At 35.6% G+C, this 137,922-nt stretch overlaps 2 protein-coding genes and 2 long non-coding RNA genes across 10 annotated transcripts; 1 reads left to right on the top strand and 3 right to left on the bottom strand.

Moving 5' to 3' along the window:
• Nucleotides 1-47,676: 47,676 nt before the first annotated feature.
• On the bottom strand, nt 47,677-65,346 carry LOC18436874 (Tetratricopeptide repeat (TPR)-like superfamily protein). 3 transcript variants are annotated; one of them, XM_006847096.4, is made up of 5 exons: nt 64,927-65,346; nt 60,483-60,621; nt 54,793-54,824; nt 48,116-48,202; nt 47,677-47,997 (listed from the first exon to the last, which is right to left on the bottom strand). In XM_006847096.4, exons 1-5 carry the CDS (start codon nt 65,131-65,133, stop codon nt 47,845-47,847), a joined length of 618 nt encoding a protein of 205 aa, XP_006847159.1. In that variant the 5' UTR covers nt 65,134-65,346; the 3' UTR covers nt 47,677-47,844. The 3 variants fall into 3 exon arrangements, with proteins under 3 accessions (XP_006847159.1, XP_088707599.1, XP_088707598.1); XM_088851473.1 differs by lacking the exon at nt 54,793-54,824 and having other exon boundaries at nt 64,927-65,335; XM_088851472.1 differs by lacking the exons at nt 54,793-54,824; nt 60,483-60,621 and having other exon boundaries at nt 64,927-65,328.
• An 11,885-nt stretch (nt 65,347-77,231) lies between these two features.
• LOC18436873 (DNA polymerase delta subunit 1) lies at nt 77,232-122,615 on the top strand. Of its 4 annotated transcripts, none has more exons than XR_016044046.1 (31): nt 77,232-77,781; nt 77,901-78,011; nt 78,136-78,242; nt 78,369-78,528; nt 80,281-80,476; nt 80,599-80,734; nt 80,869-81,006; nt 82,994-83,071; nt 83,253-83,344; nt 85,424-85,490; nt 85,593-85,664; nt 95,122-95,208; nt 104,227-104,346; nt 104,454-104,552; nt 109,118-109,225; nt 109,718-109,813; nt 110,029-110,094; nt 110,326-110,382; nt 110,513-110,600; nt 110,689-110,768; nt 110,883-110,996; nt 111,624-111,738; nt 111,817-111,909; nt 112,206-112,277; nt 120,842-120,916; nt 121,008-121,097; nt 121,176-121,336; nt 121,441-121,514; nt 121,603-121,690; nt 121,781-121,884; nt 121,992-122,615. XR_016044046.1 is itself a non-coding variant. In XM_006847095.4 (31 exons), exons 1-30 carry the CDS (start codon nt 77,544-77,546, stop codon nt 121,866-121,868), a joined length of 3,246 nt encoding a protein of 1,081 aa, XP_006847158.4. In that variant the 5' UTR covers nt 77,232-77,543; the 3' UTR covers nt 121,869-121,884; nt 121,992-122,615. The 4 variants fall into 4 exon arrangements, 3 of the variants coding, with proteins under 3 accessions (XP_006847158.4, XP_088707596.1, XP_088707597.1); XM_006847095.4 differs by having other exon boundaries at nt 111,817-111,989; XM_088851470.1 differs by lacking the exon at nt 121,008-121,097 and having other exon boundaries at nt 111,817-111,989.
• LOC148779904 (uncharacterized) lies at nt 119,191-121,431 on the bottom strand. Its single transcript, XR_016044049.1, has 2 exons — nt 121,127-121,431; nt 119,191-119,492 (listed from the first exon to the last, which is right to left on the bottom strand). It is a non-coding gene; the product is annotated as an uncharacterized LOC148779904 (long non-coding RNA).
• Nucleotides 122,616-123,904: 1,289 nt separating the features above from the next.
• On the bottom strand, nt 123,905-128,944 carry LOC148779903 (uncharacterized). Of its 2 annotated transcripts, none has more exons than XR_016044047.1 (3): nt 128,168-128,944; nt 127,301-127,365; nt 123,905-124,669 (listed from the first exon to the last, which is right to left on the bottom strand). It is a non-coding gene; the product is annotated as an uncharacterized LOC148779903 (long non-coding RNA). The 2 variants fall into 2 exon arrangements; XR_016044048.1 differs by lacking the exon at nt 123,905-124,669 and adding an exon at nt 126,626-126,849 and having other exon boundaries at nt 128,168-128,903.
• Between the last annotated feature and the right edge of the window lie 8,978 nt (nt 128,945-137,922).

Genomic DNA, 137,922 nt, shown 5'->3' with positions numbered 1-137,922 from the left:
ATATCATCAGATATTTGGAAATTTGTGAAGTCACACTTGGCTTTAAAGTAAACTTCATCAAATCTTCTATGGTGGGCATTAATTGTGACGTGGAATTGGTTGTTAATTTAACTAATATGATGGCTTGTAAAATGGCATCTTTTCCTATTACCTATCTTGGCCTACCTATCTCGGACTTAGGACTTTCTATTGCTGTCTGGGACAAAGTGATTGACAGAATCCAACTAAAACTTGATCTCAAAAAACATAAGTACTTGTCATTGGGTGGAAGGGTGACTTTATTGAGATCTTGTTTGGCCAATCTTCCAGTATATCATATGTCCTTGATTAATATGCTTGCATCGATTGCAAAAAAAATTTGAAAAAATGATGTGGGATTTCCTTTGGGGTTCAAAGAATGAGAGAAGGAAATTTCATTTACTTAGATGAGATAGAGTATGTACTCCAAAAAAAAAAGGCGGTTTGGGTATAAGGAAGATTAATTTAGTTAATCAAGCTTTAATGTGCAAATGGTGGTGGCGCAGTCATCATTAAAGGATTAGCTAGGTATCAAGTTTTAGAATTCAAGTATGGTGTGGATGGATTCAATGGATGGCTTGGGGGTGGTAGTGGCAGAGATACATCACAGATTTGGAGGCCTATGTATGTTGTAGGCCGGTGATCTCAGGTGGAAAGTAGGTTGTGGTAGTAAAATCTTTTTTTGGCATCATAAGTGGATTGGGCTGTACCTTTTAAAGTTTGTTTTGTCATAATTGTTTGGGATTGTCTTGAGGCCTAATTTAAAAGTTAGTGAAGTGGTAGAAAGAAGGGGTCAGAATATTTCTCGGAATATTCCTTTGGCCAATAGACGATTGAACAATTTACTACTTTCTCAATGGTGTGCACTTATGAAATTGCTGGATAAGATCTATGTTTCGCAAAATGCGAAGGATGACATGGTTTGGGAGATTGAGAGTGATGGGGTGTTTATTGTTAAATCATGCTACAATCTACTTTTTCATGATCGCTGGAGAAGGTCATATCCGCAAATTGCTCAAATATGGAAATGGCCGATACCCCACAAAGTTCAAGTTTTTGTTTGGCTGGCTTTCTGAACAAGGTTTTGACCATTGATAACTTGATAAAAAGGGGAAAAATTCTGCCGAATGTGTGTTTGTTATGTAAAGCTGATGGTGAAACTAGTGCACATCTATTTATTCATTTCCCATTTACGGTGAGATTGTGATATTGGTTGTTTGATGTTTTTGGCATTAATTTGGTCATTCCCCAATCTCTGAAGGGGATAGCCTCTCAATTTACACTTCCTCATCTGCCTAATGTGGGTAAGATTATTTGGAGGATAGCTAAAGGCGTCATACTTTAGGAGGTATAGAAAGAAAGAAATAGAATGACCTTTGACAGGAATTTTTATTCCTTTTAACATGCTACTTCATTCTATTAAGCTGTCAATCTGATCATGGCCATCAGTGCTAAAAGAGGGAGGGGGTATCTCTAAGGTAGATGTATGGCTAACCTACATAATCTTTGTCATCTTGGCTGTGTTAGAAGTAGACCGAGACATATCTAGCATGCGCCTCCTACTGGTAACATGAAACTCAACTTCGATGGTAGCTCCTTTGGTAACCTTGATTTCGCCGGAGTATGTGGAGTCTTGCATGACTGTTTTGGAAACATCCTTTTCTCTTATGCTGGTCCGATAGATTGTGCAACTGCTAAGTATGCTGAACTTAGTGCATTACTTAATGGGTTAAAGATTTTCATTTATAGGAATTATGGTAACAATTGCTGGATTGAAGGGGACTCTCTATATGCAATTAGGTGGTGTAACAAGAAATATTGTATCCCATAGGAATTGCGGCCTTTATGGTTGTAGATTATTGCGGCCTTTATGGTTGCGGATTATGGATTTGATGTCTTCCATGTCAGTTTCTTTTTCTCATGTCTATCGTGAAGCAAACTCTAATGATGTAATTTCATTTTCTTAGTACTCAATAAAAATAGTAACCTTTGTCAAAAAAAAAATTTTGTTCATGAAAATCTATTTTCACCTCTAGCTATGAAATTGAAAATATAAAAAATAAGGTAGATTGAGCCGATCTATAAATAGTTGAAAATCTGGAAAATGGATGATCTAAATAATATATCACAAGATATGCTATTTTTAAGAATTGAAATCTTTTTTTTTTGCCTATATCCATACATCTCAAAGTCGAAATAATTAATTAGAGAGTTTTCTAAAATCAGAATAACTTTTTCTAATGGGTTTCAGAGACTCGCCGTACTTCTATAATATAAGGTTGAAACCTTATATAATTATATTTTATTTTTATGTATGAGAGGCTAGCAAAAATTATTTCATGCATCACGGGAGACAGTTCCACAACTGCATCCCCAACACGTCACACGTCCATCTTTGATGGGATAAAATTGTGGCCTCACCAAAAATTAAAGGGTGTGGTTTGGATAAGGTCAGAACATAAACAATCAAATTAAGGTGCGCCTAAAATTTTTATCATAAATGTAATTTTGGTGCAAAAAATTCTTAAGATGGCTTGAGAATCTATTTTGATATCTAATTATAAAAATTTTAAACTTTAGAAATATTTCAAGTCATGTAGATCTATAAACACATGAAAATCTTGCAAATTTACTATTCAAATTACGTGTTGCAAGGTACAGTATTTTTGAGACTCAAAATATATATATATATATATTTTTATGTTCATATATCTTGATGTTGAGATGATCAATTGGAGGGTTTTCCAACATTGATGGACTTCCCTTTTATAATGGACTTTTGAGATGCACTTCAATTCTACATTTTAAGGTTTCAACCTAATATAAACTTTTTCCAAAATTAAAATAGATATGGTTAAAATATATAAAAATACGTTCTAATTTTTAATTTATTTTTTCTTTTTATATTCATGTTAACCATGGTTCAGATTCTCGACCATGACATCTTTTGATCCAAAAGATGGAGGGAGGAGTTACCTAAATAGGTAAGCGGACTCACCAAAACCTCACCCTTTAAACTACCGCTCCTTTAAGGAAAATTTTTGAGGTAAATCAATTTGAATTCTACAATTTCAACGTATCCGTCATCGTAAGGTGAAACCAGCCTTTAAAATTTTCGAATCGGTTCCCTACTATGCTACAATTTAAAAGGTCTACTTGAATCGGGTCCGTGTCTGGGTTTGGGTATGCGTCTGCGTCCGCAGCCATGTATTGGACCCATCGGCTCGGGTCCAGGTCCGAATCCTTGGACCCGACCCAATTGAGTCTAGGTCCAGGTGCGGCATGGACCTTATCATGTCAAGGTCACCCCCACCCGAAATAAAATATATAATATATATTATATGGTATATAAATTATTATTTATTTATTTCTAGATCCGGGTCTTGACCAAGTCCGGGTCTAATGAACCCGATCCAGATCCAAGTCCATGTAAAACCTGATCACGTGCGGGTCGACTTAGACCCAACCATTGCCACTCCGATACAAGGGCGGAGATAGTTTGAAAAGGACTAGGAATGTTTTTCACATTTTAGCATGAAAGTTATTTGGTTCAAACGTCTCCTTGGACCCGACCCAATTGAGTCTAGGTCCAGGTGCGGCATGGACCTTATCATGTCAAGGTCACCCCCACCCGAAATAAAATATATAATATATATTATATGGTATATAAATTATTATTTATTTATTTATTTATTTCTAGATCCGGGTCTTGACCAAGTCCGGGTCTAATGAACCCGATCCAAATCCATGTCCATGTAAAACCTGATCAGGTGCGGGTCGACTTAGACCCAACCATTGCCACTCCGATACAAGGGCGGAGATAGTTTGAAAAGGACTAGGAATGTTTTTCACATTTTAGCATGAAAGTTATTTGGTTCAAACGTCTCATGGACTTTTTATATCAGTTTCACATTATCCACCAACTAATAACACTAGTATAATACGTTTTAAGCGCAAATGGCATGCTCAGAAAATATATTATAAATTGGGATTGTATACAATAAGACCATTTACATTTGGAATATGGAGGTCACAATTCTTTAAAACCATCCGCTGTGAAATCTGATAGGTTGGGTGTGTCACAAAGTTTGAAATTTTTTTTTTTTAACTTTATGCTTGATCAATGAAATAAATGAAGCCACCCAATTTCACATCCAATGATCGAGATTTATTGTGACCACCTTGTACCAATGGTAAATGGTCTCATCATATCCTTTCCCTTATAAATTTTTTCTCTAGGGCAAAAGAGCTACTTGAGGGAACATTTTTTATTTGAAATTTTAAGATATGTTAAAGGTTTTTTAAAAAGAAAAAAAAAGAAAAGAAAAGGATGTTGAGTTGTTTAGCAATTAAATTTTATTGTAGGAAAAAAGGAACATCCTTGTTCAATATTGAAATTTTTATTGACATACATAAAGAGTGTGATTTGAATTTTTTTCCTATTTTTTGGAAGATGGTCGGTAAGTTTAAGAGGTTATATCTCCAAAATTTGAAGACATGGAAATACATTTTATTTATTTTTTTAGGGGCTAATTTATTGGGGAAGACAGACCCCTACAAAGGTGTCGGTAAGTAGTGTTACAAAGATTAAAAACCACAACATGGTAACTAGGTATAGAGGTGCTACCACCACGACCCAGCCCCTTTCGTTAATACTTCTAACTTGAAGGAGCACATGGGCAACATCCTCCCACTAGAGCAAAACCTCATTTAACTAAGAACGATAAAATAGCCTTCATTATTTTACTTTATACAGCATGCAATATGTGACTCTTGCCCGCTGATAAGGAGAAACAACAACATAACGTCTTAAGCTCTATTCCTATTGTTAACCCTTGGAAAAAAAGAGAGAATAAAGTAGAAAGAAATCTCGGAAACTTTTCTCATTTCCATATCCCCTCAAACCCTTAAATGAAACTACCAAATCCCTATGTAAGTTTGTCTAATAAACATTTTGACAAACCATATAGGAATCCCTTAACCTCCAAACCAACACCCCCCCCCCCCCCCCCCCCACCCTCCTAGAGTTGAGGGTCTAAACAATCAAAGTAAAGGAATCCCTTAACCTCCAAACCAACCCCCCCCCCCCCCCCCCCCCCCCACCCTCCTAGAGTTGAGGGTCTAAACAATCAAAGTAAAGTGCACTTTCAAAAAGTATTGAGAAATGTGGTTTCAATACTGAAAATCTTCTAGAGTTGAGGGTATAAACAATCAAAGTAAAGTGCACTTTCAAAAAGTATTGAGAAATGCGGTTTCAATACTGAAAATCTTTGTGATAGCCTTAAAACAAATGTTCATCTTTAACTATAAAATTTATAGTTTAAAAAATAGTGTAGATCGAGCAGATCTATGAAAACTTGAAAATCTTGAAAATTAATGGTCCAAAAATGCCTTATAAGATGCACTACTTCCAAAACTTGCAATCCATCCACTCATCTTGATGTCGAGATGATCAATTTGAGGATATTTGGGCATCAAAACAACCTCTTCTAGTGAAATTTTTGAGGTGGACTCTAATTTGATTGTTTAGAGCCTCAACTCTATACAAACTTTTTACCTTTCTAAAACACCCCTGAGTTTCATTCCAAACTTTTCATGGACAATGAAATGCTCTACAAATTGCAAACATTCAAGGACTTCCAATTCAAAAATCAACAGCATTCCATATACAAGATTCATACAACACAAAAAACACAGCATCTCAACACTTAAAGAAAGATGAAGCAATCCAATGATATGTGTGTGTTATCAATTTCTAAAGAAGGGGAAGTGGTTTCAAGGCAAGAATGCCTTTGAGGGGTAGGAGGAGAAACCAAGGGTAGCCCTCTAAGATAAGGTATGTGATGCACCAAAGGCTCAGTCCTGAGCTTCTTTGAACATGTCACAGCCTTACAAGTGCTCCCCATCTCTTTCCTTTCAAAAGAAGGAGAAGGACTCCTCCTTCCTCTGTTGCCCAAGTCTCTCGAGCCCTTGACGGGTTGCAACGGGACCCTCCGGCTCGTAAAAGGCAGGCGTGTGCGGTGAGAGAGGGTGCGTTCTGGCTCGGGATCACGGCTCAGTCTCATGTGTCGCCGTGGCGGCGGGGATGGTGCTCTCCTCTTATGTGGCTCCGGAGGGCTATGCTTCTTCTTCTTCTTCAAGTTCTCCTTCGCACAAGGCTCTAAAAAGAAGGCATCGGAAGGGGTTGTTTCTTTTCGAGAAGTGGAGAGAGTAGACCGAGATGATAATGATGATGACGACGAAGATAAAGAAGAGTCGAGAAAGGAATTGGGTTTTGAGGAAGATTTGTGGTGGATGGGCTGATGGGTCTTCAAAGGAAGTGGAATAACGGGAATTTCCGAGATGACAAGCTTATCTTCTTGAATTGGGGGAGAGCATGGCGATTGTTGCTTCTTGTCGTCCGCGCTGCTGCTGCTGCTGCTGCTGCCGCGGTTTTTGTTGTTGTTGTCGTCGTCATTGTTAGTGATGAAGCAACATTTACTGATACAAGACCCCATCTTCTCTGTAAAATCGCCAACATGATGAACTGTGTTTTATTCAGTAGAGAAGAAGATATAGTTGTGTATAGAGAGAAGGTAAAGTGAGAGGATGGGAGATGTAAATTTTGAAAAAGAGAAGCGGGTTGGGATCCGTTGCCCAACGGGTAAAATAAATGAAATGAGAAAAGTGAAGGAATGGCCTTTTGCTTTTTAGGCGTGGAAAAGACTGCAACTTAAGGGGGTGATGATGATGGGGAATTTTTAGCCTTGTCCCCTGCTCCTTGCTTGCTCACCAAACTGTACATTGTAGAGTATTATAGAAATTCTTTATAATCCACCATCCATCCTTACTAATGGACTATATTCTCTACATACTCCTCAACTCTGGCCCATCTACAATGCTCATACCGACAGAGAAACTGAAAGACTTCAATCTCGTAATTCTAGGCACTTGGATTGTTTGAGTTTTTAACTAAGGAGAAAATGTTTCCCAAAAGGGAAAGGTTATTAGGGCTGGCAACGGCCCTGGTTCCCATAGGGTTGTTAGGGCTGGCAACGGCCCTGGTCCCCATAGGCTTGTTAGGGCTGGCAACGGCCCTGGTCCCCATAGGCTTGTTAGGCCCTAGTCCCTCCCCCCTTAACCTCGGCCTAACCCTGATCGGGCCAAAGAGGCCTTGGCCTAGTCCTGTCCCTATTAGGGCCATGCTGCATCGGGCTGAGCCAAACAAAATTAAAAATATATATATTTGAAAGGAAAAATAAAGAAAAAGAGGGTCGGTCTGATCTTAATTAGGCCGGCCTTGGCCCCTGGCCGGCCCTCAGGCCACATTTTGTGGCGTAAGCCCTAGTTTTTAAGGGCTGGGCTGACCAAGCCAGGCCGGCCCGGGCCACCCAGCCGATTGCCACCCCTACTTTTTAGGAGTCGACTCACTCATCTATTCAAATGAGTCACCTCTCCAAAATCTATTCTAGAGCTAGATTTTAGATTCAAAATTTTAATGGAAATCTCAACTATGAGTAGTAACAAAAAAAAACAAAGATATTTTTTTAAAAAAAAGAAGAGCTTTTTTTGTATAATATTGACACTATCGATTTTAAAATTTAGTAGGACCAGATCCATCTACAACATGGATGTTTAATGCGTCAGGGGACACTGTTGTAGAATTGTGTTCCCCGACGTGCAAACTAGTTTTTTTTTTGACAAAGTCTTTTTTTATAGTAATTATTAGTGATTTAAAAAATGGATCAATGACTTGGATCGGGCACTCTAAAAATTGGTCTGAATCGATGAATCAGGAGTCCGAATCAGTAAATCAGTCGGATTCAGCTTTAAAAAATTCAAACCTTTTTATTAAAAATCATTATAAATATTACTTTTTAGGATTTAAATAAGAAATAGGGTACTACATTATGCCTTTCATTATTCTGCATCAATATGTGAACGGTGAGATGTTTTTTCCCTGTATGAACTGTTGTAAACTTTTAAATTTGCATGACACAAAAAAAGCATAGAATCATCATGGATGAAGTATATAATCATTGCATAGACTACAATAAAACATATAATTCATAAAATACGATCAAAAACTAAAATGAAAGACGACGTTGTTTTTCCTCTTGGTCACGATATCTCCACTCATTGAATTGGTGAGATAATTCATTGACTCAATCTAGGAGCAGATCAGCAATATTAGTGGCCGGCTAACTATGCCTAAACCCCTAAGTAAAATCATCGAGATTTCAGTAATTTAACAAATTTATTTGATAATCCATAATTTAATAATTTGTGAAAAAAGTTTGTTTATTCAAAAACTCCATAAACTCTAAAACTAAGCAAAGTTTTGGGCTCAAATCCATGGGGGTAATTTGCCTAGATCCATTAGATTGGATCTGTACAACTATAAATGGAAAAAGTTTTATAAAGTTGCAACCTTAAAATGTAAAATTAAAGATGTACCTCAAAAATCCATCGGGAAATGTTGTTTTAGTATTGAAAAACCCTCTAATTAATCATCTCAAAATCGAGATGTATGAATATGAAAAAGAAAAAGAAAGAGATTTTGAATCTAAAAAATAGTACATCTTCCAACATATTATCTAACTGTTCATTTTCAAGATTTTCATATCTTTATAAATCTACTTGATTTTAACCATTTTAGGAGTTTAAAATTTTATAATTAGATATAAAAATAGATTTTGAGATAATCCTAAAAAAATTTTACACCAAAATTACATATTATGATAAAATTTGGAGGTACTCCTTAATTGGATTGTTTAAAGTTTCAACCTTATAGAAACCACACCCATTATAAATAGGTTGTGTATGATTATTTTGAAATAAATTTGAAGAAGTTTCATGCACAATTGTAGGAGAAATGATACAGATGGTGGATTTAGCCATCGTTCTCTGATAAATAGTATAAAAAAAAAATGTAACAAAAATATACAAAACAAAAATTCGCATTATCGGATATTGATGTAAAGGTAAGACCTTGCATATCGAAACACACACAGAATTTGAAGAATCGATCCTTCGACAGAGACTGATTGAAGCTTTTCACGAACTACTAGTGAAACATAGCATGAAACTTTCTGCTACGATTGGTCATTCCATGGTGCGAATTTTCAGAAATTTAAGACTTTTAGATTGAAGCTCGTGGTAACACGATCATTTCGAAAATAAATAAATAAAAATAAAAATAAAAAAGGACCAAATCAACACAGAATGACCACCAATTTCAAAATTATGCAGAAAACCTTGAACCGCACAAAAAAACCCCAAATTTTGTTAAAAACATGAGCAAAAGTGAGTAGTTTTGGCTTCGATCCAATCCCAATCAATGTTTTATAGACCTCAACAATGATTTCCCTCAATTATTGATAAAAAAGACTGAAATTTTTCACCGAAAGTAAGATTCTTTCGTTGAAAAAAGAGGGGGAAATGGGGAACATATGTTTTACTGTAGTAAAACATCTTAACTATACCACAATGTCATTTTACTATAGAAAATCGCCAGTTCTTTTCTAGACCCGGACGATTTCTTATATTTTGATTAAAACGACACGGGGTGACCGCTTTCTGGGTTGGACATGGCGATTTCATGCCAACCCGGCTTTTTTTGAATCATTCACCAATTATAGTTTTCATTGTTTGATAACTCGGATTTTTTTTTTTTTTTTTTTGACAATCTATTTGATAACTCGGAATTGCCAAGAAATGGGATGCAATTTTTGTACTCTAGGTCCACAATTAGTTCAATTCGAACCCAAAGGTATTAGAAGATGAAATTTGAAGACAAAAATTCATATTGGATGCAATTTCTAGAAGGCCTAGACCGTAATAAACAATGGTGCAGTTGGCATGCATATGCATTCGTAGCTGTAGCTATAGAGGTACAGTGCACCTTCAAATTTTATCATGGTATATCCCTTTGATGTAAAATGTTCTTAGGATTATCTCAAAATCTATTTTTATATTTAATTATAAAATTTTAAATTTCAAAAAGAAAAAGTTTATATAAGGTTGTAATTTTAACATGTAGAATTACGGATGCACCTCACTTATCCATCAGAAAAAGTAGTTTTAATGTTGCAAAACCTCAAAAATCCATTGGAAAAAGTAGTTTAAATGTTGAAAAACCTTTTGATTGATCATCTCGACATCGAGATGTATGGCCATGAAAAATAAAAAGATTTTAAGTCTCAGAAATAGTGCATTTTACAACATATTATCTACACCCTCCATTTTCAAGATTTTCATATGTTTATAGATCTACTTGATTTTAACTATTTTTTAAATTTAAAATTTTATAATTAGATATAAAAATAGACTTTGAGATAATCCTAAGAACATTTTACATCAAAATTATATATCATGATAAAATTTGAAGGTGCACCTTACCTCTACAGCTACGGATGCATCCTTATGCCAACTGCCCCCATTTTAAAAATAGTTAAAATCAAGTAGATCTATAAACATATGAAAATCTTGAAAATAGACGGTGTAGATAATATGTTGTAAAATACACTAGTTCTGAGACTTAAAATCTTTTTATTTTTCATGGTCATACATCTCAATGTCGAGATGATCAATCAAAGGGTTTTTCAAGATTAAAACTACCTTTTCCAATGGATTTTTGAGGTGCATCCGTAGTTCTACATTATAAGGTTGCTTCCTTATATAAACTTTTTCCATTAAAAAAAGATAAAGCCTTATCTCAAAACTTGTCTTAAAAATACATGGAAAACCCTCTAAAAACTATTTTTGTTATTGATTATAAAATTTGTAGTTCTAAGAATTGTACAGATCTCAAAACCATGTGAACATTTAAAAATGAACAGTCTAGATAATGTGATACAATATACACTTTTTTTAGGGCTTGAAATGCTTCTTTTTTTTTCACATCCATATCGGTCAAGGTTGAGATAATTGATATGGAGGTTTTCCACAGCTGGAATTGCAATCTTTTGGTGAGATTTAATCCCACTTTACCTTTTTTTGTAAGGACTAAGCCTTCTATAAACTATGATATAATTTTCAAATTCTCATCTTTTCAGTCTCAGGTTCAATCAAACTGAGGAGGCTAAAATCACCGAGGTATCTAGACAGGTCATCAAAGATGCTATTTCAAAATCCAGGTTTTTATATCCCTGTTTTTCTAGCTACCAATCTCCTTGGTGATTTCTAGATCCTTTTCACCATAAGTGAACTAAAGCTTTACCTCTTTGTGTGACTTCTTTCAAATAATATTTTAATGAGTCATGAAATTGATAAAAACTTAATTTATCGTCTAAACAATTCATTTAATCTCATATGAACAGACAGAAACATAGACGTGCTGTATATGAGATTAGATATCCCATTTCATTTCTTTCTATTTCTAGAATGATTCTTACACTCTACTACCATTTCCTCTTTGACACGGTTTCTATAAGTCCCCGGACTGACATGTAGAAATGCAAGTCCCTTTAATAATTTATTTTTAAAATAAATTGTAACTCTAATTTTGAAGGAATATACAGTCCCTAACATGCAGATTATTAATGTGTAAAAAAAAAAAACATTAAAAATAATATTTTTTAGAAGGAGAAATTAGAGGATTGATTTTACCTTTTTTTTGGAGGGACCATCACTTCAATCAATCTTTAGATGGATTGGTTTATGCCTAGGGGGGACACAAATATAGAGACGCATTCCTCCCACCAACCCGACCATAAACTACTTTTCCTTTATCCTCTCTAATGGGCTTTTACCATATTAGCAGTGATACATATGGTCAAGAATTATAGCAGTCCCATCAAAAGTTTGTATAGTGATGGGATTGGAACTTTTTTCCCTTTTTTTTTTTTTATCTAGTTAAAAAAAATAAAAAATAAAAAATAAAAAAAATAATAATAATTCCAATCCCATCAGTGTGCAAACTTTTGATAAGACTGCTATAACACTTGGTACCCTTGATATCACATTGCGGTTTCACCATTGACCACATACATTTGCTATGGAAAATTGCCAAGGAAAATAGATAAGAGAACGGAGCTAACATGAATAGCTAGGAAGTTACGTGGAATGGCCAAGTGTTCACACTTCATATACCATTAAGTTTATAAATGATTAATTGCAAAGATTGGTATGTAAATGATTAATTTCAAAGTTTTCAAGTAGTAAATCTCATGCATTTGCTGAGGAAGTGAGCTACTATGATTATCATGATATTGCTTTATAGAATGTAGGCATTGCCCACAACTAGAGCTACCAAAACCCAAGCAGACTGAAAATAGACTGCACCATCGACCAAATCCAGAACGGATTTAACGCTGTAAAAAACCGGATGTTGGAAAAGAAAGATTTTCATTAGGACATGAAATTCTTTTGAGATGTTAAGGGATTTTGATGAGGTTTCATCCACCAATCTGATTTGATGACTGCTCAAACCACTAGTAGAACCAACTGAACACTTTATATGTTTGATGTCATAGCTGGCCCCAAATGGTTGGAAAAAAGCCCTATTGATGATGGTGTCTATTGCGGTTATGATAACAATAGTTGAGTGCACAGTGTGCACTGTAGTGTTAATAGCTTCAGTTGTTTATCTATCTAGTTATTAATTAGGAAGATACTACGAAACGCCTATTAGCAAAAATGAGCAGTGATTTCGTCTACCCTAATCACCATACAAACTTCATCGTACGGTCATAGTTGTCCAATAGTGTTTCTATTTTCAGTTTTTTTTTTTTTACAAATCCAGATTACTTGAAATTTGGAGCTTGTGTACATCTTAGTGAGGCCCACCTAATAAAATATGAAAAAAATAATTCGTAAAATATAAATTGACCAAAATACCTCCAAAAATTTATGGGGGTATTTTTGGTCAATTTATTTTTTATATATTTTTATTAGGTGCGTCTCACTAAGATGTACACACGTTCCAAATTTCAGATCATTTGAATTAGTAAAAAAATAAAAATTGAAATACTACTAGACAACTATGACCGTGCGATTAAGTTTGGATGGTGAAGACGGTAGGTAAATTCACTATTCATTGTCGCCTATAAATATTTGAAAGAGTTTTCAAGGGTAGACACGTGTTGCAAGAATAAAAAAAAATTCCTATTATTATATAAGTATTCTCTAGAAAAGAATCAAAGAGAAAAAAGTTATAGGTATGAATGATAGAGTTGGAATCACGTACAAAAATCTCTAACTAGTTCCTACTATGGAAAGTCCTATTTCTTTTAAGCTCAAATTCCCCATACAAATTGCTATTTGCTTTATGTTCTCTCTTTAGTCTATTACCTCTTCCTTTTATTTTTCCTTTTTTGTCTCGTATTCTTATAATTGCTCTCTACAAATCTCCCTAAATCACTTTTATTAGCAAACCTTATCTTTCCCTATATTCTCTCCTAAATCAATCTTCCACTACTCGCCTGAGTAATTCGGGCTCTCATATCGCCAAATTGAGTGTCCAGCTCGGGGATCTAAAAACAAAAAATTCAAAACTTTATAACACATTCAAAAAATATGAAATCTATTTATAACATTTTTTTTTATGTTTTCTATCATTTTGACAAAGATTGTAAAGTATTTTGGCCATGAATATTTATTTTTATATTTTTCTTTTTTTTGGATTATTTAAAAAAAAAACCCTAGTCACATATTGATTTTTCAAAATCAATCTTTTTACTCTCTTTTTTAACCTCATTCAGATGTGTTCTATTTTTTACTTTAACCATGTGTTTCCTATTTTATTTCGTATTCTTTTAATTTTGTAAATATTTTTTAGCTTGAACGGTACACAGCCCAACTCAAGCCGACTTACTGGGACTCGGGCCAAGGACTCGGCTCAAGCTGGGCCAAGTACTCGACCCAATTGGTTCAATCGAATAAACAACACGCAAATAATTTCTCTCTCTAAATCATGTAATGGAACCGTATGAAAGCCTATCTCCCTCTCAAAGTCTCAACTGTATCACACTTTCACTCATGGTCTCTCTCTCTCTCTCTCTCTATATATATATATATATATATATATATTCTCCTTCATACCATATTTTTTAAAGAATTTTGTTTTTTGGTGGTCTTATATCAAATAAAACGTTATTTATTTAAAAATTTTAATCTGTAGTTTAAAAGCTTAAAAAAGGTATAATGAAATCATGATATAGAATGTAAATAATAAAATTTTATGGTGATAATCCTATTATCATACTTATAATTATTTATTAAAACGTCAAATTTACCAAAAAAAAAAAAAAAATGAACAATAACACAAGGCATACGCACAAAGTTGGAACATATATTGTCATTATTGTCTACTCAATTTCTTACATATGCTTAAATATCTACATTAAATTGAACATCACATCACTCATCAACTAAAAATACAATTTACTAAAAAACAAATAGAGTTTTAAACAAAAGAGTTTAGAAAGAGGCAGTAGATAGAGATGGGTTGTGGAGAAGAGATAAAGAGAGGACATGTTTGCGGTGGAGGAGGGGGGAGGAGAGAGAGAGGGAGGGGAGAGAGAAGAGAAGCCATGGAGAGAGATAAGAGAGAAGGCAGGAAGTACCTGAGTACTAACTTTTTCAATCTCATCTAAAAATTTATCCAAAAAATTGGGAAAAAAAAGAAAGGGACAGGGAATTTTTTCAACATGTTGTACGTACCTCTCTATTTAAATTTCTCTCTAAAAATTATATTTTCTATAATTTGATTTCCTAATTTGTATAAAGGAAAAAAAAAAGAAAAAGAATTGATTATCTCTTTAAAAATTGTCTCTCTTATAATTTAGATAAAGATGGTAGATTTGGAGGAAATGAATAGAATAATAAATAGTATTCTAATTATCTCAAATCTCCTCGCGTTGTCTATCTATAAAATTTATTTTTATATCCATAATATTCTATTCCAAAATCTCTCCTACATATCTTTCACTCTCTATCTTATCTACTCTCTCTTTTGAAGATTATCTCTCTTATTTTCTCTCTATCTCCTCACTCTCTTTTCCCTAAAGATGCAATGTGACAATACAAATAAAGTTTTTATCCTACAATTTTTACAATTATTTTTAACTAAATAATGTAGTTAGATATGAAGAAATTTATAAAAAGTGTCAATCTTATACTATAGGATTACGGCATGCCTCACACAATCTTATACTATACAATTAGGGCATGCGTCAAACACCCATCGGAAAATGTGAATCTAATTCCTCCAATTGATTAACTTGACATCAAGATATATGCATATGAGAGAGAGAAAAAAAATAAAATAAAATTGTGAGTCTTAAAAATAGTGCATTTTCTAATACATTATTTGGGCTTCCTATTTTCAAGATTTTCATATGTTCATGTGCTCGATTTGCATCATTTTTAAAGTTTTAAATTTCATGATTACATAAAAATAAATTTTCAAGCTATTGTATAAATTTTTAGTACCAAACAAGACTAATATTGTATAAATTTTCAGTACCAAACAAGACTTTGAAAATACCCCTTACTTTTGATGTTTAAGATTGATACCTGTGGAGACTACCCATTTTCTCAAATCACCCTCGTGATGTTTGAGAACTGTGACTATTAAGAAATACATGCGTCCAAGAAAGAACACAGTTTTTTCATATTGTTTTACTCTATTTGAAAATTCGACTATGCGAATCGAAAATTGTCTGATTCGGATTAGGAATCATCCTGACCGTTCTAGATCCCATAATATATCAAGATCTGGCCGAGTCCTCCTAAAACCGGCTAGTTCCCTCCTAAAACCGGCTAATTCAAAGCGGTACATTTCAACAGGTTCCTGTTTTTTCAATTTTTAAATTTGTAGTTCTTAATTTTTTTAATTATAAAAACATAGTGGTGGCATGTCGATAAGCTTGCCTTCATTGTCAGATACGTGGCCCTTAATTTCCCCCATGTTGACTTGCCTTCATTGTCAGACTATGTCAAACGAAACACAAAAGCTTGGCTTCCCCATTGCTTGTTGCTATGAAACACCAATATTTAAGTCGTTTTATACTGTATTACTTCCACGTTTCTTTGATGTGGGACAATTTTTCTGTGTTATTCCCACGTTTCTTAGATGTGGGACAATTCTTCTTTGCCTCTTGAATAAGACGCTCTTCATTTGGATATGTATGTTCACTCACATCCCTGAAATTTCTTGTGTTGGATCTTTCTTTGACTCACTCCTTGACATCGTGTTCCAACGTAATTTCAATTGGCTCTTACATATCTCATTATATAAGCTATTTGCATACACGTGTGTGTGGTTTCTATAAGCTCCTAGTGACCGGGGATATTAACTCATCGGTAATAAATAAAATAATAATATTAGCTGATCGGATATTAAAAAAATAAAAAATAATACTAATTCTAATTTATTGAACATTTAAAGCAAAACAGTATAGCTTATTGAATATTTTTAAATAAAAAAATAACAACTAGCTCATATCACTTCATAATCTATTTTCAAGTTGTTCTATCAATTATTCTACATTGCAAGTGTGAATTTATTTATTTTTTTATTTTATTTTTAATTTTGTAAAAACAAGAATGTAAATTTTTGTTTATAAATTTTATATTTTGTCCATGTTAATTATTACACATTAGATTCATTTATTTGTGAGGGTCGTACCCGTGTTTTCTCTCAATGAAATCAAAAGGTCCAAAACTATTATAGACTTCTTGTTTTTTTCTTCACTATGAATTTGAGTCAAAGATATCTATTCTATTGCAATGAGTTGCATTCCAAATTTCATTTTAACTATAAAATGAATAAAACATATAGCAAAGACTTTAGACATGAGATATGTTCTAGTACTTATGTATTCTCAACAAAATAATAAAAAACTTTAATGCAATACTACTATTTTTTTGAAAACCTAAAAAAATAGATTTTTTAAGGAATTTAGTAATTTAAAAAAAAAACTTTAAAGCCAAATCTTGTTAATCCAACTGATCCTCCAATCCGGATTAGCGATCTGCCAATCGGACCCAATTTTCAAGATATGTGATCCCGTGCACCGGTCCATTTTTTTCAAACCTTGATTCTATTGAAAGTCTATTATAATCTAAAGGACTAGGGACATACTAATCACCATTATTCATCGACTTGCTTTTCCTTGTAGACATGTGACAACCGACAAATAGATGAGTCCCAAGACGACCACAGTTTCTGCATATCGATCTACATAAAGTCTATTATAAATCCAAGGACTAGAGAAAAACATGATGGGTTGCATTGAGACTGTGGGTGTTTCCCAATTCTAGTTCCCACTCCCATGGTCTAGGTTCATGCTATATTTATGGCCTCATAAATATATGTTATACTTGCCATATAAATGAAGATGCGTTTTCTTTTTTTGACAAATGTTATAAAGTTGTATTGTCAACCTATGACTATAATACAATTACATTACTCACTCATTACATCATTCAAAATAGAAACAATATATATAGAAATATCTCTTTTAGCTAGTTCATCAGCAACACCGTTCGTTTCTCTAAAGACATGATGGAACGATAAAGATAAATCCCCTTCCAAATAAACCACTTGTACCCAGATCGAACGCATCAGCTAGGGGACTCTTTGTTCCTTGTTACACCACCTAATCATATTTTGGGAATCACCTTCGACCATTATACAGTGATCCAGATTCATGGCTTTAATAAAAAGTAATCCTTGGAGCAAGGCTTTGGACTCAATCATATTAGTTGTGGCAATTCTAATAGGTCCGACATAAGCAAGAATAATTGATCCAGTCCAATCTCGTACCACACGTCCAATACCAGTACTACCCGGATTACCGAGAGAGCTACCATCAAAATTTAACTTTAAACAACCTTGTACAGGGGGAATCCATCTACCAACTAGTCTTGTCCTAACACTCTTAGAGTACACCAAATCGGCTAGATTAAGTTGTACATCGATCTTGCTAAAACCTCTCCCATCATTAGTGACCAATAGCCAGCTCCATATCATATGAATAATACACTGAATGAGACCTACATAAAAGAGGCCAACTCCTTCAAAAGTATGTCTGTTCCGTTCCTTCCATAATTCCCAGCACACAGCTCCTCTTACAACTTGCCAAATCATTACCCCCAATTTAGGTAAAGCCTGAAATACTAACTGAGAGATGATACCCAAAACACTTTAAGGTAGAGCTACACTGAAGCCTAGCGTACCAAAGAAAAAATTACATATATTCGTTGCATAGCGACAATGAAGAAGCAAGTGCGAAATAGACTCCCCATCCTCTTTACACATTAGGCACACAGTTGGCAAAACATTTCCTCTTTCAATGAGTTTATCAATGGTAAGAACCTTATTTTTCCCTGTCAACCAAATAAAACACTGAACTTTGTGAGGAATGGATCAGTTTCAAATTTAGGAATTTGGGGCAAAGACTACTTGTGGCGATCATGGAACAAGAAGGAATACATGGCTTTTACCGAAAAAAACCATCCTTACTGTAATCCCAAATCACGTCATCACCAATGTTATTGGACAACACTACCTCCTGTACCTGTAATAACAAGCTCGAGACCTGCGCCACAAAATAGTCATTACCATGATTATAAGGAAACTGCATATCCCATGCCACCTGGTCTCCAACAACCTGATAGGTTTCACATATCAAAGCATTAGGGAAAGAGGCCTTAGCAAATAAATCAGGGAAAGAAATCTTCAAAGGCTATCACCTAGCCACTTATGATGCCAAAACGTAACTTGAGTGCTATTCCCCACACACCACCTGATATCTCTATGTAGATAGGCTTTGAACAGAAAAATATAGTTCCAAAAGATAGACTTTGATGCACTTCTTGTACCTCCTCCAATCCAAACTCCAAACCTATCAATATTGTATTTTGCAATAAGAACTTTACACCAAAGCTGATCTTTGAACAACAAAATACGCCACCACCACTTTGTCAACAGGGCCTCATTCATCAAAGCCACTTTTTGAATACCAAGACATCCTTCATATTTAAGGGTACACACTCTATCCCATCTTAACAAATGATATTTCCTATTCTCCTCAAAAGACCCCCATAGAAAACTACACATCATCTTCTCAATTTTCTTGACTATACTTGCAAGCATTTTCAAAAGAGACATCTGATAAATGGGTAAGTTTGCCAAGCACAACTTAACCAAAGTCACACATCCCCCAAGCAACAGATACTTAGACTTCCATAAATCTAATTTTGTTTAAGCACGTTGAATTACTCTGTCCCATACAGAAATAGGAAATATGGAATCGTAAATAGGAAGCCTCAAATAAATAATGAGGAATTTTTCCATTTGCGTCCAAGAGTCATAGCCAGTTCCTCAGCCAGCCCTCCGCTGCAATTAACACCCACCAAAAAAGTTTTTGCAATATGTACTTTTAACCCCACCACCACCTCGCAACACCTCAGAAATCTGCCGATATATTCCATATACTCCTTATTGGCCTCCGTAAAGATCAAAAGTGTCATCTCCATACTGTAGGTGAGAAATAATAGGACCGTCTTGCCTCACCTGAAATCCCACAAAATTGCCCTATTAACTTAACCACATTAGATATCATCAAGTTGAAACACTCCACATAGATGGTGAATAAAAAAGGCGTGTTTTCTCGAAGATGTGTTTTATCGAAGAAAAAATTCATTAGTCTTCTCTAGATATGAGAGCACCATGATTTTTTTCATGGATTTAGGATCTAAGGCCCACATCCTAAATCACTACAAACACATTTCCACATTTAGTAGCAATAGTGCAGATGTGATTATTTGCAAATATTAAAAATAAATATTAGAGCTATTATCATAAATATCTTTTATTTTTTTGAAAATTTGAGACATAGTTTTGAGAATCTACACCCGTACTCATTCTCTAATGGTTTATACTGTTTTGCCTAAAATGCTCTTCTCTATTAGAACCGTGATGGTCCAAGACCCTTCCACATCCATGATTAGTCATTATGGGTCATAGGCCCACAGGTTCTAATTGAAAGAACTTGTGTGATATTGTCGTGAGTATATAATATTTTTTTCTTTCTTTATCAATTTTTTTCTTTTCTTCACGGTCTAGATCACTCACAAGAAGTCCTTTCACAATATAACAACTTCAAATAAAATAATTCATTAGGATCTCAAAAACTTGAAACCATTCAAAACCACAATTTTCATTAACAAAGAAAAGACACAACTCATGCTTGATTTAGAACCCAAGAGAGAGATTCAAGCTTAACCTAGCCTAGCTTGGACGTGCCCCCTTAGGATAGTTTGTGTGAGATAAAAAGAGAGAGAGAGTAACCTATATGTGGCGTGCCTCGTAGAGAGGCTAGAGAGAGATTCTATTTTAGAGAGAGAAGAGAGAGTAAGTAAGAGGTGTAGAGACAAGAGAGGAGAATGATCAAATTTATAGATTTTCATGCATTATGGTTTGTCGTAAAATCATAGGAGAAAATCTTGACCGTCGATCTAAAGAAGCTTGTAGCGTAAGAGATGTGAGTCATCCATTCCCTAGATCCACCATTAAGATGCTAAAAAATGTGCTAGAACCTTATCTTCCCATTCCTAAATCTACTCCCATCAAATAAGTTAAATAATAAAAATATTTCTTTATTTTCTATAATAGTAAATATTCATTCTTTATTTCTCAATCAAACTTTCTTGATTCTCAAGATTTTCTAAAACAACATATTTTGCTCCTTTATTGCAAGTAGGCTTCTCTCCACAAAAGGAAAGCCAAGTGGCATGAGATGCCTCTCACAATATTAAGCAAAAAAAGACAATCCCCTATTGGTGGGGCGTGCCACCCTTTGGTGGTCACTCATTAGCGCCACCCAATTGTCTCATGTGATTTAAATTGGCCTCCAATGATTATGGAGGGTCCCACATATTTTAGAAACAATAAAAATTGATTTTTAAAATTTTCAGACCTCTTAGTTTATTTAAAACTTTAGAAATGAATTTCTCTTGATTTGTAAATTCAAATGACAATTAAAATTTCAGAAGATTCATAAAAATTCAAATAAAAATTCCAAAAATCAAATAACATAAAATTAATTAAATTAAATTAATTTTGATAGGAATCGGCTCCGAATATGTTTAGGATTTAATCAATGCATAGGAGTACTCCACCTTCAACTGTGGATCACGATCCATACTAGCTTTCTCAAAATGACCTAGTAGTTCCCATGACCCACAGTCCACTATAGGGGCTCATGATTAAACCATCAAAGTCAATCAATGGGCTAGGGGACGTAATCCTAGTCAATGGATTTCAAGTTCTCTCCTAAAGACAAACCATGATCCCCCAGAGCATGATGCAACCATGATTTGCATAGGGGTAATCTCTTGCACATGTACACGTTTCACCTTCAATGGTGGATTAGTATCTCAGTACAGTTATCTACGTACATATCGTGTGATGATACAACGATGAGGTTTTAGTCTTGTCTGTACAGACTATTTATCATACACAAAGGTCACAAAGTCCCTCGACTCTCATCCTGGCATACTTCGACCTCATCAAGGATTAACCCACTAAATCCTCCTCAGTTATATCTCTATGCCTAGGTACCTTGGGTTTTTACCTAGTATGATCCACAAAAAGACCACATTCCCACTGAGTTTATGTTTACTATATGTAATACTCATGTAAGCTCTCATAAGGACTTTAAAAGCCACGTAAACCCAACTTCTTCCACTAGGCCTTTGGAGGCCTTACAATCTCTCTTCCTCACATTCTCATTCCCCCAATTACAATATTTCCCTCAAATATTTTTCACTTTTTCTCTCTTATTATATTAATCATAGCTTTCGTTATCAATCCTTTCATAAAGGATTATAGAGGTAGCGCCTTTTTTTCTTTGTTACTCGGATCTCATCCTGAACGTGGTCGTAATTTATCTTTCATGTCGCGTCACGAAACATGGATCTGTTGTCGTAGAAGATCATCACATACCCTCATCGCATGGGGTCGTATCTTCATAGGCTTAAATAAGTTCTTCGATCAAGCTGCTCCCTTCTGTAGCCATACAACTAGCGTCACGCATCCGAGTTCCGTGGATGAACAACAATATGTTGTTTTAGCTGACCTGTCAAACACAAACAGGTACTCCCACTAGAATATTGAGTTCATATGAATCTTTTATGATATGGTATATGTATATATGAATATCCAAGCGGCTAAAAAGAATTGTGGGATTGTAGCAGCTCCCACTCAATTATTGCACATATAACATATACATTATTAGCTTTCTTATTCCTATATCATGTAGTATAGCAAGTATTTATGCAATAAGTAATTCAATGCCCTTTGGTTTCGCAATATGCAAAACCTTTCTGAACCATAAAGGTTCAACCACACTAGTCTTCTTTGTAACAAATCCATACAAACTAAGTTATCTAATCAACACATCATGTATCAAAGAAGCCTAGCAAGATGGCATTCTTATAAATTTTCCTATAGTTCAAGGTTTTAGGTAATCGATGATTCTAAATAACTAAAAATATGAGTCAAGGCATATGGGTATTTAAAAACCAGTGCATGAATAAATGACAATTTTCTCACAAGTTTATAAATACTTTCAAGATACAATATTTTTTTCTTTAATCAAAAAGCTATTAACTTAGTATATATACATTCATAAGCAATAGTTAGATAATAGTATGGCGGTTTAACATGATATTTTATAAAGACTTAGTGGACCCTGCAAGACTATGAGATTTTCTCAAACCCTTATTCATAGACTTATGTTTTTCTCAAATCATACAATTTAATTTTAAAATACATGCTTAGTCTTCAAAAATCATTTTACCGCATTCACCTTTAATTACCTACCAAGTCATGTTTACAGCCACAAAACAAATCATAAAAACCATCTTACAATTTTATCCAAAGTAAAACATGACTAAAGAATGGTTATCAAAACCTGACAAAATACTTCTTTTTAGCTAATATGGAGACTTTATGAAGAGATCATCATCACATGCAACACATCATATTACTTGACATTATTGGGAAGATGGTCACTGAGACCGAGTTCCATCAGAACACTCCCTTTGTGCTTACATATTTGAATAAGCCACACATATGTCTCGTGTTTCGTACTTAGGATCGTAGTCCTTGATCAAACTACATCTCCATATATATCACTACTTTAAATAGTTTATACTCAAGCACAAAGAACCACAAAACCACAAGGTATTCATAAACTAGCTCTTTCAAATTTATTAGCACCTATCACCTAATGTCCATACATTCCAATATATTCATAAAATAAATATCCAAAATATAACCAAAGAAATATATAAAATATAAAATAAAATGTTACTGAATCTTTTTTACCACACTACATGGCTATAAAACATTCTGTTAAGAATAAAAATAAAAATATGACTTCCAAGTCATTGAAACGGCTTTCGTTGTAGAAAACAGCGCTCGCACGCACTTCAATAAAACGATCCTATCTTTCAAACCACAAAGAGTTTCTTCATGAAACTTTTTTTTTTTTCAAGTGGACTCAATTTGATGAGCTGCAGTCAAATTTCAGCTAAAAATAAAATCATATTATTTGTGGGAAAAATTCATGGAACTCAAGGGACAGTTCCTAGATTTTGCAGGATCAAAATTGCCACTTTTCATTTATGAGTTCATAACTCTCAATTCCCTCAGGATCTCCCACTGAAATTTTACAGATAGATCCTCCTCTCAAATATACCTAATATCATTAAAGTTTGCACTGGAAAAATATCTCATTATCTTCTTGATGTCACTGCTTCAAACATAGCATAGAATACCCATTCTAGAGTGCCTTTTGGGTGTTTTGAATATTCCTATAATTCTTTGGAATGTGTATCACTTGACCACAAAAAGTGTGGGCAGTCATATCTCATTCCCAAGCAAGATGTAGACTCAAATAAAGAAAAAATACCACTAATGGTAATAAATACCAATAGCTCTGGTATCAATAAAAGAAGAACTTGTGTGATCTAGCCGTGAGTATATAATTTTTTTCTTTCTTTATTTTTTAATTCTTTTCTTTTCTGCATGATCTAGATCACTCGCAAAAAATCCTTTCACAATATAACAACTTCAAATAAAATAAAACAAAAGAATACAATAGGATCTCAAGAACTTGAAGCCATTCAAAATCACATTTTTCATTAACAAAGAAAATACACAATATATGTTTGATTTAGAACCCATGAGAGAGATTCAAGCTTAATCTAGCCTAACTTGGGCGTGCCCCCCTTAGGATAGTTTGTATGTGTGTGTGTGTGTGTGTGAGAGAGAGAGAAAAAAAAAATAACCGATATGAGGCGTGCCCCTTAGAGAGACTAGAGAGATATTATATTTTAGAGAGAGAAGAGAGAGTAAGTAATATGTGTAGAGACAAGGGAGGATTTTGCCATAAACTTATAGGAGCAGATCTTGACCGTCGATCGAAGGAGACTTGTGGGGTAAGATAAGTGAGTCATCTATTTCATAGATCCACCATCAAAAGTCTAAGGAAGGTGTTAGAACCTTATATTCCCTATCCTAAACATATTCTCATCAAATAAGTTAAATAAGAAAAATATTTCTTTACTTTTTCTAATAGTAAATATCAATTCCTTATTTCTCAATCAAACCTTCTTAATTCTCAAGATTTTTTAAAACGACATATTTCATTGCTTTATTGCAAGTAAGCTTCTCTCCATAAAAAAAAAAAGCCAATTAGCATGAGATGCCTCACACAATATTTAGCAAAAAAATGTAATCCCCTATGGGTGAGGCGTGCCACCCTTTGGTGACCACTCATAGGCCCCACCCAATTGTCCCACATATTTTATAAACAATAAAAATTGATTTTTAGATTTTTTAAACCTCTTAGTTTATTTAAAACTTTAGAAATGAATTTATCTTGATTTATAAATCCAAATGAAAAAATTAAAATATCAAAAGATTCATAAAAATTCAAATAAACATTTTAAAAATCAAATAACATAAAATTAATTAAATTAAATTAATTTTGATGGAAATCAAATCTGAATAGGTCTAGGATTTAATCAATGCATAGGAGCACTCCACCTTCAAATGTGGACCACGATCTACATTAGCTTTCTCAAACTGACCCGGCAGTTCTCATGACCCACAGTCTACTATAGGAGCTCACGATTGGACCGTTAAAATCAATCAATGGGCTAGGGGATGTAATCTCAGTCTGTGGATTTCAAGTCCTCCCTTAAAAAGAAATCATGATCTATCAGACCATGATGCAACCATGACTCTAGGTACATAGAGATAATCTCTTGCATATGTACACGATGTACCCTTAATAGTGGATTACTATCTCAATATGACTATCTATGTACATGTCGTATGATGATACTACGATGAGGTTTTAGTCCTATCTCTATAGACTATTTATCACATATAAGGGTCATAAAGTTCATCGGCTCCCTTACATACTCCGACCTCATCAAGGACTAACCTACTAAACCCTCCTCGGTTATATCTATATACCCAGGTACATTGGGTTTTTCCAACTCGACTGACTTAGCACATCGAACCTAGTCGGAGTATTGGCAAATTGCATTTGCCTAGTATGTTTTACAAGAGGACTACACTCCCATTGAATTTATATTTCACTATACAATGCCCATATAAGCTCTCATAAAGCCTTTAAAGACCACATAAACCCAACACTAATAAAACTGTGATAGCTCTAGGATGTGTTACAGGCCATCACAGTACTATTAGTACCATGATGGTGATCCCACTTAAAGTACCTTGGTGCCTTGAGGATCCTCATGATACTAACATACTGTTAGTGTTGTGATGCATGACCACGACGCTAGCAGTGTCATGATGCTTGTGGTGCATTGAGAAGCATACAAGGCATGACCAGAGGAAGTATCATGGTTCTATTAGAGCCATTGTTATTCCATGTTTGAAGAGTATATTGGGAAATAAAAGGTAACGTGTGGGAAAATAGATATGGATCTAGTTTTAACAAAAATTAAGTATTTTTAAAAAGATTATATATAATGAGATCATTTACCTTTGATACAAGATGGTCACAATTATTTACAACCGTCCGATATGAAATTTGATAGCATGAATGTGTCAAGAAATTTTCTTTTGAAGTTTAAGCTTTGTCAATAGAATAAATGTAGCCACCTAATTTCACATCCAATTATCAATATTAATTATGACCAACTTGTACCAATGGTAAATAGTCTTATTCTATACTTTGTCTTTTAAAAATTCTTGAAAGAATTAGAGATATTATGATAGTTACCTGAATATTACCAAAAAAAAAAAAAAAACTTGAAGTTCAAAGTATGCAGTTTTAAATCTTAAATTTCAAGTTTACTGTTGTTATTCAATGCCTCTTTGGTGTTGAAAGTCCTACTTCCACGTTTGATTTCGCTTTATAGACGTTCGGCATTCCATGTAGCTTTTCTTTTATTGCAAAACCATGGTCCCTTTTTGGAACACCGGTACTCCATAAGAAATGATGGAAGGGCAATCTTCTATAATTTGTAGGAGACTCTTTCACTCCCAAAAATTGTGAGCGTCAAAAACACCCTCAAAATTTTAGGTCTAGATTCTGCCTTAGGCATAGTCACTAGAATAGCATGCCTCAATTGATGCAAAAAAAACCCATTGTTCTTCACAATATTTAAAAAAATGGATCGGTGACCTGAATCGATCTCACCCATACCCGTGTCGAATCGGTGGATCAGATCAAAGAATCAGTCAAATCGACAAATTTTTGTTTCAAATTTGTTTCACATTAAAGTAACAAATATTTATTAATTCGATTTATTCATCCAAAATTATTACAACATAACTAACTATAATATTATATACTGAAATTGAATTTTTTTATTTTTATCTTGTAATTATTTTACTATATAAATAAAAAATTCCAAAATGTCTTATAACATCATTTAATTTAAAAAATCTTATTTACAACTATAAGAAAAATAATATATTATAAAATTTATAATACAAATAAATTAATAAATAAAATACAAAATATGGTTATCAACTATAATGATTAATTACAATACTATAATAAACATGATTCAAAATTTATTAGAAAATGCTTCTATATCATAGGTCTAATAACAAAAATAAAAACCTTGTAAATTTCAATGTCATGACATTAAAAAAAATAAAAAATAAAAAAACTCTAAAAAATAGAAAATAAAGATAGAAAAATTCAAAAAAATAAAAAAAATTACATGTTTATTATCTTACATTGCCCTAATCCAATCATGTTTATTGCTGTTCAAAAAAAACAGTAGGATGGAGTAGAAAAGCAAATTAAAGAGATAAAAAAAAGCTAAAACAATTCCATAATGACGTTAGTTGGAGGGAGTCCAAATGAAACTTGTATAATAAATGCGTTCACACTTAAAATGGTTGCTCGAGTTATTCCTACATTGGAGGATTGCGGGATACAATAACCTCGTTAAAGCTAACTTGAAACCTTGATAGTGGTGACGGTGGGTGAGGTGAGGTGAGGTGAGGTGAGGTGATGATGGGTTGCTCTTGGTCACAACCTACGTGCCACCACAATGATGACGAGAAACAATGTGTGTACGCCGTGTTGGGGCCACTATCATATGTTTTATCAAAATTCTTAGGGAAACAATGTGGGTGCACCTTGTTGGGCCACTACCATATTTTTTAATCAAAATTCTTATATCTCAATATATTGTGGGATTTTGGACGATTCTCATCTATATCGGATAATTTCGATCCGGATCAATGATTTTTCAAATATCGATTTTTCGAAAGCTATTTGTCAAGATGTTAATCATTTTTATCTACTTCGCACAATTTCGATTCGGATCAATGATTTTTCAAATTCCGATTCTTCGAAGGCTATTTGTCAAGATGTTAATCTCTAAGTGGAAAAGTTTTTTTTATCAAAATTCTTAGATCTCAATATATATCGTGGGATTCAGATCGCTTTGGACGATTCTCATCTACATTGGACAATTTCGATCAGGATCAATGATTTTTCAAATACCGATTCTTCGGAGGCTATTTGTCAAGAAGTTAATCTCTAAGTGGAAAAGTTTAAATAAGGTAGGTCAAATTGTGATTCTCTCTTCTTCTTTTTTTTTAACCTTATCCAATTGCGATTCTCTTTCAAATATCTATATTATACATCTTAAATCACTCTAAATGCATTTCTTTCTTTTTTTACATTCATCCATTGTTTCAAAATTAAGTAGGGCACATCGTTCACCCGTATCGGCTCTCTTGATCGGCGATCCAAATTAGGTCTAGATTGATCCAATTTTGTGATCCAAAAAATATTAAAAAATAAATAAGTTAAAATAAAAATTAAAATACATATTTATGAGGTGGGGATATAAGGGGGTCCTTGGGGAAACAAGCCGGGACCCATATTATCTTGGAACATATTTGTTCACGACCGATTCCTATCCAAATCGACTTTGAATAAAAAATTATTAGATTTTAAAACACTGCGTTCATGATTTTGCAACTCTTAAGAATAGTGAAAAATATGATGCTAATAATTAAATAAATATTTTACCAAAAATTTTAAGATAATCCATTGAAAAATATGCACCGACTTTTAATTCCCCATTTTATTTCACATTAGACCTTCTTTTTATCTTTCTTTCAAGCGGCATAAAAAAAACCTTCAAATATTTTATCACCCCCTCATCTCTTCCCCCCACATTTATTCACTTTTGGCCACATCAACTAACTTCAACAAATGGTTTTATTTCATCTCAATCCAAAAGCCATTGTAACCCTATTTTGCACTTTTTAAAAACGCTTTTGAATTGAGTTAAAATAAAATAATTTGTTAGGACTAATTTTTGTGGCCAAAAATCACTAAACGTGAGATAGATAAGATTGGGGCTTTTGGATTGAGATAGAATAAAATAATTTGTTGGAGCTAGTTTTTGTGGCAAAAAATCAATAAAAGAGATGAAGGGATATGGTAAAATACTTAGGTTTTTTTCATGATGCTTGAAAGAAAAAAAAAAAAAAAAAATCTACCGTTTTTGTGCCGCTTGAAAGAAAAAAGTTTTTTTATGCCACTTGAAAGAAAAATAAAAAAAGGATCTACCGTTTTTTTGCTGCTTGAAATAAAAATAAAAAGATGATCTACCATGAAATTAAAATTAAAGGTCTTGAAAATTTTCCTTGATCCACTCCTAAGCTAAAACCCATGTCCTCATGCAATCACGATGTTCATGCGAATTGAGATTGTCTAGCGAAATTCAAGGACACAGCTTCTCTCATAAGAAGGATGTTCGAGGGAGACAAATCTGAACAGGTGCATCTGCGAACGCAATTTTATCTAATGCCCTTTCTCCACACGTTACAAAGTCTCGCATTCGCTTTTGAGACGCAGTGTTCGGAGAGAGACGCATAGAACTGACCAATGAGAGAACGGTCACATGTAATAACATTCAATAGAAAATCGCCACGTGTACGGGACACGTCTTCCCTTAGAAAAGTCTAGACGCTCGGAACCCTAAAACCCTTAATCATTCAATTCCCACGTACTTCAAAAACGAAACAGCGGGCTATTTTGGTAACCCATATTTTTTAATAATCCACCCCAAACTTAAAAGGGCAAAGTTTATAGTATTAGATGGGAAGTTTATAGTATTTCCACCCACTTTTTGAGTGGAGACATAAAAATATGGAAATAAACAACGTTTTGCGGCTAAGCAAGGTTAAAAGACATTTAAATGAGGCCACGATTCCCGATCACTCATACATTTGCTTTTCGCACCCAACCCAAAAGTCCTAAATGGGCAAAGGAACCCTAGTGACATTTATGGTTAATAATTTGAATTTTTTTTAATTTTCTCGTGATAAATGGCGGGCGGGATATATGCCCGTCCCAAGTCAAAATAAGACAGATATATTAGGTTGGTGGTCAACATAAAATTTTTATCATATTTATTTCATAAATCCTAATAGCCGAACCGATTATGCTGATGAATCAAGGGCAAATAATTTATTGAATAGGATCACAATAAAGTGAAATTATCAAGATAATATAGGCATCACTGATATTATCTTGATACATTTTCTCAATATCTCAATAATTACGTTAGACAACGATAATTTTGAATATTAAATTTGATGAAAAACTCAAATAAAAGATCACTTTCTAATCAGTAACATGGTTATCTAAAAAGTAACAAAATTCTATCATTTTATTGCTTTTGAACACTAACATTTTTAAAAACCTTAAATATATCTTAAAATTAAAAATTATAAAAACTAGCGGTCTCACTTAAGAAATGCTTTAAATTTCTATATCTAATTAGGTGGGCTGACCATATGCAGTACAAACCTAGTATAGCACGACTTAGGAGGTATGAGTTGGTTCTAATGGAAGGCTCAGAAAGGACAAAAGTTAAATTCAAAAGAACATGGTTGAAAGTAGTGAGAAAAAAACATGAGAACTTATGGACTCCTTAAAAGTATGGCATTTGATACAGCAGAATAGCAAACCAATATTCATATAACCGATCCCAAATAGTTGAAAAAAAAAGCTTTAATGATCATCTAAATAAAGTAAGATTTTAAAAAATTGATTAAGAAAAACACTCTTATAAAAAAAATTCATATCTATTCTATGACGAATAATGAAATATAAGTTCCATCCATTAACTTTCTAATAAAATTCCTTACCAACCGATAATAATCTTCTTCTGTTTTTTGGTGCGGTTTATTATAAACTCTAAATACTGCAGAAAACTCTCTTTTTGTTAATTACTTAAGAATATATAAGACCCATATAAATATTTGGGTAGTAACAGCTCTAGATAAAAACCAATAGTTCTAGATAGATACCAACAATTATTGATAATACGGCTAGTAACAGTTTTGAATAGATATACCAATCGTTATTGATAATTACAAACTGATTTTGAGATCGTTATTGACACCTCTTCACGTGACTGGGTGACCAATAGAAGCAATAGTCTCTTGCTTGAACAAGAAGCACTGAATAGCACTTCACATAATGGCACTTGGAAGAGCCAACAGAACTCACTGTGCATCTTAGACAGATTCAGCAACTTGCAGTCCGAGACAAATTTAGCAACTCACAGTCCAGAACATATACCAGAACAGAGACAAAAGTTATTTTGCAGGGAGTCAAAATTCAGCAGATAGTCGAAACACGACTCGAAGGCCTTTAGCAGTGCTTCCTTGATCTATGAGTTTCTCTCACTAAACTGAGAGTGGTGATTGATTCAACCATGGGAGAAGAGGAGAGCTGATTCAAGAGGTCTCCAAGAGGTCTAGATGTATGTAGTCGTTTGAGAGATGATCGTGGAAGGAACGAATCTGAAGCCGAGCTTAGATCCGGCAACCTCAAATCTGATTTCACACCTCATATATGAGGTTGAGGAGCCTACGGCTTTGATACGATATTAGAAACTCGAAATACTGCAGAGAACTCTCTCTCTATTAATTAAATCCGACAACCTCGTATCTAAGTCTTTACTAATTAAATCTAGCAACCTTATATCTGAGTCTGAGGTCCTCAGATATGAGGTTAAGGAGTCTATGGCTTTGATACCATATTCTTAAAAATTCATAATACGGCAAAAAAAACTCTCTCTCTCTCTCTCTACTAATTAATTAAGAATATACAAGACCCGTAAAAATATACCGTTAGTAACAACTCTATCTTTACTAATTAATTAAGAATATACAAGACCTGTATACATATATGGCTAGTAAAAGCCCAACAATTTAATTAAGAATATACAAGACTATACATGACCTGTATAAATATACGGCTAATAATAGCCCAACAATTATTGACAATACGAGTAACATTTTCTGGATAGATACCAACAGTTATTCATAATTACTAACTAATATTAAGATCTTTATTGACACCTAATCTTATTAAGAGATATATACCAATATAGATACACAGATATATATTCATAATGATGTATATCAATATATATCAATATAGATATCTATAGGCTTAACACGGTTTGTATAAAGCCAAGGCTCTAAACAATCAAATTAGAGCCTACCTTCAAATAGTGTCAAAAAATGTAGTTTCAATATTATAAATCTTTGTGATAGCTTTAAAATATATTTTTATAATTATTTATAAAATTTAAAGCTTAAAAAATAGTGTCGATAGACAAATCTATAAAAACTTGAAATTCTTGAAAATTGATAGTCTAAAAGTACGTTATAAAATGTACTATTTCCAAAACTTGAAATCCATTTTTTTTTCATGTCCATTTTTTTTTATCTTAAGATGATCAATTTGAAGATATTTGGGCATTAAAACATTCTCTTTTAGTAAAATTTTTGAGGTAGGCGCAAAATTGATTGGTTAGAGCTTGTTCTATATAAATTTTTCCTTTTTTTGGATGAGTAAGGATCTTATATGACCCTCCCTCACTCATGTGTGTAGGACCACAAATGATCAATTTTAATTTAATGGTGATCTTTTAAGATCCTACATACACTAGTGAAAGGAGGACCTATATGATTATTCCTCTTTTTGGATAATAATCTTTGATAAAAAGTAATTGTCACCAAATTTGGTACACGGAATTGACACACTTATTGGGTGAACATACCAAAAATATGGGATGGGAATAGTGGTCCCCATATGGCAAAAAATATCTTAACAGGCAGGCCCGCACACGCGTTGTTCGCACGTCTCGTGCGGCGGGTCCGTAGGGACCCCGTACCCAACGCCTATGACGGATCCCTAACGGAACCTCGCGTGCTTCAAGAACATTGACCTTATCTATCCTCGCTCTTTTTACAATGACAAAATCTAGTACCAAATGCTGCGAGTGTAGATGATCTTCGCTATGAAATTATAAAAATAATTGAAACTATGTTGGTTGTTGGAACTTTGGAACAAGGACATTGTCCTTACTTGCCATGATATTATTATTTTCGGGAATTTATGTTATAACGACATATGAGGATTTGGGCAGCCATTTTCGCTTGTTGAAAAAAAAGGCTCCGATAGTTGAATGACAGATAAAGATTCGTGTAACCGATTTTAATTAGTTAGAAAAAAAATTCTGACAATGATAATAACAATGGTAATGTTCGTATTAGAGTATAATGTAAATTTGATATATCGAGTAAAATTAAAATTAAATATTAATAAGTGACGTAATATATTGCTAATTGCTAAAGGTGATTGTGATGACATTAGAGTCAATCCTACTGTATATTTTTATATTATTTAATATATTTTAAAATATTTAATAAGAATGAGAAAGTGAGATCCCTAGAAAAAAAAAAAAAAAGTAATAAAAAGTTTAAGAGTGTTGATGTCCTTTTGGCATCCTAATCAACTTACACAATAATTTTTGGCACTTTCGAGAAATAAAAGCATTAGCGCACATGCACATAGTAAATGTGGTATGGACCCTTGCGGAGAAGGTTATAAGGAAAGGAAAGGTTAGGTCCTCACTTTCTTTATTAATAAAATGACCTACCTGTTTGGTGCATATGTCTTCACACGGGGGCAACTTGGATATTTGGAATTGAAGGGGTTTTATGAGGTATGGGCATTTTAGTAAATTTAAGGCCAGTCAGAAACGACGGTTCCTTAAAGAGCGTGGCATCGTCGAAGTAATTTTCGCTGGAGGAGTCAGAAACGGCGGTGCTGCGACCGATCTGTGGTTTTCAATTTACGGGCGGAGGCTGCCTGCCTGCCTCTCTTGCCTTTTTATCCTTTCTCTCTCCTTCTTTACCAAAATCTTGCCCTCTTTTTTTCTTCGTCTTTTGTTCCCCCCATCAAAAACATCTCTCTCTCTCTCTCTCTCTCTGAACATTTCCCCTTCTCTCTGCAAAAACTTCATATCCCATTCTCTCTCATTCTTTTTTTCTCTCTGCAAAAACTTCATATCCCCTTCTCTCTTTTTTTTCTTTCTTTCTCTCTGCAAAAACTTCATATGAGTTGAGTGTGCCTTTCAGAGATCAGAATGGAAATGGCTTATCCTATTGTCTTAGATATGGATTGGGTTGGAGGTTCTTTCGGTATAGAGAATATCCTGAACTTCTCCAACGAAGAAATGGCCCAGCTCTGTGAATATGATGAAGAAGCGGTAGAGAGAGAAACAACCCAACAACAACAAGGTACTACTCCCTCTCCGAACTCAGCCCAAAGTTCCGGCGAACCCATCTTTCCGCCGGTGGAGTTGTTGCAGGCGGAGAGCGGCCCGCAGAAGCCGTGGAGGCGGCCGAGGAGCAAGCGGCCGAGGCCAGCACCTCGAGTGTGGACGCTCTCCCCGCAGGAAATAGGGTCGCCGGGAAAAGGGTTTCCGGCGAAGAAGTGGCCGGAAAGAGAGGCTCCGGCGAGGAGGTGCAGCCATTGTTTGGTGGAGAAGACACCTCAATGGCGGATGGGGCCTATGGGGCCAAGAACGCTCTGTAACGCGTGCGGCGTCCGTTACAAATCGGGGCGTTTGTTTCCTGAATATCGGCCGGCCGCGAGCCCAACCTTTAGGCTGGACCTGCATTCCAACAGTCATAGAAAAGTTTTGGAGATGAGGAGAGGGAACACCAATAATGTCCTTGTTAACTGAATTAATGTCCTCTTTAACCTAGCCTTTTATTTTTTTTATTTTTACTTAGAGGAAAATTAGGCACATTGGTGTGTGGTGATTGTTTTTTCTCACTATCTAAAATTTTTATCTCTCTCTCTTCTTCTATCTTATGTCTCATTCCCATCTCTCCATTATTTTTATTTTTATTTTTTTTCTTGGAGCGTTATATGAAGGTCCGTTATTTTGTTACGGAGGGGCGGAATGCGTTATGTCGGAAAGGGAAAACGGTGAGGCGGATAACGGGTAGAAGATGAGGAATAAAATAAATGATTCAAAATGAAAGCAAAGAGCCCACTTGGTCGGTTTGATTAACCAAACATGACAGTTGGCACCCACCCACTATCGTTTCCCAACCCCCTTTATTTTGTCGTGAAGGAACGATAACATGTATTTTTTTCGAAAATTCAAAATTGATGGGACTTTCACCCGCCGCCCTCTTTTGACGCCTGCCATTTAATCCGCTTTTAGGCGAATATGAAAGATACTACAAAACGCCCCAATGAACAATAATTTGTAAACCTTCATCACCATCTAATCACTGTTTGTTTGGTGGTATTTTAATTTTTATTTATTTTTATTAATTAGAATGATCTTAAATGAAATGTGTGTTGTGTACATCTTAGTGATATGTATTTAATAAAAATATAAACAAATAATTTATAAACTATAAAGAGTGCAGTTTGTATAGAGTCTAGGTTCTAAACAATCAAATTAGAGTCTAATTTAAAATAGTGTCGAGCAATAATATTGGAAATCTTTGTGATAGGTTAAAAATATTTTTTTATATTTATTTATAAAGTTTAAAACTCCAAAAATAATGTAGATTGATATATCTATGAAAATTTTGAAAATTGACAGTCCAAAAATGCATTACAAAATATACTATTTCTATAACTTGAAATTTGATGTCGATATGCTCAAATATGAAAATATTTGGGCAACCAAACAATCTTTTCTAGTGAAATTTTTGAGGTAGGCTCAAATTTTATTATTTAGAGCCTCGGCTCTATATAAATTTTTCTCAAATACAAATTGATCAAAATACATTCAAAAAATAATTTATACAATATAAATTGATCAAAATACCCTCTCAAAATTTTAGGGGTATTTTGGATAATTTAAATTTTACGAATTATTTTTTTCATATTTTTATTAGGTGCGCATCACTAAGACATACACACATTCCAAATTTCAAGGAATTTGGATTTGTAGAAAAAAAAATAAAAATTGGAACACGACCAAACAACTGTGGCCGTGAAGTTTGGATGGTAATTAGGGTAGGCGAGATCACAATTCATTTTCGACTATAGGTGTTGGGAAGAGTTTTACTACATATTTTATAGAGCCTAGGCTCTAAACAATCCAATTAGAGCCTACTTTCAAATAGTGTCGAAGAATTCAAATAGTATCGAAGAATGTGGTTTCGATACTGGAATTTTTTTTGATAGCCTTAAAATTCATTTTCATATTTATTTATAAAGTTTAAAGCTTCAAAAATAGTGTAGATTGAGATATCTATGAAAATCTTTAAAATTGATGGTCCAAAAATGCGTTACAAAATACACTATTTCCAAAACTTGAAATCCATTTTTGTTCTCATGTCCGTGCATCTTGATGTCTAGATGATCAATTTGAGGATATTTAGGCATCAAAACAACCTCTTCTAATGAAAATTTTGAGGTAGGCTCGAATTTGATTATTTAGAGCCTCTTTATCTGTCTCTTTATATATATATATATATATATATATATTTGGCAAGTGTTATGGTGCTTCCTAGGGATCACACTTTAGATTTACTTATTTGGATAAAATGTCGTTTAGTAGTAATTTCGAGATCATAAATTAGGGTGTGATTTGTATAAGGTTACACCCTTAAACAATTCAATTAAGGTGCACCTCTAAGTTTTATCATAAATGTAATTTTGATATCAAATTTTTTGAGAATAGCTTGAGAACCTATTTTCATCTCTAATTATAAAATTTTAAACTCTAAAAATAATTCAAATCAAGTAGATCTATAAATACATAAAAATCTTGAAAATAGACGGACTCAAAATCTTTTTTTCTTTTCATACTCATACATCTTAATGTCGAGCTGATCAATTAGAGGGTTTTCCAATATCTAAACAATCTTTTATGATGGATTTTTGAGGTGTATTTTTAATTTTATATTTCAAAGTTGCAACCTTATATAAACTTTTTCTCATAAATTATTTTTAGTCATTAGATGTAAAATTATGATTTGGCGTCTATCGCAAAGTTTGAAAAAAAAAACATTGACTCCTAAGTCAAGTTATTGACACATGGCAACCACCCAATTTAAAATTTAATAGATAATAGTGATAGTGATCTCTTTGTGTCATGGAAAGAAAATGGTTTCCTCGTCTACCTTTCTCCTACAAAGTCAAATTGTAGTATGTATAAAAAGTTTTTAAAAGAGATATCTAAATATTACACAATGACAATCATTTAATTTGAAATTTTATGGACAATAGTGATGGTGATCTTTTTGTGCCAAAGAAATGGTCTCTACGTATACTTTTCCTCCAAAGTCAAATTTTAATGTGTATAAAAAGTTTTAAAAAGAGAGATCTAAATGTTAAAGAACTCACAATTCAATTTTTTAAAAAAAGGTAATTGATTCTTAGGTGGACCCGTAATTTGAAACAAAAAATCCTTTCAAGAATAGGCCATCGAAACAAAAAATCATTTCAAGAATAGGACATCCACCCCATGGAGTATGTGCACAGTATGCTTTGTTTTACCCATGATGCAGACCTTACCGTGTATGTACAATTAATAATGTCATGAGTGAAAACATTTATTGCTCCCGCGGGAGCATTTTCCATTCTGAATTATGATAATGGACAAAAGTGGAAAACTCTAAAAAAAAAGACAAAAGTGAGAAAACTCTAAAAAAAAAGACAAAAGTGGAAAACTGTAAAAAGGAAAAATACATTTAGATATGTACACGGTTTCCATGAGTCTATATAGAAACAGTCCCCTCTTAAAAAAAAAATTTGAGATCATGAATATAGAAAAATAAATAAATTTTTAAAATTATAAGTAATAGCTTTATAAAGAAACCATCTAGACCATTAATTTCATATGTTTTCATGTGGAACGGCAGTTGCACCCATCTTTAAAATGAATGTTTTATACCTCGGGCAACATAAATATAGTTATACGTCCTTGAACAATTTTCTTTTAGATATGATTTATAGATCCAAATATTTTTAAAAAATTGTGGCATACTATGCATTCGACCCAAACTTTATAACCCCTTTCTTTTAAAATTGTGGTCATAATTAAGTATACAATTAGGAGGAAATTGATTTTAGGAGTAACTTGAAATTAAATTTCAACTGCAATTGGTTGGTGGGTTGTTTGGAATTAAACTTCAAAATTAGTAGGTGGGTAGGTAGGCCTCCAAGAGTTTAACTATGGATTAATTCCTACAATTATATTACGGGTGCGGTCTTTATAAGGTTGCAACCTTAAACAATCCAATTAAGGCGCATCTCCAAATTTTATCATAACATGTAATTTTGTTGTAAAAATTTCTTAAGATTATCTTAAAATCTGTTTTCATATCTAATTAGAAAGTTTTAATAGTTGAAATTAAAGAGATCTATAAACATATGAAAATCTTGAAAATGGACGGTCTAGATAATGTGTTGTAAGATGCATCATTTATGAGACTCAAAAACTTTTTTTTATATTCATACAACTCGATTTTTGAGGTGCATATGTACTTCTACATTTTAAGGTTGCAACCTTATAGAAGCTTTTCCCTTATATTATATATACGAGTAGATGAGGCGTTAAGTAGAGAAGAACGTTGTAACCATCAAAGGAAAGAGAGATCGGGAACCTAGAGTGATATCAAAGCAACAAAAATAAATAAATAAATAAAATGAGAAGTAGATGAAAGAGCACCAATATTTTAAACATGAATCTTTTACGTGAACCGGCTTTCCACTGTACCATCTTAATTGGCCTAATTGGTGAACCAACTGAAGGAAAAAAAAAATTTTGATAGGAAACAAAAACTTGTTACATAAAGCAATTTTCCCATCTATAATATGTTTGTTTGATGATTTAAATCATTAAAAAAAAAAAAAAAAAGAAAAGAACAACGTGTTACAGAAGATGAATAATCTATTTAGAGAAAGCATGCTGATTCGAAATTCTAATAGGGAATCAGCTAAGAGACTTACTAAATCCCATCTAGATTGAGTACTCCTGATCCAGATCTACATAAACAATTTATAGAACCTTAAACAACATATAAAGCTCAAAAACAGTGCTGCCTGCCATGTTATCTATAGTTTCATACCATGCAAGATTTCATGTTTCAAGAATTTTGGAATGCATGAAAGGGGTTGGGTCACGATGGCCTACACTTAGTTACCACCTTGTGGTTTTCAATCTCACTGACACCATCCACTAACACTTTCAAAAAGCTAACTCTTAATCTATTTGAAAAAACAAGTAGAAGCATGTCCTCCCCCATTGAATTATAGTCACGGACACCTTCAAAAAGCTAATTCTTAATCTATTTGAAAAAATGGGCGTGAAACTATCTTCCCCCATTGAATTACCCTCATTAATACTTCCAAAAAGCCAACTCCTGATCTATTTGAAAAAACGGATAGGGACCTATCTTGCCTTCCCCCAATAAATTAACCAAAAAAAAAAGAATTTTGGAATGTGGAATTAATTTGGAGGTATAGCTTTGCACTGGAAGTTTTGGATAGGATGGAGTACAATTATGAGTCCCACAAAGCCAATTAAGAGACAAAATTTTGAATTATTTGGATTTTTTCTCAGTTTAGCTTGTCACTGTCAAAATGGGTAGGGGCCAGTCTAGCCATACTAAATTACTATCACTGGCACCTTCAAAACCCATTTTTCAAAACCCATTTAATTATCCAAAAAAACAAATTTCTACTTAATTACAGAAAAAAAAAAAAAAAAAAAAAAAAAAAAAAGGAATTTTGGAACGTGGGATTAAAAGTTTTGGATTAGATGGGAGTAAAATAGTGGTCCCACAAAGCCAATGAGGAGAGAGAAATTTGAAATATTGGGAAATTTTTACTATTGTTTTGCTTGTGAGATGCAAGCACGTGATTGATTGTGTGAGAGGAGGTTGGTCATGTGGATGCTGCCCTAAAACGCGTTTGCGAGGTGCTGGGGCGGCTCTTCCCCTCATCATCATGTGATGCTGGGGACCTTTTCATGTGATAAGCATTGCACATCTTATTTATTCACTACCCCTTTTTTTTTTTTAATGTCATTTGTTAGGTGTATGTTAGCACTTGACAAATCCCTTCTTTGTATTAAAAAATAAAAATAAAAATAAATTATTTTTTTAACTTTATCAAAAATATAAATTTTAATCAAATGGCAGAGTGCTTTATGTGTTGGGGGATGGATAACTACATTTGCATTGCTAGAGACATCATCCATCTTAAATATGGATGTAGTGTGTTAGTCCATCCAAAAAAAGATGAAAATTTGTGCCTCAATTATTATTTTTCAAAAAAGTGCTATTTTTAGTTTTTAAAAATTATTTTTTTAAGTGTTTGAAAATATATAGGTAAAAAATTAAGTCCGAAATCTATCTAAAAAAATAGATCATGAAGAAGGGAAACATATCTAAACAGTATCCTATCTAAAAGGCCATATTTTTTTATGGAACTAACGAGGAACATGTACTAGATGAGATATACCAAAAGCAGCGTTGAGCAATTACCAGCTCTTCAACCACGAGTTTATTCGAGGCAACCCATTCGTTTCTTTTTTCCTTTTTTTTTTTTTTCTCTTTTTTTTTTTGACAAGAGTATTGAATATTATTATATTAAAAGAGTCATTACAATCATTGCAATACTAAAACAAAACATGAAAAACCATTAGAGAATGAAGAAATGCTCATTTCTTTGTCCGCCGTAGAATTAGCTTCTCTATATACATGGTTGAAAGTTATGTTGCTACCGGTAATTATCTCCTTAATATGCAGCCAAATATATCTCCCACACCACGGTGGCCTGGATTACCATTGCAGCAGTCAATAGCATTCTTTGAATCCCTTCCGCAATCAAAACGCCCCCCAAATTCTTCTCCTTCCACAATTTGATACCTTGCAGGACTACTACCAATTCAGCAGAATTAGTAGTGGCCACTTAACACGGTGCTGCAAAACAAAGCACTATATTCTTATTTGAGTCCCTACAAATGCTACCCACCCAGCCCTACCTGGATTTCCTATAGATGATCTATCAAATTTAAGTTTATAACAATCATTCAAAGGGGGTTCCATACACTTCTAGGTCTCACTTTAATAAATCTTAAGAAAATTAAGTGATCTAAATTGTTTTTTACATCCGCTCGAGAAATCCCCCATTCTTATTTAGTTCTTCTAAATCAATTCCAAGTATTAAATAGGATCTTATTCTTAAGAGTTGTGTAATCCACTGCCACACCATCAAAAGTCTTCCTATTTCTTTCCAATCATAACTCCCATAACAATGAACCACGCATAATATTCCAACTTATACCACCAACCTTTGAAATTCCACAAATCTTCAAGCGATTCACAAATTATTATTATTATTATTTTCAAATAGAAGCTTAATAAATGGGGAATTTATGTGAAGAATAGTCTCAAATTTTTCCTGTTTTTGACGAGCTTCTTGTCAAATTTCTTTTTTCTGAAAATATGCTTTGATTAACTCATATCTAGGTCTGGTACTTGAAGTGTCGTACCCAATTTTGAGGGTTGAATATAGGTTCGGCATTTGAAGTTCCAAACCCATATTCTTAGCAAAGAATTCATGTATTTTAGAAAAACAAAAAAACAAAACAAAAATCAACGCTAGAAAGAAAATGTAGAAATCAGTGCGAAATTTAAGTGTCTAGCATAAAGAGAACCTAACAGTTGATTGGCCACTTGAGACGGAACCCAATCAAAACAACAATTTTTGGAGAAGTATATCTCTTTGACCCTTTAGGTGTCAAACCCATGCTTGATCCTGAAAATGGCCCCACACGAAACATGAGTTAAAAGTGTTGAACCTAGACTGTTCAAAAAAAAAAAAAAAAGTTCTAGATCTAGTGATTGAAAAACCAACAATCCAGATTGAGAATTGATGGACACACCAACCCAATTCCTACCTGTCAGTCCGATTTTGTCAGACTGGCATGGGTCTGTTAAAGGACTGGGTGAATCTATTAAGGAACCGAGGGATCCAGATTGGTTAAAACGCCTAGTTCCCACATATTTTTTTTTATTTTCTTTTATGTTTTTCAAATTTAAAAAATATTACTTCAGGATTTTTTGGACTAATTCACACACTGGAGAATCGTTCCTATCCGACACATATTAGCGATCCATAACAGCCTACCCAACGATCAATCCAACCACCCTATTCGGATTTTAAAATGCTAGCATAACCCAGACATGAGTTAAATAAAATAAAATAAAATAAAAATCCAAATTAAGGGTCATCGTTATCATCATCATATACTTATCCCAACTATTTGGAATCAGCTACATGAATATTTCGTCATTCTGCTCTATCACGGGTCATACCCTCAATAAGACCATAAATCCCTATATATTTTCTCACTACTTCCACCCGATCCTTTTGGGTCTTACTCTTACTTTTTTAGAATCATCCATCTAAATCAAATTACATATCCTAACCAGTGTTGTGTTGATCTTCACTGCACAAGCCAACCCACCTAAGTCTAATTTCTCTCATCTTGTCGCCTATTGAAGCCACACCTACGTTTCATCAAATGTCTTAATTTTGAATTATATTTCTTTTTATCCTGTCACTCATCCATCTCAACATCATCATCTCAGCTACTCTCATCCTATCAATATGTTGTGTCCTAGCCACGCAACATTCCGTCCCATAAAGTACATGTGGTCTTATTCTTGTACTATAGAACTTTCCTTCAGCTTCCTTGGTATGCAACGATCACATAAAACTATGGATGCACATCTATATTTCACCCACTCAGCTCTCCATTTTCCTAGATTATCAACCAAGATATCTAAAATACTTTTTTTTAGGTATTTTTTTGTCATCAATCTTAACTACTTCATCATTTCTACTCGTATTATTGCTAAACCTTTATTCCATATATTTTGTCTTAGTCCAGCTAATTTTAAAACATTTATATTCTAAAGCATCCCTCTAAAGTTCTAATTGACGACCCAAATTGAGAGTATTTGTGAAAAAATGAATTAGACAAACAAAAGGGACCTCAACATAACATATCAAAACATTGGAACTATTTTTTAATTCCAAAAAAATACAGGATATTTAGAAATCTTCCTCAAAAATAAAAGGAAAAAATATGTCGGTACGGTATAAAATTGTAGTAATTATGGACCGATCCCAAAGTACAGGGAATTTAAGGGGAGATCCACTGGTCCGATGTTTATAATATCGGACATGTTCTTTTTTGAAAGCGCCACCCGCCCTTTTTTATCTTTTTCCAAGTTTCCCCAATGTCCAATAGTCACAACAGGATTGAATATTTCTTTTTCCTTATTTTGTTTGAGGTGGAAGCTATTGATATTTCAAACTTCCAAAGATTCTCGATAGAGGATGTTCGATATTTGGAATATCAAACTATCACCGGCTGTAGGCTATCCGATATTAAGAATATTGGACCATGTTCTCAAGCCTATCCGATATTAAGGCTATTGCACTTTGTTTAAAAGGAGGTCCAATATTACAAACAAACGGACAATAAATTGGGTATATTGCACTCCCGACGGTTTGGATTAGGGCTTTCGATCCAGTTCTTAGAGCAAGCTATGAGCAGGGCAATCGAACTGCTCAAGCATGGCGAGAACTAGAGCAATGGAGCTAACTCCCAAATACCCTGCTCAAGCATGGCGAGAACTAGAGCAATGGAGCTAACTCCCAAATAATTATCTAGTGATTCTTAGGTGGATCCCAAAATTTCATATTCTAACAATCCTTGAAAATAGTTCTTTTGCCGGGATCAAGTATGTGTACGCTCCAACAAGGAGCACGGTATATGTATCTAAGTACTTGGTGTCAACTAAAATCTTTCCTCTATGTTTCCTTCAAGGAAAAAGTTTATATATAGCCAAGGCTCGAAACAATCAAACTAGAGCCCACCTCAAGAATTTCAGTAGAAGAGGTTGTTTTGATGCTCAAATATTCTCAAATTGATTATCCCAACATCAAGATGCATAGAGATGAGAAAAAATTGGATTTCAAGTTTTGGAAATAGTGTATCTTGTAATGTATATTTCGATTATCAATTTTCAATATTTTCAAGTTTTCATAGATCTACTCGATCAACAATATGTTGGAAGCTTTTAATTTTATAATTAAAAGATGAAAATATATTTTAAGGTTATCACAAAGATTTTCAATATTAAAATCACATTTCTCGACATTATTTGAATATGTGCTTACTTTGATTCTACACTTATATTTGTGTCAGATGTTGAGATACCACCTCACAAAACCTACATATGAGTGTCATAAGTTAGTTTAGGTAATATAGAAGCGAGGGGGACTTTGACCAAGAAATCATTTGACCACATGGCTATAGAATCTATTATTATTGGCCATGGCGAGCCCTTCATGTGAGGGCATGGGGTGCTGACAAGGCCATGATTCACGCCTCACCATTGCATCGACATGGCATGTGACTCCATGTAAACTCACTGGTGCAGTAAATTGCAGTAAATCCGGTTCATAGGCATTGAAAAATCGGTAGCTTGAACCGGAACCGGTGGGGGCAAATTAGTTTTACATAGCTCCGTAATCACTTGATTTTCTAGGGTTTTTGTTTGAAAACATTTATGTAAGATTCACACTTTTAAATAGTTGTTTTGATGATGGAAAAAACATCTGGTTGATCATCTTGAAATCAAGATATATAGACATAGATAAAAGAAATATTTCAAGTCTCAAAAATAGTATATCTTGTAATACATTATCTAGGTCATCCATCTTCAAGATTTTCAAGTATTTGTAGGTATGCTTGATTTAAAATATTTTTGAAATACAAAATTTTATAATTAGAGATGAAATTAGACTTTCGCGCCATCTTAAAAAAAAATTTACACCTAAGTTTCTCATTGCAAAATTGAGAGATATTATGAGGGAAATTTATTGTTAGTGCTATATTTAGCGATCAAAAAATAATACGAACTGTCAGCTGCTCATACTTAGCTTTTTTAATGAAACTACTCACACCTTTGTCATGCCTAAATAGTTGAAGGAAAAGTCCTTTATGGGTTGGTGGTTGCACTCCTACATTTGCGTCCCCCGAAGCATCATTCATCCATCTTTGAGATGGATGCTAAGTGGCGGTCGTTTGAAGAAAAAAAAAAACCAAACGGGGAAAATTTTCCTCTAAAAAATATCAATTTTTAGCTTTTAAAATTTACTTTTTTAAAAACATATTAATGATCCCAATATTAGAGATTTTATATTTATAAAGAATTAAGTCTAAAATCCACCTTAAAAATAGATTATGTAGAGGGGACACAAAGATCGGAAAACACTACGCAACGTCTATAGGCGAAAATGAACAGTGATTTCATTTATATTCATCACCGTCCAAAGTTCATCGCACGATCACAATTGTCCGGTAGTGTTTCATGTTTCATTTTTTTTTGTTACAAATCAAAATGATCTGAAATTTGAAGCTTGTGTTCATCAAAAATAGGAGAATCTAATAAAAATATAAAAATAATAATAATTCGCAAAATATAAAATAACTAAAATACCCCTAAAAATTTACAGGGATATTTTGATCAATTTATATTTTACGAAATGTGTTTTTCATATTTTTATTAGGTGTGCATCACTAAGATATACACACTCTCCAAATTTCAGATCATTCTGATTTATAAAAAAAAAAATGAAAAAAATGAAACCCTATCGGACAATCATGATCGTACAATGAACTTTGGACAATAATAAACATAAGCGAAATCATTATTCATGTTTGCCCATAGGCGTCGAGAGGACTTTTCCATTTAGATATGAGTCCTAAGACCCATAGAACTGTATCTATAATTATTCTTTCGCGAGAAAAATTAATCACACTTTACAAGTAATGGGAACAATACCTAATCCTTGTACATAGAAATCCAAGGTTCATCGCATTCCAGTGGATGAAAGTCATAGAAACATCCATTCCACATTCCAGAGTCTGCAAGTAATGGGAACAATACTATAATCCTCTCCAGGTGTCCGAACGGCCCTAAATGGATGGACAATGGGGAGAGAGATTACTCCAAAAGTGGGTCCCACTACTTACTCTCCAGGTATTCGAACGAACGGCCCTAAATGGATGGACAATGGGTGAGAGAGATTACTCCAAAAAGTGGGTCCCACTACTTATCTATCAATAATAATAATAGAAAAAGTTTATATAAGGCTGCAACCTCATCATTGTCAAATATAGCATACTCTCCATATTATAATAATGAAAAAAGTTTATCTAAGGTTGCTATCTTAAAATGTAGAATTAAAGATGCACTTCAAAAATCCATTGGAAAATGTTGTTTTAATGCGGAAAAACCCTCTAATTGATCATCTTGACATCGAGATGTATGAATATCAATTAAAAAAAAATTTATTTTGAGTCCTAGAAATAGTCCATCTTGCAACACATTATCTATACCATCCATTTACAAGATTTTCATATGTTTATAGATCTACATGATTTTAACTATTTTTTAAGTTTAAAAAATTATAATTAGATATGAAAATAGATTTTCAAATAACCTTAAAAAAAATTACACTAAAATTACTTGTTATTATAAAATTTAGAGGTACGCCTTAATTGGATTGTTTAAGGTTGCAACCTTATAGAAATGACACCCTTATATAATAGAATCGTATACAATGAGACTATTTACCTTAAGTGCAAAGAGGTCACAATTACTTATATAATAGGATCGTATATGATATGAAATCTGATATTTTAGGCATATTATAAAGTTCGAGAAAAATTCTTTTGAACATTGAGTTTGATTAATGGAATAAATACAGCCGCACAATTTCACATCCAACTGTCCACTTCATACAAAAGGTAAATGGTCTCATTGTATGCTTGGCCATATATAATACTCGAGCTAAGTCAAAGAAGCGTCGGAGTTGTTTTAATGAAGCAAAGAAAACCACCAAGACACCCATATGATCACTTAATATATTTGGTTTTGGTTTGGGACGTGGCATCAATCTTAACCAAAATAAGGCATACCAAGAAGTCCTATTGAAAGATGTACAATAGTGCTAATAATCTCTAAGATGGCCTGAAAATTCATTTCCACGCCTCATTATGGATGTTAAAGCTAGAAAATGGTGTGGATCAAAACAAATATAGAGGCTTGAAATTCTTGAAAATTGATAATCGAGATAATGTGCAATATTTTTAGGACCTAAAATCCTTCTTTTTTATATCTACACATCCTAGGGTCGAGATGATCAAATAGAAAGTTGAGTCGCTTAACTGAGATTTTTTATGTTCATCTTATATTTTTGCAATACAAGGTTGACACCTCATATAAACTTTTTCTTTTAGTTTTTAGGGTAAACTTTTTCTTTTAGTTTTTAGGGCAGTTTATTGTTGAGAGTTTCAACTAGTTTTTGGGTGTTCTCATTGGTAATCTAATTTCAAAATAATTAATACTCTTGTTCTCCGGTAAGCCCTGTAGGCGACATAATGAGCAATCATTCATTAAATGTTGTAAAAAATGAATGAATTGCAGAAAAAGGGTCAAACGCTTTCTTTTTCTTCAACATTTTCAGATCCCATGAAATTTCAATGAGTTTTTTAAAACTTTGGTAACAGTAATATAGAATTTCGAACTTCTTGTCTTTTTTTCACTAGACTGACTACCATCATATTTTTGGATAGTAGGTAGCTAGTCCTTGGTTTGGAAATCGAATGTCTAAAACCTTGGAATCATTTATTCATATATTTTCTCTTTGATTGATATCGCCACCGCTGCTAGATAACCATGGATTATATAGTAAGCATGGGTAAAAGGAAGGATGTAAACCAGCTTTAGATTAAACATATTTACAGTTAGTATTCCACAACAGAATTCAGCTATCGAAGATGTCAAGATCCAAGGGACCGAAAAAACATCTATCTAATTAATAGTATACTTTTGAATGCCTAAAAACTTTTGCAAAAAAGAAATCTCTCTCAACCTTGACAATATGATCCTGGGATATCAGTCTTATCTCTAACTGTATACCGGCCTTCTCCTACATTCATTCCAGATGTCTGGAGCCGCTTCCGTTTCCTTATAAGCTGCACCGCAGTGTCTATATCATTCTTCACCTCCTCAGAGTCAGGCTGCACATCCACAGAAGAAGAACCAGAAGCATTTAGGAAAGACACTTTATACTCCCTAGAAGAAGAACCAGAAACAAAACTATAATAATCAATGAATCGTGATGGTGAAGGTTTCTACCTTGATTTCTAAAGCCCTGTCAAAACTTTTGAGAGAGGCTTCCGGCTCTCCAAAATTCAGCTGAGCTCTTCCAAGGGTAATCCACGCCTGTGAAAAGCGATGTTATCATTGAGTCAAAAGTCTAATGCCCAAAGTAAAGAGAATTTGTAAGGGACCTTCCATGCCCCATATTACTTCAGTAGAAGATGCACATTTTATAGGTACCAAGTCCAAGATAAATAGCATGTCTGAAATAGATGGTATGGATCCCCCATTGAAGGTTACGCAAATAGAAAAAATATGTTTACAAAGAACCAAAACAAAACTATAGCTCAAAGGCACCAAGTATAACCAATTTTATGCAATACGTCCATGATGGATGAAAGCATGTATTACACAAGTGATCTCAATGAGCCATGATGATAATGAATGCAAATTGAACAAAATAAATCGGTAGGTCTTCCCACTCTCAACAGATATCTCTCGCATATCAGACAAAACAGTACGTTATACTATAATAGTAATTAATGAAACGATGATCCTCAAAAGCATGAACAAACTGAAGTAGGTTTGCATTGTGGGAACCAGTAAGAATGGACTAGAAAATGATCAATCACATTGTGGCATATATATAAATTGTTACTACCAAACTTTTGTCACGTTAGACTCATACGGATGTTCAAGCATCTACCAAACATAATTACAAAGAGATGTCCTGCTACAAACAGAACTCAGTTTATGCTCTATTTGCCCCAAAACAAAAGCAAAAAAAAGCAATAAGGAAGTATTTACTTATGCTCTATGTATACCATTAAAAATTATATTAATAGTAATAAATGTCATAGCCTATCCCCTCAGGTGAAAAATGCATGTGTTAACTTTTACAAATGGTATATCAGTACATGCACCATGTTTTAGTCACGACTTTCCTTTTCTCTCTGACAGAACATTGTAGCCACATATTAGCCATGCATCCGAGTTATATAAGAAAAGTACTTTCTATCTTTTAGTTCGTCATTTGACAAACAGTGGCGAAACAATATGGACAGATTATTGATTGTTCCTCCCTTTCATCAAAGAAGGCATCATATTAACGAAAAGATGTTCCTCCAAGCAGCACATAATACGGGGCATCTGAAAGACAAACACCCACTTCAATGAGGCTCATTGTCTAGCCCTGTCACAAAGCACCAGCCATAGGAGAGGAGCCTCCAGGCAGAATTATACCAATTCAAACTTGCTGGATCTCTGACTTTGAAAGTCCGGAATTCAAGAAAAATAGTGTTGAAATCAATCAATCTCATCTCAATTTTCTCCAAAATAGTCACGGAACAACTGGCAACTTATACTTCACTTAAGGGCCCTCCGCAATCAGATAACAATTAGGAAAATCAATGGTGATAAATATTTTAGATTCATTTTAGAAATTCTTGCATATGATTCACAAAAAAGATGAGGATATCTCCAATAAAACCAACTTAAAATGATTCATAATTTGCCCCAACGAGGGCCGATGCAAGTTTCATTCATCTTCTATAAGCCAGCTTCTCCAAGGGTCTCGAAGTTTTAGACTTTCCAAAAGAAAAAGTAAAAAGGATTACCATGAAGCATTTTGTAGCATGCTTAACACCCAATGACTGGTATTCCTCAAATTGATAAGCACGAGCATATATCTAATAATCCAAAAACCTAGTTTGTTACTGAACGTGAACATTCCTTTCTATGACTCAAAAACACAAGAGAAGAAACATCATAAATGGGAGTCTTTTTAAATAAATTGGCACATCCAAACACCCATTATGTGAAGTCACAAACTTAACAAACACTTTCTATCAACGTAGCATCCCAATGAAGGACCCTTCCAGGGATTTGGCTCCTGGCTCAGTTGATAGGGCATTAAGAGCCACAGTGCAACTTTCAAGGTTCAAACTGCACTTCTAAACAAAAAAAAAAAATAGCACAAAGTTCAAACTGCACTTCTAAACAAAACAAAAATAGAATTGATCTCAACTCCATTGAATATTGAAGCAGGAAGGAAATGCGGGACATTAATTCCACCTTTTTCCTGAACCTCAAACACATAAAAATCAGCAATAATGAAAAAAAAGCATAGCTATAAATCAAGCCAAGAGAAGAAATTTTTTCTTTCATAAAACAAAATTTATTCCAATAACATAAGCATTCGATAATATGATTTCCCACCTTTTATAAGCATATCATCATCATCATCATCATCATCATCATCGTGATCATCATCATTAGAGCCTTTTCCCAACTATTTGGGGTCGGCTACATGAATCCTAGTCCGTCATTCTACTCTATCACAGGCTATACCTTCAATGTGGTTTCATAAGCATATGAAACCTTAAATACTAACTTGAAATCTAATTGGTTGAGAAAAGGCTCTGATGATGATGATCTAATTAAACAATTTAAGACTCTAAAATATCCCTAAAAAATACTAAAATTCCAAAAATACCACTATAAACAGTCCCATCAATAGTATCCGTGAACAGTACCCACAAATAGTAACTAATGAATAGTAAAAAAAGAAAAAAAATAGAAACCAAGTACTAAAAAATAGAAATTAAGTGTTGACACTATAATTCCTAAAAAAAAATAACTCTAAAAACATATATACACCCACATCTATGAAATCAAAAAATAAATAAATAAAATTAATTTTTTGAATCATCCAACTCTTTATCTTCATTATTCTCCCCTGGTTAGAGAAAACTCGTCCTCACATTTTGAAATGGGTTAATACAAATCCTCCTCTCAAAACAAGGTCTCTCTCAACCAGAATATTATGCACTGATATTAGGGCTTGATCTTGGGACCATGAGTTACAGACCTGATCAAAATATCTTCACTAGTTGTTAAGGATTTTGGTGCATCCAGCTATAGTAGCCTGCCTTTGTGGGATGGAATCCTCTAGTTGGAAAGAGGAAAGAACAGCCCCTCCACTGGTGAGAGAAAAGAGCTCTTTACGGTCATTGTCTCCAGTTGCCGCCCCTTTTATCTCTTCACCACCACCACTATCGTGGTCATTACCATCATTGCAATGACCATCACCATCACAAGCAACTTGTTCTTTTTCATAGATAGGAACTCCAAGTTCTTCATTTTCGCCCAATCGTTCACAAAAGTGGGACCAACCGCTGATTTAAAAAATATTGAATCCAATTGAAGATTGGATTTAGGGGTGGCAACGAATTGGGTATGGGTCGGGTCCTGCTGGACCCATACCCGGACCCGGACCCGAACCCGAACCCGATGGATCCATAGATCCCATACCCGGACCCGGACCCGAACCCGGTGGATCCATAGATCCCATACCCGTACCAGTACCCGAAAAGCAGGTTTGGACCCAGGACCGGCCCGTACCCGGAATGCTCTCTTCTCCCCTCTCTCTCTCTGTCTAAGCTCCCTAGATGCTCTCTTCCCCTCTCTCTGAGCTCCTCTCTCTCTCTCTCTCTCTCTCTCTCTCTCTCTCTCTCTCTCTCTCTCTCTCTCTCTAAGCTCCTCAGTCCTCAAAAAATCCTTATCTTTAACAGAGACTCTTTGTCTCTCTTTTTTTGAGAGAGAGACATTTCCAATTTTCATTTCACAAGCATTTTCACAATAACAATGGCACAAACAAAACACCATTCACTTCACTCTACAGAGACTGATAGAGGGAGACAAAGACGTGTAGAGACAGAGAGAAAGATAGAGAGAATTAGAAGCAGAGAAATGGAGAGAGAAATAGAGGGATAGAGAGAAAAAGACAGATATAATGAGAGAGAGAGAGCCACTAGCCCTCTCCTATTCAAAACCAAAGCAGAAACCCTAACCCCTTAACCCATTCCTCTCTACGCTCATACAAATTTTCATCACACACCTGCAAATCAAAGAACCACACATCTCCAATAACACAAGATCAGCCTCATGTCCAAGAAAACCAGTTACATCTTTTGACTCTGCAACAAAGCTTCCCGAAACCATTATTTGAGCTCGGACTCTCTCTCTAAACCAAAGCACCGCAGCTGAATTTTTGGCATTGCAGCTGGAAACAAATCCTCGAAGCCACAGATCCAAATGCTGAAGTTTCAGAGGAGGCTAGGTTTTGGTGACGTGACTTGAGAAGACAGGGCTCTTTACCATGAAGGGACCTGTGATGTGAGCTTGTATCTTCTCTCTTTAGAAGGACGTTTGGATTGCAGAAGAGGCTAGGGTTTCGCCTCTCTTCTCTCTCTAGGAGGAGATTTGGGTTGCAGAGGAGGCTAGGGTTTCACTGAGTTGGGCTTCACGATGGGGTTTGGGGAAAATCGATGGGTTAAATGGATGGTGATGGCCTAATGGATGGGTTAAATGAATGGGTTAAATTGACAACGAATACGGGTCGGATATGGGTCGGGTCCTGCTGGACCCGTACTCGGACCCGAGACTATTCGGGCATGATATCTTGGACCCGAACCCTACCCGCGGGGACCCGAACCCTACCCGCGGGTACCCGGACCCAAGTTGGGTATACCCACCGGGTCCCAGGTTGGGTATGGGTCCACTGCCACCCCTAATTGGATCTTTATTATTCTCCTTCAGAATTATGCTCCCGTTGATGCCATCGTGCATCAAACCCATCTACGTAACTTGCCCTGTTATCAGTTTGTTCCTACTCAAACTCATAATCAGATTCGCACCAATCTCCACAAAAGCCCTGATGATTGGATCTATCCCTGTAGATTTCTCCTCATTTAGGGCACGCTATTTCTGGTCTCGCTTGCACAACAGCCATGTAATCCTCTACGTCAAAGTTGACTTCCTTACGCAATGGGATCAGATTGGCATCCCTACGGCTAAGACCTCCACAAGCAGCCGCTATCTCTAACTCTCTTTGAACTAAGTTCTAATACTACTTGATACAAGAAGAGAGGTGAAAAATTAAATCCACCTTTTTTCTAGGACCTCAAAAAGTAAAAAAAATAGCAATAATAGAGAAAAAACATGGCTATAAATCAAGCCAAGAGAGAAGAACTTTCTTCTTTCATAAAATAAAATTTCTTCTAATAACATAAACATCCAACCTCCGACCTTTTATAAGCTTATGAAACCTTAAAAGTGTTAAATTAATGTAAGATCCAAGTAAACAATTTACGACTCTAAAATACCCCTAAACAATACTAAAAATCTAGAAATACTTCTGTGACAGTAACATGTGAATAGTAACCCAAAAACAATACTGAAGAATAGTACCCATGAATAGTAACCAATTAATAGTAAAAAATAAAATAAAATTAATAGAAAATAAAATAAAAATAATAGAAACTAAGTGTTGGATATTAACCCACATTATAATTCCTAAAAATATCAATCCTAATAAAAAATAAAACATAAACCCACATCCATGAAATTAAACAAATAAAATTAAATTTTTGAATCACCCAACTCTCGATCCCCTTCAAATACCTACCTTTGAATCTTCATACTATCCTTTGAAAGCCCATCATCTGAGCTTATATACGAAAACCAAACAAAAGGAAGCATAAAACCAAATGTCTGGAACACTGTAATAAACAATAATAAAACAATTGAATAAAAATCACACATACAATAATTAGACAATCCAAAACTATGGCCCAAACATAACAGGCTCATGTATTCCCATGTCAATCAAGATTTCCTATAAATAAGTCCAAGAAACAGTGGATTATATTGCTTTGCACAATACGCAGATCATCATCATCATCATCATCATTTTAGCCTTTTCCAAATTAATTGGGGTCGGCTATATGAATCCTAGTTCTCCATTCTGTTCTATTAAAGGCCATATCCTCAGTGAGGCCAAAAGTCCTCATATCTATACTATAAGTTTCTCAAGATTCACGATGAGTTTTGGCAAAATTTTACATTAGCTGCCTACTTAACACAACCACGCCCCTTTACCCGGGTATGGGATAGTTCCCATTATTAGTTAAGGCATAATCCAGGGTAATTACAAATTTAATTTCAACTTGCAGCTAGGATAGATCTTTTGATTGAACATTTATCAAGAGAGACCACATTCACTTGCAAAGCATGTTCAATGTCACATACAAAATAACAGCTAATAGAATTCATTTTTGGATTTACAAGTCCCTGATGCACAGAAACTAGAAAACGACTGGTAATTTCTGTCCAGACATTGACCTAAACAAAAAAAGATAGGCAATTGGTCCAACGCTCTGAAAACATATTGCAGAAAGTCAATACTGTAGTCATGTCCAGAGCCATGTCAAGGGATCATAATTTGATGTTCTGCTTCACAAAATAATTTAGCAGTCACTTTAATGTAAAATACTAATGCAAGTAAAACCAACACGGGTAAGTTCTGTGCAGCTGGTTGGCATAATTAAAAGCAGGATTTTTAAGTCCCAGTAAAATACATCAACAATTTTGCAGTCTTGGAACTGTGAAATATCTATGCAAGTAAATTCTGTAATGATGCATGTTACTAAAGGTGGACTGTTTTCAAATGCACAAAAAAGGCACACCCAAAAAATGCATTAACATTTTATCCTCAAAATGGAAGAATAAATAGCCTCATGAAAGCAACAACATTAGCATATGGCTGTCAGCAAAGATAAGATGAATAGTAGACCATGGTCCATTTATCAAAATAAAGAAACTCATGGTCCAAAGTTCCATTAAAAAGTCAGAACCACCAAGTAATGACGAACCTCTGCCCATGACGGCTCCAGTTCTGTAGCACCTGTGTGAAGAAAGAGAGAGAGAGAGAGAGAGAGAGAGAGAGAGAGAAAGTCTTGGAAGTCAGGAGTGGCATTTTATAGCAAAGTGACTACGATTATATCAGAAAAATACAATTTTACAATCAGTACAAAAGCAAATGCTACAAATATAAAGAGAAATCTGGAGTGCTCAGGAATTCTCCCTCAACAGACTTCCAACACAGATATTATCCCTCTACCACTCCCAATATAAATCGATCATAAGCAACCTAAACCAGGTCAAATGTCACAAGAATCATCCATGTCGCAGCGGAGGACCTTCATGAAAAAGTTCCCACCTATCTGGATCAATAAGACCCATAGCAATTTAATTTGCACAGAAGCAAAAGAGCAACCCATGTCATAGCTCAGATCACAAGGTGATATGAGTAAGTTATAGGAAGCGCACCAGCAGGGTCAAGTTAATTTTTCAATCATAAGAAAAACTGAGAGTAGTCAAAATGCGTTCTCGCCAAGTTTTTCTATTTTACCAAGAATATACCTGTTTTGAGATTCAAAGAAACTAACTGAATAGCCATTAACAACAATCACAAATAATGTTTATTTCTATAAAAGCTATTGATATACATTATTATAGAAGAAAATAAGATAAATACATTGTTTGGAGGAAAATTTTCCATCCAAATTCAAATTATTCCATTTGGAAGGTACCAGCCCCATCCACCACCATGGCCAACTCTTTAATCAAGCAGAACAACATTATGCTAATGGGATTAAGCTTTTATCCAATTGGTTGTCCACCTTTCAATTCCAGGTCCTAAAGGATAAGAGTGAATCATTTCATTAAAACCTCAGATTCTTCAAAATGCAACCCAAGGGTTTTCCGGAAACAAGTTCATGGGATGAGATATTGAATGCATGGGTTAGGACCGTAGGATTTTTAATGTGAGGTAATTGTTAAACACAGTCATGCTTGATGAGAGCAAAGAAATGAGGGACAAGAGCCAGGACTGTGACAAATACCAAATAGAAAACATGTGTAGTAGGACATTACAGTACAAAGGAAGAAACTTTCCACAATGCAATACAAGAAGCTGCCCCTACAATGAAGCCAAAGGCAAATGACAAACATGCCGGAATACTCTATGAGAGGTGTTGTGGAGGCCAGGAGAGGTGCACACAGTAGACCTGCGCAACCCATGGCTCAGAATTGCATCAATCTATTCCTCTCGAAGCCTAAGTCGCAATAGATGAACCTCGGAGGCATGATTAAAGGTTGAAAAGACTATTGGGAAATGATTCTATGATGAAGGGGATCCCTCCAATGAAGCCCACAGCCCATATTACAAGCCTATGGTTGCTATAATTTAGAAGGGGGCCCTATGGTGGAGCCTGAAACAAAAGGTATGCGGAATTCAAGGCTAAAAAATCAAAAATGTTCTTCTTTTCTTGATTATTGAATCTAAATTCCACTTACAAGTCATACAATACACTGTTGTACGAGAACATTAAAACCCTAAATACAACCTAGGACCTTTTTCTTTTAGTACTAAATAATAGATACAATCCAGGAATAAAAACCAAGCTTCTACTATCAATATGAGTACAAATAACGTTATTGAAAATCACAGTTAATATGAAAATGTCACTGAAAAACAAAAATAAACAGCCATGGAGACTTATTTGATTATGCCTAAGATCACCCCCATAGGACTTAGTACACCCAACATCCGATTTCCTGACGGATGACGCACTTCAATCCTATTGGTCTTGCTGAATTTTCAAAACAAGGACGCTTCCTTAAGCAATACTTTTTAAACTATGGTTTTAGAGAGCATAGAAACACAATTAGAGCATGTCTCAAAAAGACACCTCCCTTTTTTTAGGGTTAAACTAGTCCTCTCTCTAGAAAACCCTAATTATAGGCATGCCACCCTCTTTAATTTGTCTGTGGGTGGCGTGCCACTAATTGCGAGAGAGAGGAGATGGGCACTATAGAGAGGAGAGAGAGAGAGAGAGAGAGAGAGAATTAGGGTGTTAAGGGGAGAGAGGCTCCAAAATTGTGTGTAATGAGAGGGGGTACACCTTATAAAGACCTCAAGACCCCTCCTAAGCATGCCTATCCAATGACTCACCTTGACCAATAGGAAATTTGGAAATTTGTGAGGTGAGAGAGAATAAATCAGAGGCATCCATTCGACAAATCAGCCATCATGATTTTGGGAGGCTTATTAGGAACTTTAACCCCTTCATATTTGACCCATATCCACTTCTAGTTTAATTAGGATAAAACCAATTTAAAAGCCTTCTAGAATTTCTTAATTTCTCTCTAATTGTAGGAATTCAAAATAATATTTCTTGATAAAAACCAACTTCCACAAAAATAGGTGCACATAATCTTTTCTTTTCTTTTCTTTTTAAAAAGATTATTGAACTAATCACACTTAAAATAATTTCAATTAAAACAAGAACTAAAGAAAAAAGAAGGGAGGTGTGCCACCCCTATGGGTGACATGTGGCCCCTACGAGCCCCACACCCCACCCATTGGGTGTAGCATACATGTGGAGCTGGATCCAAGGGCCCCACATGTGCCCTTCCTTACAAATAAAAATTTGAAAATACCCTTTTTCAAGGAAATTGCAGCAGAAATAATTCTAAAAATTCTGAAAAATTCTAAAATTCATAGAAACACTTCTAACACTGAAAATAAAATATCTAAAAGGGGACATGTATCAAAAGGTCAAAACCAAGTGACTATAAAGGCACTTCACCCGACCCAGTAACCATAACCCATAATTGTCTTCTTAAACCAATTCAACGAAACCCATGACCCACAGTCTTATGCAGGGATTCATGATTAGCTTGTCAAAGCTGGGTAATAAACAGTGGAACCACACTCACAGCATGTGGATTACAGTTTCCCCCTTAAGAGCAAGTCGACCACATATCACTATAGTGCAAGGGAGACTCTCTATGCACATGTACATGTATCCCTCTTCAGGGTTGCTTCCTGGTAATGCGGCCGCCCTAAGTACATGTAGTGCCAAAGTTTGTTGAGGATTTACCCCTGTTCTCACAGGCTACATCCGCACACAGGAGACCACATAGCTCTCCGGACCTAGAAACTATCCATGTGCATCTCTTTGACCTCAACAAGAGATGACCCTTTGTAAAGCTTTTTCGATAGTGCCACATGCTCAAGGGTAAGGGTTTTGGACATGACCAAAGCCATAGACAACCTAACCCTTAGTCAATCAAATAATATACACTTCCACTAAAGTGCATAATCTACTCATAGACCAGCTGACCCTTAGTCAATCAAATAATACACCCTCCCATTGAAGTGTATAATCTACTTTAAATGTCTTTTACGTGCTCTCACGTCCTTTAAAGGCCGCTACCCAATAGAGTGGAAGATTTTGAAATTATATGGGGGAATTATGGAGAATTGGCCAAGAACGGGTGTCACCATCATGAGAGACAATTAGAAGGATAAAGTCAATCAAAGAGATAATCTGAACTTTCTGGTTTATTGCTAATGTGCGACAACCAAGTAAAAGGATGCCTTTTACCACAATATAACGACTTTGTAATAGAGCTGGTCATACCTGGATCCCAACAAAGCAAAGTCAACAATGCCCTCCTATAACTCCACCATCCCCAGTGAAGGACTCTCATAGCTTTTGCTTCAAACCTCAAGAAAAACAGTATATCACCTTTTCCAAGCCATTTGCAGATTACTTGAGATCTAGTTCTCCACACCTATGTGACCAAAAATTCGACTCCTTACAGACTTTCTCTTCATGCATAGTCTACCAGTTGTGTATCTTTTAGGATCTACATCTACATCCTTCAATTTACTATCATTTCAATCACTTAATGCAAACAGCCTTCCCCTGTGACCGTGCTCTTCACCTTCTCTATGGTCAAGACACAACATGTGCATCTTCCAGGCATCGGAAAGCTACTTATTTGCCTTCATGTTTTGCAGAGTATTGCATACACAACTCTTCATTCTCCCTATGCCCTCTTCTAGGTTTGTATATTGGCAGGTGTCTTCTAGCAAAAGCCGGTGCTTGGAAAGTATGCCCACATTACTTTCCTTTTGGTCTTTCCTCTTATCCATCGGCCATCCCCTCGACTAGTGAAATCTTCTTTCAATCCCCTCTCCAGGGTCGCCTTTCTCTCCATAGTCATTCCAATGCACTTGTTCAATTCTCTCCCCTTGCTCCCCCATGGTCCCATTCTAGGACCATGTGAGGATCCATAATAGACACTTATCTTGCAATTGTATTTTCAGCCATGCAAATGTCAAAAAACCATATGCACAAAGAATTGAGTATTACAATCGAAACAAATATGAATTTCTAAACTTATAACAGCATCATACTCCCTTGGAAGAGAGCATACCGCTTGTGCACCTCAAAATTGGACCATGGGCAGGCTAGGCTGGGGAGGCTTTTAAAGAACAAAAGGGCAATCACATTTAAAGTTGTAAAGAAAAGTATAAAGATAAAATCAAATAAACCAAAGAAACACACGGACAGTGGACAAATTGTACCTCAAACAATGTCCAAATATTATGAAATTTTAATAGTTCGGCCTTGAGGCATTATATAACCACTCCACCAATTTCCAAATCAAATTAACTGTTTGATAGGATTTCTGATATTCCCTGCAGCGTAAGACTATATAATCATATTGCTAGGCTGTGGTGAACTCTGTTTAGATTCTATCTGAAGTTTTAGTGACTCAAAAACCACCCAAACAAAGGGTAGAGGATCTTTTGAGATTTTGGATCAATGATTCAGTGGTCAAGGCTTGGTTTTCAAGGTTACAAAAGCAAAGTTCCTCATCTTTCAAATGTCTTAGTGTCCTTTTGTATATAGCATTTGCTGCAGCAAATTTCTACATCCACCAAGCCTTCAACGAGTTGGAAATCCAAAAGAATGTGAGAGACATGCCCAGTACTTCCAACGTCTCATCATGTCATGTCCCTGTCATTATTTGAACTCATCCCCTCACAATGTTAATAAGGTTCTCAGCCCAGAATATGGCTCTTTAATTCATTTTTCAGGAACTTTTTAATCATACAGAAGTTCTACACTCTCTCTCATCCATGCTTCTGAGAAGATTGGGACACTGCTGGACATGTATACACCTAAGCAAACAGATCTGCCGACAAATCCATAGCTTTTCATGCCACAAATAGCAGTTCTGGACGAGCCTTATCCTATGCTTCATGTTCTTCTAAACTTAGAGTGAGTATGTCAGTATCCTAGTACCATAGTTGCTGAAACTGGAAAAAGTTAGGTGCTCAGCTGCTACGTCTACTTCCTAGCCCGCGATGCCAACATTTTTGAGATGTTGGTTGTGATTTAGTTGATTGCATTTAATTTATCAGAAGCATAATATGATTGGTTTGAACTTAATGAATAATTTCCAAATGTTTTATAAAAATCTCTCATGTTCCTTCAGAACCAAGCAGACCAAATGTGTGGAAACACTGAAGGAAATGAAATAGCTGTTTATCTTCATTATAAAGCCAAGTAACAATGCTAGTATACAACTACATGAAGAGAGTAATATTCTCTAATGTCGAACAATGAAAAAAAAATCCCACAAGAAGAACATAAACTTGAATGTGAGGGGAAAACAAGCAAATTTGAAGAGATCATACGGGTTGCTGCTCTCAAAGCTTTCCATGCCTCTCCAAGCTCAAGTAAGACCTGCGCTTTTTGCTCATGTAGCACTGCCCTTTCTGGCATAATAGTGAGGGATGACTCCCACTTTCCAAGTGCCTCACGATACCTACCAATCTTTAATGAAAAAATAATATAACTCTTAGTCGGAATTGATCCAAACAAATACAATAAATAAATAATACTGTATAAGTAAATGTGAAGCAATTGCATACTTGAATCTTGAGAATTTAGATACAAAGGCAACCTTAAAGGATTTAAATCAACAGATTATGCAAGCCGCCACTGGTTGCTTGAAATGCATGCAGCCATGCAAACTCCTAGGTGATGCTTTGGATGCCAAATTATTTAGCTTGTGGCCTTGGGTTCCAGAAGTATGACAGCCAACTTCCATGAAGGAAGGGTTCAAATAAGTCATCCCCCATGCAAACGAATATGACCTACCCAAAACATGGAATAAAACTATCGCATGCTTCAATTTTCAGAAGCACTATCTTATGAATGCAATGATCTGAAGGCAGACTCGATTATCATGTAGAATAGCTAAGCTCAACATAGATCAATTTGAAATTTAGTTGGACCACATGAAAAATATCTTGGACATATAGCGTGAACAATCAATAACATCAGCTCAGTAGAGCAGTTCAATGCCAAGGCTCGTTTCCAAGTACAGGCACAGGATAACAAATAATCGTTACTGCAACATACAGTTTGACAGGAAAGTTTTTTTAGTACTGTGAGTATTAATTAAAGAGTTCTCACAAAGGGCTGAGGAGGCAGTGCAAAGTCGGGTGCTCATTACAAAAAATCATAGTCAGATTTGCAAGGGGATAAAAAATGACAAATTTAGAAGGGGATGGACACCCACAAAAGACGAGCACTTAGCATATGAAGTTGTTGCAAGTTTAGTTGGCTAGTGAAGGGGATCAAAAACCTGCAGTGGCTTCAACTGCAAAAGCTGAGGAAAGAGACAGATTTTAAGGAGCAGATGTAGTCAGATAGCATGGAGAGACGAGAGAAAAAAAGAGGTCAAGAGAGACAGAGGAAGAGAGGGGAACAGTTAGCATGATGGAGAAAACTGCTTAGAGAGAGGGTAGAGAGAAGAATGCCGCGAAATAACAGTAAATTTAACAAAAACGAAAACAAAGAGAGACCTGAACCAAAAACAAAGTAAAAAAAAGCAAGGGGCGTCTTATAGATGCACCATCTCAACAGCCCTCCCCTAGCAAGAGCATTCGCCAATGGCTTCCAGCTAAATATGATAGAAGACGACATGAAGACGCCCCCATAAATGAAAAATGTGGTCAAAGATATTACTGAGTCTCCAAGGATACCGAGAATTCCTGCTAGCCCAACCAAAAATAATTTAGAATCACCCTCCACTATGAGGTTCTGGCCCCAATTCTGATCAAACCTCTTTAAACCTTCTAGGAGTGCTCTAATCTAGGCCCAAGTGGCACACCTATGTAACAATGGAATGAAAAGATGATAGTTGCTTTGGAATCTCTAAAGATACCTCCGACACCACACAGTCCCGAGTTGCCCAAAGAGCAAGGTCTATATTTAGTTTGATGTTTCCCAAGTCCGGAGGGATCCACAAGGTAACCTTGGGTGCTTTGGAGGGTTTGTGTCTCATGTACACCCAATTTCTGATAAGTCCTACAGTAGATTTTGAGGTCTTTGTGGCTAGCGGCCCAAACAATGGTGATATTTCTAGCGTAAATCCACCATGGCTGGTCAGGTTCTCTTCTTTGCCCTAAAAATTCCTAAATTGCCTTCACCATAGATAATCCAAGGATAGGCAAAACCGTGGCCCTCCAGAGGAACAGGCCTGATTTAGGATAAAGGGACGAGAAGTAGGCTGAAAAGAGTTTGACACAAAAGTTATCTGAAAAAAATGTCCAAACAAACAGGTAAAAAGTAAAAACCAACAATTACTTGAGAGTTCAGTCATGCAAAAGCGCTACCTAAGTTCCACTGTATATTCTATTTTAAGGAACAATAAACTACAGAATTGAAGGGATTAGCATGGTTTGAAGCATGGACCATAGTCAACATAAATATAATAGATAATAAATATAAACATTATTATAAATAAATAAATATAACATCACTCTATTGAAGCATGATTAGAGACATAATGAATTTTAATCTTGTATGCCTGGTAAGGGAAGTGGACAAACTTATTCATCTCGCAATTTATTTAGACAGACAACTTGTACAACGTGCACATATCCTATATCATGGTTTGCCGGGCCATGTGTTAATTGATTCACACCATAGAACAAAAGCTCCATGGAATCGCATACATATCACAGTTTCCCGAACTGTATGCTTACAATTGTAGCTTTTTGCATTTGATGGATTCAATAAATGCAGGCATGCATATCTATGGCATCTGTATAAAATCAATAATGGAAAAGCTTCTTGAATCCACATATTTAGTTGTCCTCTTACCATGTCACTTTATAGAATGCCCAAGTCACTAAGCAATCAAACTAAACTCTAAGGGCACATTTATTTGTTGTTAAACTATTTTCTCCTAGAATTGGGTTCCCAGGAAACTAGTATCATAATAGATTGTTTTTTAAGGCCTTTTCTCCCGTGTTTGATAACTGGTCTAGGGAATATGTTTCTTTTGTCTGGTAACATACTGATTTATCAAACCGGCTGGTTTGGTCCCAAGGTGGATCTGCCGATCCTGTAACCAGACCAGTCGGTCCACCAATTATTGATTGGCTTGGAGGACATTCAACCTAGAGGGGTAGACCAGACCAGAATGACCACCGATTTAAATAACAACGCTTCCAGGTTCTAGGAAATCCTCAACCATCAATTACCAACTTGCCTTAAGAAATTTGTTAATTAGCAGTTTGACTCCTTTCTTAGGCGCCCTGGACCCTCCAGGATTCCAAATAACATCAATATAATCAGATTTGCTCCATCTACCTCAGAAGCCACCAGTTACGACCAAGGGATTAAATGTTAAAATTGTTCACTTGCCCACACCAGCCCATAAAAGTCTAATGCTATTCAAATAGGCCTTTAACTTTCTTATGAAACACTATAATCTAGGTTTGTTTCCAATAAATCTACTCAATTTTGTTGTTCAGACATAAAGTCTTCATTCTTATTTTACAATTCAAGAAGGAACCATGACTGTCACTAAACTAATAGAACAACTTGCATTGTAGTCTACTATTCATGAAAGGCTAGCTCATGAACATTTGGTAATTTTATTTGCTTGTATGAATCAAGAGATACTCAAACAATAGCAATGCCAAACATGAACAACTCATTTTAGAAAGGGTAGTCATCGAGATGCGAAGCCTTCTTAGAACCAGGATAAGGCTACCAAAGAGTGAGTCTAGCTGGGAGTGGGCATGACTTTGGCAATTCAAAGACAAAGCCTGGGCTAGGGGTACTTGCATGGCAACTTGACGATGGCGTCAAGCTCTTCAAGTGAGAGAAGGTGGCTAGTCGCAGATGGCCCAAAGTCATCTAACTAAACCAAGATGTATAACTTAGTGCATAGAGGTTGTAAGCATAGCGGTCTATAAAAAAGATAGACATGTGATGGGAAATAAGTAATGGATTGGCCAAGGAGGTGAGCTATCAACTACAAGTCATCGCTTCTACACTCCAAGGAAAAAGCTGTATAAGAAGAGATCCTCACTTTATAAGGAATTGTCACTTCAAAAGGAAGAATTGGTTGAGGTTAACATGATTCAGGGCCCATATCAATGTTGAAATTGGGAAATGTGAAATATTTGGAGAAATGAATCTCCCCAAAACCGAAAGTGAGTATGCCAATGGCGAGTGCGTATGCTAATAGATACAAGACTTGAGGCATTGAATGAATTCTTAAAATCGCTGGAGATCTCTCAGTTTGGGGAATCACAAAAGTAGCAGTCCATCGAAACAAAGGAAGAAAAGTAAATCTATGATTGAACATTTGTACTGGTAGTATCATGTAATTAAAAGTGAAAATTTTCCAAATCCTTGAGATCGTCTATGGGTTTATGAAGCCAAGGTTCAAATACAAATTCTTCAAATGAATCAAAAAACAATTATTCAACTTGTCATTGAAAATAAACAGCTGTAATGACAACTGACGTAAAAACTAAATAGTAAAAACGAAAAAATGCTAAACAAGGTAGAAAAATATATGAATTGTGAAAAAATACATTAATAATGATATGAGTACATGATCTAATCACCTATAAGAGATGTCAAGCAAACCTTGCCTCCTAATAATCAAACTTTCCAAGAGATAGTGGTTTTCAGAAAGTGGAACTTAAAGATAAAACAATGGTTTCTATAAAGCCCAACAAAAGAAGAGGTTGCCCTGAAACAAAACAAGATGTGAGAGAGTGAATGGGGAGAGGTGTAAATTGGAGAGAGAGAGTTTGTGAACCTCACCTCAGCGAGCTTATCTCCTTGGGACTGGTAAAAGTTGGCGATGCGTAGATGATCATCATCTGTGTCTCTGCAAACAGGTGAGGAAGAAGAAGAGGAGAGAGAGGGGGGCCGCTCTTCTTCTTCTTCGTTTTTGCGGAAAGGGAGGTCCGAGGGGCAGGGCTCAAGTGGGCGGCGCCGCTTCCCGCTCTTCTTCCATACCAGCTGCATATCGTATATATTGTGGTGTTCACGAAATTAGGATGTTACGGTGGTCGTGAAGATAGGATTTTGGAGAGAGAGACTGGAATGTTATGGAGTTCGCGAAATTGTGATTTTAGAGAGAGAGATTGGGATGCTATGGAGTTTGCTAAATTACGATTTTAGAGAGAGAATGTTGAGATTGTTTGGGAATGTGAGTGCCCAACCTGCTTCGGTTACGATATAAAGAAAAAACGATTCTAAATCTTAAAAAATAGGTTTTTTTTTTTTGTAAATTTATCAACTTTTATTAAAATTAGAAGTTTGTATAAGGTTGCAACCTTAAAATGTAGAATTATGCTTCAAAAATCTATCGGAAAAGTTGTTTTAATGTTGAAAAAACATCTAATTAAACATCTCGACATTGAGATGTATGAATATGAAAAAATATATATATATAATTTGAATCCCATAAATAGTGTATTTTGCAATCCATATGTTTATAGATCTACTTGATTTTAACTATTTTTGGAGTTTAAATTTTTCTAATTAAACATAAAAATAATTTTTAAGATAATCCTAATAATTTTTTTTACAACAAATTACATGTTATGGTAAAATTTGGAGGCGCACCTTAATTCGATTGTTTAAGGTTACAACCGTATAGAAATCACGCCCTTTATTTAAAGCTAATGTGATACAGTTACAACCTTAAAATGTAGAATTACGCCTCAAAATCTATCGGAAATGTTGTTTTAATGTTGAAAAACTATCTAATTAATCATCTCGACATTGAGATGTATGAATATGAAAAAAAAAAAAAAATTGAGTCCTATAAATAGTGTATTTTGCAATCCATATGTTTATAAATCTACTTGATTTTAACCATTTTTAGAGTTTAAATTTTTCTAATTAAATATAAAAATAGTTTTTAAGATAATCCTAATAATTTTTTTACAACAAAATTACATGTTATAGTAAAATTTGGAGGCGTGCCTTAATTGGATTGTTTAATGTTACAACCTTATAGAAATCACGCCCTTTATTAAAAGCTAATGGGATACAGTTTCATCAATAGATACCAAGGTCTCCAATAAGGATGCACCCCTGTTGGCAAGGTAATAAACCACACTATTGGCTTCTCTATAAACACGCAAAAATGAAATAGAAAGTGAACTCCCCATATCCAAGACCTGAAGTAGCAACGACCTAAATCTCATGGCATCATTGGTTCCTTTTTGCACCATTTTAATAACATTTAGGAATCCCCCTCAATCAAACGAGGCTAAGAGCCTAAATTCCTAGCAGATAACAACTTTAGTCAGTGTAGAAGGGCACAAAATTTTGCAAAGTTATCAATGGCCTCGCCTAGCGGTCCAGCAAAGGAGAAAACAACACCTCCATCCCAATTCCTTACTACTCCTGCAAACCCTGCTAGCCCCAGGATCCCAATAGAGCTACCATCAAAACTCAATTTTAAAGCACCTTCCATTGGAGTATACATCGACTTTTAGGCCTACACTTGATGAAGCCCATTTGGAATGGGGAGATTGAGCCGCACATCCACTTCTAAAATTCCCCTCCCTTCTTTAGATCCCGATAGCCAAAACCACAATAAATTAATGATTTTTCTGGTAAGGCCATCCTAATCCCCAACTTCAATAGAAACCAATACCAAATCCTAGGGGCAAAAAGACAATGAAAAGATACATGCGAAAATGTTTCATTGTTGTTTTCACACAAAGGCAAACGTTTGGCATTACTTTCCCTCTCTTGATAAAGTTCTCAATTATCATAATCTTATCTTGTACAACCAGCAATACAAAATCCTGAACTCTATGCGGGATCAACCATTTTCAAATTTGAGCAATTTGAGGCATGGACCATCTCCAATGATCGTGAAAGAGAAGTATGTTTATCGACTCCCACACTACCTCGTCATCTGCAGAGTTGGGGATATATAGATGGGTCAGGATTTCCAATAAAGGCACTAAATTGAGAGTAAAGATTATCCAAAATCCTATTACAATGGAGATTGATATTCCAAACCACTTGATTACCGCTAAGCTCAAACATATATGCTATAATTGCATAGGGGTTATCTATTTTTTTTCAAATATATCAGGAAAGGCAATTTTTAAGGGGCAATCAGCTATCCACTTGTGGTATCATAAATAAATATCAATACCGCTACCAAAACTCCATTGAATATTTTGATGTATTAGCGCTTTACACAAAAATATATCTCTCCAGATAAATGATGAGTTTCCAACCCCACCCCGAGCTCCAATCCACATCCCAAATCTATCTACCCTATGCTTAGTCATAAGAACTTGATACCACAATTGGTCATTGGAGTGCAAACTTCTCCACCACTACTTACAAAAAAGAGCTTGGTTGACCAAATCTAATTTTCCTTAACCCCAAACCCCCTTCCTTTTTTTGGAGAACAAATCCTATCCCATCTTAAAAGAGATGGAATTTACGTGAGGCATCAAAGGAACCCCATAGTAAATATTATTGAAGCGTGGATAAGATCAGAGAAGGAGTGTTTATAAGGCTGGTGATCGCAGAACCCGGATTTTTATCCCTTCGCCTTTTAGAGAGATATACGTATTTTTCTTGTTGTACACTTCTCTTTCACTCCTCATTTATAAAAAGAATGGGTAACCGTTGTATTTATCCAATGGGTCTCTGAGAAACAAAAAGGTTCCCTAATCTCCAACGGGTTTCTGAAGGGTTATATTCATATGGATATGACCGTTGGACGAAGGGTTACGATCATATGGATATGACCGTTTAATATATTGAATTTCCCATAAATGTAGGCTAAGACATGTAAGGCCTCACAGCCATAACATCTCCCACTTGGCTATGACGGTTGAGCATAATAAGTCACATGCATACTCCCACTTTTGAGTATGACCTTTAAGAAAATATCTTGTCATGAGGTTTTTCTCACACTTTTGTGGATATGCCTCTCATAACAAATGTCTATCATAAAGATTTTAACGCGAATGCGGATTTCTCACTCATGAAAATTGTATGACTTAAACATTTTTGAAGTCTCATTAAGCTAGTATATCATGAGGATTTTTTACGCTAATGCGGATTTCTCACTCATGAAAACTAACTGACTTAAATATTTTTAAGTCTCATTAAGCTAGTGTGCTTAACTAGCAATTCAACACTTAGACTCTTCGTTAATGGATCAACGATCATATCTGATGAGGGCAAGTAACTAACAGTTACTTCACATTTCTCAACTACATCCTTAATGTAGTTATATTAGACATTTATATGTTTTCTTTTTTAGTTATTTGCCCTACTTTGAATTAATTTAATTGTGGCTTGATTATCACAAAATATTTTGATCGGTCAGTCAATTATTTGCAGCTTCAAGTTATCTATGAAGCGCTTTATCCAGATGATAAAAGTACAAGCAGTGCTACATGCAATGTATTCTTCTTCCTGTGTACCTAACTACACACCCTTGTTTATTGTTAGACAAATAAACAACAGCCCCTCCAAAGAGGAAAATATGTCTTGAGGTGGACTTACTGTCGTCTTTATCCCCAGCAAAATCTGCATCCGAATATTCTATAACTTCAAGCTTATCTACTTAAAAATACAATTTTAGATGTTTTGTTCCCTTAATGTACCTTATAAATCTTTTTACTGCTTTCCAATGAGTTATGCCTAGATTACTTTGATATCTGCTAACACGTCCTACGCATAACTCTAATATGACTTTGTACATCTTACTGCATATACCAAACTACCAATAGTTTGTGCATAGGCAACTTTAGGATTTTATTGTCCTTCTACTGGATAATCCTTCCTAAACAACTTTACTCTATTTTCAAGGGGAGTAGACAATGACTTACAATTTTTCATTTGAAATCTTTTAAGAACAGAGTCAATATATTTCTATTGGTTCAAGCACAACATTTTTTATTTTCTCTTTCTAGTTGTTTTTATGCCTAGACATAAGATACTTATCCCAAATTATTCATTTCAAACCGATAAGAAAGCCATGACTTAGTCTTATCAATCGCTTATAAGTCATTTCCAACTATTATAATGTCATCTATATATAATGAGAGTATTGTAAATTTGCTATCACTCTTCAAGACATACACACAATGGTCAAATCTATTTATTTCATATCCCATCTGTATAATGACATCATGAAATGTTAAGTACCATTATCTTGAAGATTGTTTTAAATCTTATAAAAAATATTGTTGCTCGCCACTTAAAGCGGCATATGCCTATTTTTGGTAGGTTCATCTCGTAAGGGATAGGAACATCCCTTCAAATGGGATGTTGCAAAATAGTCCTTTTTTTTTAATGAGGACAAGGCATCCATTGCCCAATCGTAAGAATGGATAGCATATATGGACTTGAAATTTACAAGAATTTCCATATTAGTACTAATATCTCATCTCAACTATATGCGGGAGCACACGACAAAATGCGATACATCCACATAAATGGTTGATATGCATATCATGCTGTTGTGTCATGAATACCATGCATGCATCTATAGGCCCATATGCTTCAATACAACTACATAATGGATTACGCAGCCATATTGGATAACTATGACGTGCACTCCCACACATGAATACGAATGTACTCCTATAGATGATTAAACAACCAGAAAATGAAAGCAATCATACAAGCATAATAAATTCACCCACGATCATAGCTGATTGTTCATCCCAAATGTGTTCATGTCAAATAATATGACACATATAGATGATTAAATAACTAGAGAATGAAAGCAATCACACAAGCATACTAAATTCACTTATGATCATAACTAATTATTATGGGCTTTTGTTATATTATAGGGAAATAGGATATCCTGAGGCCCTCCAGTACCATGTTACATTTAAATCAATCTCAAATGAAATCCAACACTTTTTAACCTATTGGCCAAGATGCGCATAATTACTAGAAAGCCTCAAATCCATCAGCATACTACAAATCAAATTTGCTGATAAATAGTTTCAATAAGAACTGGCCTATTACCGTGGGCCCACATAGCCTTCCTATGCAACTAGGTATTTGCCAAATGTTTACCCCCCCCAAAAAAAGTCAATTGTCAATTGACTTCATCAAAAACCCCTTTGTCAAACATTGTAAATTACAACGCACCCTTTGCCGAGATTGTCAAATAACAGCCGCAAGTACATGTGATGCTCTATAACTACTTACTTTGAAGGATCCTTGCCTATCAATGCAAGGATCAGTGACGCTATTGTTTTCCACTTCTCTAGATGCCTTGAACCAATTTCTCTCAAATTATCTAAAATGTTCCCGGAGTTGCAAATAATGCTTTGTGCAAACGCTCAGTATTGAAAGTCTCTGAATTTCTTTCGAAGGATATCTCACGCTCTCATAATTGTGAAGATTGCTGCTTTGTACGACAGTTGAGAAACTATATCTGATTTTGTTTCCATATTTATTCAAAACCAAGTTGGTTGAGTCCTGTCTCTCATTAAAACATGGAGGACAACATTTAGATGTTATAGGCCTATCTATACCCTAACCAATTGGATTCACCCATATAAAATATTGGGATTGATGATTATCTTGGGCATCAATTTTTTTTTTTTAACATCAATTTATTGTGTTGTATCCCATAGCATCATCCCCTTGAAGTGCTAAAAGGCGACTCCCATTTGTCAATGACAACTCTAGATCACCTTCTGATCAATCTTTTGGTACCGGCGTAAATCTTTAAATAATCAATAATATATATATATATATATATATATATATATATATAAACAAGCCAAGATGATTCTTCTCTCTCAAACTAGGGGTACATCCCAAGCCAAGAGGCATGTCTCAAGCCAAGCCAAGGAACACATCTCAAGCCAAAAGCCAATGGGCATGTGTCAAGCCAAAAGCCATGGGGCACATCTCTAGCCAAGCCAAAGGGCATGTCTCAAGCCAAAAGCCAAGACTCAACTATAATGTGTTCCCACGTATAAATTAGGGACACAATTATTATGATACATGGGCACTTATTAATGTTCCTACAACATATGCACATAATCACGATTGCGCAATTGATACTTATGGCAAATAGTAGGACCGTGAAGTGTAGCCTGATAACGACTGGAGTGTAAAATAATATTTGTAATTATCTTGATGCCAAATGGAAGCCCTGTTTTATAGTAAATTTAACCATGTTAGATATGGAAGACCTAATCAAAGTATGAATGAGCAAAGATAGGTCAAAACCACGTGATTATCTTGATGCCAAATATAAGTCCTATTTTATAGAAAATTAAATCCTATTAGATAAAGCAAACAACATAAACGTAACCGGAGCCAAATCACCCTCACAATTCAAACACTAAACCAAAAAACCTATAAAAAAAATAGGATAGAGGTGACTTGAAATTGATCAATACAAAAAGAGTGCATGCATACTTATCGTTTAATTAATTAACATTCTAAACCAAGATAATACTGTGAACCAATATAAGATAGCAGCAGGTGATATTTTGCCGCATGATTAATACACAAAATTTTGGCATAGATTGTAACAAACAAATCACAACAGCTATATCATTAAAATTCAGAGTAAAATTAGGGAAGATAGAACCTGGTCGCTCTGATACCATTGTTAGTAAATATTGTTGAAGTGTGGATGAGATCCAAGAGCGGGTGCCATGAGGCTGGTGTTCGTAGAACCCATATTGTTATCCTTTTTCCTTTTAAAGAGATGTATGCATTTTCTTTGTTGTACACATCATCTCTCTGGCTTCTCATTTTATAGGGAAAATAAGGGGTAACCGTTGTATTTATCTAACTGGTTTTTGAGAAACAAAATGGTTCATTGATCTCCAACCGGTTTCTGAAGGGTTACGTTCATATGAATATGATTGTTGGTTGAAGGATTGTGATCATATGGATATGACCGTTGAATATATTGAATTTTCCACAAATGTATGCTAAGACACATAAGGCTTCTTAGCCATACATGCCAACATCCCATAAAAAATCCCTCATCATACCTTCAATTTTCTTCACAAGTGGAATTTGAACGATAAACAACTTGTAAATAAAGAGTTTTGACAAACAAGATCTCAACAACGTTATTCTTCCTCTTAAAGATAAGTATTTATACTTTCAAACATCCAATTTGGTTTGGATTCTTTAAATGATCTTATCCCAATAAGACATCGTTAACCTACCATAAGAGATAGGCACTCCCAGATAATTAATAGGGAAGTAGTCAACCTTACAGCCTATAAAACTCTCTAACTCATGGACCAAATAATTGTCACACTTAAATGCAATCACCAAAGTCTTATCAAAATTAACCTTGAGACCCAATGCTACCTCACAATACTGTAGGAAGGTAGTAATGTTATTCAACTATAAGCACACCACTTCACATAAAATACGTGCCGTTAGCACATTAAAGATGAGACACACAAGGTCCCTGATCGGAAATCTTAAAGCCAAAGAAATTACCCATTTCTTCCACATTTCGAGGGAGTATACCGAAGCACTCAGCATACAAAGTAACAAGGAAGGGTGATAACAGGTCTCCTTTATGTAGCCCTCTGAAAACATTGAAAAACCAGTCAGACTTCCCATGTAAATAATGGAAAAATAGGCTTAAGGCAACCATCACAAAATCCAGCCTCTCCATTTCTCCCCAAATCCCATATTCTTCATAATCTCCAACGAAACACCTCATTCCACCATGTTATTAACTTTATCCATATCTAACTTAATCACCACCTTAGATTACCACTCGATGCCCTTGAATGAATACATTCACGCGCTACCAACACACTATCAGCAATCAGCCTATCATTGATAAAAGCATACTGTAGTTCTGAGATGACCCGAGGCAACACCGCTTTAAACCTCTCAACTAGAACCTTAGCCACAAATTTACATAGGATTGTGAGCAGATTAATAGGATGGATATCACCCAAACTTGTAATTACTGATTTCTTAGGTATTAAAGCTGTAAAAGTTGCATTCACACCTTTAAATACTTGTCCTCTACATAAAAAACCCCTCACAATTTCTAACAACTCACCTGAAACCAAATCCCAAAATGTGTGAAAAAACACTAAAAGGAAACCATTTGGCCTAGTCGACTTATCACATGGTAGCGCAAAGACTGCTCTTTTAAGTTCCTCTATAGTAATGTAGCGTAAAGACTGCTCTTTTAAGTTCCTCGAAAGTAATATATCCCTCAAGCTAGCTACTATGCTCTAATGTTAGCACTTTGAAAAGGCACCCGAGCCATTATAGGAGTGCAAATAACATCATATGAAAAAGCTTTTTTTAAATAACTAATAATAACCTCTTCCATCATATTACTATCATTCGAGTTAACCCCTGGGATGGTCATTCCAGATAAATCATTTTGTGTTCTTCAAGCACTCGCAATTGAATGGAAAACTTGGTGTTGAGGTCGGCTTCTTTAAGCCATTTGTTCATAGACCTTTGCTTCCAATACACCTCCTCAACTCGACGAAACTCTTGTAAAGATTTCAAGTTACTATATCTCTCCATTACTACCTCCTATGATAATACACCAGAAAACTTGATGTTGTGATCAATAACTTCAATTTCCAAAAGAACCTCTTCAATTTCATCTCGTAACATTTATGGATGTCCACTCACAATCTTCTTCTCATAGATGGGTACTTGGAATATTTATGGAAATTTTTTAAAATTTTGGAATTTAAAATGGTTTATTGTATTTTTTACTAGCAGTATAACATGCATCGTGCATTTAACCCCATGGCATCCAACTCTGTGCAATTTTTTTTTAGGTAGAAATAATGTGCTATTTAAAATTGGACGCGGTTAGCATGTGGGCAGCCCGCATATTGTAGAAATGTGGGCTTGGCAATAAATATATTTTTAAAATATAATTTAATCTTAAATTTTAGAATACATATATAATCTTTAATATGGAGGTCATAAATATAAAAACAAAATTGAAAACTATGAATAATAATTATATTAAAAAAAACATTTGGATCGTTAGTTACAATTGTTTTTAGATGGACCACCTATTTGCATCCATCTTAAAGATGGATGCTTTATACTTCTGAACCGCATATTGTAGAAATGCGGTCCAGCCCGCATGAAACAATTGTTCTTCTACAAGTCCATGTAAAAATGAGTCATATCTTAAAAATCTATTTTTGAGATCCTGAATATGAATAAATAAATAATCTTTGAAAATTTAAAATAATAATTATATTAAAAAAATATTTGGATACTTAATTTCAATTATTTTTAGAATGGGGCTTCCAGGCCGGGGTGTGTGTTATAATGCTTGGCCTTCTGCGTTGGACGCGAGACACAAAGGGTGAGCTTCATTGACTATCTATTTGTATCCATTTTTAATATAGATGCTTTATACCTTGTGGACCATAATGCAGAAATGCAATCCCCACCGGATGAAACAATTTTCCTTTAGGGCGCATTTGTTTTTCTGAAATACTTATTTCATAAATAAATATTAATAATTTCGCAAAAGTTATGCATTTGACACGTTGTTTCCATCTAAAAGTTCAAAAAAAAAATTTCTAACAAAGTTCACATTCATTTGTTAAAAACTTAAAACATTAAAGTAAGTGCCTAGGGGCATAGGAACTTGGTATTTCATAACATTTTTGTTGATCACTATTCACTATGCATAAGATAAATATATAATATTAGTATTATTAATATGATGTAATATAATAAAATATTATATCTTATATTATATTATATAATATATAATATTTTTATTATGCATATATAATGTTTATATTATTATTTATATTTAATATATGTAATATATAGTATTTATATTATTATAATATATATATATATATATTAAGAAATAAATATATTATAATAAATATTATATTATATGTTATATATAATACAAATATACATTAGTAAAATATATAAAATACAGTACATTATATATTTATATTTGTATTGTTAATATATGTATGTTATCAAACACAGTACCGAAACTTTCTTAACATTCCAGCAGGTTATCAAATATAATATCCAAAACTTATTTAAACCTTTTAGAAAAAAACATTTAACTCCAAACAATTTAAAAACGTTCAACTTTCTAAAATATATCTTTCAGAAAAACAAATGTGCGCATAGAGAGAATATTGAGACTGGTTGGGAGGACTAAATTCAATAACATGATGAAGTGAGGGAGCAGAAGAGTTGCGTCAACTACTCGACTTAAATGGCCAAGAGAGCTTGGGAGGTTAATCTCAAAATACTCACGAGAAGAGACATGATCATGAGTTGGAAATGATTGCAAAATGTAAATGGATATTTTGATAAAATTTCCTAAAATAATAAAAAAATACCATAAATAAAAAAATTGACCAAATAAACTCTTAGATGTTTTATAGGAATATATTGGTCAATTTTTTTGTTTTTGTCAAAATTTTTGTTCATGATAATTTAGTTTATTTTATTTAGTGTGCCACACAAAAATGAATCTATACACCAAATTTTAGTTAAATATAATATTAAAAAATAATAGAATTTAGAAACATGATAAACATTTGCACGTTCGACACGCTTAGTTTAATACGATTTGAAAGGTGTTTGATTTTGATGGTTATCACAGTAAAGATGCCAAGTTCTCCGTGACTTTGGAGTCATGGAAATAAGATTCCCCAATTCTTCAATTTAATGGGATGATGGGCTGGGAGAGTGCAGATCGCAGCTCTATCTTTGGCGAATATGCTATGCTACCTTGGGAGCAGGGTGTACATCTACTCCCTCGGTCTGAAGACCTACTTGATAGATTTTTTTTTAATTTGTAATTTTGAGAACCATCTAATAATCACTAGATGATTATTTTTAAAAGAAAAAAAAATTGAATTTTGAGTTTCTTAATAATTACATATCGCTCTAAAAATAGACGGTCTCTATTCAATCTTGAGACCATTTATTAAAGTTAATCTATTGAATAGAGACCCTTTAATAAACGGTCTCTATTAAATCTTGAGAAAGCGCAATTAGCAATTAGGTAATTGTTTTTATTAAAGTTAATCTATGGATTGAAGAGGTTGCATCGCAAAAAACACTGGGGTCTTAAAATCGATAGTAAGCGAGGTCTTATTCAAGGGAGTAAATGGACCGTACACCCCCATGAGATATAATATATTTGAGAAATGATTTCATGCAACAGTTGTATTATAATGTAATGAAATAGTCTTAAAAAATCATATTAGGACCATTTGTTTGACCCAACTTTTAAAATATAAACTCTTTTCATTCGAACAATAATTTTTTTTTTTTAAACGCATTCTATATATTTTTTTTAGCCCAATTAACATAAGCTATCCATATTTTGTGAGATACATAGATCTAGGTCTTAGAAAGATCTTTTTTTTTTGAAGTTTTTTAGATTATTTTATAATCATTAGATTAACAATGTAAAAAATGAAAAAAAATGATATTGAATTCATAAAGGCCTAGATCATGAAATTCACCAAATGGATGGTCTAGATTCATTGTTGGAGGTGACTCATTTTAACCATATATAGCATACAAATTAATTTTTGTTTTTTTTATTTTTTTCCATATTAAATATGGAGATAAAGAGAGCAACATGATATCATTTCTTAATATATTTTGGCTGGAATAAGGGATTATCTACAAATATACAATTTATCTTTTGTATATAGAGGTCACAATCTTTTTTGTCATTTAAATTTCAAAATAAATGATTGAAAGGGCGTTATTAAATAGATACAAAATTCTTAAAAAATAGCAAGAAACTTGAAGACACACCTCAAGCCATTGATTTTGAGTATAAATGGTTGTGATCACCATGTACAAATGGCAAATCTTCCCTGTCTAAACAAGCCCCCTTAATAAAAGGTGCGTAAAGCTTTTCCAGTGTTTTTTACTCATAATTTCATTGTTCTATGGCGGTCATCGCCATCAACCAATTGATTGGAGGGTGATGGAGAAATGCTAGGTCTTTTAATAAATTTACAGTAGAGTCCCTCCCATCTATCACCGTCCAATCCATAACTGGGATTGTGATAACCGCATAAGTACAGTGGTCTGATGATCACATGGATCATCATACACGGACGCGAATATATCAAAGAGAGAGGGACTTCGGCAGTGGCGGGAAACCACGCTTTTCTATCTCTGTGTTCCCTCCGCCTGCAACCCTCACTCTGGGATCACAGAGACAGGGAAGAGATAGCCCTAACTTTCCCCCATTAGAGTTAGGGAAGAGAGAGAAAGAGAGGGAAGAGAGAGAGAGAGGGAGAAGATTAGCATAACTTTGCCCCCCATGGGAGAGGGATAAGAGAGTGACAGAGCTACTCCATCACTTTGCTCCATTAGACAGAGAGAGAGAGGGAAGAGAGAGAAAGAGAGAAAGAGAGAAAATGATGAACAAGAAGAGGCTGGCTACGAACCCTGCCAGTGTCCCGCCTCAGTCGAAGAAGAGGACGGAAGAAGAGGATGTTATTGATGAAATGGATGAAGATGTATTCGTCGAAGAGACCCTCCTCCTCAGAGAAGAAGAAGACCTCCTCTACCAGGATTCTGGTCTCTCCGCTCGCCTCTCCAAATGGAAGCGGCCTCAACTCTCCCCCCAATTCTCCCCTCACTCCACATCCATAGGTTCTTATATTCTTCCTCTTCTCCCTCTCACTTTCTCCAATTCTTCAAATTTCACGGTCTCTCTCTCTCTCCCTCTCTTTATCTCTCATGCATATTTCCAAAATTTCCACCTTTCCCAGTGTTTCAGCAACTAGAGATTGATTATGTGATTGGGGAAAGCCATAGACAACTCTTGCCTCAGGCATCTGGTCCTGTTGCCATTCTCCGAATTTTCGGTGTCACAAAAGAAGGTACGAATTACTTCGCCCCTCTCTCCCCAACTCGAGATACCTAACTCTTGTATATCAGACACAACTGCAGTCCCTTCTCCTGCTCAGTAGATATTTTGGCCTAAAAACCAGCACTTTTTGGCAGGTCACAGTGTATGTTGTCATGTTCATGGCTTCCAACCCTACTTCTATATCAGTTGCCCTGATGGTATGGGTCCGGATGACATCTCCAGATTTCATCAGATTCTTGAGGTAATGTTCGATATCTTTCACTGCCCACTTGTTTATGTTTCATATTACTGTTTTTTTCACCTTATGTTCTATTCTCACTAGTTTAAGGGAAGTAGTAGTTACTTTGATCTTGTTGGTATAACGCAGGGCAGAATGAGGGACGCTAATAGAAGCAGCAAGGCACCAAGGTTTATCCTGAGAATTGATTTGGTGCAGAAAAGGAGCATCATGTATTACCAAGAGCGAAAGTCACATGCTTTCCTAAAGATAGTTGTTGCTCTGCCGACTATGGTTGCTAGTTGTCGAGGTGAGCGGGGATTCTGTGCCTGTTTCCTGAGTTTGTACAATATGGAAAAATGTACCTGTCAATCGCACACTACGATTGTCATTTTGTTGAGTATGTAGTTCCTTGCTACGGGAGGAATAGATTTTGATTACCATTTCATTTATCATTGGGCACTCTTCTGCCAAGGTTTTCACCCCATTAGCTCGGAGCCTTGGGTTTTGTCTGATCACTGCATTCCCTAGAGAGTATCTCATCTCAGTGTTTTCTTTTTGGAAGATGATTCCTCAAATTAGTGGCAGTAAAAAGAAAAAAAGGTCTTCAGCTTATTTGGGTAGTTCTCCTACGATTAATAGTATTATCCATTGATTTTAGAGTCATATTTTGTTTTGGCATCACTCATGTTTCATTGTTTAAGAGCATCAACAGATGTAGACAAGTTGCATACCACTGTAAGCACATAGGCCAGATGAAGAAGCAAAAATATTAATAGAAACTAAGAAAATAATAAGAGGAGGAAACTTGAACATGGTGGAGACGAATTCTATTTGATTACATAACTTGGAAGGAGTCCTCTCGAAGTGTGCTGTGACATCTTACTGCAACAGGTGTCTATTACCTTTTTGTTATATTTGTAGTCCTCTCAGGAAAGCCTAACTCTTACTGCCACGTCTGATGCTTTTGAGAAAGTCCTCCTCGTCTTGGAATGGACTTGATGAACATTGTAAGATAACTCAAAGGCTAGTAACGAGTGACATTGCACCTGCCATGGTTGAGTTACATATTCGGTTGGGCAACAATAAGTCTCCATTGAATTGCACTTCAGTGGTCTTTTGCCACACATGGTCAGACTTCTCTAAATTGTTCAAAGGTTTGTATGACATGTCATTACCTGTATCATACGTGTTTTAGTGGACACGTCAAAGTGTATTCATTAATGTCCTTTTTACATTGGTTGAGAGTGGTTAAAAATCTGTATTCTTGTCCATTATTAGCAACATTTTTTTGACTTCTTTCAAATTTTTTTTTGCATTATTTCCATAGGGGGAATATTAGTTGTCTTCTTCATTGTAGATTGTAGACAATATCCAAAAGGTTATTGCCTCGCATGCAATAACAGTTCTTCCATTCTCTAAACTCTAGATTCTACATTGACTTCTCATAGAAGTCTTGGGAGAATTAAAACTTGTGTCTAGATTGGATCAAGCTGTCCAGATTGGATCAAGCTGTCCACTCACAATCATTCCAAACTAAAAACTCAGACTTGAATAGCAGTTCAATCCATCTTTCTTGGTGTTACCAGTGAGTTTTATATACTTCTCTTGAGTGAACTTTGTTTTGTAACATCAATATTGCCTTTTGGAGCAGACAAGATTTTTTTATGTTTAGTGAGCATTTAGGGTATCTATTCTTAAATGTGTTTAGATGTCTTAGGGCCCATTGGTGTTTGTGCTTTAATTCCATATCATGCATTGTTTTTCCTTTAGGGACATATACACACACACAAACACATAGATAGATACATACATACATACATACATGCATGCGTATATATTTTTATATCTACCTCTATACAAACATATGTATATATATATGTATATTTATATATTTGTTTGTAATGAGGTGCCATCTGATAGAGCATTTTTGGGTTATTATGATATATTTTAGGTTCTGACATGTTTTGTACATTTTCTTTTGGAATGTGTGCTAAGTAACAATCAAATGCTTTGTAAATTTCACATTATATGTTCCTAAATTTCTCTTTGACATTCCCAGGCATTTTAGAAAGGGGCCTCCAAATCGATGGTCTTGGTTTGAAGAGTTTCACCACATATGAGAGCAATGTTCTTTTTGCCCTCCGCTTTATGATCGATTGCAAGGTTGTTGGTGGCAACTGGATTGAACTTCCTGCTGGACAATATCAGAAGACAGCACGTAGTATATCTTATTGTCAGCTAGAGGTTGATTGCTTGTATCCTCTTGGGATATATGAGCTGTTGTTAATATGTGAAAGCAGATTTTGAGCTTTTTACCCAAAGATTTAGCAAATTTTTCTTTTGAGGGTCGTTTGCTTTTCCTTACAATGATATGTAGATACACTGTATTGATCAGCCACGCTCCGGATGGAGAATTCTCAAAAATGGCTCCATTTCGCATCCTGAGTTTTGACATTGAATGTGCTGGTCGCAAGGGACTTTTTCCTGAGCCAAGCCATGATCCTGTTATTCAGGTTGAGCCTGTTGTATGATATATAAAAAACCAATTTTTTATAGATTTCACGCAAAGCATGTCATAATGATGAACTATAGCTTACGCACTCTCACTTTCTTTTTCTGTTTTAATAATGGGAATTTTGGTCAACAGGTGGCCAATCTAGTCACATTACAAGGAGAAGATCGTCCCCTCATCCGTAATGTTATGACTCTTAAGTCCTGTTCCCCAATTGTTGGAGTTGATGTGATGTCATTTGATACAGAGAGGGAGGTCTTACTAGCTTGGCGGGTAACTTATTATGCTTGGTTACATTCTTGGAGTTGTATTGTTGTTTGCTTTGTGTGGAAGCTGGTTGGTTGTCTCCGTCTCTTCTCTTGTTTAAGATATTTCTAACTGGTTTTGATATTGATAATAATAACAGGACTCCATCCCAACAAAGTTTTAGCTGGTTCTTCCTTTTTGACTGTCTTTTCTATTTTAGTGAAGCTTTATAGTCGTACATGTATTCTATTTCAAACAAAAACAGAACATATATTCTATCGAAACAGACATTCATTCACTTAGCTTGGTGTCTAAACTTGTTTCTCTTTCACTAGAAATGAATTACTTAAATAACTAGGGTATCCAGAGGGAATTCTAAAAGGGCAGTCAACATAATCATGAACTTGCTCTTTCTTAAAACACTGTACATTCTTTTCTTGCATCTTTTCTTCTCTACGAATGAGTGTGGGGAGTTTGTCCTTCACACACATGTTCATCTCGTGTTGCTTGTTTGTTACTTTGGGATTTTTTTTGTTTTCTGGAAATTTATCAAAATACTTGTGTGATGCTGTGCACATTATCCCCAAAATGAGTGAATCCAATGACCCTTATTTGTCTTCTAATCCATGATATTTCAAAGGAAAACACAATTCTCAAGTTGCTGGTTTGATCTGGTCAATAGGAAATCGCCATTGTTTTTGTGAGGACAACTACCTCTAAAGGCAGTAACGATAAGGGATAGCGATAAGAATGACATGCACATCATTCTAGCATGTTCTGCTAGTCAGCATAGCAAGAGGTCAATGGCTGTTATTGGGAAATGGTGAATAGTGCCATTTCTTTGTGCAGCAGAAAACAGTCACTATTTGTGAGTCTCTGCTCAATTGAAGACTGGAAATGTTGGTCTTTACTTTTGGATTTGAAGTACCAAATGGTTTAATATCATCTTGTATTGGGATGTGATCACATGATTTCTTTCTTTCCTTACTCTTGAAGTAGTGTGATAATTTACTATTGAGATTAGGCTTGTTTTTCATATTTTTTTCTAAATATTTCATATTTCAATGGGTGACCAAAGAGAGAAGGCTGTGTCATGAACTCGATTTAGTGCAGGCCTGAGTTCCCCTTTAGTTTAGTAGGTGGCAGATCTAGTAATGAATTTTTCAGGAGGAATTTGGTTAAATAAAAGGTTTTAATTTAAAAGTGGTTTAACTGTGTAATTTGAGATAAAGAAAGTTAAAACTTACTTATCGTGTACATGTTTAAAGTCTTGATTTTGGAATAATTTTCATTTGTATATGATTGTTATGGTTTATTTGAAATTAAACTTGGAGAAAAGAGTTGGAAAATTTTATGCGCAAAGTCCAACCATTAATCTAACAAAAAATTGACCAGAAGTTCTTGCTCTTAGACGAATTGTTTGAATTCAAATGAAAGTGGATCCGGATCTGGATCTGGATCTTATATAAAATTTTGGGTTCGGATCCAGATCTGAATATTCAGGATCCGATCAGTTCCGGATCTGGTGTATACTATTTGGATCCAGATCCGTACATGAGTGGATCCGGACCCGATCCGACCCATTCTCACCCCTACTGTTGTTGGTATCTATTATTGGATATTACTTATGGATAATTACTATGTGTTTCATCTATTCTTTATTTGGAGCATTCAAGTTTGGTACACTGGAACATACTTTTGTTGTACAAGTCCGTTATGCTTGGTAATTTGATCATGTATTCATTTTATTAGAATCAGTGCTCATTTATTGTCTTAAATGTTCCAGCCAGCTGTTTGTATTGGCTACTTTAACGCTATGCAGTAGATAGAATTGGTTTAGAGTTGGAGTTGCATCTAATTCCTGAATATTGGAGTCAACATATGGCCCCCTAGGGAGGATACTTTAGCTATCCTCCTAGGAAGCTTATTAATATTCCTCCTTGGGCATGTTGTTACTTCTCATGCATGGCCTGTTTACACTTGTTTCATGTGCATAACAGAAGAATTTTGGCAGGATTTCATTCGTGAGATAGATCCTGATATCATTATTGGATATAATATCTGCAAGTTTGATCTTCCATATCTCATTGAGGTACTCACTTCTCCACTCTTCAATGGAAACTGTTAAATTTGTGTTTTTATGAAGGCAATAAACAGGAAGTTATCATTGTTCAGTTTTTGTGGTATTTCATAATCTTGGTACATGGTACCATAATTTTATTTTCCTGCATGAAGTATAGGAGCCAATTTGAAAGTATGACTGTTGTGTGTAGCGGGCGGAGGCCTTGAAGATAACTGAATTTCCTATTCTAGGTCGCATCAGAAATAGCAGGGTTCGTATCAAGGACACCACTTTTTCTTCAAGGTTAGATTCTAATTTACGAAAAATGTATATTTACAAGTGTGCAAGTAATTCATTTGGTTATGTTGTTAGATTCTGATTAAAGAAGCTTTGGAAGCTCACCTTTCACATGATATGTGAAATAGTTTAACCCCCTGCAACGTGGAGGTTCACTTCTTTTATTCTTGCACATGGGGTTATGAGTTTGATTCTCTTGCTTTCCAGTATGCAGCTTAACCTTCAATTTATTGGCTATTTCCCTCTCTGTGAGTTGTCTTTTTAGTCTTTAGCATTTTGCCATTTACATTTTTCTTTGAGAATTGATCTCCTTTGTAATCTTGTAATTACTGTTCCTTTGTTTCCTTTCCTCTGTTTCTCATTGTTTCAGATTCTTTCATGTCTGTCTCTCGTCCCTACTTGTTGATTCGTTGTTCTATGTTGTGACCTTTAGTTCTACCAATTTCAGTTTTTCCTGAAAAGATTATATCAAGTTTTCTGGTTGTCCTATCCTTAATTGGGGGATTTTGTCTGACTATTCTGTGCAGCTGACTATTTGGTTATAGGGGACGTTCCTTCTCTTAAATCACTGTTTAAAAGGTTGAGTAATACTATTCTCCTCTTGGGCATCCATTACTGGTTTCCTAGTCTTTTGGAGTCTTCTGGAGAACTATGATGAGCTTTCCCTTACTGGAGTTCAGACCTCTTTTTGTGTGCCCAGGCGGTCAACTGGAGCCTTGTGTGTTTTCTATAGATTCTTTGCATGAAAGTGGGCAATGTGTCCCAAAGTTTGTTGAGAGTGTTTGGTAGAGACTCCACCCTGGAGCCTTTGATCTCCTTCCATGCATTCTTAGGTGTGGTTTGATGTTGACGGTTTATCCCATTAGCCTTTTCAATGTTTGGACCTTTTTGTTTGATTGGGTTGCAAGCTTGGGATGCAAGCCTAGATCTCTCCTCAAGGGTCAGATCTCATGAAAGTCTGTTCATGCTTCTTGATGATGGCAATGTGTTTTAAGGTTCTCAATGGAATTTTGTCATCTGGATTCCCTGATAAGTACAGGAGGAAGTTAAGTAAGATTCTTCGCAATGGTCCTACTGATGGGCCTGGGATGGATAGGTGTTGGTCATGATTAAAATCTGGGCTTCCTTGATCAATCATGAGGAGTCGATTGGGTAGGCTGGCAAAACAAAGAAGAAAAAATACGATAAAGATTTTGTTAAGAAGAGTAGAATTGATGCAGTCTTTGTCGAGGAGTCTGGCTTGGTTAAGATTTATTTTTAGGTTGTTGCAGGACTTTGGGGTGACTCTAGGTGTGGCTAGACTGGCTTACCGGCATATCATTTCCAATGTATCACACTGTAAAGGGAGTGGTAGTAATTATGCTGTAAGTCTTCATGTAATTATAACAAGAAGTCTTTGGTTCACGTAATCCAGTTCATTATGTGGTCTACTCCAGTTTAAGTGCTGATAAGAACTTTTGCTTCCTTTAATCTTCTGTAAGCTTTCAATAGGTGGACTTACAAAGTGTAGAATTTCAACTTTCGTGTTGTTTTGCAAATACTCTGATAATTACAGTACATGACATGACATGTTCATCTTTCTATATAAATGCCCTGTTTACCTTGTTGCAAGAAATGGACATGTACTCATGTTTCTATGCAAATGCTTGTTAACGATGTAGCAAGTCAGGGACATGTGTGTCAGCTTCCAACATGGATATTCCCGTCAGGAACACTCAATATTGGCCTTTCAGACACAACATATTCATGCATAATTTAGGAGAAAAGTGGGGGGTGGGGGTGAGAAGGCATGATTACGCGGGAGTCAAGAGTTGACATTTAAGTATATTCCTATTGCCGTTTTAGAAAATGTTTAACAAGTGTCCAAGTTTTTAAAGTTTATTTGACCTGCAAATCACTTGCTTGGCATGTCGGAGTTTGCTAAGAACAATGATTGTATCCTAGTTATATTGCCTGGTAATCAAGTGAAATTAAATCTTAGGCACTTTTATTACATAGCACACACACACACCCCTTTTTCGCCTGTGCATTCTGGTGGACATGTTGATATGTACTGAGGGATATCCTGTTTAATTGTTTGTACAGACAATATGGAACCCGAGAAAGCAAAGAAGTCGCTATTGAAGGGAGAGTTCAATTTGATTTGCTTCAGGTTTTGTTAGAAAATACTTTCCTTTCGCCCGTTATTCATTTTCCTCACAACTCATTGTTCTCTCGTTGGGTAGCTATGTTATGACCCTATCTGTGTCAATAGGTCATGCAGAGAGATTACAAATTAAGTTCGTACTCGCTAAACTCCGTATCAGCACACTTCCTGGGAGAACAGGTAATATTACTAGTATCTATATCCTCTGTATTATATATATCATGTATCAGGATTTGTTGTACAAGTAACAACACATACTATGCAAGCAACTGACGCTTTTCACTTCATGTAACAAATGAACTAGCAAATTAGTGGCTGGTGTTTGCACTTTGTATTTATGGAATTTAAGATGCTTAAAACTTGTCACAGAAACAAATTTGGTATGTAGGTTGTGGAATTCGATGTTCCTTTCATTACGCATTAGGTCTCTTTGATCAGCTGTCATGCTTATTTTTAGAGTTTATTTTAGGCGTATGACATTTTCTTTCTTATTATAGATTTGATGCTTTCATGAGGCCTCTTTGATCAGCTGTTTGTTGAGGTTTTTGGCCCCTAAAGGCATAGAGAGCTTATAGATAAAATCTTTAGTAGTGGTTTGCGCACTGTAATAGGAGTGTACAATGGCTGACTGACTTGGGTTGGGCGGTCTATGGACTGGGTCATGTCCAAAACCTTTACTCTTGGGCATGTGGCACTACCGTTGAGGAGGTTATTCCTTATTGAGGTCGGAAAGATGCCCAAGGATGTTGTTTATAGGTCAGGAGAAGGATGTTGTTTATAGGTCAGGAGAGTTGTGTAGTCTCATACGTGGAGGAAGGGCCTGTGAGAGTGAGGGCCAAATCTTCAACAAAACTTCCACATGGCATTATACATTTGACAATTGTATTTTTGGGAAGCAACTCTGTATAGAGGGACACGTGTATATGCATATAGGGATAGAGCCCCCTTGCATTGTGTGTGCATTTGACTTGCTCTTGAGGGGAACTTCTAGTTCACATAATGGGACTGTAGTTCCAGTGTTTATTGGCTAACTTTGATTGGCCAATCATGAGCCCCTGCACTTGACTGCAGGTTATGGATCCCGTTGAGTTAGTTTGAGAAGATAGTAGTGGATCATGGATCCTGACACAAGTGGAATGCCCTGATTAGGTACCCTATCCACTTTTAAGTTGTATTTTTGTGTGTTTTAGATTTTTTTGGAACTCCATAGCTCTTGTTTGCAACTTAAAATGTGTTTCAATGAGTTTTTGGGAATTTTCAGAATTTTAGAAATGAATTTTAAATGTAGAAAAACCCTAAAAGGGTATTTATGGAATTTTAAAAATATGAAGGTATTAATGTAATTTGTTAAATTGTGTGTGGGAGCCACTTGGGGGGACTAACGGCCTAGCCCAACATGTGTGGCACCCCAATTAGGACATCAAGTGGATCCCACTAAGGCCCACATGTGCCACTAAATGGGACACCAACTTTATGTGCCACCTGTTTTAAAATAAAGATAAAACAATGTTTTAAGTTATAAAATATTTTCTTAGTAGAAATATTTTTGATAAGATTGTCTTAGTGATTTTTTTGTTATCTAGAATATTTGATCAAGTCATAATTTAATTAGAGGTCCAAATTATCTCTTTGTAAGAGAATAAAAATTTCTCAATTATCTTAGATTGTTCTAAAATTTGACTAGTCAAAGTTCTAGATGAATTAGATGGGATATAGGCCAAATCTCAAGGGCTACGGTTTCTAAAGATTCATTCTAGATCGTGATGGCTGATCTTGGAGATAAATGGCTTAGATTTATTTTTTCTCTCACCTTATAGATCACCTAAATAATTCTAGATAAAGTTGAACTCCTAATTTGATTGGGACACCTTTAGTCCTAGTGGTCTATAAATAGGGGATTCTTCCCCTCATTCTTCACATCTCAGATCTCTCTCTTCCATGCCCTTCTCTGCCTTCTCTCTGATCTCTTGCTCTTTAAGCTTCTCTCTCACTCTAAAATAGACACGCCACCTCCCTAAGTGTTTAGGGTGGCACGCCACCTCCCTAAGTGTTTGGGTTTTGTGCCTTAGTAGCATGCTCTATGTTTTTAGAGAGTCCTCTTAGTAAGACCCAAGTCGTATTTGTTGCTCTCTAGCCTCGAATAAAATTCAGCAAGAGTGTCCTAGAGGTGCTTCCAAAATTCAGGTTTGAGAGTTCAGCATGATTTGGAATTTAAGTGCGCCATGGGTCAGGTGATCGGGTGTGGGATGTGTTAAGCTCTACAGGGGTAACCCTAGGCAAAAGCGAATAAGTCTTCTCTTATTTAGTTTTATTTGATGCCGTTTTTGTCTTTTTTTATTCTTAAAGTCTCAGTGTTATATTCAATTCAATAAAGTTTATTTTGGCAGTAAGTTTAGAAAGATCATAGACTGTAGTAGGTTGAATTTATTGTATTTGTGGCACTTGTAAGTAGAATTTCCAGCAATTAATAAAATAAATTTTTTTTTTTAATTTAGTGTCCATGTAGAATTCCAGGCTGTAAATTAAAAGTTTATTTATTTATTTTTCTTAATTGCAAGAAATTCTACTGCCCCAAATATAAGAAATTCAGTCTACTATTGTCTAGAATGTTTATAAACTTACTGTAAAAATAAAAACTATTGGGCTGAGTAGAATATTGAGACTTTAGGAAGGAAAAATAAGGTGAAAACAACATCAAATAAAACTTAATAAATATAATAAGGGAAGACTTACTAAATTTTGCCTAGGGATACCCCTCTAAGACTTAAAGCACCTGATTACCTGATAAATGAGACACTTAAATTTTAGATCTTGCTGAACTCACTAATATGAATTGGGAAGCTCCTATAGGACTCCCTTGCTGAATTTTTATGGGGCAAGAGAGCAACAAACACAACTAGGGTTTCACTAAGAAGGCCATCTAAAAAACTGGGGCAGACCACAAAGGCACAAAACCATAAGTGTAGGGGCTGGGCGTGCCCCTCTTTTCCCCCCTCTTTGCTAGGCATGCCACCCTAGACACTTATGGAGAGTCGACATGCCACTATTTAGAGAGAGAAGCTTAGAGACAGAGAGAAATGAGACTTAGAGAGAGAGGCTTGGAGGAGAGGGAGAGAGATTTAATGTGTAGAATGAAAGGGGAGGATCTCCTATTTATAGACCACATGGGACTAGGGTGCCCTAGTTAAATTAGGAGTTCAACTTGATTTAGAATTATTAGTTTTTTTTTTGAAGAACGGTTAACTAACTTGATCTATAATTATTTAGATAATTTGCGAGGCGAAAGAGATTACTCTGAGCTGTCCATCTTGAAATCAGCCATCATGATTCAAAGTGACATATAGTAACCTTATCCCCTGAGATTTGACTCATATCCACTTCTAATCCATCTAGAACTTTGACTAGTCAAATCATATCTTAGAACAATCCAAGATAAACTGGGAATCGTGTTCTCTCACAAAGAGATAATTATGACTTCTAATAAAATTATAACTTGGTAAAATATTTTAGTTATTAAGCAAATCAATAAGATAATAATAATAAAAAAACTAACCAAAATATTTTCACCAAGAAAATATTTTAAAATACTTGTATGCTATTTTCTTTTCTTAAAAAAGCAATGTGCCAGAAAAGTAGGCATCCCACTTAATGAGACGTGTGGGCCCTAGTGGGCTCCATGTAATGCCCCTATGTGGGGCTATGCCCTTAGATCCCCATGTGGGACCTCCTCCAACTTTTATAAATTTATGCAATACCCTTGTATTTTTTTAAAAAATTCAGAAATAGCCTTTTAGGGGTTTTACACATTAAAAATTTATTCTCAAAATTCTGATTTTTTTTAAAAAATTCACACCAATGTATTTTTAGTTGAAAAACAATATTTTTGGACTTCCACAAAAAATAATATTTTTGGATTTCATAAAGAATGCAAGCACACATAAACCCAACTTAGAAGTGGATAGGTGCCTAATTGGTCAAAAATAAATAAAAATCAGGGCAATTCACCGATGCTAGGATCCATGATCCACTACTGTCATCTTAAATTAACCCAACAGACCTATGACCCACTGTTAAGTGGTGGGCTCATAATTGACCCATCAAAGTTAGTCAATAATAGTGGAACCATAGTTCTAATATATGGATTACAAGCCCCCTCCCCCCCCCAAGAGCAAGTCAAATGCACACATAGTGCAAGGGGGCACTCTCTCATTGCACATGTACACCTATCCCTCTATATAAGGGTTCTTCCCAAAGTGCGATTGTCATATTTACATACCATGCGGTAGTTTTGGTTAGGATTTTGAACCTTGCTCTCACATTTCCTTTCCTCCGCACACAAGAGATCACACAATTCTCCTGGCTTAACAAACAGGAGTGACCCATTTTAAGCCCTCAACAATAGTGCCACATACTCAGGGTAAGGGTTTTGGACATTACCTAGGCTATAGATCGCCCAACCCTAGGTTAATCAGCCACATTACCCTCCCATTGAAGTGTACAAATTGCTATAAGTGATTTTATTTGCAAGCTCTCTAGGCCTTTAAAGGCCACAAACCCCAACAAAATGTCTTGTTCATGTTTAGGTCTATGATTACTTTGTCATTTGAATTTTCATTCCTTATTATAGCCTATGAATATTCTTGTCATCCCTTACGTCGTAACCTAGTCATTGAAACTTAACAATTTACATATAATGAATTTTCCACATTGTTAAGGTTGAAAAAACATTATTTCTAGTTGAACGTGGAGGATGAGATTTACAAGTGTTCTCTCTATGGTGTCATTTCTTCTTGCTACATGAATTATTTATACTTGAAAATAATTGTTCTTTTGGTATTATTAGTCCCATTCTAGTGTACCATGTTTTGTAAGCTACTTATGTCCTGCATTGCTTGACCTATGGGGTTTCACTTTGTCGTCTTTGGCTTGACTTGTATAAGAAATGGTAAATGGCTATGCATAAGAGCATCAAAATAAAACTGGGGTATATATTCTATTAGTACCAATGTTCTAAAAATTGACGATCTGAATCGGAACCGGCCAATCCAGGTTGAAAATCAGTCGGGCCGATTCCGATCTCAAAAAATATCGGGAATCAGCCGGTTCCCCTTATGAACTGGCTGGTGCTGTTTGGTTCTTACAGAACCTCCTTGTTCAACTGTGAACCGGCCACCATTTTTTTTAGAAAATTTGAATTTGTTTATTAAGGAGAGAGATGGTGGGTCCCATCCCGCAGGCATTAATATTTTACATTTTTTATTTTTCAATTTTTATAATTCAACTTTAACAAATAAAAAATCTCTTTTAAAAAGTGTAGCCCATACTCCTCTTGTGGAGTAAGCATCCCTCACGTGTGCCTGGGTAGCACACCCTTGTGCCTGGGTCATGTCTTTCCCATCTCCCCTCATGCTATTTATAGAGTCTAAACCCCTGTAACTCTTTGAAAAAGTCTGATATGGGACTAAACTTACACAATAATAGAGCGAGAGAAGGAGAGAGAGAGAGAGAGAGAGAGAGAGAGAGAGAGACCGGGAGGGGGCATTGATTGCTACTAAGCCAAAATATAATTTTTTGAGTTATGATAATTAAGCCAAAATATATTGTACTTCCTCAGGGGTATATTGTCCATTTACTCCCTCAGGTAAACCTTACCTAGGGTTAATTTTAGAACCTAAAATTTTGGGGAAATAACCTCTTCAACTCAGATTAAAATCAATAAATTTTTTCCTAGTTGCACCATCCACACACTTGAAACAAAAATGTCTCAAGATTGAATAGAAAGCATCTAACTTTTATCGATTGAGATCCAAGTGTTAGAAGCTCAAATTTAATTTTTTTTTTTTTTTGTTTTTGAGAAAAGCTGACTTTTGTATTGCTATAGGGAGAAGATTACAGTTAGGGATTGATCCAAGAGTACCCTCTAGCCGGGACTTTGGTAAAAAATAGGTCAAACAGACCCTGTAACAAAAAATGGGCTTATAAACTATGCCCCCTTACAAAGTTTACAAGGAAGTAGCAAAAAACGGAAGAAAAGGCTTAAAAGAGTGCCCGTTTACAGTAAAGTTACAAAAGACCACAAATCGAAAAGGGTATATAAATACAAGAGCTTTAGGTATTGGTTAGGTTCCACTGGTCCTGCGCAAAAAAGAATGTGGACTTGGCTTGAGTGACCTGACTGTGGCTTCTAGCTCCCTCTTTTGCCAAACTGTCTGAGGTGTCGTTGGAGATCCTCCACTTATGGTGCCATAAGACGTCCATAGCCCTGCAGATGTGATGAATCTCGTCAAAAACTGGAGTAAGGTTCCAAGACAGATCTAGCCCAAGAGATGACATTTTTTTTTTCTTAGAATAATCATCTATTGATTTTTAGGTGATTCCCAAAATTTTAGATTGAAAAAATATCCCAAATAGGTAGTTTAATCGAGGGAGTAGAAGTAAACTATATGCCCCCAAGGGAGCATATTATACATGCCCAAATTTAAAATGTCACAATTGATTTAGATGGCATAAGAAAGAAGTTCAGTGTCGAATTGTGTTTTTATTGTGACATTTATTTATCCATTTAGATAATTAAGATGGAGAAGATGAATTTTTGTCTCATCATCATCATCATAGCCTTTTCCCAATTAATTGGGGTTGGCTACATGAATCCTGGTCCTCCATTCTGTTTAAGAGCTATACCTCAGACAAAAGATATGTTCTTAGTATTCGCATATTTTATATAAAATAATGAAAAACTATAATTCAATACCATTATTATTTTTGAAAAACCTAAAAAAACTAGATTTTTAAGAAATTTTAGTTATTTTCGAAAAAGTTTTTTAAGCCGAATCCGGCCGATTCTCATATCTTGTTGACTCGGCCAATTCTCCAATCTGGACCGCCGATCTGCCTGTCTGATCCGATTTTTTGGAAGGACAATTCAGATCACTGATCCATTTTTCAAAACCTTGATTAGTACTATGCATCTTGCTTGATTCATATGCATCTAATGAACTACTAGTGAGACACTCTTCTGGGATCTAGGCAACTGCTTACCCAAAAAATTAGTAATTCTAAATTCCTAGCGATGTGTCTAGAAACCCATTTACATAAAAATATCAACGGTCTTAATGTCCTAATTTGTACGTGGTAAAAATGGCAACCATTTTCTTTTTAGTAATAGACCAAGGGAAAAGCAATTAAGACCATTAGTGACAACCTTTGCAGCATGCTACAAAACAATGACATATTCATCAAATAAGAAAGTTTGGCTTAGGTTCTCTTCATTTTTTGTTAGCTTACTGTGACACAGCAAGCAGCAGTGCATTACCATAGCCCTTGGTTATCTCTTTATCTTATTCTACTTTGTCATATCCATCCTTTTCTTGTAGTTTTAGTCTACTTCCCTCAATAGTTTTTTCTTATGCTGTACTTTTTCACCTTCTTCTTCCATATACTGTAATAATTCAGTTATGTTAGTTACAATACTTTTGCATTTAACAAATCCTTTTTCCCTGTCTTCCTCACATAGTTGCCATCTATTTCCTCCCAAGTACGTAGTATCTGTAGAGATTTTTTTTGGGGGGGTGGGGTTCATAGAAGGCCCCATTGAGGACTCCCATTCTCTTGGAAAGGAAGTTGACTGCTGGTGCCCCTTTCTTTCCAATTGATTTTCATTTTTTTGGGGCAAAACCTTCAGAATTCAGGGGCTTGACTTCTGATCGACTGGACCCCTTGTTCCTAGTTGGAAAATTTTGGTGTTTGTTAAGATGGTTCGTTTTTTTTCCTTTTCTGCGGTTAGAAACTATAGAATTTGAATCTTTCATATCTTTTAGGTTGTTGTTGGGTTCAATTGTAATAAGTTATGTCCCATAGTTCATAAAATATCATTATGCTGAAAATAATGTTGGTTATAATGCTAGCAGCCCCTGCTCATTCTGTCATACAAAGACAATGGATGGAGTGTAAAAAACAATCCCTTTTAGTAAATTACCGGTGTTTTAAACTGTAAAAATTTCTGTTCTACTATGGCTTCTTCCATTATTACACATTTCAAATTTAATAATTAAATTGTTTCACAAAAGAATTTACAGCCAAGTTGTATCCAAAAGTCCAAACTTAACACAAGTAACAGTGGCTATTTTGAATTTTTTTATTTTTATTTTATAGATATAGAATAGTATACTTTTTAAGTCTATTCCTTGACTATGTTTTTATCATTATTTTCCCCCTTTCTGTTTTTTCTATTTTTTACTGCTTTTTGGTTGAACACTGATTTCTCTGGCACTACAGGTGTTACCGTTGCAAAATGGAAGCAGACCAGGCACTTTCTTCTATGTCTGTTTTTTAAACCTAGGTATTTCCAATATTAAATAAAAAAAATTCAGAAGGACTAGGTTTGCCCAACAACTGGACCTATGAAATAATGTGGGAAATTTATTTGTGTGTATGCTTCTAAAAATATTGATTCAGGAGCTTTCTCAATATAAATCTGCAATACCTCGCACGAAATTTTTGCATGAAAATGGCCAACAACTACATATTTAAGGCAGATGGGTTAGGCCTCTATCATGCTTATTTAAGGCAAATGCCAATGTTGATGAGAAGTGTTTCATTTTTTTTTGGCTTTGCGATAAGTGTTTTCAGCATGGTTTGCAACACGAAGAACTTGAAAAGTCTGTCAAAACAAACATTCCTCCACTTTTAGGAAAATAGTGCTGAGGAAACTCGTGATGAGAAATTGCAGAAAGTAAAAATGTACTTCAACATTGTTTAGTAAAGTTTAGTGCTCCAAATTTTGTCCAACTTGTATAGAGAGGAAAGTCTGGAGCTTGATATTGAAGTTAAAAAGCATTTCAAAAAGCAATATTGAAGGTGAAAAGTTATGAGAATGGATTGCCTTCTTGTACTGAATGGCGAGGAAATTCAGATACTTGAGATTGTGGAATGGGAGTTGGAAGCCATGGACTAATGTGTCGTTTTAAATGTATTGGAATCTATCAATGTTAAATAATACCTTGATTATCTTTTGTTTCATGAGTCTCAGCAGTTTAGTGCTGATTTGATTTTAATATGTACTTTATGTTTATTAAAATCTATGTTTAATACTCAAATTTTGATGTTTGATGTTGTCTGTGTGCATGACGAGGGGGATCTTTACCCTGAGATTTGATGACCTTTGAAACTTCTAGTCATTTGTCATGCTGAGATTGGTACAGTATATTTTTGTCTTGTATTGTTCTTGGGCTCAATCCCACATGTAATTGCAAGCCTGAGTTTGTCGGTTCAAACCCGAGAAGCCTACACCCACCCCCCCTCCCCCCAAGAGAAGAAAACTGCTGTTTGTTTGGTTTTGATATAAAAGGTGAAATGTGTACAATAAGAATATGTACTTTGGTATAATGAAATCACTATCATTATCGACTGTAAGATGTGAAATTGGATGGCTGGGTCTGTGTCATTGGCTGGGCACAAAGTCCAAAATAAATTTTCTCGAACTATGTGGCACTTTAAGCTGACGGATTTCAAATTCGATGGCTGAAAATGATGTTGACCTCTTTATATTAAATGTGAATGGTCTTATAGCATACAATCCCATAAAAGAATTTTTTTAGTTTTGTTTGAATGATGCATTCTGTTTTTCCCTTGAGAGCAGAAGGAAGATGTTCACCACTCAATCATCTCTGATTTGCAAAATGGAAACTCAGAGACCAGGCGGCGGCTTGCTGTATATTGTTTGAAGGTGCTTATTTTCTTGACTTTGTAGTTTACTTTATTTTTCTTCTTGGGTTATCATTGGATCTGAATATTCATTCGTAATTATCAGTTTTAACATTTAATTTAAGACTCTAAGTTCACTCTGATTTGAGTTATGGGTGGAATGATGCCCCCATTTGAAGGAAATTCCAAAAGTATTTTTCTTATGATTGCTTATGGGGGACACAAATAATGCACTAGTTTTGTGGCTATTCTTCTCCAGAAAGCTTGAAACCAGTTATTCACTTCACAATCATTTCCCATGTTATACTTTTCTTATCTAATATCCATTTTGTCTTTGGAAGTGAATTGCGCACAATGTTGCATCTTCTCTATGCTTCTTACTGAAGGCGACACTTTTTTTTTCCCCTTGTTAAAAGATTCTATGCTTCCTCTGGAGCATTTCCTCCAATATAGGAGTTTTTAGGCCTCCAAATTTTGGGAATGCAAGCTCTTCAACCTAGCAACCAACCTAGAAAACAATAAAAAATTCAAATGCATTGTGTATGTTCCTGAAAATAATAACGTTTTGAGATTGAACATATGTCAATATTTTGTCGGCCTGATCTAAGTGTTTAAGAACTCAAAATCCAAATTTCGTTTTTGGTAAATAATCATTTGGTGATTGTTAGGTGGATCTAAAATTTCAGATCTAAAAACTTCTAAGTAGCTCTTTCTCCAACGGGGGAGTAAGTGTGCAGTATGTCCCTGTGGGAGCGTGCTACATGTGCTATTTTACCTTTTCTATTTGTTTTTATGGAGGTCTTGGTAGTAAGAATCTTGGTCCCTTATTATTATGTAAATCATTGAAATATGCATATGACTCTGTTCAAAGTGTAAGATATTCTTTACTATTTAAATACTTGAAAACATACAGTTATGATTTTGAAATATAATTATACATGTAATATTTAATATTTGATTATATATACTTAGAAATACTTATTTAAGTATTCACCTATAATTACATCAATCAAATTTATAATTTATCATATTTATGTAGTTAATGTTTTGATAAAAGTTACATAAATATAATTAGAAAACTCATGAGGGGGACAACATGATCCTTTCCTTCCCTAAAATTTTGTTGTGGGTGGCGGAGGACCTCTTGTACTCTTTCAGGTGGGGGAGGTGAGGGCCTACACCCGATATCCTCTTTCTTGATATTCCCCATCAAACAGTGGGCCAAGTGGCCCTCAGCATCTCTTGTAGGTCTTGCCCCATAAACAACACTTACTAATGCGTCAAAAATACTTGTTGCCTGGGGCAAGGCTGGCCCCCTGGTGGGCTCACCCCAGGAGTGTGCTAGCATCTCAACCGAGGTGCTCGTCTGCCCATCGCTTTAGGGCAGAAAATCCATTCATGCAATGGATAGGGGCTAAAATCCCCCAATTTCTCCCTAGAATTATTTCTTATTAAAAAAAGAAATTCAATAATTTCATTTTCTTGAAATTTTTTAAGATTGAGAAAAGGAAAAGAGTTTTGGGAAATCAATTCAAATCCATACTTATTACATTTGGTTCTTTGTGAAATATCAAGAGAGCCTACAAGAGCTACAAAATGTTGAGGATTGGGGATCAGCCATCAAAGGTTGGTCTTTTTTTTATTAAATTTCTTTGTGTTTGATATCTTTGCAAATGACTTCTTCCCATACTTTTAAAATTGGGTTCTGGGTTGGAAATATGGTTATTGCTTGGATAAAAATGATCAAAACAAAGTAATTTGAGTTTATGGTCTTGGGCATGTGGCCATCAATCATATGACATTGGAAAGGCTATTATCTTGTGGTTGTGTTACATATGTGAAATGGAATTCAACAATTACCTAGTTGTTTTCAACTTTGGAACTTTCCTACTATACAAAATTCTAATGTTAAATTGATTATGCATGTACTTTACATAAAATATATAACAATTACATTTATACATATGTATGTTTTACTTTACCTAATTACTTTCAACTTTGGAACTTTCCTATTATACAAAATTCTAATGTTAGATTGATTATGCATATACTTACTATTACATTTATACATATGTATACTTACACAAAATATAGTTATTTCACATATATATCATCATCACTCTCATCATCCATGCTTCAAGACTGAGGTGCGTTCTTGCACGGCCACCTCCCTCCCTTCGCAGCTGCCTAAGCACTGGCTACCGCTTTTTAATGCGTTGGGAACCTACATCATAATTGAGGATCACATGTTATTTTGTTTGGGTTGGTCTAAGAAGGGTGAGGACCTTAAATTTTCCTTAACGTGTTCCATGCCCGAGTAAAGAAGGTGGATTGTGTTAGGTAGGCAGCCAACGTAAAACTTTGTCAAAACTTTTCATGAATCCTGAATCCTGAATCCAGGACAATGGAAGATTGAAGATGTTGTACATGGAATTAGAGTTGGGTGGGTGAAGTGGAGATTGCAACCAAAGTTTTATGTGATTGTCGCTTGTCAATGGAGCTGAAGGGGATGTTCTATAGGACAACCATGCGATCAACTTTGCTTTATGGGGTGGGATATTGAACAGTCAAGAAACAACATACTCATAGGATGATTATAGCTGAGATGAGGATGTTGAGATGGATGAGTGGCAAGACGAGAAGGGATAGAATTCGAAATGAATACATTTGGAAAAACTTAGGTGTGGCTCCAATAGGTGATAAGATGAAAGACCTTAGGTGGGCTGTACATATGAGAAGAAGAAGATGGACTCCAAGTGTTCGATATGCAACCTCTATCTCACACACTCTCATGCACACACAAAGATACACATGTACCCATATGCTCCCTCTTTATATGTAAGAAGAAGAAAAAGAAGAAGATGACCTGCAAGTGTTCAATGCAAGGTCCTCTATCTCTCTCTCCATGTTCTCCAAGTGTTTGAGACCTCTCTCTCATAAATACAGATCCAAAAGAAAAAAGAAAAGAAAAAAGAGGATAATTTTTAAGAATTTCATGCAAGACCTCACACATACACATACACACATATTCATAAAACACACACACAAAACAACATATGGCCCCCACCCCCAATCCCCTTCCCTTAGGGCCACCTGCCTAGGCAACCCATACCCCTGGCCGCCAAGGCAGCCACATCCACCTTCGTGAACATTAGGCACGACAGAGCAGAATGGCGGATCGGGATTTGTATAGCTAACCCCAAATAGTTGGGAAAGGGATGTGATGATGATGATGTCATTTTGTTAGGGTGGGAGTTGCGGGCCTCCAAATAGGTCTTGTAGAGGAAGAGAGAGGGAACAACAATGCCTCTTTCTGGTCAAATTAATGGGCCGAGGACTAGGTCCCTCGTTTTGGATTCTTCCTTTATGGTGACAGCATAGGACCATTTGGAGGGTTCTGTTTAATGGGGCGTTAATGGAACCTAGGGCCCCCTCTCTCCCCTTGTAGCTCATGTCAAAAGTGGGCTACGTGGCTTGGTGTTAATAATGGGGCTTGCCTGCAAGTTCCGTTAATATCGGTTGTAGCATCACGATGCCCTTGTACCTTACACCATAGGCCACTGCGGACTCTAAATAGTGGAGGGCCTTGTGGTCCTCCATTTGATGGGACAGTTGGTCACATTAGTGGGGGACCTACATGCTTGAGGAAGGGGGTTTGTTGTACCCACTTGCTCTCTCTCTTGCAGGCGTTATTAGTTGGGCTTGCAAGACGAAACGAGAAGAGGGGACTGTCATTACTGTCTCCCTCCTTGTAGCCCCATTAAAGCATGGGATATTCTTCTCTCTCTCTCTCTTGTCATTTTAAGGGTCTCCCGCCCACCCTTGGGGGTCTATGCTAATCATGGAGATGGGGGCATCAGCGCACGTGTGCCTAAAAAATAATAAAGAAGTAGCATGGAAAACAGAGATATTATGGAAATTATTTATATAATATGGAGATGGTATATAAACTAATATTATAATACTTATCATAAAAAAAATGACGTAGTAATATTATGGGTAATGTGTATAAGAATATTATAATGTGCATTAAGAATGATGACTCCCTACTTTTCATGCTTCTTGTTTATTAGGTAGGTTACATTTTTAGGTAGGATTATTGCCGTGTCATAAATATGTAACTAATTAACTATTGGTGCAACACTTATTTTCCATTTTGTAGCTTTGAAAGATTTGCATTAAGTTAGAAATTCAATCTCTCAACTTCTGAATAAGTTTACCATTAATCTTTTCTACGTTAGATCTTTCTATGTTTAATTTCCTAAATTGATGTTTATCGTGTTTCTTTCATATTGGATGCTATGGTTTTAGTGTGTTCAATACAAATGTAGTATCTCTATCCGCTTTTCTGAATGTTGGGAAATGCTAAGTCATACCTTTGCATTCTTGATCCTTGTCCATGTATCATTGATTAGGAGACCCTTCTATTTCATTAATGAGGCACTACCTATTTCAATTTCCTTACAAATTGTGTGAATCTAATCTTTTTTCTTCTTGAGTTGTAATTTTTGCATTAATAAAAAATTGAACAATATTTTGAAAAATGCCGTGTAGGTCCTTATGAAAATTACAATCGATTTTGTTCGAGTGCTATAGTGTTTTGCAACAATATCTGTTACTCCATTTTGATTTCTCTTTACACACACCCACACACGCACACACACGTGCATTTATCATCATCATCATCATTTTAGCCTTTTCCCAATTAATTGGGGTCGGCTACATGAATCCTGGTTGTCCATTCTGCTCTGTTAAAGGCAATATCCTCAGTGAGGTCATAAGTCCCCATATCTTTTTGGACTACTTCCAACCATATTCTTTGGAGCCTACCCTTTATCCTTTTCGATTCTTCCACTTGAACTAACTCGTACCTCCTAACAAGTGTTGTACTTGGGTGACGCCACAAATGGCTAGCCCACCTAAGTCTACTTTCTCTCATTTTATCTTCTATTGGTGCCACGGCTAAATTCTCTCGAATAGATTCATTTCAAATTCTATCCCTTCTTGCCTTGCTACTTATTCATCTCAACATCCTCATCTCCGCTACACTCATTCTATGGGTATATTGCTTTTTGTCCGCTCAACATTCCGCCCCATAGAGCAAAGCTGGTCTCACCATTGTCCTATAGAACTTACCTTTCAGCCTCATTGGTATGGGGCGATCATATAAAATTCCAGTTGCACATCTCCACTTTGCCCACTAAGCTCTATTTTTTTGTGTAACATCTTTCTCATTCTTTCGACTATGCTGGATTATTGACCCAAGATATCGAAAGAGTGATATTTTTTGTACTTCTTGGCCGTTAATCTTAGCTACTTCCTCTTCTCTACTCCTATTATTACTAAATTTGCACTTCATGTACTCTGTCTTAGTCCGACTGATTTTAAAACCTTTGGATTCTAGAGCATCCCTCCAAAGTTCTAAGTTTGTGTTGACGTTGTTTCGGGTCTCATCAATGAAAGCTATGTCATCTGCGAAGAACATGCACCACGGTACCTCATCTTGTAGGTGCCTAGTTAAGTTGCCCATATATATATATATATATAATGGTGTACACCTTATACTATACAAGTAAGGTGCACCTCTAAATTTTGCCAGAAGATGTAGTTCTGGTGTCAATAACGATACGATGACTTGAAAATCCATGTTCAATTCTAATTATGAAATTCAAATTTTAAAAAATGGTGCAAATCGAGCAGATCTATAAAATTTTGAAAATCTTGAAAATAGATGGTCCAGATAACTTGTTACAAGATGCTCTATTTTTTTTTATATCCATATATCTTGAGGCTGAGGTGATCAATTGGAAGGTTTTCCAACTTGGTAACTCTCTTCTACTGGATTTTTGAGGTGCAACATATTTCAGTAATATAAAGTTGCAAACATATATATATAGTATGGCCTTAAATAGAGTAGAATGGTGGACCGGGATTTGTGTAGCCGACCCCAATTATTTAGGAAAAGGCTATGATGATGATGATGATGAGGCTCTAAACAATCAAAGTAAAGCGCGCCTTCATATAGTGTCGAAAAATGTGGTTTCGATACTGGAAATCTTTGTGATAGCTTTAAAATATATTTTCATCTCTAATTATAAAATTTCGAGCTTAAAAAATAGTGTGCATCAAGCAAATCTATGAAAACTTGAAAATCTGGAAAATTGACTGTACAAAAATGCATTACAAGATACACTATTTCCAAAACTTGAAATCCATTTTTTTCTCATGTCCATGCATCTTGATGTCAAGATGATCAATTTGAGGATATTTTGGCATCAAAACAAGCTCTTTTAGTGAAATTTTTGAGGTGAGCTCTAATTTGATTGTTTAGAGCATCAACTCTCTATAAACTTGTTCCTATATATATATATATATATATATATATATATATATCTTATAATGAGACCGTTTATCTTTGGTACAAAGCAGTCACAATTAATCTTGACCATTGGATGTAAAATTGGGTGGCTGCATTTATTTCATTGACCAAGCTCAAAGTTCAAGAGAATTTTTCTCGAACTTTGTGGCATATCCAAGCTATCAGATTTTACATTGGATGGTTGTAAGTAATTGTGACCTCCCTATACCAAAGGTAAATGGTCTCATTGCATACAATCCTTTATATATATATATATATATATATATATATATATATATATATATAGGGGAATAATCTTGTGTATTCTCAATGCACAGTCTGCTGGTGTAAAGACTGTTTTTTACCCTTTGTTTTAATAAATGCCATTTAGTCTTTGGTTTAACTGACATCCTTTAAAGCGGTGGCTCTCTTGCTATGAAATAGATATCTTTCTCTCTCTCTCTACACTAATCTCAGCTCCTCTCCTTATTCTTCTCTCACTAGCAACACAAAATGTCAACTTCGCCTTCTTCGGTAAATCTTTAGAAGATAATTAAGTTCTCTCCCTCTTACCACTTCATGACTCAACCCACTTTCTCTTTCACGTTTTGTTTCTCTTTTTCTGCAGCACAAGCCATTCTCCCTCTTCACTTTGCAGCTGAGATGGATAGCAGGGGATGATTTACGAACTTCTTGTGCAGTTGAATGTAGGGTAAAGGAAATAAGATCAATGAAGAGTAGATGCAATGATCTATAAGTATTTGGGATCATCATAAGTCTCTAAATGTGACTGATTTTTATCTACTAGTCAATGTCACCTGCCATTGTTGGGTATCTGCCAATGTACCCAAAGGGAGAGAGAGAGAGAGAGAGAAAGAGAGAGAGAGAGAGAACCCTCCGTAGTTGGGTTTTTGTAGGGCACCCAAAAGGGAGAGAGAGAGCTCTCTGATTCAGAGAAATGGAAATAGAAAGTTAAGAGTGCTCTCAGTTTTTGACAAAATCGCTGGACAAAATTGCCCACAAAAACTGAAAAGTCCCCTATCTATGAAGCCAAAGTGAAAAAGGCCATGTTTTGATTGATCATTTCTCTTCCAATGTACCAGGAAGTGTGTATAAAAGTTTGGAGTTGTAGGTTCAATGCCTTACACAACTTATATGCAAAACCCACTTCTCCTAAGATTGTTTGCTGTGGTGGAGGATCGGTTTTACTTGTTTCATGGGCACATTGAGAAGATTGCTTTATTGAAGTAAACATTATCGTCTGAACAAGGCATCAAATAAAGTGAGTATTGTTATTGAGGTTTATAGGACTCTTAGAGATAGGGGACCTTACCTGCCTGATCAGGTTGTGAGAGATATCTCCACGGAATACTCATGTTCATTCTCTTTGATGTCTCTATGAGAGAGAGAGAGAGAGAGAGAGAGAGAGAGAGAGACCCTTCCATAGTTGGATCTTTGGCACCCACAGGAGAGAGAAAGATGGGGTCAATGGGGCAGAGAAATGGGATGAAAGTTGATGAGAGAGGAAAGGTGGAGAGAGACATGCGATCAGTAGTATAGAGAGAAACAGGGGAGAGAAATTGGGAGAGTTTTGATGGGAAGAGAAATGGGCAAAAAGGTGAAGTACAATTGAGTTAGAAGACATTAAAAGTTAGGGTGCAGTTGGCATAGGGATGCATCAGTAGCTGTAAAGGTAAGGTGCGCCTCAAATTTTATCATGGTATATAATTTTGATGTAAAATATTCTTAGGATTATCTCAAAATATTTTTTATATCTAATTATAAAATTTTAAATTTAAAAAACTGTTAAAATCAAGTAGATCTATAAACATATAAAAATCATGAAAATGGACGGTGTAGATAATATGTTGTAAACTGCACTATTTTTGAGACTTAAAATCTTGTTATTTTTCATGGTCATGCATCTCGATGTCGAGATGATTAATCAAAGGGTTTTTCAACATTAAAACTACCTTTTTCGATGGATTTTTGAGGTGCATCAGTAGCTCTACATTATAAGGTTGCAGCCTTATATAAACTTTTTCCTAAAAGTTAACTTGTTTTGACATTTATTAGATGGGATGAGATTTAAGATGGATAGTCACATACTTTTAACAAGGTGTATTGAAAATACACAGGATCATTCCCCATATGGGATGAGATTTAAGATGGATAGTCACATACTCTAACAAGGTGTATTAAAAACAGGATCATTCCCCATATATATATATATATATATATATATATATATATATATATATATTTCTTCTTTTGGTACAATTGGCTATTTTTTTTTTAAAAGACTTTTGGATTCCAATTATACATACCATTGAACGATGCCGTTGTTCTTTAGAAGCTAATTAAACTTAGTCAAGTGTCTCTTCTTTTTTGTTTTTGGAAGTACATGTTTGCTTTGACCTTTATTCTTATACTAGCGGATTATAATCTTTTTTCATTAGTGGACCTTATAGAATGTACCTTTTTCTCCTTTGACATTTTTATTATCTTGAAACTCAAGTGTTCTATTGAACTTTGTACTCAAATATTTGGTTTGAGATCAGTTTATCTATATTGATTTTTTTCTTGTGCTATTTTTTAATATTTGACATCAGGATGCTTGTAATACGCTTTATATAGGACTCGTACTTTGATACTATTTTTATTATCTATCTTTTGTTGTAGGATGCTTATCTACCACAACGACTTTTGGACAAGTTAATGTTTATCTACAACTATGTGGAGATGGCGAGGGTCACAGGGGTGCCTATCTCCTTTCTTCTTGCAAGAGGACAAAGCATTAAGGTAGCCATGTGATTGGGCATGTTATTTATTGTGTGGTTTCATTGGAAACTTCTATACATTAATTTGTCGAAATGAATGAATTACTAAATTCCAATATTCCTTATCAGGTTCTTTCTCAACTTCTTAGGAAGGCAAAGGAGAAGGATTTAGTTATTCCAAATGTTAAGGGTCAAGGTTCTGGGCAAGATACATTTGAAGGTGCAACGGTATGCTTATATTTTTGGGGTGCTTTTATTACTTTTTGTCTTAAATCCTCAATTAGTATTTGCGCTGAAGATGCAATAGTTAGAAATGACAAAATAGTGGTTGGCTTTAAATTTGTGATTGACTAGAGTTGTACTGGAAATATCAATGGCCATTAATTATTTGAAGATAAGTAGTTGAATTTGTTGAGGATTGATGTCTTGTATTTTGAGGAAATATATCTGCCAAGGAGGAGTTGTCTTGACAGGTTGACTTGATGGACTTGGCCCTTCCGGGGGTTTGGGGGTGGCAGCCCTCGAGGAAAAATTCAGATATATCCGTACATGGGATTCCATTTATTTGGGACTTGATATATATTCGTATAAGGGTATTTTGGTAATTTGTACTATCTATATGAGACTCGATATATATTGTTGCGATTGGGGGTTTATCAAAGGTTAAGGGAAAAATGCAGGTCTCTTTGTAATTAGATAAAAACAGAGAGGCGTGAGGAAGAGAGCAAATTATAACCTTATTTTCATTGCCAGTAAAGAAGCTCTAATCTCCCATGGACGTAGGCACGTTGCGAAACCACGTATATCTTTGCGTTGTGGTTGGTTGTTTCTTTCTTTTGTGTTTGTTTCTTCTTTCTTGTTTTCGTGGATTGCTTTTTGTTTCTACAAAATCTGTTGAATATGTGTATTCTATCCCCACTAAGAGGTGTTGTTTTACTAAAGTAATTCTAGGAGTTGAGGGGTTCATTTATGTTTGTTTAGCTTTGTGGCTTTTTGTTTATGAGCTGATAAAGGTAGATATGAGAAATAATTTCTTGTGGTTGTGCATAGTTTCAGAGGAGTTATCTTATCATTTAACAATTTTTTGGGATTTGGATCGATTCTTTTTGGGATTTAGTCTCAATCTTAAAAAGTATATATAGTCTTAGACTATGCATACTTTTTAAAGTGGGGATCTCTTTATTTGTAACCAGCAAGTAATGCAAAGTATAGTTGCATTGTTAGTTGGCTATAAATAAATATAATTATCATGGTATTTAAGGTGGGCATTGGGATTCCAAAATTTGAAATTCTAGATCTCTTGAAGATTCCTTTCCCGGAGAGTTGGAGCGGGATCACCACTTGGTTGGGAGATCCCAACAACTATGAATGCTCTCTCTCTCGCTCCCTCCCTCCCTCCTTCTTGTTAGACCGAGACCAAACGTACCACTTAAGAACTAAGAGCCACATAGATGTGTACCTTACGTCCAATCAAAAAGTTGGATGCGGCTGCCTTGGCAGCTTGGGGGTTTGGCCGAGGTAACACCCCCATCCCTTGTTAGCTTTTAGCTAAGATATGTTTCAAAACAAACTTTTGATCTTTGCTGATCCATATGAGCATTTTGATCCTTAGGGACCATCACCACTTTTGCTCCTTTTTTACGCCTCATCTTCTGTTTATATGTGCCACATTTTCCAGTTGACGTGGGCTTTTGTTGTTGGCATTTAAATGCCATCTTTACACATCATGTAAAATCTTTTTTATAATAATATTTTTAAAAGTTTAAAAAGTATGAGGTGGGGTTTTAAAAGGGGCTTTGATTCTCTCCCTATAAGATGTTCTCTCACGCTCTCTCTAATGAACATTGAACTCTTTCTACGGGTTAAAAGCCCATGAGGTTCCTATTAATTAAAGGAAGCAATGAGCTCTCTCTCTCTCTCTCTCTTGTTATGAGTTTTTGATGTCTCTCTCTCATGAGTAGGACTAGCCTCACGTGATATTTAGGAAACATGTACTGTTTCATTTAATGCTCTATTTTAACGCGTGGGATGATCATATATGTGCTTCTATTTCTCAATCGATGTTAAATTGTTGTTATTTTACCGATTGGAAGACTAATTTTTAGTGAGAGAGAAGTTGTTCCCAATCAATGTTTTATTGTTGTATACCCGATTGGATGATAAATTTTGTAGTGAGAGAGAGAAGTTTGCCATCCTAATCGATGTTTGTATTGTACTGATTGGATGATAACTTTTGTAGCAAGAGAAGTTTGTTTCCAATTGATATTTGTAGAACCATACCAATTGGAAAGATATATCAATATTTTTGTAACTGTGGTTTTGGACGGGTCTCATGAGTGTACAACTCAGGGACTCAGGATTTGTATTCCGATATGGCTGTATCCTGGGAGTATACTCGGAATTTTACCGAGATGGGGGCATTTAACACTTCGAAGAAAGTGTGAGCAGCTCGTGCCTCCAGATCCCCTGTTTTTTGTCGTAGTTGTATGGGAGTTTATGTCCACTGTGATGTATAGTTTATTGCGGTGAGACCCCAAGCAACCAACAATTTTGAAGTGTTAAATTGGTCACTTCTGTATATGTCTATTGATGACTCGCTAAACTATAGAACCAGGATTGTGTTAGGCCAGATTAGTTTTGATGATGCACATCATTTAAGATGGCGGCAAAGGTTCCAATTTCTTAGAAAATTGGAAGGTGTAGTATGTTCAAAACATTGGTGTCTGCCTGCTTGCCATGTATTTGTTGATTTTATGGTTGATTTGGTCACGTGCAGATTTTCTACAGGCTTCGAAAGAAGCAAAGCCGTAAGTGACTGATGAATATAACTTGTTTAATTGTATATGATCTCCGATGGCAGTGTAGTAAGGGGCCTACTTTTTAATGGGTGGACTACAGTGCCACTAAATGTGTTTTCAAAATTTAAACTTGCTTTTGAGACCTATAGGAATGGTGGGGGTGACATTGTCCTGTAAAAGGACTACCCCATCTCTGCCAAGGTAATTGGTAAATGGACATTTGATTTAATTTCATGTCTTGTGAAGTCCTTGTTTTTAAAATTTCTATCATACCCCTAAAATCGGAAGATATTTTGTTAAGTCTAGGATTTATGCCTCAGTAGGCATGTTTTGTATGAGATTTTTGGTCACCTTTTGTTGTGGGTCAACTAGGTAGATATACCAGTAACCCAGGTTAAGCGCATTGGGATGCGGTCCTAACATATTGGAAAGGAACTATAGACCATGACCTACATAATGTGGGTGATCCACTGTATTAAAAGGTACATATGGATTCCAAGAGGTAGACTTGTATCTCCAAATGATTGGAGAAAATTGCCTTGGAACCTATAGTGAGGAGGCTAAGTGGCTAAGACTTGATGGTAGACGTACCACTTGCTCAAAGCCAATGCCTGCAGTCTCATTCAGTGTGACTGTAATGCCATTGAGCGGAAGGTTTGGAGTTCATTATGAAAAATCCAATTATACTCGCTTGATGCACAGTCAGTTGAGACTTATGTTTGAGATGGTTTGGGATTCTTTTGAGGTTGGTTTGGAGGGTATAATGGAATGAGTTAGGTTTGCGTTACTAGGTGCCCTTTGGAATTTTAGAGGGATTGGATGCATTTGATATTTCAGTGTTTGTTGTGCTTTTTGGTGAGCTAGCATTCTTTTGAATTATTGGTTTTGTTGAGGTTTAAGGGGAAATTGAGGTTGTTTGGGAGCTTGTGACTTTGGTAAGGGTTTTGGGATGGGTAAAGGGAATTTATGGTTTCCTTAAATGTGCTTGGGTTAATTTTAGCTGGGCTTTGGTTTGTGAATATTTTGGAGTAGTTTGAGGTTGTTTGGATGTCCTTGGATAGCATTAGAAATGGCAAATTGTGTTGGGTTATTGGGCTCTGGATGGTTTTGGAGTTTCTTTTCGTCGATCGGGGCATGATGATTTTGGTATTTGTTCTGTGTTGGGAACATTTTGGGTGGGATTATTGTTGTTTGTTGAGGGTTTTGGGGTATTGACCAGTGAGACAATAAGTGTTTGGCTTTTGATTTTCAAATTGGGAAAGGGAGGAAACTTGAGTTTGAACTTTGGGGACCACTTGGGCACTTGGCCCAATGGTGTCATCAGATATAGATCACAACTCTGGCCAAGCACAGGTCACCATCTTCACTGGTTTTCTTTGAAGTTTCTAGCATCTTTACCGGCTTGTATGGGATTTATATAGTGCCCTGTGATATGGAATTTATGTATTGACCAGTAATTTAATTTTATTAATTTGCTTACTTATTGATAATAAAAATTTCCATTGTTTGATAAACATTCTTTATATATAACTGTTCTGTTGTGCTTGGTAAAATGTATCTTCAAATAATGCTAACGGATTTCTTCATTTGGAAACACGAAGCCTTACAAGTTTATGGAAATTTTATGAGTTATTTGTGGACTTATTATCTTTCCATGATGTATTTCTTTTGGTGGAGGAACTCGATTCATTGGTTTGTAGGAGCAAAATTTGCTTATTCTAACTTCTTTTTCTTTTTTCTTTTTTTCTTTCTTTTTTAATCAGAACGATCTATCCAAAATTAGATTGATTCTTTTCTGAGCAGTTGGTTAAGCTCACCAATATGGCTTGCATTACCTGAGATTCAAACCTATTGTTTGAACTGCTTATGACCTTTCCTTTACGTAAGACCAATAATGGTTTTTCAAGTGATTCAGTTATTATGCCTATGAGTATGTCTGTTAGTTTTTTCATTTCTTAGCATGTTACAATTTGACTGCTTATATCTGTGTTGCAGGTGTTGGAAGCCAAGTCTGGATTCTATGAAAATCCTATTGCAACTTTGGACTTTGCATCCTTGTATCCATCCATAATGATGGCGTATAATTTGTGTTACTGCACTCTGGTGAAATCTACGTCCTATGCCATCATCGTACTTTGCATGCTTGTTTTACTTGCCATGCAGACATTGGTATTAAAATTATGTCGAATAAAACTCTTGGTTTCTTCTTCAAAAATTGGAATTATTCGAATTGTGCTACAGGGGATGAATACAACATCTGTGTAATTTTGAATGGAAACATACATATATTTCTAGTGTAAAAACCTTCATGATTTTGTGGTTCATGAAATTTTTTATTGCAAACTAGCTAGCTTTAAACTGATTGGCATTGGGAGAACATGTTTTCTGTCTATCAAATGTTTGTACTATCAACACATTACCATGAGATAAAATCATTTATCTGTATATAATGAGCCATTGTATACGATGCTGAGAATCTTTCTTTGTTTTGATAAATGTACTATGTATAGTATACTATGCTGAGTGTCTTTTTACATTGTTGTACCACCCTTTTTTGTCCTTTTGGCCCATTAATTAGTTGTGCATTTGGTGTAGGTCATGCCTGATGACATTCGCAAGTTCAATTTACTACCGGAATGTGTTAATAAATCACCATCTGGTGAAACTTTTGTTAAACCAACTCTGCAGAAGGTCAATATTTATCCTAGATGTACCGATTCCCTTTCCTGTAATTAACTCCAATTTCTAGATTTATTTTTTATGTCAGTAAGTTGCTGGTGCGATTATTTGCTCTTCTATTCCATGTATGGTCAAAACCTTTGTATTACAATGAGGTATTTTCTCTTCTATTTGTGCATGGTCACGAACTTTAGCATTACGATAAAGTCTGAAAACTGATTTTCCAGGGCATACTTCCTGAAATTCTTGAGGAGCTACTGGCAGCTCGTAAAAGAGCCAAAGCTGATCTAAAGGTAATACTTCTATTTGTCTATTGTTATTAAGAGTACAAATTTGTAGTAGTACAAGCTTTATTCTGGTCATCACATTATACTTCGGTGTCTGTCAAGAGCACTGGCTTTGTGGTTAAATTTTATTCGAGGATTATTTGTTTTGGTCAGGTTGCTTATGGCCCCTTTAATATTTTAAGGTGACTTGGCTTCAATGAAACTGACGCTTCAAAATTATGTTCAATTCTGTCTCAGGAAGCAAAGGATCCATTTGAGAGGGCAGTATTAGATGGCCGGCAATTAGCACTTAAGGTCTTATTTTCTTCTATCTATGTTTTTTGTTTCTGATGTGGAGGTACCACTCACAAGAATTTCCTGAAGATATCAAGAACTCATGGCTTAAGATTTTGATTACAGTGATTTCTTTTATGCGTATTTGCAGATCAGTGCTAACTCTGTATATGGTTTTACTGGAGCAACTGTCGCTCAACTGCCTTGTTTGGAGATATCGTCTAGTGTGACAAGCTATGGTTAAGTAGATGTGTTAAGAGTATTATGTTTTCTTGAATGATTAGTCAGCTATCTTGCTTATCTCTGTACTTCCTGGTTCTTGACTAGGTCGCCAGATGATAGAACACACAAAGAGGCTTGTTGAAGAACGGTTTAAAACTCTAGGTGGCTACAAAACTGACGCTGAGGTAGCTTATCTAAACTTCCTATGATGGGGAGCTTTTGAATCTGCTGAACGAAAACTTCTACTATTACTCTTAGTTATGCATACTCTGGCCCAATTATTATTATGTTAATGTCAGGTTATTTATGGAGACACCGATTCGGTCATGGTACAATTTGGTGTACCAACTGTAGAAGAAGCAATGGCATTAGGGAGAGAAGCAGCAGAGTACATCTGTGGTACATTTACAAAGGTATGGCTTCTGAATCATTTGTGTTCTGCTGACTTAATGATCTGGTTGTCTAGTTTAGTTGGTCTAAATTGGCCTAACTAGCACTTGGGGTTAAGAGCTGAATAAAGAGAAGCTTGAATGGAAATATGGTAAGGGGAGACTAGTTGGTCAACCATCAAAGATGGCTTAACCATGTCATCCATTTTTTTCAGTACATAGATGTGGTTGTAGTGGGTCATAATTCAGTACATAGATGTGGTTGTAGTGGGTCATAAACTAGTATTCCCAGTTGTTTTCCTGCATGCTTTATGCCTTTGATCAATGTGTCCAGGTTCAGCTGGATAATGTATTCGCTTAGGATTTTACAGTTGTGCAGTTTCTACTTTTCCAAATTGTTTATTTCAGCTGTCATACTTCCTTCTACTATGTTTTGTGTGTAATTTCCCTGATGGATGCTTCCTTTTCCTCGTTTTCTTGGGTTTCTTCTTGGTTGGTTAGTGTTTCTTACTAATGCAATTCTGATGGCAGTTTTTTGAACTTCCGTCTGAAGTTATTTGTTTAGTCGTAGATATTATGGGCAGTTCTTTGCTTTCATCTTACATATTAGTGGTTGCTAATCATAGAATTTTTTTTTTATTCCTTTTGAAGCCCATTAAACTTGAATTCGAGAAAGTTTATTACCCATATCTACTGATTAGCAAGAAAAGATATGCTGGACTTCTCTGGACCAATCCAGAAAAGTTTGACAAAATGGACACCAAAGGTGAATACCGGAGCTTTTTGATTGCCGTATTAGGGTTATCCTTTTAGGAGACGTTTTTCATTTTTGTTTTCTGACCAGGCATTGAAACGGTTCGAAGGGATAACTGTCTTTTGGTGAAAAATCTGGTGAATGAATGCCTTCACAAAATACTCATTGATCGAGACATACCAGGTGCAGTTCAATATGTGAAGAATACAATTTCTGATCTTTTGATGAATCGCATGGATTTGTCACTTTTGGTGATTACTAAGGTGAAAATTTAGTTTGCAAGGGTGAAATTTCTTCCAAATTATAACCTTTAATTTTTGGGGATGACCTATGTTTTCTATTGGAATTCTAGTAGTGTGTGTGTTTCATTTTAAAGGATAATCATGTCCTTTATTTTATATTCTCTCCCCCCCCCCCCCCCCTATTCTTTTCACCCTTCCCTCTCTTGTCATGTCTTTATTGTTTTTCCTGATTATCAGGGTTTGACCAAAACTGGGGATGACTATGCAGTGAAAGCTGCACATGTTGAGCTTGCTGAACGCATGCGAAAGGTAGATCATCTTTTTCAAAGTTCTACAAGACAAATAGTAAACCATAAATTTAGTTGTAAGCACTTGCTTGTGAATTTTATTAAGAACTTAAATGACAGGAATTTGGTGAGCACAGAGTTGAATGTGTTGTTATTATTGAGATTGAATATTTGTGGTGCATTGTTGATTAGCGAGGCAGGTGCCTCAACATAACATCTTAACTTCTATTTCCACCATTAACACTTCAAAAACAAAAAGCGGAAAAGAATCTCCTTGTGGGATTGGTTGATTTATACATCTAATTACATAATTTATATATTTAATTACATAATTTATTTGCACAAGAAAACTGTGATTTGAGTAAATAACATGTGCTAAAAAACACGAACAATGATATAAGCACCTGACACCATCGCATGTCAGGTGCCTCAACATAACATCTTAGGCTCCATTTCCACCATTAACACTGGAACAAACAAATGTGGAAAAGAATCTCCCTATGGAGTTGGTTGATTTATACATCTAGTTACATAATTTATACATCTAATTACATAATTTACATGCACAAGAAAACTGTGATTTGAGTATATAACATGTGCTAAAAAACACGAACAATGATATAAGCACCTGACACCATCGCATAAAAACAAGGCAGGGGGTGGGTCCGAGTTAGCTCCCCAGGTACCAAGTCTGACCAGTCAATACTTGGACCAGAATCGTGGGTTCTTCTAAGGGCCTAGACAGACTTGGTCAAGACTTGTGTTGCCCAAGTCGGAGTAGTTTAGAATGGGCAAGGTGCCAATTTCTAGAGACTCGAGCGAGTCAGAGTTGGACTCACCAAGTATTTAAACACTTCTAGTCATATATATATATATATAGGAAAAAGCTGGTGTAGGCCTACTAGCCTACAACTACATATGAGCCCAACGGCCCAGATTGAATCTGGGCCGATCCAATGATCGCGAGTGCATTTCGTATTTTAATTTTAATTTTTTTTATATAAATCCGAATCACTTGAAATTTTGAGCGTGTGTTCTATGAAAATAGGAGAATAGTGTTCTTTAAAAATAGGAGAATATAATAAAAATATCAAAAAAATAATTTACAAAAATAAATTAAAACCAAAATACCCTCAAAACTTTAGGGGTATTTTGGTCAATTTATGTTTTGCGAATTATTTTTTTAATATTTTTATTAGATGCGCCTTGATGAGAAGAATAGACACTTAAAATTTCATATGAGTTGGATTTGTATAAAAAAAAATTAAAATTCAAATACGAAATGAGGTTGTGACCATCAGATCGGCCCAGATTGAATCTGAGCCATTGGAGTTTTATGTAGCTATAGGCTAGTGGGGCTACGCCAACATTTTTCATATATATATATATATATATATATATATATATATATATATATATGTCTAAGAAGGAAAATATTGTGGTACCTATATACAAGAACAAAGGAGACATATTGAATTATGCGAACCATCAAGGGATCAATCTTATGAGCCACATTGTGAAGTTGTGGGAGAGAGTGATTGAGCAACCACTAAGGCATGAAACAAGTTACGAGTGCATACGAAAACCAATTCGGTTGTATACTAAGGAGGTCAACAACCGAGTCTATTTTCCTACTTAGGCAACTGATTGAGAAGTTTAGGGCCAAAGAAAAAGACCTCTACATGGTTTTTATGATTTAGTATCTAGCAATTTGATTTGGTAGATGTTGGAAAAGAAATGAGTCTCAAGACACTATATCGACTTGGTGAGATATATGTACGAGGGAGTGCTAATTAGTGTACGAACAACTAGTGGAGAGGGGTGAGTTTTCAATGACCATAGGTCTACATTAGGGATTGGCATTGAGCCTATACCTCTTTGTCTTAGTTATGGATGACTTAACAAGGAACCTACAAGATGAGGTATTGTGGTGCATGTTGTTTGTGGATGACATAGTTTTGATCGATGAGACTCGAAACGGCATCAACACAAAGTTAGAAGTTTGGAGGAATGCTATAGAATTTAAAGTTTTTAAAATTAGATGTACTAAGATAAAATATATGGAATGCAAGTTTAGTAATAATAATAGAGACAAGGAAGTAGTTAAGATTGACGGCCAAGAAATACAAAAAAGAACGTACTTTCAATATCTTGGGTCGATAATCCAAAAAAATAGAGAGATTGAGGAGGCTGTAGCGCATAAAATTAAAGCTGGGTGGGCGAAGTGGATATGTGCAACCATAGTTTTATGTGATCATCGCATACTAATAAAGATGAATGGCAAGTTCTATAGGACAATTGTAAGACCAACTTTATATGGGATGGAATGTTGGGCAATCAAGAAACAACATACCCATATTATGAGTGTAGCTGAGATAAGGATGTTGAGATGGATGAATGGCAATCAAGAAACAACAAACCCATAGTATGAGTGTAGCTGAGATAAGGGTGTTAGTGATGAGTGGCAAGACAAGAAGGAATAAAATTCGAAATGAATACATTCAAGAGAATTTAGGTGTGGCACCAGTAGGCGATAAGATGCTAGAAAGTAGACTTAGGTGGGCTAGAGATGTGTGGCGTAGATCCAGTACAACACCTGTTAGGAGTGCGAGTTAGTTAAAGTGGAAGGCTCAAAAAGGGCAAGGGGTAGGCCAAAAAGGACTTGGTTGGAAGTAGTAAGAAAAAATATGGGGACTCAAAAATATGGAGACTCGTGGCCTCACTAAGGGTATGACCCTTAATAGAGCAAAATGGCGGAATAGGATTCGTATAGCCGACCTCAATTAGTTGGGAAATGGCTTTTGATGATGATGATATATATATATATATATATATATATATATATATATATATATATATATATATATATATATATATATATATATATATATATATATATGGTGTGGTTTCTATGAGGTTGCAACCTTAAACAATCCAATTAAGGCGTACCTCTAAATTTTATCATAATATGTAATTTTGGAGTAAAAAATTATTAGGATTATTTCAAAACCTATTTTTATATTTAATTATAAAATTTTAAACTACAAAAGTTGTTGAAATCAATTAGATTTATAAACATATGAAAATCTTGAAAATAGACGGTCTAGATAATGTGTTGCAAGATGCATTATTTCTTGCATTCAAAATCTTATTTTTTTTCATATTCTTATACTTCGATATCTAGATGAACAATTTGAAGGTTTTTCAACATTGAAACAACCTTTTCCGATGGACGTTTGAGGTGTATCCGTAATTCTACATTTTGATCTTACAACCTTATATAAACTTTTTCCATATATATATATATTGTATAAGACCGTTTACTCTTGGTACAAGGTGACAATTGCGCCTAGCCATCAGATTTTAAATCAGGCTGCTAGGAGCGTATCATTGTCACAGAGTTCAAAAAAGAAATTTTGTACTGCAGCATGGTCAACAGCACACCTCCAACTGTCCACTTTCACATTTAAGGGCTAAAGCTATGGTAACCTTATTGTACCAAAGATAAATGTCTTTCACACTCACACATATAGACAAATAGAGTATTTCGCTTCAAGCTTGATCTTTCCTGACTTGCCCACTATGTTATGCGGCTTATTGTGGTTGAGAGCTTTGATGAACATTTCTGATGGTTGATCTTTAGGCGTACATGGGGTATAGATCTCCTTGGAAATGGAGTTCGATATGCTTTGTCTGCTCTTGGAAGATGGGACTGTAAAGAAAATGAGTAGCTATTCAATCATATTCATGTGCGAACATGGGATAATGAATATCAAAGCCTATCTTTGACAAACAATGTCATCTATTCCACAGGTTGTACATTCGATGGTTCTATATTATACTTTTCTAGATCTCGCTATCACTGAATCTTTCTTGTTTGACATCACAAAATTGCCACAAATAATGGCCCTCTGGTCCAAATAACCGGACACAGTCAAGGTGAGGCCAGGATGAAATTTGGAGATGACCATGGCAGAGAAGTGAATCCTATCTCTTGGAAAGTTCATTAGGTATCATATAATCCTATAAATTGTGTTCAAATGGGGCCTCCCATGAATTGGTTGACCACTTCTATTGCACATGCCACATGTGAAATAGTTGCTCAGTAAGTAGTGTAGCCTACTGTTATTTGATAGATGTCTTCTTGCTTTTGATGTTCTCCTCACTTTGAACTTAGTTGATGACTTCAGTCTCCTGTGCACATAGTGTCACAGATGCTAGGTCCTTATCAGCCTGGCAGGTGGGGCATTTTTTTGGTTGCACCACATTTCCATGCTCGTCACTTGGTCTTGCTCTCGAAAATGGATTTTCCAGAAAATATATTTTCAGTTATGCAGACCTTATGAATCCACATGATAGCCCTCATCTGGGCCTCATCCTCATCGTTGCGGGTATGTTGAGTCGAGGCAATATTGCCTCACCTCTTCAAATATTTTTTGGTGCTGATCCTTAATAAGGGGCAGGATAACACTGATATCGGGAAACTTCTTATGAGGTCTCCCCATATTAAAGGTCAAATGTTCCTGGGTTTCTAGTCTGCCTCTGTCATTATGTTAAGTATCTTTTTGAAAGGCACGCAAACTTCATTGCTTGCAATCCTATTCCTGGAGAGAGTGTAGTTGGGGTCCTGCAATTTCCTCATTGCTTTACCATGGTGACGAGTCTCTCCAGTGGAGTACACGATGGAGTATTGGAAATCATCTCTGCCTTGGTTATGAAGGATCCACTGATAGATGTTGTATAGTTAATGGAACCTATCGGGGTGTTCTCCTGCAAGGTTGTCTAGTGGGAACTGCCTAGGAGACCTACTAACCAACACTCTTCGGCAGCTGCCTCCCTTATTGTAGAAGTCTTGACATAATTAAAAGGAACTGTTGGGTGTAAGAGTTTTGTGGGATTCAGAAGATAGATTTCTATGTTTTATCAAATGGATCTACCTAAACGAAATTGAGACCATTGGCCCGTTACATTTGACTCAGTCATTGCTTGGTCAGAGGCCCCACCCCATTCATATTCAAAACTATGCTTGCTTAATGTTAAGGTTCAAAATGGATTTTTCAGTGGATATCAAGAGGGTTTTCATGACAGGGATGTTCTAGCAACTTCTGACAATCAAAACTAAAATTGTAGACTGGGAGGCCATTCCTTGAGGGCATTATCATGCTGTATAAGATTGAAGAAATCTGTGCCTTATCTTTTGACAATAACACAAGTATACAGATCTGAAACAGGCCTATTACAGTATTGTGACTTTGGAGGAGATCAGCTAACATTAGAGGAGGTGATTCAGTTAGCTTAGGCAAGGTTATAAAAATACATCTGTTTCCATAAAATTGCAATGTCCCATCCTAGGTTTGAATCACATTGTTAACCAACCCGATAGAAAGAAAAAAGAAGAAGAAAAGAAGATTTCAAATGCCCATAGTAAAGGTCATCTCATTCATAACCAATGTTTGCAAATTCGCCGGCTCGGCTGTCTAGGCTGAAAATTTTCAAAAAGGCCTAGGCACTAGTTAGGCAGGACTATTAGGCATCCTGCGTCTAAGTGCCCACCTAGGTGGGCAAGGCGCTGCCTCATGACAGTTTGTTATTTTTCCCCCCTAAAAAGTGGGGATAAGGGTTTTGGGGGATATTCTAAACCCCAAAAGCCAAAACCTTACCTTTTAGAGAGTGAAAAACTCCCCAAAAACCTCTCATTTGTGATTTATTGAAAGATCAATAGATTTTCAATTTTTTTGATTTCTTCTCAAAATAAAGGCAATAGTTCATGGGTGTTTTTGGAGAGTAGTCGATTTTGAGGACTTTTGGTGACCCAATAGACGAGGTTTGCACCGACATCGATTTGATTTTGATATTTTTAAAGTACTATCATATTTCAATTTGATTTTGCTACCACATATTATGTTGTTAATCATTTGTTTTTTCTTTTATTTTATTGTTTTCTTTTACGATATATTTACATGTTTGTAGTTGTAAGATTGATTGTTTTTGTAATTTATTGAATTTTTCCTTATTTGGATGATGAAATTGGGCTTTTGTGAATAGTCATAGACTTTGGACAAAAATGATATTTTGTGAATATTTGATATCCAAAACCACATCTTATGGATATTGATTAATAAGTAATAACTACAATATAACTTTCCTCTTAATTAATAATCCACTCGTCCCTGTTCTTGGGCTCCCGCCTAGGTGGCCAGGCCCTCAAAAGGCCTAGGCAGGAGCCTATGGCTCTTTTAACATTGTTCTTTACATTAATGTGAGGATTCTTGATCAGAGAAAGGTGAGCCTGTGTACAGTGCTCTGCTGGACCATTTTTTGAAGATTTTCCACAGCCAAGGAGAGTTTGATGCCTCTCATAGATGTTCTTGTTTCTGAGTGCATCATGGAGAGGATGATTATGATCTTGAAATGGGAATGTGCAAGTTGAGGTTAGGAAGGCGATTTTTGTTGCACAAGTCAGCGTGGGATTTGAACCTAGAGCATAGGAAAGCAGTATTCTCTCTTGGCAGATGTAGGTAATGTGACTATATTGCATCACTACAGCTTTTTGTCAATATTGATGGGATGTGGTCAAGGTGGACATCAAGCAATACTCTCATGAATTCTATAGGTGAGGATGGTTTAACCTTGCCCTAAACTCCGGTCAAGTGTTAGAAGAACTTAAGTGACCCAAGATCAATAAATGCCTAATTTTGTGTATCACAAATTATTTTCTAGGTCCAAGTTAACAGATTATGGGGAATCTTATCCTTTCCCATTTGCACTCCTCAGGGAGCCTTTTTCCTTGAGTTGAGATGTCGGATTGTACTCTGATTGCATTGAGTTCCCTGCCTATAGTTGCTGGGTGAGAGAGCATGGGATCGATCAATGGCAGAAGCTCCCTACCTTGTGAGCCTGATAGTGTTGCTCATAAAGTGTCTTGATATAAGGCATTTTATATACACATGTATATATTGTAATTGAAATATGTAGTATCACTTTTTTAGCATAACATATGCACATGCATAGTGATAACTTTATAGCTTGAAAACCCCATAAAAAATTGAGAAAAATGAGAATGTCGGGCCATGTTAAGAACCGAACTCGGGAATTGCCCAAGTCCTACAGTGAATCGGGCAAGACTGGGGGATCTACTATAGTGAATCACTTGGTCTAGACAACCCAAGCATTTCTCCAGTTGCGAACCATCTGGGGACTAGGGATCTCCCTCCGGTCCAAGCGAACTTTCGTCATTCTGGTTCGGCATGCGAATGACAGCCATGAAAAAAGGAAAGCAAAAGTCATCAATACGTGGTCATTTAGCTAGAAAATAGTCAGAAAACAAAAAATATCATGAAATCGAAGATAACAGTTCAAGATTCAAATTTTTTTGAAACTCTCCCTGATCGAGATCTCTTCAAACTAGGTTCGCGACCCTATTTTCAGTGCGTGCTCCCCCTTCTATAGAGATTGAGATCCCTGTAAGTTAGGGCTCTGGCCTTGGGATTGCTAAACCGAGATTCCGGACCGGGGGGGAAGGATGGGCACTCCCCAACCAAGCCCAAAACCCTGCCCCCCCAAACCCCCCCAAAAAAAAATAATCTATGGTCTTGCCTTAATACATAAAGAAGGAAGACCTGAAATTTTGATCATTGTTGGTCTCATTAAAGCCCATGAGGGCATATGTGGACCTGGGATTTTTAAGATATGTTTTGGATCTGTTGGGTTTCAAGATGGATATTTGGATACAACCCGACTGGGGTTTCTTTGGGAATACCAGTCAATCAGTAAACAAATCTTTATGTTACATCCTCATTCTTAATCTTTTGTTGAAAAATACTAACTGTATTTGGTGAAGAGGATCTGCTGGAGGAAATGAATGGCAGTAGAATCATATTTATAAAAGATAAAACCATGTCGTTTTGAAGTAAATCTGTTATTTAGATGGAATGATATATACTTTCAAAGAAGTTACTCGAGAGAATCTCATGGGATAATGGATAAGTTTAAAAGCCAGCAGTATCCTGGGTAAATTGTGAGGGAACTAGAAATCCAAAGACTGTTTTGAATTGAAATGTTGGTCTTCTCACTTTTGACTGCCATGGGATAATGCCTATGGGAAACTAACAACTAGTTTCATTTTGAAACTTATTTTGTGAGTTAGCTGCAGGATGGTTGGATCAAAATCGTCATGCACATTTTTTGAGGAAAAGTTCACTATAATTGTATTACTGGAAATGCCTGTGGCAAAAGTAAATGTTCAGTGGCGAAGATGGCTGCCTGAAGTATAAAATGTTCATAGTTTGGAAACGCTAGTAGTGATCATCTAAGTGTGCTGCTCTCTCTAATTTCATAAAAGCAGAAGTTTGTTAACATGCCTTTCTCCCTATGAGCTAACTGTTTTTCTTAAAGTGAGGTCTATTTCTTTAGGAACTCTGTTAGTGCATAATCTGATGCTAAAATGACTTCTGAATATCTTCTTATGAAAAAGTAATTTCTGAATTATCCTGAGCGTGTGCTGTTTTGATGATTCTGTGCCAACATTTTAGGTTATCAATAGATGTTTGGTCTTACTGTTCTATGTTTGGTTGCTTTGTTGGATAGAGAGATGCTGCTACTGCTCCAACAGTTGGAGATCGTGTTCCTTATGTCATTATTAAAGCTGCAAAAGGTGCCAAGGTAAGCTGTATGTGGTGCAACATTATTCAACTGCAGATTACACTTGATTGGTTTTTATTTCTCAGAATATTACCTGCTTTTTGACAACTAGGCCTATGAAAGGTCTGAGGATCCTATATATGTACTGGAGAACAACATTCCCATAGATCCTCAATACTATTTAGAAAATCAAATTAGCAAGGTGAGTTTAAGATTGTCATGAAAATTTACCTTTACATCTCCTAGTTGAATTGGGCTTTAACTATCTCCTATAGTGCAGCCACTTGTGCGGATCTTTGAGCCAATTCTGAAGAATGCAAGCAGAGAGCTTCTCCATGGTAGTCATACAAGGGCTGTTTCCATATCAACTCCATCCAACAGTGGTATCATGAAATTTGCGAAGAAACAACTGACTTGCATTGGCTGTAAAACCCCAATCAGGTAACGACTGAACATTTTGCTTACTCTTCTCCTTAAGTGCCAGGAAAACTCTATTTTCAAGACTTGTACTATGAGTTAACCTTCATGTGTGCTTGCTGTGCCAGAAATTCAGAGCAAACACTCTGTAATCATTGCAAAGGAAGAGAAGTTGAATTGTACAACCGCACAGTTGCTAATGGTACTCATTTTGACCCTAGTGGTAGCTGATTATCTGTGCCTACATCTATGTGTAGATTAATTGTGAAGTTGACATGTGTATATAACAGTGAGTGAGTTAGAAATGCTTTTTGGGAGGCTATGGACTGAGTGCCAGAGGTGTCAAGGCTCTCTCCATCAGGATGTGCTCTGTACAAGGTTGACTCACTTTCCTTTGCATCCTACCCCATATGATGATTAAAATATCTCTGTAATCAAGATTTAAGAAATTGCTTTTCTTTCTTGTAGTCGGGACTGTCCGATATTTTATAGAAGAAAGAAAGCGCAAAAGGATCTGGCAGAAGCGGAGCTGCAATTGGATAGGTGGCAGTTCTGAGTAGTGCATTTTTTAGGTGTGTTATCAATTATTCAACTGTGAAGTGTTCTTTTGTCTCCCCCCCCGCCCACCCCTAAATGGTTGAAATACTGTAATATATATATTTGCTTTGTGATATGCTAGGAATGCGTACATGGTTGCTTGAAGTCTTACCTTATTTGGTTTCGAAGACCCTTGATGCTGTTCCAACAGGATAGGTCTTTTCCAAAGATCATGCTATGGATGGGTATGCATGGATTGACTGCTCAGGTCCCACTTGAGAGTTCTACATAACAATGAATTTAGAAAGACAAGATGCTTTGGTACCTGGTATTCTTGGTTATTTTAGGCCTCAAGAGTGAGAACATTGCTCAGGTCACTACACAGTCCAGCTTTCCTTTCCCATCACCAAACCGAGTCCAGATGACATTTTGATTAGACGATGACTCAGGGTTTAGAAACGGACAGGTATAAAACGGAAGTGATGCATGGTGCTGCCATTTTTTTGCACGATGCTTGCTAGGAAGATGAGAATGAATTGCCAAAAGCGTCGGTCTCTTCATCTGATCAACTTCATAATGTCATGTAAACTAAGTATTACTAGAAAGGGGACAGCAGTATGCACAGAGATGCCCATTTGGGATGGCAATGGATCACTATTTAACATAATTTTATACTGTTGACCGTAATTTTATTGCAGAAATCTACCAGGTTCTGTGAACTGCTTTCATTCTAATTAATATCACCTACGGTTTCCTCAGTTATCAATTCATCTTGTCATTGGTCTTCCTTCAAAGTGAATCATCATATGGAGCTGCTCCAAATATTGGATTATCTGTCTTCTGCAGAGGAGCATCTCCAACATCTTCTTAGAGAGAGAGAGAGAGGCAAATTCTGGGGTTCTTGAATCCCCTAGCCATCAATTCTGAACTTACTCGGCGATTTTGCATCAGCCACTGGAGATGCAAATGACCTACTGGACCTGGGAAATGTTCTTCAAACATTTATGGATGCTCTAAACTTGCAGGTTGAGAACATATAGCACTACGCAAGAGGCTCAACCAATCTAAGGCATGCATGTCATTGAGCTAAGGAAAACAGGGCTCGGTAATAAGAACAACCTAGATTCAAATTAGGCTTAGGCTTGCGTTTTTTTTTGGGAAGGGGTTATAATCTTCTTCATCATCATCCTAGTCTATCCTAATATTAAGGGTGTGGTTTGGATGAGGTTGAGGCCCAAAATAATCAAACTAGAACTCGCCTTCAAATAGTACTGAAATATCTTATTTCAGTATAAGAAATATTTACGATGGCTTGAAAAGTGTCGAAATATTTTATTTCAGAATAAGAAATATTTATGATGGCTTGAAAATTTATTTTCATCTCTAATTATAAAATTTAAATTAAAAAACAGTGTATATCGAGAAAATCTATAAAAATCTTGAAAACTGATTATCTAGATAATGCATTACAAGATGTACTATTTCATGGACTTGAATTCTATTTTTTCTCATGTCTTTACATCTTGAATTCGAGATGATCGAATTTAGGGTTTTTCAACGTCGTGGCAATCTATTTTAATGAGTTTTTGAGGTGCACCTTAATTTGATTGTTTAGAGGCTCAACTTTATATAAACTCTTTCCTTATATTAATTCCAAAATAAATTGGCTGTAATTTGAAATATTTGTTTCTACTTGCTTCTGTTTCTCTATATCATTTGTTTTTTTTTCTTACAAACAAGGGTACTAATAACTAACGCCTCCCTATGAGGGATTATTATATTTTTGTATTTATTTATAAAAAAAGTATTTTATTTGGGTTGGACTGTATTTCTACAGTTCCAAGGTATAAAATATCAATTTTAAAGATGGATGCAAATAGGTGGTCAATATAAAAACAATTGAAACTAACAGTCCAAATGTTTTATCCATAAAATCATTACTATTATTTTTATTTATTTTTATATATATTCATGATCTCTATGTTAGAGATTACATGTCCTTAAAAATTAGGTAAAAAAATCCATTTCAAAAATAAAATTTTAAAAGTCGACCCATTTCTACATGGACTACCCTTTATTTATTTGTTAGGGATTTTGATACTCCTTGCTTTTCCACGTGAGATCAAACAGATCTTCCGGACATTACTAATGATGTGAATATTTCCATCATCATACATTTTTATGAGCAAATATCATCATACATTTCTAGGAACAAATATATGTTGATGTACGGCCGGACGCAGTAGGGTGGGTGGGGGACAGAACCGCTATGGTTACACGAATGTACCATGGTTCTGATGAAGTGCAAACCACAGATGAGCGAGCGCACATGTTTCTTCATGCACTTAATCCATGATTTTCAGGTTCTCCTTTGGGAGGAATTAGAGAACATAATGGTTGTGTATGACTGTCCTCCCTATGCTGTAAGTGAGGTGCGCCTGAAGATGATGGTTGAAAAGTTTTCGACTAAGTATATCGATGATGTTCATGAATATCGACACCATTAGCCAAGCACTTAAGCACCTAAACAAGATAGAGATAGAGAACAGAGAACAGAGAGCAAGAAGAATGCAGTGTGTCTTTGTTGCTAACACAGATGCATGGGTGATTCCGTGCACTCACAAATTCCATAGCCACTGTATCATGAAGTGCCTGGTAGAACACAACACATCATGCCCACTGTGCGGATGATGCCCATTAGAGCTAGAGCCTTCCTCAATCGAAAATGTCGGCTGGTTGGAGCGAAATGCTGAGATTATTGTTATTCACTGGTTTTTTTTTTTTTTTTTTTTTTTTTTTTTTGGGGCAGTCATGCCCTACCTGTATTTTAAAGTAGATTAGGAGTTAAGAATTTTAAAGTTAGTAGCATGATGATCTTATTAGTAGGAATGAAAACCACAATGTGGTAACTCGGTGTAGGTATACTTTTGTTTTCTTTAACAAAGATTGATACACATCGAGAATCTGTTTTCTAGTTGATCTGAATTTGTAACCCCACTTTGTAAATATCAGTTTGTTACGATTGAAAAGTTAAACATAAATATTGGAAAGAGAAATAATTATCGTATAAGTACATTGTTTGTGGTCCCTCTTTCCATTGTCTTCTTTGTTGTTCCTTTTATTTGTTGATTAATTGTTACTAGCGCACATCATATGCATTGAGTCGACAAATAGATGGAAATATTTTTAGAAATATATAATAAAAAATTAATGGCCTCTTCTTGAAAGTGATTCGTTCACTTTGCTCTCTCGAACACCTGACTCGGTCGTTGCCGTCTGGCTTTATTTCTCAGCCTTGCCAGCTAGCTTGATTTGTTTTCTATTCAGCCAGTGGCAACTATCATTTCCTTGCCATTTTTATGGACTTCTTTTTGTTTCTTTTTATTTAATGTAGTATTATTTTTATTGACTTCTTTTTAAAAAAAAATTTTAGGGTAAGATAAATATTTGGGAAAAGCTTATACAAAGGTTGCAGCCTTAAAATGTAGAATTAAAGATGCACATGAAAAATTCCACCAGAAAATGTTGTTTTAATGTTAGAAAACTCTCTAATTGATCATCTTGACATTGAGATGTAAGAATATGAAAAACAAAAAAGATTTTGAGTCTCAAAAATAATGCACCTTGCAACACATTATCTAGACCATTCATTTTCAAGATCTTTCACATTCAAGATCTTCATGTGTTTATAGATCTACTTGATTTTAACAATTTTTGGAGTTTAAAACTTTAAAATTAGATATGAAAATTAGTTCTCAGATAATCTTAAGAATTTTTTACACCAAAATTACATATTATTATAAAATTTGGAGGTGCGTCTTAATTGGATTGTATAAGATTACAACCTTATATAAACCACACCCTAAATATTATTATGTAAAATTTTAAGAAAAGTTACAAAAGAAACCAGAAAATATTTTCGATATACTACATAGTGCTCTATATTTTTTTGTAAAATTTACGCGTTGGTCCGTCTTTATCGCATTTTAATTTTCTATATATTTTGGCACCCAGACCAGTTTTTCATTTCATTTTATTTTAAGTATAGTTTGTAGGTCAATTAAGGTCGTTCATATTTAATTGTTCATGTACCAAATATTGGACAACCCTATTGTAAGCCTCTTTCCTTGTTTTGGATTTAACCCGATATTTGAGACATCAGAGACGCTCCTATTATTGTAGTTAGTTGCGGATGCTTCGACCATTGAACTACTTAATGATTATAAATAGCGGATCACATAAGAACTGTAATATTGGACAGATTGATTTTGATACAACGGTCAACATGTCCCCCATTCCCAATTGCGCTTGGTGCGAGTAATTAAACCTTGCTATGAATGCAGTCGTAAACCTAGGTTAATGTCGCATATTTGGATGCTGGTAATATTAGCGTAGGAATAGGGCTGAAAATTTTTGAATCAAATCAGAATAGTATATGTTGGATATGGATCAGGATCCAGATCAGATTGGATATAGAATATTTAGATCATGATCATATTTTAAAACTCTTACATGAGATCGGATAGAGTTTGGATCCAAAAACTATATGGGATCCATATTAGGTTTTCTAAAATTTTACAAAATTAATTAAATATATATTAAATAGATAATTAACAAAAATATAGCTATATATATTTAAAAAATAATGATATATACTAGTTTAAAAATCGGGTTGAATCCGAATCGAATCCCCTTTTACCCAGATTTGATCCATACCGGGATTTAAAATTTGACTCAAATCCGGATCGAGTAAATTCTCAGCCCTATGTAAGAATATTATGGAAATCTGAGTAAGTGATTCGTGTAGCCAACCCTACTGAAAGTATGGCATTTAGTGTACAATCAACTTTCATTTAGTGTACGATCAACTTCAAATAATTGAAAAACTGATACGACGATGATTTCATTTGTTCATATTGCTATAGTATTCACCCGCCCCCATCTTCGAGGCCTTGGAAATAATTTGCTTTGGCCCGATTAGGGCAAACGTAATCCATGACCTGGCAAAGAAGATTGTGAAAGGAATTTACCAAAAAAAAATAAAATTGAGAAAAATCTAAAGCAAGGCCAGCTCGTTTGCACGCTTCTACAATAAAAGAGCTTGCGTCAATGACTTTCATGGAACCTAGTTTGAGGTTATAATTTGAGGGTCTTTTACAAATGTAACCATGACACATTTTCCGAAGTTTAATAAGGATAATATTTATTCCAAGTTACTTGTGGAGTTTTTTTTGAGCGATTTACGTCTGAACATGGTTTTGGGACTACCTCCTGTCCCTGTTTTTTTTTCTTACCCTAAACGGCCGTCTCATCCGGCAATAACAACGAGCAAGGAAGGCCTTTTATTTTCGCAGTCTACTCTCAAATAACTTGTTTTGGGGCAGAAATGAAAAAGGGGGGCATTTTGGATACAATCATATTTGAATGTAAATAGAAATTTGGACTTCTCACCTTAGATAAGTATATGAAATACAGCAGCAGCGATACAAAAATAACAAATCCAGCATTGTTTTTTCCTGCAAAAAAAAAATAAAATGTGAAAAAATGTTATTAAACGGTAATAAAAACCCCAATTTATTCCGTAGATAAATCAATCGCCCAAAAAACGTAAGCATTTATTACGTACGGCAATCCGAAAGCATCTCATTTTTATTTTTATTTTTCTTTAGTATAAAGTGGATTTGAGCCCTAAAGTGGGATGGGATCCCCGGACAATTGTCCTCGTTAAGGAAAGGAGCATTCTGTACCGGTTTTTGCAGAGCGTGAGGAGTCTGGTGAGAAAAGAAGATGTTATTATGCTATAAGCATATGAAATTCATAAAAAAGAATGCACATACCCAGTGAATGTATAACATTATATAAGCCAAGCTAAATAACAAATCCTTACAAGGGTCAAGAACCCTACATTATCCATGAATCATCATCACAAATCCCTAAAATAGTTTCAAATGGTCAAGAACCCTACATCATCCATGAATCCATCACCAGCCTAATCCATACTATAGGCCATAGCCTGCACAAGTTAAACATATGTATACTTGTTTTTATACAAGAAAATAATGTGAAAGGAGCACAACTGAATGTATACTTGTTTTTTATACAAGAAAATAATGTGAAACGAGCACAACTGAACTAAAAACCAGCTCGTGTGGACGTATCAGTAACTCAGAAGAAGCTCCCAGCAATTCCTCATTACACCTCTTATTTCCTTTAGAACTCTATGCAAGAACAGAAGCAACAAGCTGTGGTTTTGTTTGATGCCTAGCCCAATTGAAAATTTGCAGGGAAAAAAAATAGAGATTCCACCAAATCCAATACCTTTTTCTTTGGGTGATCAATGGAGAATTGGGCCCCATTAAAACCATAAACAGAGTAGGTTGTCGATATGGATGGGAAAAAGAAGACCCAGGGATTCAATCTCCTCTGTTTCTAGCAAGAAGGGAGAAGCCCCAATGGTCAAATATCACCTAAAAACACAAATGGATATCGAGAATTTGACAGCAAATAAAACGAATGATTGATGGCGCTCAGCAAAAAAAAACCATGCCTCAATGACAATTACAACAAATCGAATCTGCAAAAGAGAGAAGAGTGAATTAAGGAACAAGGCAGGGGGTAATTAATGAGAGGGGCGTCCTGTTATTTCAGACGAGGAGAGGAGGACTATTTCAAGAGTGTGGTGTTGGTGGCGGCGCCAGCGGCGAAATAGGAGGGAGTGGTGATGCTGGTGGAGGCGATGTTTTGGTGGGGCTTTCCGGGGCTAAGGAGGAGGCGGAGGCGGAGGCGGAGGCGAGTAGCTGTGCGATGAATTGAATGTAGGAGAGAGAGAGAGTGTGGAGGGAAGAGGTGAGAGAATAGAATATCTTCTTCTTCACCGCTCCACGCCGAGGGGGAACTTTTGTCCCCTTCCGCTTCTTCGCCGCCGCTGCTGCTTCCATGGCGGTTGCACTTTGATCTCTGGTGAAATCTAGAGAGAGAGCAATTAAAAATCTAGAGAGAGAGAGAGAGAGAGAGTAATAAAAAATCTAGAGAGAGAGAGAGGTGAGCTTATGTCGGTTGTGGGAGTGAAGTGAAGCGCATTAAAAAGAGAAGGGTGGAGGCTCTTTACCTTGCCCGCTAAGCGTTCTTATTAAGCTGCATTTCCCAAATTCCCATCTCTTTTTACTCCCTTAGTGCTCCCGCAAGACCCTATTATTGTATACTACGCTCTCTCATTCTCCGGGACAGTAATCTAGAGGGTGGGTTCTACACACTTCCATTTACAAGGGTCAAAGAAGCCAAAAGGGAATTTGTCAATTCATTTCACTTCTCCAAATTTCCATCCGAATATATATATAATAATAAATTGGAATTGTTAATTAAAAATAATAGATTGTTAAACAGGCATAAATTAAATATATTTTGATCAAATTCTTGTTTTTGCTACAGCGAAAGAGCCAAAAGGGAATTAGTCAATTAATTTGATTTTTCAAAATTTCAATATATATAATTATGAGTTGGAATAATTTTTTAAAAGTATTAGATTATTAAACTGTCATAAATTAAATATATTTTGATCAAATTTTCGTTTAAAATTTGTCTGGATTTTAAACTTTTTTTTAACTCGTCTAGTAAATGAAATGGGTTGTGTCAACTAAACAGTCGATGTAAAACTTTGTCGAAACTTTCTATAAATCCAAACGACGAACCATGATTCATGTACCTCGACTTCAATTAATTGAAAAAAAAAACTCTGACAATACTAAATTTTGTTAAATTTCCCTCTTAAAATTTTCAAATGACTTAATAATAGCCAGATGATTATTGTGATAAAAAATTTCGATTCGAAGTCTCTATTCAACCTTTAGATTGTTAATCTGTCATGCAGACTTGACTTCCTTTTTGAGTCGCCATGCCATGGGGTTGATGGGGTTACTTTCGCGTACACTAACTATTGTGCTTATTTACTCAGTTTCACCAACGGAGCAAATGCAGGAAAACTAGTCCCGCGGGAGTATATAGTCAAAATGGCAAACAAAAGCCGCCCACGTTGAATACTTCGGGACGAAGCCATGCTACCCTGGACAGATGTCACTAATATGTCGTCACTATTCGTGTTTTCATTTCTTGTTTTCTCATCATATTATTTTATGAAATACAACCCACACCTGTCACGAATATTTGCCTTATTGTTTCCGTGGTTTTTTTTTATCAAACTTATCATAACATATTAAAGAAATGAACTATTTAAAATCCTGATATTTAATTAAGGAAAAACTATAACAAAAAAAAAACCCTTTTTATTTTTAAATTAAAACATGGTCCTCCACATACCATAGGTACTAATACAAAAAAAAACTACCTACGTTTTAAACCAATGATTTAAAAATCGGCGAGTCAAACCGGACTCGTTCGATTTGACTCGAGAATTTGGCATAGCCCGTGTCGGTTCCGGCATAAAATCGGAAACCGTCCGGTTCTAGAACAGAACCGTCGGTTTCCACCCGGTTCTGTCTGGTTCCCTCTCGGTTCTAGCGGTTCCCACCTGGTTATGTCTGGTTCCCTCCCGGTTCTAACGGTTCCTTCATGGTACTAGCCGGTTCCCTCTTGGTTCTAGCCGGTTCCCTCCCGGTTCTAGTCTCAAAAGCACCTTCACACGTGTGTACGCATCACACGTGCGACACGTACCACTCCCACATGTGTGTACGTGACACGAGCGGTACACACTCCCACACGTGCCACACACACTCCCACACGTGCCATACGTGCCATACGCACATGTACGTGTGTACCGGTACGCACTCCCACACGTGCCACACACACTCCCACACGTGCCACACACACTCCCACATGTGCCATACCCACATGCACGTGTGTACCGATATACACTGCCACACGTGCCACACACACTCCCACACGTGCCATATACAAATGCACGTGTGCACCAGTACACACTGCCACACGTGCCACACACACTCCCACACGTGCCATACGCACATGCACGTGTGCACCGGTACACACGTGCCATACGTGCGACATGCACATGCACGCATGCACGTGTGTACCGGTTCTAGCTGGTTCTTGCCTCAAAAATACCTTCACACATGTGCATTGGTACACACTCCCACACGTGCCGCACACGCTCCCACACTCGCACAGGTGGCACACACACTTCCACACGTGCCACACACACTCCCACGTGTGCTATACGCACATGCACGTGTGCACCTGTACACACTCCCATGCGTGCCACACACACTCCCACACGTGCCATACGTGCGACACGCACATGCACGTGTGCACCGGTTCTAGCTGGTTCAGGCTTTAAAAACACTTTCACACGTGTGCACGTGTGCATCGGTACACACTCCCACACGTGCCACACACTCCCACATGTGCCACACACACTCCCACATGTGCCACAAAACTCCCACACGTGCCACATGTACATGCACGTGTGCATCGGTACACACTACCACACGTGCTACACACACTCCCACACGTGCCATACGTGTGACACGTACATGCACGCGTGCACGTGTGCACCGGTTCTAGCTGGTTCTGGCCGCAAAAACACTTTCACACTTGTGTGCACCGGTACACACTCCCACACGTTCCATACACTCCCACACGTGCCACACACACTCCCACACTTCTACACATGCCGTACGCTCATGCATGTGTGCACCAGTACACACTCCCACACGTGCCATACGTACGACACACACATGCACGCATGCACGTGTGCATCGGTTCTAGCTAGTTCATGCTTCAAAAACACTTTCACACGTGTGCACCGGTACACACTCCCACACGTGCCACACACACTCCCACATGTACTATACACACTCCCACACGTGCCACACACTTGCACATGTGCACCGATACACACTCCCACGCGTGCCACACACACTCCCACATGTACTACACACTCCCACACGTGCCACACACCCGCACGTGTGCACCGATACACACTCCCACATGTGCCACACACTCACACGTGTGCACCGTTACACGCTCCCACACGTGCCATACGCACATGCACGTGTGCACCGGTACACACTCCCATACGTGTCACACACACTCCCACACGTGCCATACGTACATGTGCACCGGTACATACTCCCACATGTGTCACACACACTCCCACACGTGCCATACGCACATGCACATGTGCACCGGTACACACTCCCACACGTGCCATATGTGCGACACACACATGCAAGCGTGCACTTGTGCACCGATTCTAGATGGTTCTGGCCTCAAAAACACTTTCACACGTGTGCACCGGTACACACTCTCACACATGCCACGCACACTCTCACACTCCCACACGTGTCGTACGCACATGCACGTGTACATCGGTACACACTCCCACACATGCCACACACCACGTGCCACATGCACTCACACACGTGCCATATGCACGTGCACGTGTGCATGTGTGCACTGATTCTAGCTAGTTCATGCCTCAAAAACACTTTAACACGTGTGTACATGTCACACGTGCGACACACACCACTCTCACATGTGTCACACATGCGACACACACATGCACGAGTGCACGGATGCCTTTGTGTTTTCACATTTGTGTTTACCTTCCAATGACATAGTTATTTATATAGCATATTTGAATACTCATCATTCGATGTGGGATAATTCCCAAACATCATTAAATGAAAACAGAATGTAAATATATGTTATTAATAATCAATTTTAAGCACATATGCTAAGGACGCATGATAGTTTTCACTAATGTTAGTTGCTTTGACTTCTCAAGTTCGAATCCCTGCTTGTTCTATATAATAGTTTATCCCCTCATTCGAATCCCCTTTTGGGCCATATAAGAGTTTATCCCCTCTTGAGCTAATTTTTGTTCCTCGTTGGGCATATAATAAAATAAAGTGTTATTTCCAAAATTTATACATATTTTATTAATTTTTACATTGATAACCAAATCTTTTATTTTATTTATTAATTTTTACATTACAAATAATGTAATGTACTATTTTTCTTACAGTTGTCAATAATACATTTTAAATTAGATAATATTATAAAATATTTTTAATTTGTTATTATTTATCTAATAAAATAATTATAAAATGTAAACTAATAATTATAATTTCAGTATATAATATTATAATTAGTTAAGTTGTATTAACTGTAATAATTTGGCTTTTTTTAGCGGATTAGGGTTTTCCTCCAAAACGAGATTTTAATGGCCATTCTTTCATTGATTTAGTCTACTCTTTATTATAGTTCATGTATAATTATATATTTTATCCATAATAATTCTATGATTTTTCTTTTATGTTACGCAAATTGAATACTTAAGTTTATACAGGGAAAGAGCATCCCATTATTCACGAATTGATGAAAAAAATGAAAGTTAATAATGAAGTACCCTCATTTCTTATTGGATTCTTAAAAAACAATATTTATAATGAATTTTAATAATTTTTTCGGATTTTTTTTAAGCTTTAATCCGACCGATTCAGCCGATCCCGATCCGGGTCGCCGATTCGTAGATTCGGATCGGTTTTTGAGGTGCCCGATCGGGCACCTCAAAAACATGGTCCTCCACATACCATAGGTACTAATACCAAAAAAACTAAGGGGTGCGGTTTGTATAGAGCCTACGTTCTAGACAATCAAATTAGAGCCTACTTTTCAAATAGTGTAAAAAAATGTGGTTTCCATATTGGAAATCTTTTTGATAGCCTTAATATTTTCATCTTTATTTATAAAGTTTAAAGCTTCAAAACTAGTGTAGATCGATAGATTTATAAAAACTTGAAAGTACTGAAAATTGACGATCCAAAATTACGTTACAAAATACACTTTACAAACTTGAAATCCATTTTTTTTCTTATCTCCGTGCATCTTGATCTCAAGATAATCAATTTCAGGGTATTTGAACATCAAAACAACCTCTTATAATGAAATTTTTGAGGAAGGCTCTAATTTGATTGTTTAGAGCCTTGGTTCTATACGAACTTTTTCCAAAAAATAACAATATAAAAATATAATGAAAAAAAAAATTAATATCAATGAACAACTTGCTTGGTTTGTCATTAAATCACACGGGCACTCAAGGTTTTATACCGAATCCTATATACTGAGCCATCAAGTGACATACAAACTTGAGAGTTCCTTTTTAGTACATATTTTTTCATCATTTTCTATCTTTTTTCTTAATAGGTTAATCTCCTTGCACAAATAACATATAACTTTGTAGGTCTCACATTAATGGTATATAGGAGTTGGGATCAGTGTAACCTTTGCCTTAATTCCTTTAAAGGCAGCCAATTAGGATTAACTGAGTTTTCATCAAATGGTTAGTGTAGCTAAATCTATCATTGTCTACTAATGACTTCCATAATCCCAATTCAATGTTGAGATAATTTAATGACGGGCACCATCATGATATAGAGGAAGAACGATACTTTAATTTTGATATTTGGTTGTATTTTAATAGCTGTGCGTTTTGTTTTGGACCAAGCATTTATATCTATAACAATTATATGTTTTTTTTAGGGGTGCCGTTTGTGTAGAGCCTAGGCTCTAAACAATTAAATTTGAGCCTACCTCCAAATAGTGTTGAGAAATCAATACTCAAAATCTTTGTGATAGCCTTAACATGTAATTTCATATTTATTTATAAAGTTTAAAGATTTAAAAATAGTGTAGATCGATAGATCTATAACACTGGAAAATCTTAAAAACTAATGGTCCAAAAATACATTACAAAATACACTATTTCCATAGCTTGAAATCCATTTTTTTTTTTTTCTCATGTCCATGCAACTTGATCTCGAGATGATCAAACCGCTGTAGGAAATTTTGGGCGGTTCAAATTCTAACTAACAAGTTGGATGGGAATCGGCTACTGATTGATTCCAATTTGAGTGAAACAGTTGTGTATTTTATTTTTTAAATTATATAAAATGTATAAAATAAAGGATTTTGTTTGTAATATATTTTTTAATGTTTTTATCATTTTGGCAACTATTGGGAATTATTTTGGCCTTTACAGCTCATTTTTACATTTTTTCCATTTTTTTAAAAATTCAAAAGTATAGACACAAATCATTTATTTAGAATCATTTTTCTTTAATTTTTAACTTTATTTGGATATGCTTTGAATCGCGTTTTAAATATATTTTTTATATTGAGAAAATATCTTCATGCACCTTAATTTGATGTAAGATTTCTCAATAGACCCGTGACTCTGAAATGTATCTCGCTGTATCAACTTTCTTAAAAATCTTTTTACTAACCCTTTAGACCCAAAAAATCATGTTTTATACAATATTTACATCCCAAACAAATTTTAAAATAACATTATCGTTCTCACCATGGCTTTTTACTTTTCCCTCTTTCACTCTCTCTCTTTCTAGGTTTTATCTTTTTCCTTTGCATAACTCTCCCTTAACCAGCAGCCAAAAGGCTTTGGCTCTCTCTTTCTCACTCCCTCTGCCCTAAACCCCTCTCGTATTTTTGAAAGGTAGAAGCGTAGAAGTGAGGAGAGGTTTGTTGGTGATTGGATGGGATAGGCGAAGGGCCGAACATAATTCAGGTTAAAAAGAGAAGGGGTCGTTCTTCCATGGCTCGATGGATTCATCTGGGTACGGATCTATTTTGGGCTCTCATTTGCTCGTCCACAAATGTGTACCTTGAGTGCCCAATTTAACCATTAATCGACCGGTTAGATCGGAATCGACCAGTGGTGGGTTTCGGTTTTGAGCGGTTATGGTGATCAACTGGCATTTTAAAAAATAAATTTCAAAAAAATGTATGTATTTTTTAAAAAATAAAGAATTTTATTTGTAATGCATTTTTAAATAGTTTTTACATTATAGTAAATATTAAAAATTGTTTTGGTCATTAATACTCACTTTTATATTTTTCCATCTTTTTTAGAAAATTTTGAAAATAGCCATTGAAAAATATAAAATGGTTTAAAATCCATTATTTTTTCATTAATTTTCAACTTCAATATGAATGTGTTTTGTTTTAATCATTCTTTATCTGCTTTTAATATTTTAGTAGATTTTTTTTGTATTTTATTTTTTTATTTTTTACAATATTTTTTTGACCGTCCGAAACTTGCTCTATTAGAACGCTTGAATCGGCCAGTTTACCGATTAGACCGATTAAACCACATCTAAGCCCATATTCAATTAACCGTTCTAGTTTGATTTTACAAGCACCGGTACTTGTACATTCGAGAGAGAAATCAGCTAAAGATATGATGGTAATTTAATAATGATGCAAACCAGTTTTTATTACAAAAGCTCCTCTGATAGCATGTAGGTTTTGGATTTGACTTGTATAGCCACTATTGACGAATTTATAAAGCATAATACATGTACATCTTTCACGTTAATGTTAAAAAAAAGAAGTACATCTTTCGAGTTAATGTTAAAAAACAAAAGAATAAGAAAGAGAAGAAGAAGTCCGTTGGTCATTCTTTTAAAAATCATGGATATTTTTTCATATTTGGGAAGTTGAGGGAGCTTCCATCTTGAATAGGCCCATTGTCTTTGCTTTGGAAATCATGGGAGGCTGCTTCCTTGCTCTGCTGAAATTCATTGGTCCTTTGGCTCAGTGCAACTTCCCTAAATTCGCAATCGAAGAGGACTGCGTATCTAAGATATTTGCAGACTCAATAAGGAAGGTGGTCACAGGGGGATGCATTGCAGCAGAGCAAAACCTAATTCTCAACCAGGAGCTGCTGCTTGAGTATGTGGATTGGTTTGCTTCTTGGGAGCAAAAAAATCCAACTTTGCACTTCTTCAAAGGACCCCAGTAAAAGGTTGAGAATTAGCGAATCATAAAACCAAAGGGAGAGAAAGAGTGATGGTCAGGCAAAAGAGGATAGTGCGAGAGAAATATGGTTCGTGTTATTTTAAAATTTGTTTGGGACGAAAATATAAAATAAAAATGTGATTCAATGACTTTAAAGGGTTAGGAGAAAAGCTTTCTAAAATTTTTATACGATTGACATAATTTATAGAAAATTACAAAAAACCTAAAGACCACACTTTTTATTCAACTTACCCCTTTTAATTTTTTATCTCATTTTTTCCCCCAAAACAAACTGTTTATGCAAATACCCCGAAGGAAAAAAGTCCATTTTTTAGATGGAATTGCCCTTCCAAGTATACAAAAATCATTTTGGCTAGATTTGACGTTGACTTTTGGACTCGAGTAGTACATTATCGGAGTGCATAAGTGCTGGACTACCTTAAGACAACTATGGGATAGAAACTGAGTACTGTCGGACCGTTATTTACATAATGTCGGAGTCTTGGAATCCAATAACATCTACTGTTGGACCACCATTTTCAACTGTTGGACTACACTTTATACACTACCGGAGCCCTACTACCCGATCACATTTTACATAGTATCGCAGCCCTACTGCCGGACTGCACTTCCACAGTGTCGGAGCCCCTACACAGTACCGAAACCCTACTATCGGACCGCACTGTACATAGTGTCGGAGCCCTACTGTCGGACCGCACTTACACAGTGCGGGAGCCCCTATTTTGGGGGTATTTGCATAGCAACTATATTTTGGGGAAAAAATTGAAAGAAAAGATTAGGTTGGAGGTCAATTGCATAAAAAGAAAACGTATAGTATATTCTTGGATTTTTTTTTTAATTTTACTTATGGAAAAAGTTTATATAGAGCCGATGCTCTAAACAATCAAATTTGAGCCTATCTCAAGAATTCACTAGAAGAGGTTGTTTTGGTGTTCAAATATCTTCAAATTGATCATCTCGACATCAAGAAGCATGGCCTCGAGAAAAAAATAGATTCAAGTTTTGAAAATAGCGTATTTTGTAACACATTTTTGGACCGTTAATTTTCAAGTTTTCATAAATCTGATGATCTACACTATTTTTTAAGCTTTAAACTGTATAAATAAATATAAAAAAAATTTAAGGCTATCACAAAGATTTCCTATATTGAAACTACATTTTTCGATAATATTTGAAAGTAGGCTCTAATTTGATTGTTTAGAGCCTAGGGCCTGTTCAAACCGCACCCTATTCTAAATGTGTGGGTCTGCAAATCATAGGGT

This window comes from Amborella trichopoda, chromosome 11 (assembly GCF_054954075.1).
Source record: "Amborella trichopoda isolate Santa Cruz 75 chromosome 11, AtrichopodaSantaCruz75HAP2 v2.0, whole genome shotgun sequence".
NCBI classification, from domain to species: Eukaryota; Viridiplantae; Streptophyta; class Magnoliopsida; order Amborellales; family Amborellaceae; genus Amborella; species Amborella trichopoda.
Note: the sequence above shows the minus strand (reverse complement) of the source record. Positions and strands in the feature narration are given on the sequence as shown.

Excerpts from the sequence above, each read along its gene's own strand:
- LOC18436873 (XM_006847095.4), top strand. The coding sequence starts at position 77,544 with ATGATGAACAAGAAGAGGCTGGCTACGAACCCTGCCAGTGTCCCGCCT. Across the intron at positions 78,243-78,368 it reads GATTTCATCAGATTCTTGAG|GGCAGAATGAGGGACGCTAA; the intron begins GTAATGTTCGAT and ends GGTATAACGCAG. Across the intron at positions 83,072-83,252 it reads ATCTTCCATATCTCATTGAG|CGGGCGGAGGCCTTGAAGAT; the intron begins GTACTCACTTCT and ends TGTTGTGTGTAG.
- LOC18436874 (XM_006847096.4), bottom strand. The coding sequence starts at position 65,133 with ATGCAGCTGGTATGGAAGAAGAGCGGGAAGCGGCGCCGCCCACTTGAG. Across the intron at positions 60,622-64,926 it reads AAGGAGATAAGCTCGCTGAG|ATTGGTAGGTATCGTGAGGC; the intron begins GTGAGGTTCACA and ends TTTTCATTAAAG. Across the intron at positions 48,203-54,792 it reads TGGAGCCGTCATGGGCAGAG|GCGTGGATTACCCTTGGAAG; the intron begins GTTCGTCATTAC and ends CGCTTTTCACAG.